This window comes from Nycticebus coucang, chromosome 5 (genome assembly GCF_027406575.1).
Source record: "Nycticebus coucang isolate mNycCou1 chromosome 5, mNycCou1.pri, whole genome shotgun sequence".
In the NCBI taxonomy this organism is placed as follows: domain Eukaryota; kingdom Metazoa; phylum Chordata; class Mammalia; order Primates; family Lorisidae; genus Nycticebus; species Nycticebus coucang.
Genome location: NC_069784.1, coordinates 75,748,299 through 75,862,633, shown reverse-complemented (window position 1 = coordinate 75,862,633; position 114,335 = coordinate 75,748,299). Strand labels below are relative to the sequence as shown.

At 39.7% G+C, this 114,335-nt stretch overlaps 2 protein-coding genes across 7 annotated transcripts; one reads left to right on the top strand and one right to left on the bottom strand.

Annotated features, from left to right (window-relative positions):
- Positions 1-14,827: 14,827 nt before the first annotated feature.
- On the bottom strand, positions 14,828-27,765 carry TSTD3 (thiosulfate sulfurtransferase like domain containing 3). The gene is made up of 4 exons (XM_053592640.1): positions 27,542-27,765; positions 15,981-16,154; positions 15,699-15,858; positions 14,828-15,401 (listed from the first exon to the last, which is right to left on the bottom strand). The coding sequence occupies exons 1-4, from the start codon at positions 27,612-27,614 to the stop codon at positions 15,329-15,331; spliced, it is 480 nt and encodes a 159-aa protein (XP_053448615.1). The 5' UTR covers positions 27,615-27,765; the 3' UTR covers positions 14,828-15,328.
- A 4,817-nt stretch (positions 27,766-32,582) lies between these two features.
- Positions 32,583-111,805, top strand: USP45 (ubiquitin specific peptidase 45). Of its 6 annotated transcripts, XM_053592327.1 has the most exons (19): positions 32,597-32,607; positions 34,586-34,622; positions 36,884-36,993; positions 42,467-42,636; positions 44,221-44,324; positions 50,249-50,349; positions 64,674-64,816; positions 65,163-65,258; positions 68,098-68,225; positions 73,648-73,735; positions 84,718-84,799; positions 88,071-88,162; positions 90,182-90,238; positions 90,532-90,669; positions 92,676-93,348; positions 95,442-95,539; positions 100,404-100,490; positions 103,349-103,502; positions 105,934-111,805. In XM_053592327.1, exons 3-19 carry the CDS (start codon positions 36,894-36,896, stop codon positions 106,062-106,064), a joined length of 2,442 nt encoding a protein of 813 aa, XP_053448302.1. In that variant the 5' UTR covers positions 32,597-32,607; positions 34,586-34,622; positions 36,884-36,893; the 3' UTR covers positions 106,065-111,805. The 6 variants fall into 6 exon arrangements, with proteins under 6 accessions (XP_053448301.1, XP_053448302.1, XP_053448300.1 ...); XM_053592326.1 differs by lacking the exon at positions 34,586-34,622 and having other exon boundaries at positions 32,583-32,607; XM_053592325.1 differs by lacking the exon at positions 32,597-32,607 and having other exon boundaries at positions 34,530-34,622.
- The last annotated feature ends 2,530 nt before the right edge of the window (positions 111,806-114,335 follow it).

Genomic DNA, 114,335 nt, shown 5'->3' with positions numbered 1-114,335 from the left:
AACCTCCAACTCCTGGGCTTAAGCGATTCTCTTGTCTCAGCCTCCCGAGTGGCTGGGACTGCAGGCGCCTGCCATAACGCCCAGCTATTTTTTGGTTGCAGTTCAGCCGGGGCCGGGTTTGAACCTGCCACCCTCGGTATATGGGGCTGGCGCCTTACTGACTGAGCCACAGGCACCGCCCTTTTCTCCTTATTTTCAATAAATCAGTTATTAATCTAAAGACTTGATCAGATTTTTTTTTTTGAGACAGTCTCACTGTGTTGCCCTTGGTAGAGTGCCATGGTGTCACAGCTCACAGCAACCTCCAACTCTTGGCTTAAGCAGTTCTCTCGCCTCAGCCTCCCAAGTAGCTGGGTCTACAGGTGCCCGCCATAACACCCACTTATTTTTTGTTGTTGTTGTAGTTGTCGGTGTTTGGCAGGCCTGGGCTGGATTCGAACCCAGCAGTTCTGGTGTATGTGGCTGATACCCTAGCTGCAGAGCTGCAGACCCCAAGTCAGATCAGATTTTTTTTGTTGTTGTTAGACTGCTCTATAAAGTAGAAGCCGTCTATCATGAGGCATACATGGCTGAATATCTTTCTGTGACTTAGCAGCCATTAATGATATGTACTGTTTTTAAAATTCAATTACCACAGGCTACACTGTTTTGTATGATAGCCACTAGCCACATGTGGCTATTGAACACTTAAAATGTGGCTAGTTTTACCAAGCACAATGGGTTATGCCTATAATCCTAGCATGGGAGGCTGAGGCAGGAGGATTGCTTGAGCCCCGGAGTTCAAGACCAGCCTTGGCAACACACTGAGACTGTACATAAAACAAAAAAAATTTTAAAGAAAAATTAATTGGTTATGGTGATGCACACATACGGTTCTAGCTATTTGAGGGGCTGAGGTAGGAAGATTGCTTGAGCCCAGGAGTTGAGGTTGAAGTGAGCTATGATCATGCCACTGCATTCTAGGGTGACAGGGCAAGACTCCCCGCCCCAACTGTGGCTAGTCTGGATTGAGTTGTGCTGTAAATGTAAAAATACACATTGGATTTCAAATACTGTAGTACAAAACAAAAGAATGTAAAATGTCTTAATATGTTTATAATGTTTATGTGTTTTAAATGGTAGTATTTTGGATACATAGGATTAAATAAAACATTAAAATTAATTTCAGTTTCCTTTTAGTCTTTTAAATCTAAGACTTAAAATCACAGAGTGGCTTGTTTTATAATTCTGCTGGACAGTGCTGCTATGAGACATGACATGGAAAATGTTAGATCTTTGTCTCATTCTCCCTACCTCTCATTCCTATTATCCAGAAGCAACCACTTTGAATTTTTATTTTATTTTTCATTTATTTATTTTTTAAGACAGAGTCTCACTTTATCCCCCTAGATAGAGTGCCATAGCATCATAACTCACAGCAACCTCAAACTCCTTGGGCTTAAGTAATCCTCTTGCCTCAGGCCCCTGAGTAGCAGGGACTACCAGCACCTGTCACTCAATGCCCGGCTCACGGAGTCTCACTGTGGCTCAGTCTGGTCTCAGACTCCTAAGCTCAAGCCATTCATCTGCCGTGGCCTCCCAGAGTGCTAGGAGTACAGGCATGAACCACCGTATCTGGCCACTTTGAACTTTTAGTCATTTCTCTGCTGTTCACTTCAATATTTCCAAATAACACACTGTTAATTATAGCATCTTACTATGTGCCAAGTATGTTCTATGTTCTGCATGTATGAAATCAGTTCTCAGAACAATTTTAAAGATGGAGAGACTCAATAGCAGAAATATTAAGGAACTTAGTCACAGATCAAGTGAATGACAGGTTGGATGAAATTTTGATTCCTAATACTTGGACATCTAAGCTCCAAACACTTTTATCATATTGCCTGCTCTGCTTATGCTTTCTTTTTTCTTCTGATTTTTTTATTTGTGAATATTATCTAACTCCCTATTACGGAAGATGAAGATTTTGCTTCATCACACACTTCCTATTCTTGCCCTTCCTCAACTGTCCTATACTGGGACTTCTCCCATCACTATTTAAAGTTTTTGTTAAACTCATATTCGATAAATATTCAATATACATAGATAATGCTTTTTTTCTGTAGTATATACTATGATTACATTTTCTTTTAGAATATTTTTGTGTTTCTGGAAGAAGCAATTGGTTGGTTGTAATTTGCTTGATTTACTTTGTGTCATCTACTAATTTATCACCAGAATCAATTGTCATTTATTTATTCTCCACTTAGAGGGAGACGTTCTTCCTAAAATCCTCATCCTCCAGTCTAGGCTAGCTACTCTCTCAGCCAAGGAGCACAGTTGTCATCATAGAATTGATCATATTGAGACTTCTTTTTATCTTTCATACAGGTATCCAAGATATGGGGAATCTAGTCTTTTAATTAGCACTTCGTTTTTGTTTGAGAGTGTAACATGTTCCCATGATTCAGAGGATGTTAGTTTAAATTTTTGTGGTTGTTTTAAAGTTTTCTTTGTTCCCTGCAGTAACACTACAGGTTGAATATCCCTACTCCGAAAATCAAAAATGTTTCCAAGTCCAAAGCTTTTTGATTGCCAACATGAGGCCACAAGTAGAAAATTCCACCCCAAAATGTAGTCAAATCAGTCAAAACTTCGTTGCATGTATAAAATTACTAAAAATATTATATGAAATTACTTCAGGGTATGTGTATAAGGCATATATGAAACAAATGAATATCAGATTTGGACTTGGGTCCTAGCTCCAAGCTATCTCATTTACATATATGCAAATATTCAACCAAGATATTTCTGGTCCCCACCATTTCAGATAAGGTATACTCATTTCCTTGAAGTCCCTTTTTACTTTTGGTTTGATCTTGGTCTTTCAAGTTAGAATAGTCCCTTAATTTTCTCAAATCCTTCATATTTGAGATATACAGACAAAACTAATTGGCAGGTATCTCTGGACATGAGTAGGACTTTCCAGTGGTGAGCTTTATTATAGTAAACCTCTTTCATGGGCTATCTCTCACACCCCTAAAATCATTTTCTAAATGTTATTCTCTGGGGTAGGTCAGTTTTTCCAGAGAGGAATCTTGTAGCTTTGTCTCTCAGGTGGCAGGAGCCAGGCTGTCAGAATTCTTGGAGACAAGTGTGAGTGGAAAGTTAGGTTATTTCATTGTTCCACAGTCCCATTTCACTGTATCTTTTTGCTTTTAGTAAGGAGTCCACTGACATTGCTGCCCCCAGATGTTTAGCCAGAAGTTTCACCTGCCTTTACCCATTAATGTGAAATGAATGCAAACAGGAATCCAAAATACAGCTGCCTATAATTAGCTATCATATATTACACAGATTCACACAATAATAATGATGAGTAGCATTAATATTAAATATTTGACATGTTTACTGTGCAGTAGGAACTACTATTATCCTCACTTGAATATAGTTGAGCCATATTCTACCATTGTAATTACCTAATTAAAATTTCTGTTCCACCTGGGCATGGTGGTTCGTGCCTATAATCTTAGCACTTTGGGAGGCCGAGGCAGGTGGATTGCTTGAGTTCACAGGTTTGAGACCAGCCTGAGCCAGAGTGAGACCTTATCTCTAAAAATAGCTGGGTATTGTGGCGGGTGCCTGTAGTCCCAGCTACTTGGGAGGCTGAGATAAGACAATTGCTTGAGCCCAAGACACTGAGGTTGCTGTGAGCTGTGATGCCACGGTAGTCTACTGAGGGCGACGGAGTGAGACTCTGTCTCAAAAAAACCCCAAAAGCTAATCTTCCTTTCCCGTTTCTCTTCTTATCCTTGCTCTTGGAAAAGTTTACAGCACTGAAAAGTGGTAGCGACAAAATTATATTTTTCCATTAATAAATTGCTGTCCTTGTAGGCATGGAACAATATTTTTTTACTGGCTGGTGTGAGAAGCATTCACCTTTCATTTGTCTTTAATAATGCAAAATTTCTCATAGATTATCAGTTGGTAATCCTTCTCCAGTTTTTCTATGGAATAGGCATTCTAGATAGCAAAAAGACACATTACCATAGAATCCAAGAAACCCAACTGAGACCATAAGGTGGGTAAGAAAAATGATGAAAATGAAGGACACCTGAGACACTTGGATTACTTCAGAATCCTGAGGCTGTCCACTGTTGCCAGTTTTTCCAGGACATCTTCCTTCTCTTTTATGAAAGTGGATGAGTTACATAGTATTTCAAAATATAATCTAGTTCTCCTCAGACCTTTCTAAAACTTTCGATCTACTCTTACATTATCAAAGTAAAAGTGATATTCTCCCATGCTTGAAATAAGGTAGCCTCTTGTTCAGTGATGTGGTAAATGATATGCTGTATTTTTCCATCTTGATGCCTTGGATTCTGCAGAGCATGGTGATGGTTAGTTACTCTTAAGAATATTTTCATAACTTATTTATACTTACCTCTGTTGTTTTAGCCTGAAGCAGCCACAGACAATACATAAAGGAGTGCGATGGCATTGCATTAAAATTATAGCCTCTTAGGTTTGAATTTTATGTAAGTTTTAGCTGTGCCCAGCTAATTTTGTTTTTGTTTTTGTTTTTTAATTTTTTTTGAGACAGTCTCACTATGTTGCCCTCGGTAGTGTGTTGTCATAGCTCACAGTAACCTCCAAATCTTGGGCTTAAGCAATTCTCTTGCCTCAGCCTCCCAAGTAGGAGGTGCCTGGGATTACAGGCACTCACTACAACACCCTGCTATTTTTTTTTATTGTAGTTGTCATTGTTTAGCTGGCCTGGGCCAGGCTCGAATCCGTCACCCTCTGTGTATATGGCCACAGTGCTACAGGCGCCGAACCCAACTTTTAGGTTTAAAAACTATATTTTACAGTATATGTTTCTGTACTTTGCTTTTTTGCTCAACATTGTGAGAGTAATCCAGGTTAATACATGTATACCTCTACTTTTTCCATTCTCGCTAATCCTGTCATCAGTTTTATCTAATCTGCTATTAAATCCATCTACCATCTGTTGGTTAATTTCAGTTATTGTATTTTTAGGCTCTGAAATTTCCATTGGTGCTTTTTTGTAGTTCCCGTTCTTCTGATCAAGTTTTCAATTTGTCAATCTAAGTTATTGAATATATCAATCACATTTATTTCAAAGTATGTATCTGAAAACACCAAAATGTAGATTTTTCTTTGGATGTTTCTATTATCTTTTTTTCCCTGTTATTTTTCACTTATGAGGTCCTATTAACTGCCACACCTAGTATGTTTTGATAGAATACTGAACACTGCACATGAAAAATTGTAGAGATAATGTGTGGCTCTGACTCAGGGGTCTACAAACTATGCCCCACGGGTCAAATCAACCTGCCACCTGTTTTTGCGTGGCCTTTAGCTAAGAATGTTTGCTATATTTTTAAATGGTTGAAAACAATCTCATGAATAGTAACATGTGGCAGCAACACATGAAACTTACATAAAATTCAAACCTAAGAGGCTATAATTTTAATGCAATGCCATCGCACTCCTTTATGTATTGTCTGTGGCTGCTTCAGGCTAAAACAACAGAGGTAAACAGTTCCAACAGAAACCTAACGTCCTTAAGAATAAAAGATCCACTATCGCCACCCTGCTGTAGCTAGATAATGGTATCTTTCTCCAGAGAGGGTTTACTCCTGGTAGACCATGGATATCAGGAAGATCACCTGGTCACATTTAGTTGATTAAAAGTTTGTCTAAAGTGTTGGGGGGTTGGTCAATTTCCAGTTCACTTCTAGGGTAAGCCTTTGGGGCTTCCAACTAAATTAAAAGCCTAACGTATTTATCCAGGCTCATATTCCTTGATGGACTGACTTAGTACTTTAGTGTTGGTGCATCCCCCTATAATTTTCCTTCTCTCTGAGATTATAGCTCTTCAAATCCTTGCTGCCTCAGTAATTAATGCCTTTATAAAGTATGTATGTGTGTATACATACACATATGTACATTTTTTTTAAATTTTCCTGTCAGAAATAGAAGTTCAAGGGGGAGGCAAGATGGCCGACTGGAGCCAGCTTTCCACAGAGGCTCCCATGCAGAAGGAAAGTTAAAGGACAGAAGTTTAATAAGTAAGCTGATGGTTTGGAGCTAAGCCAAGAGAGAAGGTTGAAGAATGCACATCAACCCTGCTGAGGCAAGCTGCGACTCCAAGGAAACAAACGATAGCTACAAAATCCATCACCAAGTGGACAGGAGTCCCCTCCCCCAGGAGAACAGCTCACAGTATACTTCCTACAAACAAGGGAGCAGAGTTCACATATCCTCCTATTTTATCCCACGTGAGAGAGCCTCTAAAAACCGGAACTCCTTTCCCAGAGAGGACCTACTAGTATGCCCTGGCATGTCCGCCAGGCATAAAACTGTATATATTCTCTACCTGCAATTCTGAACTCCCAGGATTCCCCTCCACTCTCACCCTGAGGTCTGGAAGCCTGTCCCCCATGGAGTCCAGATTCTTGGGCATTTTCTCAAGAGGTGTAGACAAGATGTGGGGTGTTGCAGGCCTGTGCTGATTCTGCGGCATAGGTATAAGGAAAAGACGGTGGACTAAGGGAACCATGCAGGAGAGGAAGAGATGGTGCTTTGTGGTATAGCAGCAGCAGTGGTGGGAACAATAGGGCTCACACCCCTGGGGATATTTTGGAGAAACTCCCTGCCTCTCTGGGCAACCAGAGAAAGCCGGGCATCTTCTCCGGTGGCAGCCACTGTAGAACAGATCTGGGAGAGAAATGCAGGCCCCATGAGCAAAGGATATGCCTGAGGCGGTACCTGCCTGGGCAGGGCGTGGCAGGGACTGAGACTAGAATATGCACACACACAGACAGCATATTCCCAGAGCAGGGTTGAGTCAGAAGCACTCCTTATTGAACCTAAGAAGCACCCGGCCTCCAGGAGATCATAGCTCAGACAAAAGCAGGCGGGGAGAGACAGGAACTGAGAGCTGAGTGTGAGCTCTTAGTGCACCTGCCCCAACACAGAGTGCAATGGAGACAGATACACCAGCTCTGGGCAGCAGCACAGACCGGGGCTGAATTGCAGTTTCTGTGAACTCAAACAGCACCTGGTCTGCAGGGGAACATAATCAAGACAGAAAAACAAATTCTGCAAAAATGTAAGTGTCAGTAACATCAGGGGTGGAGCTGGAACTGAGTGAACTGCCCAAGCTTCCATTAAGCACCCAAGGATGTCAGGCCTGAGCTATCCCTGCCAGATGGTGGCAGAGTGCAGTGGCCTGGCTGAAGAGACAGATCTTCCTATGACTCAGGTGAGCGCAAACTCCTGGAGCATCTGGACATTGAAGGGAACTGGGTCACAGCCCTGCGGAGTTACCAGTGAGTGGATGTGACAGAGGTGCAAGGTGGGGAAGGAGACATCAACCTTCCCAGACTAATTCATTTGCTGGGTGGGTCCTTCTGACTCCACAGACCACCGGAGTGAGTCATACTCAAGCTGCCAGCAGACCCCTGTTATCGAGTTGCCAGAGACCTTTTGAACTCTCCCACTTGAGACCAGGTGCTGACTGGGACAACTGATTTGGATCTCTTGAACTAGGCCAATCACCCGAGGACAATCCAAACTGGTACCCTGGCTGTGTGATTGTGGGAAGGTTTGATTTTCATTTTCCAGTTCTTGCCCGTGGTGGGGGGCAGGGTGACTTAATTGCTGGTATTTCTCCAGCAATTAAGCTGAGACATCAACCCAGAGTAACTGATTCACTACAGTAGGACAGATACCAGCTGAAAACAAGACAGAGCCACTTAGCTCCACTACACCAAGCAGGTCCCCAGTGTCCCAGGCCATAGTGCTGTACGGGTCCTTTGCAAAGCTCTAGAGGAAAAGGTACAGACACCAGTCCTAGCTCTTGGGCAAAAGGCTGGTTAATCCCTACTCCAGGAGTCCCCACCCCAACTTCACCTTATCTGCTTATCTAGCCAAATGGTGTAAAATAATCATGGGGTGGAATCAGTGGAAAAACTCCGGTAACATGAATAACCAGAGTAGATCAACTCCCCCAAGGAAATACACAGCAGACACAACAGAAAATCCCATTCATAAACAAATGGCTGAGAATTCAGAATTTGGATTGCAAATAAGATTAATAGAATGGAGGTAAAGTTAGAATTAAAAATTCAAGGAGAATTTCACAAGTTATCTCAAGAAGTCAATGAATTCAAAGACAAAATCACCATAGATTTTGACACATTGAGACAAGAACTTGCAGCCCTCCAAGTTATGAGAAATACAGTAGAATCCCTCTGTAACAGAATGGAGCAGGCAGAATAAAGGATTTCTGACATTGAAGACAAAGCTTTTGAATGCTCCCAAATGCTCAAAGAGGAAGAGAAGTGGAGACCAAAAATGGATCATTCTCTCAGAGAGCTCTGGGATAATTCAAAGAAAACTAATAATTGCCTCATAGGAATTCTTGAAAGCGATGAGGTTGCTTCAAAAGGCAAAGATTCTCTACTCCATGAGATAATAAAGGAGAACTTCCCAGACATGCCAAGAGAGTCTGAAATTCAGATAGCAGACAGTTTCAGAATCCCAGCGTGACTCAACCCAAATAAGACATCTCCTAGACACATTATAATTAACTTCCCCAAAGTTAATATGAAGGAGAAAATTCTGCAAGGAGCCAGACGTAAGAAAACCATAACCTACAAGGGGAAGAATATTAGGATGACTGCAAATCTCTCTGCTGGAAACTTTCATGCTAGAAGAGGGTGGTCATCGACTTTTTATCTCCTAAAACAAAATAACATTCAACTCAGGATCCTGTATCCAGCTAAACTGTGTTTCATTTATGATGGAGAAATTAAATACTTCATTGACATTCACATGTTGAAGAAATTTGCCATAACTAAACCAGCTCCTCAGGATAATCTCAGATCTATCCTCCAAAATGACCAGCGCAATCCTCTACCAAAAAAGTCATCTCACTCAGAAACTTTTGATCAAATGCCAACTTCCACAGTGGCAAAAGGATTAAAAATGTCCACTGGACTTTCGAAAAACTTGATACCTAAAATTCTACCAGAGTTATCAATATTTACAATTAATGTGAATGGCTTAAATTATCCTCTAAAAAGGCACAGGTTGACTGACTGGATACAAAAACTAAGGCCAGATGTCTGCTGAATACAAGAATCTCATCTTACCTTAAAAGATAAATATAGACTCAGGGTGAAGGTATGGTCATCTATATTTCAGGCAAATGGAAATCAGAAAAAAGCAGGTGTTGCAATTTTTTTGCAGATACCATAGGCTTTAAACCAACAAAAGTAAGGAAGGATAAGGATGATCACTTCATATTTGTTAAGGGTAACACTCAACATAATGAGATTTCAATTATTAACATTTATGCACCCAACCAGAATGCACATCAATTTATAAGAGAGACTCTAACAGACATGAGCAACTTCATTTCTTCCAGCTTCATAATAGTTGTGGAGTGTTGGATAGATCCTCTAATAAGAAGCTAAGCAAAGAAATTTTAGACGTAAACTTAACTATTCAACAATTGGATTTAACAGACATCTACAGAACATTTCATCCTAACAAAACTGAATAACACATTCTTCTCATCAGCCCATGGAACATACTCCAAAATTGATCACATCTTAGGTCACCTCAGCAAATTTAAAAGAATAGAAATTATTTCTTATATCTTCTTGGATCATCATGGAATAAAAGTTGAACTCAGTAATCTGCATACTCATACAAAAACATGGAAACTAACCTTATGCTGAATGACAGCCAGGTCATAGACAAGATTAAGAAGGAAATTACCAAATTTTTGGAACAAAACAATTATAAAGACGAATTATCAGAACCTCTGGGATACAGCAAAGGCAGTCATAAGAGGGAAAATTATAGCACTGCAAGCCTTCCTCAAGAGAACTGAAACAGGAAGTTAACAACTTAATGGGGCATCTCAAGAAACTGGAAAAGGAAGAACATTCCTATCCCAAACTCAGCAGAAGAAAACAAGTAACCAAAATTAGAGCAGAATTAAATGAAATTGAAAACAAAAGGATTATATAACAGATCAATAAAGCTAAAAGTTGGTTTTTGAAAAGGTCAATAAACTAGATAAACCTTTAGCTAACCTAAAGGGAAAAAGGGAGCAAAATCTCTAATTTCATCAATCAGAAATGGCAAAAATGAAATAACAACAGAGTCCTCAGAAATTCAAAAAATCCTTAATAAATATTATAAGAAATTATATTCTCAGAAGTATGAAAATCTGAAGGAAACAGACCAATAATCGGAAGTATGCCATCTTCCTAGATTTAGCCAGAATGAAGTGGAAATGTTGAGCAGGCCTATATTGAGTTCTGAAATAGCATCAACTATACAAAATCTCCCTAAAAAGAAAAGCCTGGAAGTAGATGGCTTCACATCAGAATTGTGCCAAACCTTTAAAGAAGAACTAGTACCTATATTTTCAACCTTCTCCAAAATATAGAAAAAAAAGGAATACTACCCAACACATTCTATGAAGCAAACATCACCTTGATCCCCAAACCAGGAAATGACCCAATGACAAAAGAAAATTATACACCAATATCACTAATGAATATTGATGCAAATGGGCAGCACCTGTGGCTCTGTGATAGGGCGCAGGCCCCATTTACCAAGGGTGGAGGGTTGAAACCCGGCCTCAGCCAAACTGCAACAAAAAATAGCTGGGGTTGGGGGGTAGGGAAAAAAAAAAATAGCTGGGCATTGTGCTGGGCACCTGTAGTCCCAGCTACTCAGGAGGCTGAGGCAAGAGAATTGCCTAGGCCCAGGAGTTGGAGGTTGCTGTGAGCTGTGTGACACCACGGCACTCTACTGAGGACCATAAAATGAGACTCTGTCTCTGTGGAAAAAAAAAAAAAAAAAAAAATATATATATATATATATATATATATATATGCAAAAATATTCAACAAGATCCTAGCAAACAGAATCCAGCAATACATCGAACAAATTATACACCATGACCAAGTGGGTTTTATCCCAGGGTCTTGAGGCTGGTTTGATACACATAAATCTATAAATATAATTCATCACATAAATTAAAAAACAAAGACCGTATGATTCTCTGATGCAGAAAAAGCTTTTGATAATATCCAGCATCCTTTCATGATCAAAACACTTAAGAAAATTGGTATTGAAGGGGACATTTCTTAACCTGATAGAGGCCATCTACAGCAAACTCACAGCCAATGTTGTATTGAATGGAGTTAAATTGAAATCATTTCCACTCAGATAAGGAACCAGGCAAGGTTGCCCATTGTCTCCACTGCTTTTTAACATTGTAATGGAAGTCTTAACCATTGCAATTAGGCAAGAAAAGGCAATCAAGGGTATCCATATAAGGTCAGAAGAGAACAAACTTTCCCTCTTCACAGATGATATGATTGTATATCTGGGAAACACCAGGGATTCTACTACAAAACTCTTACAAGTGATCAAGGAATACAGCAGCAACTCAGGTTACAAAATCAACACTCATAAATTGGTAGCCTTTATATATACTAACAATAATTGAGCTGAAAAAACAGTCAAGGACTCTATTCCTTTCACACTAGTGCCAAAGAAGATGAAATATTTGGGAGTTTACCTAACAAAGGAGTGAAAGATCTCTATAAAGAGAACTATGAAACTGAGAAAAGAAATAACTGAAGATGGTAACAAATGGAAAAACATACCATGCTCATGGTTGGGAAGAATCAATATTGTTAAAATGTCCATATTACCCAAAGGAATACACCATTTTAATACAATCCCTATTAAAGCTCCACTGTCATACTTTAAAGATCTCGAAAAAATAATACTTTGTTTCATATGGAATCAGAAAAAACCTTGAATAGCCAAGGCATTACTCCGAAATAAAAACAAAGCAGTAGGAATCTCGCTACCAGACCTCAGACTATACTATAAATTAATAGTTATCAAAACTGCCTGGTACTGGCATGAAAACAGAGAGGTAATGTATGGAACAGAATAGAGAACCAAGAGATGAACCCAGCTACTTATCATTACTTGATCTTTGATAAGCCAATTAAAAACATTCAGTGGGGAAAAGATTCCCTATTTAACAAATGGTGCTGGGTGAACTGGCTGGTGACCTGTAGAAGACTGAAACTGGATCTACACCTGTCAGCATTAACTAAGATAGACTCTCACTGGATTAAAGATTTAAACTTCAGACATGAAGTGCAGGGAAAACACTTGAAGAAATCAGCCTGGGAGAATATTTTTTGAGGAAGACCCCACCCCCAGCCCGGGCAATTGAAGCAACACCAAATATACACTACTGAGATCTGATCAAACTAAAAAGCATTTGCACAGCCAAGAACACAGTAAGTAAAGCAAGCAAACAGCCCTCAGAATGGGAGAACATATTTGCAGGTTATGTCTCTGACAAAGGTTTAATGAACAGAATCCTCAGAGAACTCAAACATATTAGCAAGAAAAGAACAAATGATCCCATCTCAGCGTGGGCAAGGGATTTGAGAGAAACTTCTCTGAAGAAGACAGGCACATGGCCTACAGACACATAAAAAAATGCTCATCAGAGAAATGCAAATCAAAACTATTTTGAGATATCATCTAACCCCAGTAAGATTAGCCCACATCATCAAATCCCAAAACCAGAGATGTTGGCATGGATGTGGAGAAAAGGGAATACTTCTGGCACTGCTGGTGGGAATGTAAACTAATACATTTCTTTTGGAAAGATGTCTGGAGACCATTTAGGGATCTAAAAATAGACCAGCCATTCCATCCTACAATTCCTCTACTAGGTATATATCCAGAAGACCAAAAATCACTTTATAACAAAGATATTTGCACCAGAATGTTTATTGCAGCCCAATTCATAATCTCTAAGTCATAGAAGAAGCCCAAGTGCCCATCAGCCCAAGAATGGATTAATAAATTGTGGTATATGTACACCATGGAATATTATGCAGCCTTAAAGAAAGATGGAGACTTTACCTCTTTCATGTTTACATGGATGGAGCTGGAACATATTCTTCTTAGCAAAGTATCTCAAGAATAGAAGAAAAAGTATCCAATGTACTCAACCCTACTATGAAACCAATTTATAAGCACCCACACTTCTATATGAATGCTATAACCCAACTACAGCCCAAGATGAACGGGAAAGAGGATAAAGAGGGGAGGGCAGGGGGGAGGAGGTGTGGGGAGAGGATGTGTGGAGGGTAATTGGTGGGACCATGCCTACAGTGCACTTTACAAGGGTACATGTTAAATTTACTAAATGTAGAATATAAATGTCTTAACACAATAACTAAGAAAATGCTGTGAAGGCTATGTTAACCACTTTGATGAAAATATTTCAAATGGTATATAAAACCAACACATTGTACCACCATGATTGCATTAATGTACACAGCTATGATTTAATTTTTTAAAAAAGATATCACTAAGAATAAAACAATGCTTTCTATCTAAAAGGAAAAAAAAAAGAAATAGAAGTTCAAGGTAATCATATCACATCACTCCCCCAGATTCTCCAGTGGCTTTCCATCTCAATTAGGAAAAACCAAGTCTTTATAGATACCACAAGAATAAGTACATGCGGCTCAGTGCCCGTAGCTCAGTGGTTAGGGCACCAGCCACATACGCCAGGGCTGGCAGGTTCGAACCCGGCCCAGGCCTGCTAAACACCAATGACAACTGCAACAAAAAATAGCCGGGCGTTGTGGCAGCTAGTTCCAGCTACTTGGGAGGCTGAGGCAAGAGAATTGTTTAAGCTTAGGAGTTAGAGGTTCCTGTGAGCTGTGACACCACAGCACTCTACCCAGGTTGACATAGTGAGACTCTGTCTCAAAAAAAAAAAAGAATAACTACATGCATGAGACTAAAAACAAATGGGTACGAAGCAGCACAGATAAGAAAATGCAGGTTTATGACCAAGCCTGTGGCTCAGTGGGTGGAGCGCCGGCCCCATATACCAAGGGTGGCAGATTCAAACCCTGCCCCAGTCAAACTGCAACAACAACAACAAAAAAAAAATATAGCCAGGCGCTGTGGTGGGCACCTGTAGTCCCAGCTACTCAGGAGGCTGAGGCAAGAGAATCGCCTAAACCCAGGAGTTGGAGGTTGCTATGAGCTGTGATGCCACAGCACTCTACTGACAGCGATAAAGTGAGACTCTGTCTCTAAGAAAAAAAAAAAAAAAGAAAATGCAGGTTTATTTTGCCATCAGCGCACTAGCACCCTAACACATGCGTAGGATTTCACATTCCAAAGGAATACACGTATATGCATGCTAGTCGGAGTCATTTACATTTAGGTTTTTTTTCTTTTTCTTTTTTTTTTTTGAGAGAGTCTCAAGCTGTCGCCCTGGGTAGAGTGCTGTGGCATCACAGTTCACAGCAACCTCAAGCTCTTGGGCTTAAGCGATTCTCTTGCCTCAGCCTCCCAAGTACCTGGGATTACAGGCACCCACTACAATGCCCAGCTATTTTTTGGTTGTAGTTGTCATTGTTGTTTGGCAGGCCCAGGCTGGATTTGAACCTGCCAGCTCTGGTTTACATGGCTGGAACCCTAGCTGCTGAGCTACAGGTGCTGAGCCTAGGTATTTCTTTCTGTTTTTATTATTTTTTATTTTAAGTATAATTACTTATACATATCTTTTTAAGTGTTCATTTTTATGAGTTTTGACAAATGTATAAACATGTGTAACCAATACGTTAGTCAAGATATAGAACATTTCCATCATACTAGAAAGTTCCCTCCTTTTTCTAGTTAATCTTCTTCCCCCTAGATAGCAGCCATTGTTCTGATTTCTATCTCCCTATTAGTAATTTTAAAATTCCAAATTACATAACTACAGTGCTGGTTATAACACTGCTATAAGTCTTTGGATGCTTAATGTATTTTCATTGTTCAAATTTCCCTATTTCTCTGGGTCCTACAATCTTGATTTTTTTTTTTTTTTTAGCTCATAGTCACACGTGATTAAGTAATACAGATAACCTGTTTTTTTGGAATACTACTGAACTATACTAAACTACTTAAAGAATATTAATTCTTTGTTAATATTAATCCTGGAATCCCAGCCCTTATATTTCTATGGCAAATTACATACATCATTTCAATTCTCAATAGCATTTGAAAGTAGGCAAGGGAGAGTGGTATTCTCAAATTACAGATGAGAAGGATATTCTACAAGTAATGGATTTATACAGGATTACCCTACCATAACCAGTGGTATCAGGACTGGATTATTATTCTTTTGCTCATATCACCATCTTAGGCTGCATGTACACAAGGAAAGATCCAACTTGTGTTCCAAAATTCAATTTCCTGATTTCTTCTCTGAAACTTCATAAGATACCCATTCCTTCCATCCTCCAGCATAGTGTTGAGATCTGAAAACACACATAAAATAGTGCTGTCAACATTTTCCACTGCTTTATGACAGAAGATTGACAGGCACTTTAGAGATAAATAATGCTAAGGCTACTCACCAAACTATTTAAATTCTAAACCTGTTTAAACTATTGTTTTCCTTTTGAGTAAGATGGAAAGATAGATGCTTTTAGTCTCACTATCCTGCCTTTACTGACAGTAATTATAAGAAATTCTTAAGTAGACCAATAAAAATGTAATAATATGAAATATTGCAATATACACTCATGAATCTATTTTTTCCTTCCTCTACCTACCTGTTAAAGCCCAGAGATACTGCTGTGTCCAGAGCCTTCTTGCTTCTTACTCCAGCTAAACAAGAAAACACTAGACTGTCAGATTTGGATGGCTTTACTTCATTATATTTCTCCTTAAAGTCTCTTGGGTTCATCTGTAGAGCTTCACCTACTTCGCCCACTAAAAGAAAATGTTAAGGATTTCAATTAGATTTTAGATACAGTAAATTATTTTTATATACTGTGTATATGTACATATATATGTATTTCTTAATGAATCAGTTTAAGGCAGGTGGCACTTACGTGGTATATTGATAGACCCCGGGATTTTTCCATGCTCATGAATTTCCCATGTCTCTCTAACATCAATTAACTTAATGCTTTGGGAACTCAACAGGTTTTTAAGTTCCTTATAAGTGACATCTTTATAAACAGAAGTACAAAAATTGTGGCAGCTTCCCTTTAATGACGTTAAACCTGGAAAAAGGAAAACAATTTAGGTAATTTCATAGTGACACTGCTATTAATAGCTAGAAAAGGGAGGTTGAAAGAATTTTCCCCCAGTTGTAGTTAGATAACTATAGTTGATCTTTTTACTTTAGTAAGTACGTATTCTATATATGTATTTGGTACTATAATGAATACATATTTGATCTCTACCCTTTTTTCTGAGACAGAGCTCTCACACCCCTTGGAATTTTCTGGGTAATAAGAGATTCTTTTGTTCTAATGAGGTGACTCTTGGTGGGCTCCTAGATAGCTTCAGGATGAGGGCTAATCACCAGAAAGATCCAGCTGTGGTTGAAAGCTTAGAACTCTCAGCCCCATCTTCCATCCTCCAGGGAGGGGAGAGAGGCTGGAGATTTAGCTGATAATCCATCATGCCCACATGATGAGGTCTCCATAAAAATCCCTAAACGGTGGGATTCAGAAGGTTTCTGGGTTGATGAACACATCCAGGTACTAGAATAGCTTCCCCACCACCACGTGGACAGGAGCTCCTGTGCTTGGGATACTTCCAGACCTCCCACTAAGGAGGAGCTCTTCATCTGACTGCTTATCTGTACCTTTATTATAACCTTTAAAATAAATCAATAAATGTGTTTCTCTGAGTCCTGTGAGCCATTTGAACCTAAGAAGGGAGTTGTGGGAACTTCCAACTTATAGGCAGTTCATCAGAATTAGGGGAGGCCTGGACTTACTACTGGTGTCTCAGTCTTGTGGGACTGAGCCCTCAGCCTGGGGAGTCTGTGCTAAGTCTAGGTAGTAAGTTTATAATTAAATTGTAGGACACCCAGTTGGTGTCCACAGAATATTAGAGCATTGTTTGGTGTGTAAAACCCACATAGTTTAGTGTCAGAAGTGTTAGTAGAGTACAGAAGAGTTTCCCCATTTATCCTCACATCCTGACTCGGAGCTTGAGGATGCAGCCTGTCCTGAATGCTGGCTGGCTGGCCTTGTGCAGCTCTATAGTCTACCCTCTCCAATCTCCGTAATTGGTGGGAGCCTGTAAATGTACATCTAGCATTTGATAACTGAATTGGGAATAATTTGTAAACCATACTCTAATTCAAATTATAATATTAAGAAAATTATAGGTTGGGCACTGTGCTCACATCTCTAATCCCAACACTTTGGGAGGCCAAGGTAGAAGGATCACTTGAGGCCAGAAATTCAAGACTAGCTTGGGCAACACAGCAAGACCCTGTCTCAACAAAAAACTTATTTTTTTTTTAATTAGCCAGGTGTAGGGACATGCGCTTGTAGGCTTGTAGTCCTAGCTAGTAGCTGAGAATTGCTTGAACCCTGGAGTTTGAAGTTACAGTGAGCTAGAATCATACCACTGCACTTGAGACCCTGTCTATAAGAAAAAAGAATTAATTTCCTTTTCCCTCGCAAGCAAAGATATTAAGCTATGTGTTAGATGTGAGGACCTTATATTTTAAACTACACTTCTAAGTACTTAATGGCACTGTTTCTGTTTATTTTTTTGTTTGTCTTATTTTTCTGAGACAGTCTCACTTTGTCCCCCTGGGTAGAGTGCCGTGGTATCATAGCTCACAGCAACCTCAAATTCCTGGGTTCAAGTGATCCGCTTGCCTCAGCCTCCAGAGTAGCTGGGACTACAGTCATCCATCCATGCCCAGCTATTATTTTCTTATTTAGCAAATAACATATTTTTTAATTAAATCATAGCTGTGTACATTAATGTAATTATGGGGTACAATGTGCTGGTTTTATATACAATTTGAAATACTTTCATCAAACTGGTTAACATAACCTTCACTGCATTTTCTTAGTTATTGTGTTAAGACATTTATATTCTACACTTAGTAGATTTAACATGTACCCCTGTAAAATGCACCATAGGTGTGGTCCCACCAATTACCTTCCCTCCACCTATCCTTCCCACTCCCTCCGCTCCCAGTCCTCTTTCCCCTTCATCTTGGACTGTAGTTGGGGTAAAGCATTCATATGGAAGTGTGGGTGTTTATAAATTGGTTTCATAGTAGGGCTGAGTACATTGGATACTTTTTCTTCCATTCTAAGATACTTTGCTAAGAAGAATATGTTCCAGCTCCATCTATGTAAACATAAAAGAGATAAAGTCTCCATCTATGTAAACATAAAAGAGATAAAGTCTCCATCTGAATTTAAAGCTGCATAATATTCCATGGTGTACATATACCACAATTTATTAATCCATTCATGGGCTGATGGGCACTTGGGCCTCTTCCATGACTTAGCAATTATGAATTGGGCTGCAATAAACATTCTGGTACAAATATCTTTGTTATAAAGTGATTTTTGGTCTTCTGGATATATACCTAGTAGAGGAATTGTAGGATCGAATGGCAGGTCTATTTTTAGATCCCTAAGTGATCTCCAAACATCTTTCCAAAAGGAACATATTAGTTTGCATTCCCACCGGCAGCGCAGAAGTGTGCCCTTTTCTCCACATCCATGCCAACATCTCTGGTTTTGGGATTTTGTGATGTGGGCTAATTTTACTGGGGTTAGATGATATCTCAAAATAGTTTTGATTTGCATTTCTCTGATGATTAAGGATGATGAGCATTTTTTCATGTGTCTGTAGGCTGTGTGCCTGTCTTCTTCAGAGAAGTTTCTCTTCAAATCCTTTGCCCAGGCTGAGATGGGATCACTTGTTCTTTTCTTGCTAATACGTTTGAGTTCTCTGTGGATTCTGGTTATTTAACCTTAGTCAGAGACATAACCTGTAAATATCTTCTCCCATTCTGAGGGCTGTCTGCTTGCTTTACATACTGTGTTCTTGGCTGTGCAGAAGCTTTTTAGTTTGATCAGATCCCAGTAGTGTATTTTTGGTGTTGCTTCAATTGCCCAGGAAAGGGGGAGGAGGGGGTTCTCCTCATAAAATATTCTCCCAGGCCAGCCAATTTCTTCAAGTGTTTTCCCTGCACTTTCTTCTAGTATTTTTATAGTCTCATGTCTGAAGGTTAAATCTTTTATCCAGAGAGAGTCTATCTTAGTTAATGGTGAAAGATATGGGTCCAGTTTCAGTCTTCTATAGGTCGCCAGCCAGTTTACCCAGCACCATTTGTTAAACAGGGAATCTTTTCCCCACTGAATGTTCTTGATTGGCTTATCAAAGATCAAATGATGGTAAGTAGCTGGGTTCATCTCTTGGTTCTCTATTCTGTTCCATACAGCTACTTCTCTGTTTTTGTGCCAGTACCATGCTGTTTTGATCACTATTGATTTATAGTATAGTCTGAGGTCTGATAGCATGATTCGTCCTGCTTTGTTTTTATTCTGAGTAATGTCTTGGCTACTCGAGGTTTTTCTGATTCCATATAAAATGAAGTATTATTTTTTGGAGGTCTTTAAAGTATGACAGTGGTACCATACTCATGGCTGGGAAGAATCAACATTGTTGAAATGTCCATACTACCCAAAGCAATATACAATTTTAATGCAATTCCTATTAAAGCACCACTGTCATACTTTTTTTTTTTTTTTTTTTTGAGACGGGTCTCGCTCTTGCCCAGGCTGGTTTCAAACACCTGAGCCCAAGCAATCCACCTGCCTTGGCCTCCCAGAATGCTAGGATTACAGGCGTGAGCCACTGCACCCAGCCCCTTCTATTTTTTTTTTTTTAATAGTCATCCCTGGGTGTCTGTGGGGGATTAGTTCTAGGACACCCCAGGATACCAAAATCTGGATGCTAAGTCTCTTATAAAAAATGGTGTAGGCTCAGCGCCTGTGGCTCAAGTGGCTAAGGTGCCAGCCACATACACCTGAGCTGGCGGGTTCAAATCCATCCTGGGCCCACCAAACAACAATGATGGCTGCAACTAAAAAATAGCCGGGTGTTGTAGCAGGCACCTGTAGTCCCAGCTACGTGGGAGGCAGAGGCAGGAGACTCGCTTGAGCCCAGGAGTTGGAGGTTGCTGTGAGCTGTGATGCCACAGCACTCTACCCAGAGGGACAGCTTGAGGCTCTGGTCTCAAAAAAAAAAATAGTATAATATCTGCATATAACTTTAAATCCTATATACTTCAAATCATTTCTAAATTGCTTATAATGTAAATGCTAAATAAATAGTTGTTATACTGGATTTTTTTTAATTTGCACAAATTTTTATTGTTATATTGTTAATTTGGGGTTTTTTCCATGAATATTTTTTCTTCGTTTTTTTTGAGACAGACTCTCAAGCTATTACCTTGGGTAGAGTGCTGTGGCATCATAGCTCACAGCAACTTCCAACTCTTGAGTTCAAGCAATCCTCTTGCCTCAGTTTTTGTATTTTTAGTACAGACAGAGTCTCTCTTTTGCTCATGCTGGTCTCAAACTCCTGAGCTCAAAGAATCTACCCACTAGGATTACAGGTGTGAGCCACTGTTCCCAGCCATTTCTGAATATTTTTAATGCAGTTTGTGGAATCTGCAGATATGTAACCCAAAGATACAAAGGGCCAACTGTAATTGGTAACATTATATGGTATTTGATAATAGCCCATAAAATAAAATAAATCTTTAGGTCCATATTAATATAAAGGTATAATTGAAGAAATAAATAAATGGGGAGAACGGGCAGCGCCTGTGGCTCAAGGAGTAGGGCGCCAGTCCCATATGCCGGAGGTGGCGGGTTCAAACCTAGCCCCGGCCAAAAACCACAAAAAAATAAAAATAAATAAATAAATGGGGAGAAGGGATTATCTTCCTTAATTTGGAATTCCAGCTGATAAATGTAGAAAGAATAATGGAAACAAAATCATCAGGCAAATACTTCAGTAATAATTGTTGCAGGCAAGAACCACTGATAGGTATATTTAGTGGGCTGGGTAACATGAGGATGAGAAGTAAGATAATATCTCTCCATGAGATACTAATTACAAAGGGAGAAACCCTCCAAATACTACTTTAACCAGTTAAAGATGACTTCAATAGTAATAAGACATTTTGATGACATGCTCCTCCTGACGTGGTTAACTGAGAAAAAGCACACCATCACTTCTTTAGTATTCTTGCAAATAAAGAACAGAAAAATGCATGCCCTGAGTCTAATCAGAAGACCACAATTTACAAAATATATGCGACTCTTTAAAAAGTGTCAATATCAGGACATGCATGGTGGCTCATGCCTGTAATCCTAATAATCTGGGAGGCCAGACAGGAGGATGCCCTGAGGTCAGGAATTTGAGGTCAGCCTGAACAAGAGTAAGACCCTGTCTACCAAAAATAGAAAAAATAAGGCAGGCGTGGTGACATGTGCTGTAGTCCCAGCTACTGGAAGGCTGAGGCAGGAGGATCACTTGAGCCCAGGAGCATGAGGTTGCAGTGAGCTATGAAGATGCTACTGCACTGTACCCAGGATGACAGAACAAGACTCTGTCTCAAAAAATAAAAAATAAATTAAAAAAGAGTACTCAAAGAATTTCAAAAATAAAATAGCAAAAAAAAAAATTTAGATTTTACAACAAAATGACTTTGATAAAAGCCAAATAACATGATTATGTTTCAAATTTTGTTTAAAGTATTAAATACTATATTATCAACTTAAATTAATTTAAGTAGTGTAGAATTGGCAAAGGAAAAAGTTTAAAGGTCTAAGTCTGGAAAGAGACTTAAAATACTTATATAAGAATTCAGGCAGTGCCCGTAGCTCAGTGGGTAGGGTGCCAGTCATAAACACCGAAGCTGGCGGGTTCAAACCTGGCCTAGGCCAGCTAAAACAACAATGTCAACTGCAAAAAATAAATAATAGTAGGGCAGTGCCTGTGGCCCAAAGGAGTAGGGCGCTGGCCCCATATACCGGAAGTGGCAGGTTCAAACCCGGCCCCGGTCAAAAACTGCAAATAAATAAATAATAGCTGGGCGTTGTGGCAGGCACCTGTAGTCCCAGCTACTTGGGAGGCTGAGGCAAGAGAATCACTTAAGCCCAGGAGTCTGAGGTTGCTGTGAGCTATGACGCCACAGCACTCTACCCAGGTGACAGCTTGAGACTCTGTCTCAAAAAAACAAAAAAAATAATTCAGTATTGGCTAACAGTGACATTCCAAATTAACAGGGAAATTATTTTATTCAAAAAGTAGTTTATTCAAAAAGGGCAATTCAAAGCAGGCTGTTGCCTCATTTCTCATGCCTAAATGAATCCCAAATTTAAATCTAAAAGGTAATATCTGAAAGTACTCACAGGAAACACAAGTGGATAATTTAAATCTTAAGACAGGAAGGTCATTCTAAACATAACAAAAACCAGAAATCAAGTTTGGCCTCATAAAAATGCTACATATCTATATGGAAAAAGAAAAATGAACAATTCAAAGACAAGTAGAAGACAGAAAGAATATATTAAAAAGACAAAAATATAAGTGGCAGCGCCTGTGGCTCAGTGAGTAGGGCGCCGGCCCCATATGCCAAGGGTGGCAGGTTCAAACCCAGCCCCGGCCAAACTGCAACAAAAAATAGCCGGGCATTGTGGCTGGCGCCTGTAGTCCCAGCTGCTCAGGAGGCTGAGGCAAGAGAATCGCGTAAGCCCAAGAGTTAGAGGTTGCTGTGAGCCGTGTGACGCCACGGCACTCTACCCGAGGGCAGTATAGTGAGACTCTGTCTCTACAAAAAAAAAAAAAAAAAAAGACAAAAATATGATAGGCTCACATAACTAGGAAAAGGACAAACATCGCCATTGGAAAATGGTCAAAATATCTCGCATGAACAGGGAATTGAAATGAGAAGTATTATACAAATGGCCAATAAAACATGAAAACAGGGGCCCATGGTCTCTCACACCCATTAATCCTAACACTTTGGGAGGCGGAGGCGGGAAGATCACTCAAGGCCAGGAGTTCTAGACTAGCCTGAGCAAGAGTAAGACCCCATTTCTACAAAGGAATAGAAAAATGAGGTGGATATGGTGGTGCCAGCTGCTTGGGAGGCTGAAGGAGAAAGATTCCTGAAGCCCTGAAGTTTGGGGCTGCAGTGAACGATTATGATGCCAGGTGACAGGGAAAGACCTTGTCTTAAAAAAAAGTGAAAAAGTGCCCAATCTCACTACTAATTAAGAAAATACAAGTTATGATTTTTTTCTATGTTGCCAGGTTTGTAAAAACTAAAGGGATTGATAACATCAAAAAACGGTGAAGGAATGAGTACTCTCATACATTACTGTATGTTAATAAACTTTTGAAGGAAAATTTAGTCATAATAACATTTGAAGTATGCATATCCCTTTTTCGTTATTTGTTTGAGACAGAGTCTCACTCTGTTGCCCCAGGCTAGTACGCATGTCCTTTTTAACCTCACAATTTCACTTCAGGAATCTATCATACAGGAATATTAGTCTGAGTTAATACAGATGTACAGATGTTCATAGGCAGATGTCTTCATAATACTAGAAAATGAAATAGGCTAGAAGTATATGAATAAGGGAATGATGGTTATATTACAAGCGGTACATTTATATAATGGAATTTGTATTATGTCATGTAAGTTGTCTAAAATATAGTATTAAATGAAAAAAAAAAGCTAGCTGGAAGACACTGTGTATAAACCTAAGGTTCCCAGACTTTCTGGGTTTACAATATTCTTCATGTCTTGGTAATTTTTTTACAGTGCTTGTAGGGCAAAAGAAATGCCTACCAGTTTCATTTAAGCAAACAAAGCCAAAAGTTAAATTACAAAAAAAGCAACATATCTTCTTTTTTTTTTTTTTGAGACAGAGTCTCACTTTGTTGACCTTGGTAAAGTGCTCTGGCACCATAGCTCACAGCAACCTCAAACTCTTTGGGTCAAAGCAATTCTCTTGCCTCAGCCTCCCAAGTAGCTGAGACTACAGGCACCTGCCACAATGCCCAGCTATTTTTAGAGATGAGGTCTTGCTCTTGCTCAGGCTGGTCTGGAACCTGTGAGCTCAGGGCAGTCCACCTGCCTTGGCCTCCCAGAGTGCTAGGATTACAGGCGTGAGCCACTGTGTTTGGCCGTTCTTATAAAATTCAGACACTTTTCCATATTCATCTTTCTCACTGATAGCAAAATGACAAAAAATAGACAAATACCCCGCGTTTAAAAATACAGGTTTCCAGGGCAGTGCCTGTGGCTCAGTGAGTAGGGCGCCAGCCCCATATACCAAGGGTGGCAGGTTCAAACCTGGCCCCGGCTGAACTGCAACAAAAAAATAGCCGGGTGTTGTGGCTGGTGCCTGTAGTCCCAGCTACTCGGGAGGCTGAAGCAAGAGAATCGCCTAAGCTCAGGAGCTGGAGGTTACTGTGAGCTGTGTGACACGATGGTAATCTACCGAGAGCGATAAAGAGAGACTCTACAAAAAAAAAAAAAATATACAGGTTTCCAGGCAATTCTATGCCTAGATATATAATCAGAAGAATTGAAAAACAGTACACAAACACTCCTAGCAATGATGATTGACAATAGCCAAAATGTGGAAACAACCCAGTGTTCATCAACAGATGAGTGAATTAACAAAATATGGTATATATTTACAATGGAACATTAGCCATGAAAAGGAATGAAGTTCTGACACATGCTACCACACTGAACCTTGAAAACATTGTGCTGAGTGAAATAAGCCATATACAAAGGAGAAATATTGTATAATGACATTTATATGAAATACCTTGAATAGGCTAATTCATAGAGACAGAAAGTAGGTTAAAGGTAGCCAGGAATTGGAAGGAGGGTTAGTAGTTATTGCTTAATGGGTACAGAATTTCTGTTTGGGTTGAGATGAAAAATTGTGGAAATATGTGGTGACGATCATATAACATTGTGAATATAATTAATCCTATTGAATTGTGTATCAAAAAATTATTAAAATGGCACATTATATATTTACCACAAATAATTTTAAAAATAAAAATACATGATGTTTCTCCCTTTCAGATTTTGAAAAGCTGTTTCATTTTTGTTTATAAGATTAAACTATTCTACATCCAACTAGCTGTTTTGTGAAATCCCAGGATATAAGATTAAATCAAACTATTTCTCATCCAACTACCCTGTTTCTCCAGTGTCTTATTTTAAGGTGTGCTCCCAAAGATGAGCTAGGTCTTATTTTCAGGGGACGTCTTATCTTTTCTGTAAGTAGGTCTTATTTTCAGAGGATGTCTTATTTTCGGGGAAACGGGGTAGTTGTTTTGTGGATTCCCATTATATAAACAGCCAGCAGGCTGAATTCACATTCATTACTGTTACTCATAGTTAGGAACTGAAGAAATATGGTAATTTTAAAAATTTTGTTAAACTCAAGATTCTGGCACCTAGCCATTGGGAAACATAATCACAGCAAGTAACTTGTGTAACTGGATTGAAGATAGTTATGTTTTCCCTACAGAGTCATCAACTGACCATATCTGATTTTCACCTTTTAAGCCAAAACTTTGAATAACCTCCGGTTTTGCTGCTACCACACTGGTAAATCTAACCTTACCTGGACTCACAGCACCCCATATATTACAGGACACAGTCCAAGCTCCTTAGTATGTTCTATAATGCCCTTCAAACCCCCCACCAGCATAGTTTACCAAACCTTTTCATGCACCCCATTCCTCCTCTGCCCCAATTAACCTACCCTGTAGCTACATCAAAAATATAGTGGAAAGAGGAGGGATTTTGAAGCACAATAAACCTAAGTTCAAATCCTAGCTTTTCCACTTATCTCTGTGTCCCTGGACAAATTACTTAAACAGTTTGGAACTTAGTTTCTTATTTGTGAAACAGGAATATTGCTTAACCTTTTAGAATTGTTTTAAATAAAATAACATATATATAGTGCATACCAATTTCCATATCTATATACATAACCCTATGTATATACAATACATATCTATTTTTCCCTTTCCTTCATGATTTATACACTCTGTTCCTTCTGAAGAGAATATCTTTCTCCCTCATTTCTGCATGTTACACTCTTACCTTTAAGTACCAGTTAAATGTCACTGGTCACCTGTGCTTTATTTAACCTAACAATTTCACTTCTAGGTATTTATTCCAGTAATTTTTGGTACAAATACACAAAGTGGCAAGCACAATGATAATTACTGAACAATTGATTATAATAAAAATTTGGAAACAAAATGTTCATCAATAGGTGACTAGTTAAACTGTGATATAATCATGCTATGGAATATATGCAGCAGGTAGAAGTGTTGTGCTGCCCTGGAAAGCTTCAGAATAACTGACAAAAAAATTACAGGGACGTGTGCACGGATCTCATTTTTATATATATGCAGTATTTTTTGTGTGTACTTTTACTTCTGTATACTCACAGAAAGGTGGTTAGAAGTATATGTATCAAACCATAACTGGGAGGAGAAGGGCATGGGGGGTGTATAAAGGAGACTAATGCTGTGCTTTCTTGTTTGTTAGAATAATGAACATATAATTATGTAATTCTAGCCCAAATTTTAAAGTGAAAAAAGGCACCTTTCTCTAATCCTTCCTCCCAACTCAACTAGAATCAGTTGTTCTTCCCATTGTAGTGTCATGGGACAGAACTGTGTGCGGTGACTTTTGATCTGTGTCTGTCGACCCCAGTGAAGTCCTGAGCTGCAGAGGTTGCATCCCCAGCAGGAGACCTGGCAGAGTAGTTGCTGGATACATGATTGTTGAAAATTTGCATGGAAAAGCACATCTTGGGGCAGTGCCTGTGGCTCAAGGAGTAGGGCGCCAGCCCCATATACTGGAGGTGGTGAGTTCAAACCCTGCCCCAGCCAAAAACTGCAAAAAAAAAAAAAAAGAAAGAAAGAAAAGCACATCTTAAACTACAGAGGTGGTACCAACAGTTACGGTGGAATGAGGTTGGGGGGCGATAGCGCTGTGTGTGCCGGGCCTGTGTAACTGCATCCACAGGTAAAGCTGAAGACCAAGGAGAGGAAGCCTGTACAAGCAAAAGGAAGGAACTGGAGGCCTGCTCTGAGTTCTAGACCCAAGGCCTCCGCCATTTTCACTTCTCTGCTGGTATTTACTAATATGTAAAATTCAGGGAGCTACCTTCGTAGCTCTCATAGTTTTAGTCCAGGTTGCTGCTCCATGGAGCAATGAGCGCTGCTCTCTAGCGGGTGGCAGGGGTTGGCCATCTTGCTCGCTGCTCTCAACGAATAATCACTGCCAATATAAAGCCCTCCCTCACAGGTTCCCTGGAGCAATGTTTACCTCTCTCCGTGAGTCCCCCAGAGCAACGCCAGGTCCCCGCAGCCGGCGATCTTAAGTAACAAGAACCGCAAGGGGCTGCTAACCTCCCCGGGTGCCAAGAGCAATGGGTCTGTCTTGGAACTGAGGCTACAGAAACGAGCACCTCCACCAACGCCATCCCTTGCCTGGGTCCAAGGTTAAGCGCTCTCCCTTTTCCCAATGACTACCACAGCTCACCGCAGAGTGCAGCCTCCACAGACCCGAGGACCGCCCTGTGCGCAGTCCCGAGCAGCAGCCGCGGCAGCACCATGACCCGCTCGCGCGGCGGCGGGGCTGACCACTTCCTCCGGCTCTTTCTGGGCTGCGGGCCGCGGGCGCGCCGGGCTCTCGAGCGCCCTCCAGCCAAGCGCTGGCCAAACGGGGCAGTGCCGCCAGGCGTAAACGCGGACACAGACGGCCTTGAAAATCATCTGGGAGAAAACTAAGGGTTATGGGGGCTTTTTTGGTTTTGATTATTATTTTTTAAGAGAGACAAGTTTACAAATGGAAAGAAAAATATGTGGCCCAGCTACCATTTAAAGATTTAAAGTACATTGACGTCTCCAATTTATTTTACAACATGATTTTCATACATGAGATTAAATTAAAGCAAATTCCGTGGATGCTTTTCTAAGAACTGTTCCTAACTCCAATAGCTGGCTAACTGATGTCAGTGTTAAAATGATCTCATACTTTCATCACCACGAACTGATGGTATTTGGCTATATAGCTTTGTCAGGATTAAATCCAACTATTTTATATTGTGGGTTAGTTTCCTATTGCTCTTGGAACACATTACCCCAGATTTATTGTCTTGAAACAACCAGTTTATGATCGACACGCCTGTTTTCTGTGGGATGGTGCCAGGGGAAAAGTTCTTATCTTTCCAGTGGAGCTGGCATTCCTTGGGTTGTCAATCCCCTTCTCCTTCAAAGCCAGCAGTTTAGCATCTTCAAGTCCCTTTATGATTCCGACCCTTACTTTTCTTGTCACATCTTCAATTCCTCTGACTCTCTTGCCCCACTTTTTTTTTTTTTTTTTGAGACAGAGTCTCAAGCTGTCACCCTAGGTAGAGTGCTATGGCGTCACAGCTCACAGCAACCTCAAACTCTTGGGCTTAACCGAGTCTGTAGCTTCAGCCTCCCGAGTAGCTGGGACTACAGGCGCCCGCCACAACGCCAAGCTATTTTTTGGTTGTAGTCGTCATTGTTGTTTAGCAGGCTCGGGCTGAGTTCAAACGGCCAGCTCTGGGGTATGTGGCTGGCGCCCTAGCGGCTTGAGTTACAGGCGCCAAGCCTCCTGCCCCTCTTTCATAAAGATTTCTATATTCACACCACTCAGATAATCCAAAATAATCTCCCTATCTCAAGATAGCTAAAGTGATCACATCTACAAAGTCCCTTTTCGCTAGCTAAGACATTCATAGTCTTTAAGCATTAATTCTAATGGTATGATTAAAGGTGTATAAAGTAATAATTTCATCAAGCATTTACTTTTAAATTATTTCATTTTCAGTAATTTTATAATTAATAAACCATTTCAGATTTCTGTACCAATGACATATCTGTAATTATGTTTTCCCAAATTATTTGGAGCTTAACCATAGTGTCTGTGTAATTTATTTTGGGGAATAATTTTGAACTAAGATGTTGTCATATACAGCAGATTCATGGTATTCTTTGTGGTGTCCCTAATCTGAACATGTATCATAAACCACAGGTAGCATGAACACAAGATATGGAAATGTACTTGGCATCAAAGGAATCAGATTTAATCTGATTTATGCTTTTTTTTGTAGAGACAGAATTTCACTTTATCGCCCTCGGTAGAGTGCCGTGGCATCACACAGCTCACGCAACCTCCAACTCCTGGGCTTAGGCGATTCTCCTGTCTCAGCCTCCCGAGTAGCTGGGACTACAGGCGCCCTCCACAACGCCCGGCTATTTTTTTGTTGTTGTAGTTTGGCCGGGGCTGGGTTTGAACCCGCCACCCTCGGCATATGGGGCCGGCGCCCTGCTCACTGAGCCACAGGCGCCGCCCCTGATTTATGCTTTTATAAAAGAAATGTTACTGAACAATTTTTTTCTAGAGTTCATGACTATTATTTAAGAAATATTTTTCTATAGGATTTTTTTCTGAAAAGACAAAAATGTCCTCCCTTATACAGCACAGTGACAAATTTTACTTAAGAGTTCTTAGAGCAAAAAGATCTTGTCAAAAAAGATTCTTGATCATTGCTCCTAGGGTACAAGAGTCCAAGTTATTCTTTCTGGGAGAGCTAGTAAGACTTAAAGTGGATGAAAGGGGGAGAAATAATCTAACTTTTCTGAGAAAGGCCTACTAGTGCAGAGTTGATACAAATCATTAATTCTCAAACAGATCATTTTATTTTTGTTATAACTCATGTAAAAGTGAAAGGATGTTGGAAAGGACCGGATTTTTAAGAGACCTGGGATGTTTCCTATTTCTTATAAAATCCATTTTAAACCCTCATATGACAAATAAAACAAGGAATTAAGAAATGTGTGGCCTTTGGTGGGACTCTTGTTTCAAAAAGCTTTCTGTCAAAACTTTAAATGAACATCTGTTCACTCAGAGTTTCCACTGCTAATTGTTTATTTACTGAAAATACTTGCACAAGTAGGTGAAGATAATGTACATAATGAGACTGACTTTAAAAAAGGATACATTCATTCACTAGAGTCCTAAGCCACTAGCCAAAAGAATAAGGCTAATGTGGAAATCTGTCCAACATAAACTGCCATGTGAAAAAAAAAAAATCAAGTCATAGAACGGAATGTGGACTTCAATCTAGTCAGTGTTCTCTTTTAGCAAAGAGTTACATAAGAATATGGTACAAATGCATATTGTATGTGCAAAGACAATCCCTGAAACTATACATAAGAAAGAGCAGGAGAGAGGAAATGTTACCTTAGAAGGAAATGGGAGTATGAGGAGGGGAAAATTAGGAATTTATACACAAACTAGCATGCATTACATTTATAATAAAGAGTGTAAAAGCTTGGTGTCGCCAGTAACTCAGTGGGTAGGGCGCCGGCCACATACACGGAGGCTGGCGGGTTCAAACCCGGCTGGGCCAGCTAAAACAATGACAACAACAACAACAACAAAATAGCCAGGCCTTGTGGTGGGCGCCTGTAGTCCCAGCCACATGGGAGGCTGAGACAAGAGAATCGCTTAAAGCCCAAGAGTTTGAGGTTGCTGTGAGCTGTGACACCCAAAACACTCTACGCAAGGTGACAGCTTGAGACTGTCTCCAAAAAAAAAAAAAAAAAGAGTGTAAAATCTTTACTCTACTGGAGGGCAATAAAGTGAAACTCTGTCTCTACAAAAAAAAAAAATCACAGTTGATAGGAATTTAAGAGGTACATCTGTAACCTGCAGTTTAGCAAAGTATTCCGCACATTTCTAGGCAGAACTATGATGGTAAAAGTAAGATGGTTAGCATTATTTGAAAAATACTGATCTTAATTGAATCTGAAGATGTTGTGTCATAATGTCATTATAATAGCACTAAAAATATGCTTACTGGGTGACATTTAAAAATGAGTTCCTTCCTTTGAAGAATTGATCAAATAAGTAAATGTTACTTTCAATTAAGTGAAAAGATAATTTGAAGAACATCAGAAATAATAACCTGGTGTTAGGTGGAGGGTGGTGTGTCACCCCTATAATCCTAGTATTTTGGGAGACTGAGGTGGGAGGATCTCTTCAGGTTAGGAGTTAGAACAAGCCTGAACAATAGTGAGATCAGGTCTCTACTGAAAAGGAGAAAGTCAGCCAGGTGTAATGAGACTTGCTCCTGGTCGCAGCTACTCCAGAGGCTGAGGCAGGAAGATTGCCAGGAATCTGAGGTTGCAGTGAACTATGATCACGCCATTGCTCTCTACTGAGGTGACTGTCTCAAACAAAACAAAACAAAAAAAATTAGTGTTAGGTAATGTTCCCTAGTTCATGCTAAGTTTTGAAATGGAGATCGCAATCTCTGGAGATTTTGATCATGCTAAGGGTACATCTGCTGAAAATAAAGACAGCTTTGAAATTTGTCTTTTCCGGGAAAAATTTAAGTATTGTATGTGGTTTGGATAATCTTAAAATTTCTTTTTGTGGGGAAAAGAATATAAATTTCCATATTCAAATTCAATCCCTTTTTTTTTCTTTTTACAGTATTCTGGGTTCCAATATATGGTACATTTTAAACAAGCCCTTTTACTACAACACAAGTTAGGATACAAATTATTTAGATTTGCTCAAGTTTGCTTTTTTCTGCCTTCTACATTCTATGTCAAATCTAATGTTAAAATATCTGAAATCTTTTGATTGATGAAGTAGACAACTTCAACTTCAAAATTAGACCACACACAATCTATTCTTATTTGAAGAATATTTTCTTTTTCCCTAGGGAAAAAAATTTCCCCTTTTGTTTCGAGCCACAAGAGATTATCATGTATGCCCCTACCTAGCAATGTACACAATTATATTTGCTAAATGAATGATTCCTATAAATATAAACAATAGCAGCCTCCATTGCCAAGTTCACCACATAGAAATAATGTGAGAAAAGAATTGAGAACTTTTAATGTCTTTTTTATTTTAGAATTAAGAACTTTTAAAGTAAAATCAGATTTCTAAAAAAATTTAACTAATCTAATCCAACACTTTTATCCATAAGGACACACTTGCCCCTTGGCTGAAGAGTTACTAAAGATTAGGACTGTCTATAAGCAGAGTTGACGTTTGCAGTACCTATGATTCAAACTACCTTCAAGCCAACTCCTTTTACTAAACCTGCAATACACAACCGCTTTAACAGATAATCGAGCTTTGAAGAGGTATCGATGTAGGTCAAGAAATGTACTGTCGAGTTCGGAAGAGTGACAAGTAATATGACAGTAATTTTTTTTTAAAGAAAGATAATATAGGATGTTATGTCAGATGTGACTTTAGAGTTCAAAGGAGGGTGATGGGAGGAGATCGGAGGCTGTCCTAGACGGCGCCCAGCAAGAAGTAGCACTTAAGTCGGACGATCCGAGTTGCCCACTCCAGACCGGCAAACTGGGAACCGACGGCAGCTCCAAGGAAGCAGGCGCCCGGCGAACCGCCCCGCTCCCTGCGCGCGCTGGACACTGGCAGCCGCCCGGGCCGCGTGGCCGTCACCGCACGCCCCGCCCCCACCTGCTCCTGGGACGGCCGCGCAGGCGCAGTCTCTCCGGGACCTTGACGCGGCTGCCTGGCCGGGCGGGGTGAGTGGGGCGCACAGTGTTGTGCTGGCTGGAGGTCCCGATCTTCGCTTCGGGCGACCCTGAGCCCCTTGTGGGTGGGCAAGGCTGCGAGAGGGGCCCCCTACTCCCTCTCGCCGTCCTGATCCCGGGGGGGCGCCAGGCGGTCTCCGAGGGCAGTGTAAGCGCAGCCCTGCCGGCTCCTGTACCGGCGGCTGCGGGAGGAGCAGCCGGGGAGGGCCCGAGTCCAGCCTGGCGGTGACCCGGGCGCGCGGCGGCCTGACCCCTTCCGTCCGCACTCTGGTCCTAGTGCATTTTCTCTTGATGTTCCTGAGGTGTTAGTGATCGGAGGAAGAGTGCCTAACCACGGTTTTCAGGCACCATCGTGTATCAGGAGCTCTGGAGTCGGACTGCCTGGGTCCACATCCGCATCCTCCACTCACTGGCTCTGGGACCTCCCCACGCAAGTCCCTGAGCCCCTCTGTCTCCGGGACCTCTCCACACAAGTCCCTGAGCCCCTCTGCCTCCGGGACCTCCCCACACAAGTCCCTGAGCCCTTCTGCCTCTGGGACCTCCCCACGCAAGTCTCTGAGCCCCCTCTGCCTCTGGGACCTCCGCATACAAGTCCCTGAGCCCCCTCTGCCTCCGGGACCTCCCCACACAAGTCCCTGAGCCCTTCTGCCTCTGGGACCTCCCCACGCAAGTCTCTGAGCCCCCTCTGCCTCTGGGACCTCCGCATACAAGTCCCTGAGCCCCCTCTGCCTCCGGGACCTCCCCACACAAGTCCCTGAGCCCTTCTGCCTCTGGGACCTCCCCACGCAAGTCTCTGAGCCCCCTCTGCCTCTGGGACCTCCGCATACAAGTCCCTGAGCCCTTCTGCCTCTGGGACCTCCCCACACAAGTCCCTGAGCCCTTCTGCCTCTGGGACCTCCCCCCTCAAGTCTCTGAGTCCCCTCTGCCCCCGGGACCTCTGCACACAAGTCCCTGAGCCCTTCTGTCTCCGGGACCTCTCCACACAAGTCCCTGAGCCCCTCTGCCTCCGGGACCTCCCCACACAAGTCCCTGAGCCCTTCTGCCTCTGGGACCTCCCCACGCAAGTCTCTGAGCCCCCTCTGCCTCTGGGACCTCCGCATACAAGTCCCTGAGCCCTTCTGCCTCTGGGACCTCCCCACACAAGTCCCTGAGCCCTTCTGCCTCTGGGACCTCCCCACACAAGTGTCTGAGCCCCTCTGCCCCTGGGACCTCCCCCACACAAGTCTCTTAGCCCTTCTGCCTCAGTTTCAGATGTAAAAGAAGGGCAGTAGCAGTAACCTACTACTGCCCTTCTGTCATAAGGTGGTTGTGCGCATTAAGTGGCTTATTATCTGTGAGGTGCTTAGAACTGAGCGTGATACGGGGCAAAGCTATAAGTGCTCTTCATCTTTTTTAGCTTGGTATCTAAAAAGAGATTGACCCTTTCTTCTTCTCCCCACCCCCTAAAATAACTGCTCCAAAGTACAAAAACAAGGTGATTATGATGATGATTTGGGAGAATACGGGCTTTTGTTTGCATAGCTTGTTTGAAAACAGCTTAAAGCTTTTTAAAGAACTTAGTCGGACACCCTACATTAGAGAAGACAGGTGTTAAGTGATGAAGTTGGAAACTGTTAAAGATTAATGTTTGCAAAACTGCTTGAGAAAAATGGCCAAACGTGCTGAAAACGAGTTAACATAGCCCGAGACTACCATCCTTAGAAAGACCTGCTTGCAAGGATAGACCTTGTTTAGCATCTGGGAACTTGGATTTGGGAAGTTTCTGTTGAACTACATAGTTTATGCCAGAATTACCAGCTTCCATGAAAATTCTGGGCACTATTGGGTACCACAGAAGCATTATTTATGTGTTGCTGCATTCTCCTTGTTGGGGGAAGAGTGTTCTGTGTGACCCCACCTGGGAGACATGCAGCATAAGGAAGCCTAATTGTGATTGTTCCCGACTCCATAGTGTCTTTTTCCATTTTAGCCCAGCTGTGTATCTGGACTACATTGCAGTAATAAAGGTTAGCCATGAATACAACTATTAATATATGCTAATTGTGTGAATCCTATGGACTCTCCAAATTTGGGGGATGACTTGGAGATCTCCAGACACAATTTTGATGATAGAAAGTATTTGAAACTCTAATAATTGGACTTTAATTTTATCTCTTTTTGCCTTAAATGAAAATTGGAAAACTGTACATATAAGTGATTGCTAAATTGTGTGTTACTGTACCTAATGATTCTTTCTTGTTAGGCATATTAAACATGTCAGGAAAATCATCACAAATTTTCTCTATGGGCCAGGCAGAGTGGCTCACACCTGTAATCCTAGCACTCTGGGAGATGGAAGTGGGAGGACAGCTTGAGGTCAGAAGTTCTGAGACCAGCTTGAACAAAGCAAGACCTCCACCTCTACTTAAAAAATAGAAAAATTAGCCAGGCATGGCGGTGTGCATCTGTAGTCCCAGCTACTCAGAAGGCTGAGGCAGGAGGATTGCTTGAGCCCAGGAGTTTGAGGTTGCTGTGAGCTAGGCTGAGGCCACTTAAGACTCTGTCTAAATAAAGAAAGGAAGAAAGGTGGGAGGGCAAGGAGAGAGAGAAGGGAAAGAAGGAAGGAAGAAAAATTGATTGAATCTTATATGAAAAACCAGCTATTGAAGATGCTTTCACTTTAGGGCCAACTAAAGAAATTAGAATATGGGCTGGGCTAGGTGGCTCAGGCCTGTAATCCTAGTTCTTTGGGAGGCTGAGCCAGGTGGATGGCCTGAGTTCAGGAGTCTGAGACCAGTCTGAGAAGAGCGAGCCCCGGTCTCTACTTAAAATAGAAAACCTAGTTGGGAGTTGTGGCAAGAACCTGTAGTTGCAGCTGCTTGGGAGAGTGAGGCAAGAGGATCGCTTGAGTACGAGAGTTTGAGGTTACTTGTGAGCTAGGACACCACAGCAGTCTACCTAGGGTGACAGAGTCAGACTGTGTCTCAAAAAAAAAAAAAGGAAAGAAAGAAAAAGAAAACAAAACAAAGCAAAGGGAATTAGAATATAATAGGATATATTAGAGACTTATTGTTAATTTTCTGAGGTGTGATAATGATTAGTGTAACGACACATCTAGAAGAAACATCCTGAAGTATATTTAGGGGTGAAGTGTCATGATCTCTGCAGCTTGCTGAAATAATTCAGCAGAAAAAGAAACAAATACATACTTACATAAGCACACATGTCTCAGGGTACACACATATTGATATTTAGATCAAACAAATATGGCAATGTTAATAGATGTGGAATCTAGATAGTGTATGGGTGTTCATTGTGTTTCTTTTAATTTTGTTGCTGTTTAAAGTTTTTTATAATAAAAAGTTAGAGAAAAAAACAAAAAAAAATGCTGTAACTTAAAAAGGGAGAAATTTAGGGTGGCACCTGTGGCTCAAAGGAGTAGGGCGCCGGCCCCATATGCTGGAGATGGTTCAAACGCAGCCCGGGCCAAAAAAAAAAAGGGGTGGGGAGAAATTTATTTTCTCTTAATATTCCAGCACTAGGTAGGACGGCTTTACTGTGTTTGGCTTACGGCTTCCTTCCCTAGTCCAGCGTGTCTCTTCTTGTTCCTACTATTTCCTTGATGGGGAAGGGAAGAAAGGGCAAGAGGAGCACGTTTTTCAGGAGCATTTACTTTGTTGACCAAACCAGTTTTTTAATTCACTAGGACATCATATATTTAGGAGGTATGTGGATATGTCTTAGTTCAGGTTGCTATAACAAATTATAGACCAGTGGCTTAAACAACAAACATTTCTTTCTTACAGTAATGGAGGCTGGGAAGTCCAAGACCAAGGTGCCAGCAGGCCTGGTGTCTAGTGAGGGCACTCTTCTAGTTTGTAGATGCCAGTCTTCTTGTTTCCTCGTGTGGACACAAGGCTAGTGTTCTGGCCTCTTCTTGTAAGAGACTAATCCCATTCATGAGGGACCACATGCATGACCTAATTACCTCCCCCAGATTCCACCTCCACATTGGTAATTAGGTTTCGACATATGTATTTTGGAGGTGGACACAACCATTTAGTCTGTAACAGGGTGATTGGTAAAAGTCAAAACGGAATCTATCATTTGTATATTGACTTAATAAAGATGTCGTTGATTTCAGCTGATATTCTCCTTTTCTTCCTCCATTCATTTACTAGACCAATTAAAATCTAAGTCATTTTAGTTTTGATAGACATTAAATAAAATATGTAAGACTTTAATTTTGAAGATTGCATATTCATGTTTTTCCTCTTAACCTTTTCAGTAAATAACAGATGCGGGTGAAAGATCCAACCAAAGCTTTACCTGAGAAAGCCAAAAGAAGCAAAAAGCCTACTATACCTCATGATGAAGACTCTTCGGATGACATTACAGGTAAATGATGTCTCCATGTCCGTATCCCAAAGAGCGTTGAGGACAAGAAATAATAATGCACGTGAGCCTTTAACAGCACAAGTTTGAACTGTGCAGGGTGCACTTTTACATGGATTTTTTTTCCCAAGCAAATGCAGATGGAAAATATAGTAAGTATTTGAGAGATGTAAAAACTTCCTACTGAAAGGACCCACTTTTCTTTGGTTCCCCAGGGCCAACTGTGAGAACTTAAAAATATTTTTATAAATTTTAATAGATGCAAGTGTACAAGTTGAATTCTGTTACATGTATGTATTATATAGTTGTGCAGTCTGGACTTTAAGTGTATCCGTCACCTGAGTGGTATGCATGGTACCCTAAAGGTAATTTTTCATCCTTCCCCATTCCATCCCCCTCTTGAGTCTTCAGTGTCTATTAATGTGCAGATGGCCCAGCTCAGGTCCTGGAATCAGTCTCTGAATATACCAATGAACAACTGTTGTGTTTTAAATTAATAAATCTATTACTCTTTATTTTCACTGTTTTATGTATAAGCTTTAGTGTCTAGTTTCAAAAACTGCTGTTGGTGTACTTATTGGAATCTTGTTTAGTTTAGAAAGTAACTTAGATTGCATCTTTTTCTTGTTGTTTCTTTCTCAAGTCCTGTTAAAACCAAGTCTCCAGGGCACCAAAGCTTGGCAGATGGCCCTTGGGAGCTGCTGGCTTATGGCTTACCTTTCTCTTTAGCCTTTTTCCTTAGGTTTTGGCCTTGAGGATTTTCCTCACTTTCTTATCTCAGTTCTCTATTTAAAAAGATACTTAAAATACATTACTGCCATTTTTTAAGCAAACTTGGATAGCATTTCAGGATGACTAGTTTGCTGTATCAAAGGAAGTCTGAAATATATTTTTACATATGTTCTATTCTGTTCATGCAGTTTATTTCATATGATTATTCTTTCTTTCTTTCTTTTTTCTTTTTTTGAGATAGAGCCTCTACTTGTCGCCCTTGGTAGAATGTCGTGGTATGATAGCTCACAGCAACCTCAAACTCTTGGGCTCAAGCAATTCTCTTGCCTCAGCCTCCAAAGTAGCTGGGACTACAGCACCCATCACAATGCTTGGATATTTTTTAGAGACGAGGTCTTGCTCTGGCTCAGGCTGGTTTCTAACCTGTGAGCTTAGGCAATTCATCCACCTCGGCCCCCCAGAGTGTTAGGATTACAGGCGTGAGCCACCAGGCTCAGCTCATATGATTATTCTTATGTTAACTGTCTTCCTTCCATGGTTATTTTTTCTCCAGTCCTCTAAAACTCTTACTTCCTTTTCATTCTGCTTGCTGTTTTCATTTGTATCCTTTACTGTATTTACAGCAGTGTCTGTTTTATCTTATATTATTTTTATTTTAGCCTTCATTTTTTGTGGTTTTCTGTATTTATTTTTGTTCCACTTCTGTCCTGAACTTTGCCGGTCACTTCCTATTGTTTTGCCATCTTGTCCTAGAGCTCTTGCTTCTGTTTTGTGTTCTTAATTCATGGCAGAGATTGCTCTGCTATTTGTTTTTTCTGTTTCTTCATTACTTTTTCTTATTATAGAATTTGTGACTTTGATTTCTCTTTGATTGCTCATTTTTCTCCTCAAACAGTGACAGACTATATTGTGCGGAGGTTCCCACCTGGGACCCTGCCCTCTTAAATAATAAGGTGCATAGAAAAGAAAGGATTTGGAAACTTATATACGGTATCCACCTCCTGAACCCCAGAGTGGAAATGGGGGTTGTGACTGCTACATGGGCCAGAGGGGTGGAGGCAGCTCCTTTGCCACCTGCATGCCCACATCCATCCTGGACAGGAGAGTGGGAATAAGATGCTCTGGGAGGGGCCAGGGAGCCCCCAGGCTAGAGGCAAGAAGGTAATTAATCGTTCTTTGATGTAAGGTTACTTACCTTGGACTAAGGAATTTTAAACTATTTGGGTAAAAACCGGTCTCGTTGAGACCAACCTGGAGTTTCGAGTTTGAGTTCATTTTAGCCTTTATTTTTTTCCTACCAAAAAATGCAACCCTGAATTATGCAGGCTGGTTTTTTTCATGATCTAAAGTGTCTCTTCTCCCCAATTGCCATAGACACAGGACTGCTTCCTACAAATATGGTTGGCTTTATTTCACTCATAGAAAGTGAGAAATTCCTTTCTTTTGCTTCTTCTCAACATAAAATTGGACATAGCTCCTGCTACTATAGCTTCAGCACAGCGATTTAGGTTTGTTTTATGTCCGGGAAGCACATGCTGTTCTGTGTGAAATCTGGCTGCAAATTCTCTGCTTTCTTCTTTGTACACCCTGGTTCCATCTCGGCTGCTTTGAAGTGGGTGCACTTCCGCTTACTTAATTTGTGACTTAGGGCTTTTCTCTGAAAATGATCTTTGTGTCTTTGTTTCCTTTTCTTATTATCTTTGGATAATTTCTGGGAGAAGAGGGAAGTGTTACCATTTGCAAACTGGAAGACTTTCCTCTAAAGTTTTTGTTTTTGTTCAAAGTGGAAAACATGGAAATTCTGATTATTGTTTTGTTTGTTTTGTTTTTGAGATAGTCTCCTTTTGTCGCCCTCAGTAGAGTGCTGTAGTATCACAGCTCACAGCAACCTCAAACTCTTAGACTCAAGCCAGGTGCCCACAACAATGCCTGGCTATTTTTAGACATAAGTAGAATGTGACTACTGACAAGTTACTTATGGTGAAATATAATCAGCAATTCCAGACCAGTCTCGCTCAGGCTCAGGCTGAATTGCTGAGCTCAGGCGATCCACCCACCTTGGCCTCCCATAGTGCTGGAATTACAGGCATGAGCCCCCTTGCCGGCCTCCTGATTATTGTTTCTACTTTGTTTAATGTGAAACAATTGTGCTCTTCAATACATTTTAGTATTTTATTCAGGAATCTTTAGAGGGCCTATTTGTCAGATGACATTTAGTAATTTTACAATTAAAGAAATACTAGAAAACTGAAGAAATTTACTTATTAATTTTTTATATATTTTCTACCACAAGAGATAGTGAATGCTGTTTAAACACTGGTTACCTATTGTAGGAAAGCTCTAAACTTTTTATTTACACCCACAAAATATATATTATTGAGACATTTACAAGCTAATAGGTTTAATTTAGAGCCTTTTTATCTTGAGTTCACTTTTCTTTGAATTGACTGAAAATTGAAATTTGAAAAATCTGAATAGTAGAATCAGAATTTTAAGTTTAACCCCAGCCATATACCACCCCAGAGACTGATAAAGAAAGGTTCGTGGAATGATTTTCCCCTTAAAATTTTACAATGTAAAATTCAAACAAAGCAATGACATTTCTAGGTTTTGTACTTGTTGGGCATTTATCAGTCTTTCCCTGAACAGCCTTTTCTGCCATGAGTCCTTGCCTCTCAAACATAGGACTTCAGAATTAACTCCTTCAATATCTCTTCTGAGAGCTTGCTCTTGATGTAAAATTAGAAGCTTTTATATTTTATTCACATGTATATATTCTTTTTGTTGAAATTATATTTCACCACAAGTAACTTGTCAGCAGTCACATCCTAGTTAATTAGTAGGTTTAAAGAGAGGCTTCGCATTTAGAAAGGGAAGGAGAAGGAGCTGAAGTGTACATACTATTGTTTTCCTCTTAAAGTGAATTAGCCCTTTCCTTTTTATTTGATTTTAGTAGGTAGTTGTAATTTTAATGTTTGGAATGTCTGAAGTGGAGAAATTAAAGTGTTCAGGTATTTAGGAGAAAGGGAAGTGTAATTGTGCCTGTGGGAGAAATAGTTATTTGAAAAATTAAAACCAGGGCGGCGCCTGTGGCTTAGTGAGTAGGAATGCCGGCCCCATATACTGAGGGTGGCAGGTTCAAACCCAGCCCCAGCCACACTGCAACAAAAAAATAGCTGGGCATTGTGGCAGGCACCTGTAGTCCCAGATGCTTGGGAGGCTAAGGCAAGAGAATCGCTTAAGCCCAAGAGCTGGAGGTTGCTGTGAACTGTGATGCCACAGTACTCTACCAAGTGCAATAAAGGGAGACTCTGTCTCTAAGAAAAAAAAATTAAAACCATATTTGCTGTGTCTTGACAGTTTGTCTCTGCACAATCATACAGTGAGAAGCTGTTATAAAGGGTGATTAAGGACTAGTCAAAATAATTTGTTACTCAGGGAGGCACCTGTGGCTCAGTGGGTAGGGCGCCAGCCCCATATACCTAGGGTGGTGGGTTCAAAACCGGCCTCAGCCAAACTGCAACAAAAAAAATAGCCGGGCATTGTGGTGGGCGCCTGTAGTCCCAGCTACTTGGGAGGCTGAAACAAGAGAATCGCTTATGCCCAAGAGCTGGAGGTTGCTGTGAGCTGTGACAACACAGCACTCTACTGAGGGCGATAAAGTGAGACTCTGTCTCTAAAAAAATAAATAAATAAAATAATAATAATTATTTGTTATGCAGGTTTGAGGATATTCCTTATTTGGGGGGGTGGGGGAGGGATATTCCTTAAGGAGAATTCTGAGAATTCTTGCTCCTGTAAATTATACCATTGTTTGCTTCTTTTTTTCCTTTCTCTCAATAATAATGAAAATAGCATCATAACAGCTTGTCTATGTAAAAATATTTTACATGTGCATCTTAAGGGAAATAGAATGCATTCAATATGCCTGGCACATAATGTTTAATACATTTGTAATCTTCAGTTTACTTATTTCTTACATCTTTAGGTTTTTTAGAGATTGGGGTTTTGCTCTGTCACCCAGCCTGGAGTGCAGCAGCAGAATCATAGCTCACTGAAGCCTTGAACTCAAGTGATCCTCCTACCTCAGCCTGCTGAGTAGCTGAGACTACAGGCTCACACCACCAGGCCCTGCTAATTTTTGTTATCTTTTTAGAGGCAGTGCCTTGCTGTGTTGCCAAGGCTTACATTGTAAATTTTTTAGTGATTTTAGATTTCCAAGAAGGTGCAAAGAAATCCAAGGGGGTTCCATTCACCTTTACCTAGCCTCTTCTAATATTGATGTCTTGCATTGTTATAATATCAAAGTCAGGAAACTGATATTGGTACGGTGCTCAGAGTTTCTTTAGGTTTCACCAGATAAGCATGCACTCGTGTGAGTGAGTGACTACGTGTGTGCAGCTATACGCAGTTTCAGTACATGAATAGCTTTATACGTGTAACCACCATAATCGAGATACCTGACTGTACCGTGCCCATTTATAGCCACACCCTCTTCTCCCCACACTAACCTGTTCCCTCTGTTCCCTGACAACCACTAACCTGTTCTTCCACTCTGTGTCATTTCATGAATGTTCTGTAAATGGAATTGTGTAGCGTGTATCCTTTTTGAGTTATTTTGTTTTTGGAATGTCTGTGCTTTTTAGTTAACAGCATTTTTAATACCACTGACTTTTGCTTACTGATGGTAGCACTTTGGTTCAACTAAGAACGTTTTCGGATTTTATTGTATCTTATTCATTAGGTTTAACTTGCCAACACGTAAGTCATGCTGTCGGCGTGAACCATGTGAAGAGAGCAGTGGCTGAGAATGTGTGGTCCGTTTGCTCAGAGTGTTTAAAAGAAAGAAGGTTCTATGATGGGCAGCCAGTGCTTCCTTCTGATATTTGGTTGTGCCTTAAATGTGGCTTCCAGGTAAGAAAAGTGTTATTTTCGTGTGAATTTGTTTTAAGTATTTCCCTTAGGTGCTTACTGTAAGTTGGACTAACGCATAAGTCTTAAGATAAAATGTATTCTGTATTTAGATACAAACTGTCCAGGAAGGAACTTCGAAATGTTTGTTAAGGTAAAGTAAAAGATATGTTGTATTCAGAAAGTAATGATGGTTTATAAATGCTTTGAAAGGAAATCCAATCCACTTGGGCAGTAGTTCCCAAGCCTGGACCTGTCTTTACTTTTTGGATTTACGCAAGAAATGGATTCAACTTTTTAGATTTTTTTTTTTCTCTCTCAAAAAGGATTATTTTCCTTTTGTTCAAAATAATTTATAAAAGTTTAGAAATTCTTGATATCTGAAATAAAGGGGTTTTCTAATAAAATTAAAAGTGTGTACTTTTTTTTAAAATAGAGGAATTTTCACTACCTCATACAGAAAGTCCAGAAGTAAGGCCACTTCAGGATTAGTTAATTTAATGGAAAGAGCATTTAATTTAGGCTTATTTTGTTTTTCTTTCTCCCCCCCCCCAACCCCCCTTTGCATATAGCTGCAGTGGGTTTTTTATTTTTTGGTTTTTTGGGGCAGTTTTTGTCTGGGGCCTGGTTTGAACCCGCCACCTCCGGTATATGGGGCCGGTGCCCTACTCACTGAGCCACAAGCGCTGCCCCGCTTATTTTGTTTTTCTGCTATGCTTTTCTCAACTTCATAGTTTCAAGATAGCCAAAGATGCTTTAGGCATATGTTTAAGGCAGCAATCCCCAAAGGCCATAAGGGAGTATGTGTTCTTTTTTTTTTTTTTTGAGACAGTTTCACTATGTCACCCTCTGTAGAGTGCTGTAATGTCACAGCTCACAACTCTTGGGCTTAAGCGATTCTCTTGCCTCAGCCTCCTAAGTAGCTGGGACTACAAGCGCTCACCGCAATGCCTGGCTATTTTTTGTTGCATTCGTCATTGTTGTTTAGCTGACCCCAGCTGAATTTGAACCCGCTGGCCTCAGTGCATGTGGCTGGCACCATAACCATTGTGCTACGGGGGCCGAGCCAGAAGTCTGTGTTCTCTTTTAAAAATATATAAAACTTCCCTAGAAATAGTCAGCAGGCTTCCCTTCATGTCACATTAACCAGAGTTGTATCTCGTTTCTTCACTTACCTAGTGAGGGAAATCACTGTGACTGGTCTGTGCCTTACTAGTTCTAAGTGGGTTTGAGCTGGAGATGTGTACTGGATTGGACATGAGTATTTAGGGGAGGACATTAGCCTGCTGGGATGCTCAGTGTCCCCATAGTACTCCAAACAGAGAGTATATGCATTTTTAAATCACAGGGAAGTTAACTCTACTCATGACTGTTTTAGGTAAATATTATATATCAAAAACCAAGTTATCCTCTTTGCAAGAAATTAAATTTAATGAGAATCTTTATTGCTTTATGAAAATTTCCCCTCTTGTTTGAAATTTAAAACCAAACAGAATTTTTTCAATATAAATTTGAGTACGGATTTAAGTTTTGATTAATTTGAAACAAATGTATGATTCATACAAATAGCATTCTGTTCATCTTTAGGGATGTGGTGAAAGCTCAGAAAGCCAACATTCACTGAAGCACTCAAGGAGTTTCAGGACAGAGCCCCACTGTATAGTAATTAGTCTCAGCACATGGATTATATGGTAAGTTAAGTCTTTTTCTTTCTTTTTTTTTTTTTTTTGCAATTTTGGCCGGGGCCGGGTTTGAACCCACCACCCCCAGTATATGGGGCCAGCGCCCTACTCCTTGAGCCACAGGCACCACCCAGTAAGTTGTTTTGTTAGTTCTTGTGTCCACTACAGAAAAAAAATCTTTTTCTTTAAGCTTTACAAGGTAAAATATTTAAAGATGTTATACCAGCATATGTTTTTTTAGCCCGCACACAGTCTATGGGATAATTTAAGAATATTAACATTATTGATGAATATAAAATTTAAATTGTTAAAATTAACAGTCTCTCTACTTTTAACATTCTCTTTGTAACATAAAGAAAAAATTCTTTCCAGTTGATTTTTTTGTCATGAACTTGCTAATACAGACTTCAGAGTTCTAGAGGAGGAAGGACTTTTAAGTAATCGAGTGGGCACAAGAAGTTTGTAAAAACCTCTCAGGTGATTCTGCTACTTCAGCATGGCTAAAAACCTAGTCCAGTTTCCTTATTTTATGTGTATCATTTACTTTTGTGTGGTCACAATGTAAAAATCCAGGCACTAAAAGAAAGTTTTTGATTTTCTAGTTTCTTACCAGCATATCACACTGTTTCAGAAATGGTTTCTCTGTATTTTGCAATAATTTTCTAACTAAACCTATAGACCCTTAGGGTTCCTTGAATGAATTTTCAGGAGTCTTCAACTTTTCTTTAAGACAAAAATATTTTAGCTTTGTATTTTAGGGTTCTAAAATTAACAATAAGGCTATTTTGGCTCATGGGGGAGATCATCTTTATAGAGCCACAGGGTGCCTGCTGGCATTTGTGTTTTTCTATGTTGTTTTGGGCCCAAGTAGTAGTACTGGGGAGAATGAGGTGAGAACAAAGGAACTTAACGGGTAAATAACGCATTAGAGCGGGGAGAGGAGCAGGATGTCACAGTGCAGCAGCTCAGTAAAGATTTTGCTGTCGTGGTCTCCACCTGCAGTGTGTCAGAATCCCAGGGAGGTCTTGCGTAGACAGACTGCAGATAGATATTCTCATTAGTAGTTGTGGGGGGGTGGGGGTGTCACCAGTGCTTTCGGTCCACAGTTTAACCCATTGCTGACTGGTCATGAATTGCTGCTGCTCAACAATGTGTTGAGATGTTAGAGGCCCTAAGTGATTCCATATTAGAAGCAATTGAAAGATGAGGCAGGGCAAAAGAATAAAATAAGCTGAATTCGGAACAACTGGGAATTGAGACTGGGAGAAATGAGTCAGGGAACAATTGCTATGTTAAGAGCCACTGAAATAGGGAAAGATGATGGGAGAATTGAATGGCACCTGGCAGCTCCAGTGAACTTGTGCCATAGCCTCAGTTGTAGCTCTTAGGATCATAATTATGAATGGCCATTTAATCTTTATTAAGAACCCACACTAGTATGAAAAAATTTTTTTAAAGTTTTTAAATTAGAAAAATTTTTAAAAAGTAGGGCAGCACCTGTGGCTCAACGGAGTAGGGCACCAGCCCCATATGCTGGAGGTGGTGGGTTCAAATCCAGCCCCGGCAAAAAACTGCAAAAAAAAAAGTTTTTAAAAAGTAAAAAATGTAATTTTCATTAAGACAACCTTATCCAGCATATTAAGGTTGTTATTTTTAATTGGTTTTGTACTTTTTTTGTATCTAGTTGTATAATTTATTGTTCTTTTATAGTTATATGGAATTGTAAAAATAATGAATTTATGGAGTTTTGTGAGAATATTCATTAGGTTTCATTATAATGAAAATAATTATGTCATATTTGGGAGTCTGTAATTTTTCTTTAAAAGAAAGAAATTCAAGTTTATTAAATGCATTCATAGAAAAGTAAAGGTTGTGAATATTTTATTTTTCCATTCTAATTTTTCAGCAATAAAAAATTTAACAATTTTACTAATTTTTATTAAAGGGAAGGCCAGCCTGAATTAGAGAAAAACCCAGACTATATAAAAAAGAAAAGAATATGGTAGATTTGATCATTTAATCATGGCTAGCAAAGGGTCACTAGGTAGTGGATTTAATACTGATCTAACCAATAATGATTATTAGAACACTGGTTCTTGCCTCTAACTTCCCATCAGAATCACATGAGTGTATTTTGAAACATTCACAGGTGTCCACAATCAAAGCAGTTCTATTTGTGATTTTGATACCTAAACAGATTTCAGAGGCATTGACTTAACATTTAAATTAACATATAAATAAGTGCTCTTAAAATACCATGCTCAAAAATTTGTCAAAAGATGATTCAAGAGAAAAGGCCATGAGAGAAACCTAACACACAGGTGCTGTGCACAAGCCAGGAAGAGCAGCCTCACCAGAACTGACGCTGATAGGCCCTCCATCTCAGACTTCCAGCCTCCAGATCTGCGAGAAAATAAATGTCTGTTGTTTAAAAAAAAAAAAAAGAAGATTCAGCATTTCTCTTATCCTTTTGCTCCCGGCTACAGTGCCCTGGCATTAGCCTAGCTCATGTGTGTGTGTGATGGAGTCTTGCTTTGTTGTTTAGGCTAGAGTGCAATGGCATCATTATAGATCACTATGGTCTTGAACTCCTAGGCTCAAAGGATCTTCCTGCCTTAGCCTCCCTATTGTGTCTGGCACACAGCATCACACTCCTGGCTAATTTTTATTTTTTTTTAATTTTTGTAGAGATGGGGTCTTGCTGTGTTGTTCAGGGTGGTCTTGAACTCCTGACCTCAAGTAATCCTCCCACTGTAGCCACCCAGAATGCTGGGATTACAGGAATGAGCTACCACACTGGTCACCCTTGTAATTTTTTTGAGTCTGAGTCTCACTCAGTTGCTCCCGGCTAGAGTGCCCTGGCATTAGCCCAGCTCATAGCAACCTCAAACTCCTGGGCTCAAGCAATCTTCCTGCCTCAGCCTACCTGGTAATTGGGACTACAGACACCCATCATAACACCTGGCTAATTTTTTCTATTTCTAGTAGAGATGGGGTCTCACTCTTGCTCAGGGTAGTCTTAAACTCTCAAGCTGAAGCAATCTTCTCAAGTTGGCCTCCCAGCCCCTGTACTCTTATTACAAGAACCTCCTATCTTGGTTTCTCATCTGTGAAAAGAAAACTTTATGCTTCTATAAAGATATTTAGTTAAAAAGAATAATACTTTCAGGATTTTTGTGAGTAATTAAACCAAATAGTGAAGCATTTAAGATGCTGAATTAAAAAAAATATTTTTGTGGGCGGCACCTGTGGCTCAGTGGGTAGGGCGCCAGTCCCATATACCTAGGGTGGTGGGTTCGAACCTGGCCCTGGCCAAACTGCAACAAAAAATAGCCAGGCGTTGTGGCAGGCACCTATAGTCCCAGCTACTTGGGAGGTTGAGGCAAGAGAATCGCTTAAGCCCAGGAGTTGGAGGTTGCTGTGAGCTGTGATACCATAGCACTCTACTGAGGGCAATAAAGTGAGACTCTGTCTCTAAATTAAAAAAAAAAAAATTGTTATTTTTAATAGAAACAGCTCAAGTTATCTTGAGTCATCTTTCTGTTGGTTTTCATTTAGTTGCTTTTTTGTACTTCCAAAGTTAAAACACTCTACAACAGGGCAGTGCCTGTAGCTCAGTGAGTAGGGCACCAGCCCCATACAGCGAGGGTGGTGGGTTCAAACCTGGCCCTGGCCAAACTGCAACAAAAAATAGCCGGATGTTGTGGTGGGTGCCTGTGGTCCCAGCTACTTGGGAGGCTGAGGCAAAAGAATCGCCTAAGCCCAGGAGTTGGAGGTGGCTGTGAGCTGTGATGCCATAGCACTCTACTGAGGGCAATAAAGTGAGACTCTGTCTCTAAAAAATAAGTAAATAAAAAATAAAAACACTCTACAACAAGTAAATTTATGAATCCCCAACAATAAATAAAAGTAAAAAAATAAAGTGTAGTATCAGTAAAAATTTCTCTTTTTTTGAGACAGAGTCTCACTATGTCACCCTCAGTAGAGTGCAGTGGCATAATAGCTCACAGCAACCTCAAATTCTTGGGCTTAAGCGATTCTCTTGCCTCAGCCTCCCAAGTAGCTGGGACAACAGGCACCCACCACAACGCCCGGCTATTTTTTTTGTTGTTGATTTAGTTGTCATTGTTGTTTGGCAGGCCCGGTCCGGGTTAGAACCTGCCAGCCCTGGTGTATGTGGCTGGCACCCTATCCGCTGAGCTACAGGCGCTGAGCCAGTAAAAACTTCTTGATATTTCCGTATTTTTCGAATGGGCAGTTATTTGGATTTTATGCTTTTGGACAATAGTTGAATGAGTAAAATACTCAGCCCCTTTGTAATATAAATCTGGGAACTATAATGAAATATTTAAATTCAATCACAGTGTATCAAAAAACATGTTTTTGGAAATGTCTGTGATTCATCTCTGTCACATACTGATCTGTCTTTGGGTGAATAGTAGAGTAGGCACTCAGTAAATATTTGACTGAATTTTGAGTGCTAGTAAGACAAGAAATTCAACATAGTTGACAGCCATTGATTATCTCAGGACCACATAGAGGTAAGAAGATTGTGAAGATGTAAGGTAGTTTTGGTATATTGCATTATGACGATAAAATATACTTTCAAACCCATGTTCTTATGTGATCATTGGATATCATGAAGATAAAGGACACACAGATAATGGTAATATATAAAAGAAATATATTAACTGTGTGCTAATGAGTAAGTTTAATTGAGAGTAGTTTTCTGAAATGGAATGTGTTTTTGACAACGTCTTTTTTAACCCTCTACCTCCAAGTAAGGCCTAAACAAAATAAAACAGCTGTTTCTTCCAGTCCTCCCCATCTCTGTAAGCGGCACCTCCCTCCCTTGAGTGATCAAGCTAGAAGCCTGGCAGTTATTTTCATCTCCTTTTTATCTTAGGATTATTTTTTAGAACTTTTTTTTTTGAGACAGAGTTTCACTCCATCGCCCTCTGTAGAGTGCAGTGGCATCACAGCTCACAGCAACCTCCAGATCTTAGGCTTAGGCAATTGTCTTGCCTCAGTCTCCCAGCATCTGGGACTATAGGCACCCGCCACAACACCTGGCTATTTTTATTGCAGTTTGGCAGGGTCCAGGTTTGAACCCGCCACCCTCAGTATATGGGGCCAGCACCTTACCCACTGAGCCACAGGCACTGCCCTATTTTTTAGAACTGTTAACAAAAGTAAACAAAATGTTATAATGAATTCTCCTGTACCTGTCAACCAGCTTTAAACATTATCAACTCACAAGTCTTGTTTCATCTAGACCAAGAGTATTTGGACTGGTAATACTTTGTGATAAATTCTTTGTTGTGCTGTCCTTAATTGTAGGATGCTTAGCAGAACCTGATGAATCCCAGCAGCAGTCACCTCTCTTCTTACCAGTTGTGACAACCCCAAATGTCAAATGTCCCCTAGGTGGCAAAGTCACTCCTCATTGAGAAATACTGACGTTCTCTCACCCAATGCTCCCTTCCTATGGCAGTTATTTTGACACTTTCCTCTTCCCTCATCTTTTATATGCAATTCGTTACTGTTTTTACCTGCCAAATCCATTTCTCTCCATATCCACTGCCACTGTGTACTAATCTGTTTCTGTTCCTGGTGCCCCCTCCAACCTAGTTTATCACATTAGAGTGATGTTTATAAAATATAAATTGATTTATATCACAGCCCCGCTTCATACCCCACTCATGGCACTTCATTATAACTCAGATAAGCTGCCACAATTTTCATCTCCACTGCAAGGCTCTCTACGAACTGTCCCTTCCTTATTTCTCTGGACTTAACCTGACACGCTTCCCTTTGGATTCCCTCCCATGTAATTTGTAGATGGAAATAGATAACAACCAACTTTGTTACCTAATGTGCAAAATTATTGATGATGCTTTCATAATATTTGCTTAAATTTTATATTTTTTCAGGTGTCATGAGTGTAATGAAAAGTTATCAACGCATTGTAATAAGAAGGTTTTGGCTCAGATAGTTGATTTTCTACAGAAACATGTTTCCAAAACACAAACAAGTAAGTTAAGCAATTACGAAAATAATTTCTATTAAAACGTAATATTTCTTTTTTTTTTTTTTTTTTGTAGAGACAGAGTCTCACTTTATGGCTCTGGGTAGAGTGCCATGGCATCACACAGCTCACAGCAACCTCCAACTCCTGGGCTTAAGTGATTCTCTTGCCTCAGTCTCCTGAGTAGCTGGGACTACAGGCGCCCGCCACAACGCCCAGCTATTTTTTTGGTTGCAATTCAGCCGGGGCTGGGTTTGAACCCGTCACCCTCAGTATATGGGGCCGTCGCCTTACCGACTGAGCCACAGGCACCGCCCAAAATGTAATATTTCTTATAAGGAGTTCATAAATTACAAAGAGCACTTTAGATTTTCCTCTGACATCGTAGTCAATGATGTGAGTAAAGGTCTGAGTACCATGTATTAGGCAGCAATCTTGTGTGAAGTGTGTCCTGGCTAGATCATGGGCTTTTCAGACAGTGCTGAGTTTGAACTTAGATTCCTGCACACACTAGGAATGTCCCTTTTTTTTTTGAGACAGAGTCTCAAGCTGTCACCCTGAGTAGAGTGCTGGGATGTCATAGCTCACAGCAACCTCAAACTCTTGGGCTTAAGCGATTCTCTTGCCTCAGCCTCCCAAGTAGCTGGGGCTACAGGTGCCCACCACAGTGCCCAGCTAATTTTTGGTTGTAGTTGTCATTGTTGACATTGGTGGGCCTGGGCTGGATTTGAACTCTCCAGGTCTGGTGTATATGGCTGGCACCCTAGCTGTGAGCTACAGAGGCCGAGCCAGCATTTCCCTTTTATTCCTTAGTTTCCTTACTTACAAATATAGGATGATAATTCTGTCTTATAGGGTTGTTATGAAGCTTAGAGAGAATATTTGCTAAAGATTTAGAAATAATGTATATAAAAATACTCGCATAGTACCTGTGCGGATCTGTGAGACGGTGTAGGTTACTATTTGACACAGTCCTGCCCTGTATCTGTGAGACAGTGTCTGTCACTACCTGTTACACGGTCCTGCCGTGTGTCTGTGAGACGGTGTCTGTTACTACTCGTTACATGGACCTGCCGTGTATCCGTGAGACGGTGTCTGTCACTACTCGTTACATGGTCCTGCCTTGTGTCTGTGAGACGGTGTCTGTCACCACTCGTTACACGGTCCTGCCGTGTGTCCGTGAGACGGTGTCTGTCACCACTCGTTACACGGTCCTGCCGTGTGTCCGTGAGACGGTGTCTGTCACCACTCGTTACACGGTCCTGCCGTGTGTCCGTGAGACGGTGTCTGTCACCACTCGTTACACGGTCCTGCCGTGTGTCCGTGAGACGGTGTCTGTCACCACTCGTTACACGGTCCTGCCGTGTGTCCGTGAGACGGTGTCTGTCACCACTCGTTACACGGTCCTGCCGTGTGTCTGTGAGACGGTGTCTGTCACTATCTGTTACAGGGTCCTGCCTTGTATCTGTGAGACGGTGTCTGTCACCACTCGTTACACGGTCCTGCCGTGTGTCTGTGAGACGGTGTCTGTTACTACTCGTTACAGGGTCCTGCCTTGTATCCGTGAGACGGTGTCTGTCACCACTCATTACACGGTCCTGCCTTGTGTCTGTGAGATGGTGTCTGTTACTACTCGTTACACGGTCCTGCCGTGTATCCGTGAGACGGTGTCTGTCACTATCTGTTACAGGGTCCTGCCTTGTATCTGTGAGACGGTGTCTGTCACTATCTGTTACAGGGTCCTGCCTTGTATCTGTGAGACGGTGTCTGTTACTACTCGTTACACGGTCCTGCCGTGTATCCGTGAGACGGTGTCTGTCACTATCTGTTACAGGGTCCTGCCTTGTATCTGTGAGACGGTGTCTGTTACTACTCGTTACACGGTCCTGCCGTGTGACTGTGAGATGGTGTCTGTTATTTATTGCATAGTCAGACTTTACAGGCTAACGACACAATTTCATTTGGACTGTCCTCACTTCAGACACCAGCTACAAGCATGAGGGTTCCCAGTCCATAGCATTTCTTTTTTTTTTTTCCCCTAGAGACAGAATCTCACTTTATCGCCTTCGGGAGAGTGCCATGGTGTCACAGCTCACAGCAACCTCCAACTCCTGGGCTTAGGTGATTCTTTTGCCTCAGCCTCCCGAGTAGCTGGGACCTAAGGCGCCCACCTCAACGCCTGGCTGTTTTTTTGTTGTTGTTGCAGTTTTGTCCAGGGCTGGTCTCAAACCCGCCACCCTTGGTATATGGGGCCAGTGCCCTACACACTAACCCACAGGCACCGCCCGGCCATAGCATTTCTCACCAACTATTGACATATTTGGGGGTTCCCACTACCCTTTCAGGTTTGACAATTCGCTAGAATGACTCAGAGAACTCTAGGAAGTGTTATACTTACAATTACCATGGTTTTTGTTTATTTGCTTGTTTGTTTTTGTTTCATTGAGACAGGGTCTCACTCTCTTGCTCAGGCTGGAATGCAGTGACGTTCTCACAGCTCACTACAGTATTGAAGTCCTGGGCTCAAGTGATCCTCTTGCCTCAGCCACCCAAGTAGTTGGGACAACAGGTGCAAGGCACTGTGCCTCATTAATTTAATTAAAATTTTTTTTTTGTAGAGATGGAGTCTCACTTTGTTGCCCAGGCTGGTTTCCAACTCCTGAGCTCAAATAATCCTACTGCCTTGGTTTCACAAAGTGCTGGGATTACCGATGTGAGCCACCACACATAGGTCGATTACAGTTTTTTTGTTTTTTTTTTTGTGGTTTTTGGCCAGGGCTAGGTTTGAACCCACCACCTCCGGCATATGGGACCGGCACCCTACTCCTTGAGCCACAGGCGCCACCGGTCGATTACAGTTTTAACACATTGCTGACCGGTCATAAGTTACCCGGTAGTACAGATAGTTTCTGCATAAAATCACTGCTTAAGAATGTGTTAAGATGGGTCAGGGGCGGTGGCTTACTCCTGTAATTCCAGCATTCTGGGAGGCCTAGGCAGGTGGATTGTCTAGGAGTTCAAGATCAGCCTGAGCAAGAGGGAGATCCCTGTCTCTAAAAGTAGCCAGGTGTTGTGGTGGGTGCCTGTAGTCCCAGCTACTTGGGAGGCTGAGGCAAGAGAATGGCTTGAGTCCAAGAGTCCAATGTTGCTGTGAGCTATGAGACCATGGCTCTCTACTGGGGGTGACAAAGTGAGACTGTCTCAAAACAACAACAACAACAACAATAATGTGTTTGAGGACAATTAATGACAATTAAGGTTATGGGGGGAAGCAGAAAGAGGGATGGAGGGAGGGGGTGGGGCCTTGGTGTGTGTCACACTTTATGGGGGCAAGACATGATTGCAAGAGGGACTTTACCTAACAATTGCAATCAGTGTAACCTGGCTTATTGTACCCTCAATGAATCCCCAACAATAAAAAAAAAAATTACCAAAAAAAAAAAAAAAAGATGTTTGTGGCCCTAAGTGATTCTATATTATAAGCAGCTGAGAGATGAGGAGGGGCGAAAGACTAAAATAGGCTGAATTGGGGATAATTGGGAATTGAATTATTGATAATTGATATTATTGATAATTGATAATTGGGAGAAATGAATTAGGGAGCAGCTGCTGTGTTAATATAGCAAATGAATTAGGGAGCAGATGCTGTGTTAATATAGCAAAAAAGGATATAGAAGAGAGGCATAGGGCAAGGTCTGGAAGATTATGATGGAAAGAACATGGTTTTCCGTCAGGAGGTCTGGCATTCAAAATGTGACTCTTTCGAGCACTAGCCATGTGACCTCATGCAGATTACAGCCTATCTGAGCTTTGTTTTGCCTTCATACTTTCTTGTTTTTCCATGGTGCTTTAGGGAAAAGAGACTGATAAGACAGTCCCTACCCTTGTGAGGTTAAAGATCTCAAAGAAAGTCCTTGATAATGCAAGCAGAATAAGATTTCGATTTTAAGAAATTTGATCAAAGTCCTTCAAATATTCAAAGAGTGATGTAATGTTTAACTGAAAGGAACTGAGGAGGAATCATAGATGATCTGCCTTTCAAGCTGACCCTGAAAGTATAAATTCTGGACAGGTGGAGGTGCGGGAAGAGATCATTTAAGGTGGTGGGAACACTAATATAAGCCTCCGTGGTGTTTTGGAGCCTTAAATAGTGTCTGGGACATGGCTCTAGAGTGTGAGCAGAGCCCTTGTGGTTTGGGAGATGCATAGTTTTGAGTTAAAAGGTTTCCAGAAGGTCTAGAGGAAGATGTCATTTTCCTTGTGGACAAAGCTACAGAGTCTCTCAGGCAAGTTTGATTTAAAATCAGGTCTCTTGACATTCTAGAAGTAAGGTTTTGAGGATAGTGATCTGCCATATTCTTTTTTGGATGAGGCTTCAGTATATTGTTACAAAATACTTGGAAGAGCAAATGTGAAAGTTGCTATCCCGGTTTTTAAGAATGCTGGATGTCATTTTGTGGTTATTTTAAATGATAATTTTGAAGACTAGAAATGTAAAAATGCCTGTGTATGACAATTCAAAAGGTATGTATTGTGTTTGGGTGGGAGGATAAGAATGATATAAAAATATTTTTATAGGGCAGTGCCTGTGGCTTAAGGAGTGGGGCACTGGCCCCAAATACCAGAGGTAGTGGGTTCAAACCTGGCCTCAGCCAAAAACTGCAAAAAATATATATAATATATATATTTTATATTTTTACACTAAGCAAAATCTGTCAACTGAGAAGAAAGCCTGTACGTGTATAGTAAACACATTTTCTTAAGAGATAAGGTCTCATTATATTGCCCAGGCTGGTCTCCAACTTCTCCAACTCCCGGGCTCCAGGGAGTCCCTGCCTGAGTAGTTGGAACTTCAGGTGTGTGCCCCATGCCCAACACGTGAACACATTTTGAAGCTCAGTGGTGCCTGAGTGGCTTCGTTTCTAATGCACTTTCTACAGCTCATCTGTACAGAAAATCTGAGCTGATGCCCAGTCTACCTCTAAAAACCTCTAGCTCAGTGAATGTCTAACTTTTGGTCTTGATATCCCTGTAAGACCCTTAAAAAATTTAGGATTCAAAGAGGTTATATAAATATTTCTCAGGAATCAAAACTAACATTAAGTATTCATTGAAAAATAATTCCGGCGGCGCCTGTGGCTCAAAGGAGTAGGGTGCCAGCCCCATGAGCCGGAGGTGGCGGGTTCAAACCCAGCCCCGGCCAAAAACTGGGAAAAAAAAAAAAAAAAAATTCCAGGACATGTTACACATTTTTAAAAAATAACTTTTTCAAAACTTTTTTTTTTGCACTTCATTTTTTTTTTTTAATTTTAGGTAAAACAAACTTTTAATGGGTGGCATTGTTACATTTTCACAAATCTCTAATGTCTGACTTAAACAGCTGGATGACCTTGTCTGTGCCTTCAACCGTTCTAAGGCACTACCATGTGTCCCTTAGCCTCTGCTTGAAGAGTGGTTGGACGTATAAAAAGAAAACAACAGTTTAGGTTTATTAAGGAAATGCTTTTGACTTTGTACCCCTGAAAGGAGGGCATTTTCTAACCCCCCCCCTTCAGCCGTCTCTATAAAGGTGAGCTCCAATCCTACTCCTAGGACTCTTGCCCAGTCCTTACTTCTTTGGTGCTCAAAGTCTGTGTAGCACACTCTAGAATCTAATAACACCCTGCTCTTCATTTGGCTTTCGTGTTCACATGTGTCTTATTTTTCTCTGCTACAACTATCTTGCGGATTTGACTCCTGCTTATCTTTTTGATTTGTATGTGTCTAAGCAGTAAATTCTTACTGACTTGAACTAGAGTATGACCAGTTTTTACTGAGAAAGTTGTTAGATAAGCCTTACAGTTTCACCCTCAAAACTCTGAATATTAATGTCAAAGGTATTTATTCATTTAGTCTTTTAATGTGTTTGAGTTTCTGCTTTGTGCCAGATGCTGTATTGGATGTTAGAGAAGCAGTAATGAATGAGACAGATCCTGCCAGTTTGTCGTCAGTGGTCTTTTGGTCTAGTGAGGGGCATAGACAGACTTAGTTTTAATTACTTATTTAAATCGGGCTGTGATGGGGCTAGCAAGTGCCAGGGACTATGAGAATGCTTTGGAATAGTATCTAACGTAGACCGGAAGAGCCAGGACAATTCTATTTAGAGGAATGACCTAAGCTGACAGCTGAAAGGTATCTAGAAATTTTCTAGGCAACAAAGGAAGGGATGTGTGTTCCAGGCAGAGGAACTAGCTCATTGATGAGAGCTTGTTAGGTTCAGAGGATTCTGTGGACCTGGAGAGTTGACTTTTGTGCTTAGGGGGAGAGGGGTGAGCCGTGAGACCCAAGAGGTAATTCAGAACAGATATTTAAAGACCTTGTAAGTTTAGAACTTGGTCTGAGGGCATTGAAGAACCACTGTTAAGTTTTAAGCAGAGAATTGGCTGATCCATTTTGTACTTCAGATAGACCACTTGATTTGACTTGTTCTGCAGAGACAGATAGGAATCCCTTTATATGTAAACCTGCCCGTTATTGTGGTATTATTGATTTATCATATGGCAAAAATTTCCAAGGTTGGGCGGCACCTGTGGCTCAAAGGAGTAGGGCGCCAACCCCATATACTGGAGGTGGTGGGTTCAAACCCAGCCCCTGCCAAAAACTGCAAAAAAAAAAAAAAGAAAAAGAAAATTTCCAAGGTTAATTATTAACTGGGACTTGGTAGATTTTTGAGAATAAACAGGCGAGCTAATTATCACTTGACTGCAAGGTAAGTGGATTGTGGGGCTGCAAGTTTTTCCTTTTTACTCACTTTTTAAAGATTGAACTTCTTTTCAGCTGTGGAAATGGGCAATTATATTAATACTGCATGACTGGTTTAGGTAATTGCATTAAGCCATGGAGATGAACCCCAGTTCAGGTTCCCAGAAGAATGCTCACAGCTGTGTAGCTTTCACATCTGATGTTAGGATTTGCTTAAAAACCACCCTCTCCTTCTCCTTCCCTGTGTACAGAATGAAAAGGTTGTCTATGACACAAAATTAAAGAGAGGCCAAAAAACATTCCTGTGAATCCTCTCCAGTAATATGTGTTATTAAAAAGTAGACCGAATAACTTTGGAGACAGAAAACCTATCAGTGGTTGCCGGTGGTCAGAGAGAGGAAAGGATGAACAGGGAAGCACAGAGGGTTTTCAAGGCAGTGAGACGACTCTACGATACTCTAAAGGATGTGTGTCACTGTGCATTTGTGCAAAGCTGTAAAATGTACACCAAAAATGAACCCTCACACACAACATGGACTTTAGGTGATAATGTGTCTAAGCGTAAAACCTCTAACATGTTTTTAAAGTGGGCCAGTGTTCTCTGAAAGGCTCATGAGATTTGCCACTTTGTCTTGCAAATGTCACCAGTCTACAAATACAGAATAAGGGAATTCCTGGCAAAATAATATGGTTGAATATTGGTTTGTTTTTTGAGAAAGATGACAATCTCATGTTCTTTACCAAACCAATAAATTTGCCTATGATTTTTAATATTTGTTGGATGCCATTTTTGATGAGACTAAAAAAGATACAGAATTCATTAAACTGTGTTCCTGATATACAAAAGACATGAATTACATTGGTTCTTTTGTTTTTTTATAAAGTTTGCTGTATCTTTTTTTTGGGGGGGGGATCTGAAACTGTATCCGAGGATAATGTTGTAAGCCCTTATAATAACAATTTGAATGTAATTTAATACTTTTTTTCAACAAATGATAATATAGTTTGTTTTGCAAGAAAGTGATAGTTGTGCATCTAAGAAATCTGCATTTTCAGGACTGGCTATGATGGTTCACATTGGTAGTCCTAGCACTTGGGAGGCTGAGGTGGGAGGATTGTTTGAGACTAGTTTGGGAGACATAGCGAGACCCCATCTCTATTAAAAAGTTTGCATTTTAGGGTGGTGCCTGTGGCTCAAGGAGTAGGGCACTGGCCCCATATACCAGAGGTGGTAGGTTCAAACCCAGCCCCGGCCAAAAACTGCCAAAAAAAAAAGTTTGCATTTTAAAAAACAAGTATTGAAAATAGCTCTGTTTGCAGAAGTTCATCTTGGAAAGATATGGGACATTTTTATAATTATCTTTTAAGACAAAGCTCTGTTACCCTGGCTAAGATGCAGTGGCATCATCAGGGCTCACTGAAACCTCGACCTCCTACCTCAGCCTCCCAGAATGCTAGGATTATAGGCATGAGCCATCGTACTCATCCATATTGTACATCTTATTTTTTTACTAGTGAACCTTCTAAGCAACATAAAAAACTTAGAGTTCTGTCTGAACCACAAAATATACAAAATTATTTGAGTGACTATTTTCTCCCAAAGATGTCACATCACCAGTATGTGGGGAGAAGTTATTTGCCTATAGTGGGTGCCAAAGGCTTTGAGAATGATTTGAGAAAAGCTGCTACAAATATAACTAATAAAGCTATAAATCCAAACAGCAGACACATCAGTCGATTACATGCTGCTTTACTTAAGAGTAATGGTTTTTCTTTCATATCACCACTGGCATTTCATTAGTGTCTTAAACTATCATACTTACCAATCTTATCCTTTATTACAGACCATATATCATAACATTTGTGAATTCTGAAGCCAGATTTCTTGGGTTTGAATCTTCTACACTAACCAGGTGTATGCCTTGGTTTTGATCTCTAAAATATTTTATTTCTGGGCGGTGCCTGTGGCTCAGTGAGTAGGGCGCCGGCCCCATATGCTGAGGGTGGTGGGTTCAAACCCAGCTCCGGCCAAACTGCAACCAAAAAAATAGCCGGGTGTTGTGGTGGGCGCCTGTAGTCCCAGCTGCTTGGGAGGCTGAGGCAAGAGAATTGGGTAAGCCCAGGATAGAGGTTGCTGTGAGCCGTGTGACGCCATGGCACTCTACCCAAGGGCGGTACAGTGAGACTCTGTCTCTACAAAAAAACAATAATAAAATAAAATATTTCATTTCTAACATGAGCGTACTTGTCAAAGGTGATAATTTAAAGGAAATAATGCTCTTAAATCCTTACTTTAACTGCAAAATAAGCTTGCTTTCCCCTGGCCTGTGGGTAAAGGAGGAACCTTTCTGGGTAGACCAAGGCAATTTACAAATACTTACGAGAAAAGAAACATCAATTTAATATTACTTGGCAACAAAGCCACTCTTGGCAGTTTTCAGTGGTCTCTTGTGGTAAACATGTTGTATCTTTTATACTTTTAAAGGGTAAAGTTTTTGGAATTTCTTGGCCAAATTAGAAACTCAAGTTAAATTGATTACTGTTAAACTCACCTCCAGAAAGATTATACAAAGGATATAGTTGACAAGGGCCCTTTTTTTTTTTCATATTTATCTTTATTCATAGGTTAATTTTGTTTTGCCTCAATGAAAATTTTAATGGCATTGTTGCCAGGTCCATCATTCTTTTTTGTAATGGTTTTTAGCCTTTGCTATTATGCTTTGAATGTCTTTTTGTCCTCCAAGATTATAAAGGTAGTCACCTAAAATATACTGGTACCTTAAGATTCTAAAAATATATTTGTGATATCCTTAAACTCATTTTTTAAAAAAGAGTTACAGGATCTTTAAGTGTTGAAGTCATTTTTATGATATAAAAATTTGAGGTAGTACTCATCCGAGAAAATCTAATGTGATCTTTTTTCTTTGCTGTTGCCTTAGCCAGTTCTGTTTTACCAGACCTTTGGTATGTACAAAACCTATCAGGCTTACTCTGTTAGCTAGCTGCTCTTCGAGTACTCATCCAGTTATATTATAGGCTTAAAAGTAAACTACAAAGATATAAAAGCTTTAAAAAGTTTAGCTTTTAAAGCTAAAGGTTTTATGCTCAAGGTTTTCTCTCAATTTTCTTTGCATTCTAGGTCTATGTTATTATGTAAAGGAATATCTGTGTTGGTAAATAGAGGTGATGAGTAGAGTCAGTTAAATCCCTTTTAATAAAATAACCCATCCCCAAAATTCTGTGATTCCTTTTTCTAATTATGGACACTACTTTTTTATACATGATGGTAAAACTGGGAGGACACAAATGATCAAAATTTTGTCTTTTTTTGTTGTAGCAGCTTTATCTTTTTATTTATTATGCTTTAAAACATCTTAAAGTTCACTCCTTAGCATCTCTGACCCTGTGTCTGTAAAGGAGAGTTTTTAAAGTACATATTATCTAAAATGTTTTCATTTAGAGAAGGCTTTGTCTTTAACAACAAAATCAAAATCATTCTTCATTAGAAGTTGACAGGTTGCTTTTTACGACACATTCCTGCTAGTCTGTCAGATAATGCAGAGACAGATTCGGACCTCCCTATTTTAAACCAGAATCTTCAAATCTGTTGCCAGTGTCGTATTGAACAAACATACTACCTATAACCCTTTCACTAAGATGTTATATATTTGAGACTTCATCACTCTGTGCTGTTCACTATGTATTCCTTGTATTCTAGTCATAAGAAATTAAATACAAATTGTAGTGGTTAATATAGTTATACAATGGACATTTGCTAAATCAATTGAATTTAAATTGTTACATTTTATAAATGTGCTACTTAGTAAGAGAAAAACTTTTAAATAAAACACTTAAATAGCTCTTAGAACATGTCACTATGTTCTCTAGCTAAATTATCTGATCTGTTTCATGGTGTAGTTAATTTTGAATATTTTCTCACAGACTAACATGTAAAAGCCAACAAACAGACCCTTGCCACTTGTGTGAAGTGGCTATTTAACCATGAAATAAACTGCTTTTATTGCCATTGCCCTGTGGATATGTCCTTTCTGGCAGTGCTGTCCATATTTGGTGGCTCTGCACGGAGAGCCAGGTGGTGCTGAAAAGCATCGCACAGTGAAGCGTGGATGTATCTAGACCTGACATTTGCCATCCCTCACCGCTGAAGGGAAGGAGAAAATCTGTTTTTCCATATGTTTATGCTTTTTTTTTCTGCCTGCAGTTTTGTCCAGATGGTCTTATGAACATTGTTTACTTTGGGATGCTATCCCAGATGTTTTGAAAACTGGATAAATGTGGTACAGATACATAAATCATTTGCATATTAAAATGACTTTAAATGTTTTTGCAAGATTAATATATAATTCTGAGAACGTTTTCCTAAGTAAATATATTTATATACTTCATTTCTTGCACTTAGTTTCCTGATATTAAGAAATATTAATGCACCATCCATAAAGAATATTAAGTAAAATACTTTTGAGGGGTCATATTTGTTCAAGGCTGCATATACCCCAGTCTGTAAGAGTCTTGCCCTACTATATTGCATAATTCTTCTCACTGTATGTAAATAACTGAAGAGAATTTAGGTGGTAAAATAATGGGCTAATAATCAGAAGATTACCATTGTAACTCTGGGAAAATCACTTTATCTGTCAGAGACTGAGTTTTGTAAATATCAAATCTGAGTTAATTCTTTGCCTGAAAAGATGAAGTAATATTTGGATTGCATGACTCTTCCATTTTTAATCTGTTGAAAATCACTATGAAACCATCTACTGGCAACAGCTATAATGAAGTCCGAAACTTTCCTTTTCTAGGCTCTAGTTGGAATCCTAGATGTAAACAAGAGGCAGACTGTTCTGTCTGCAAAGCCAGCCAGGATCCATATTTGAGTTCCTGTTTACTGTGTGGTCCTTAAGTGCTGATTGGCTTTTTTTTTTCTCCTTTTCTATTCACTTTGCAGGTTTGAATACTGTCTGGGCTTCCCTCCCCCCCACCCCCTCTTTTCCTTTTTTCCATGCCTGGTCTCTGTACCTCAGTGACCTGCTTCATTGATGGTGCTGGCCTTTTCCCCTAAGCTCTAGTGTAGGGTTTATTTCTTACCACTTATTTTAATAAATGGAGGACTGGATAAAAGATCTATTTTGCTGAGTTTCTACTTTAACTCAGAATCCTAGAATTAGGAGTTAAAAATAACTCCTTAACATCTGAACAACAGATAATTGAATAACTGGTAACATTTAAGGAATAATAAAACAAGAATAAAGGAAGAAAAGTTAATAGAGTTTATTTTTAAAAACTGCACAGGATAAAAGTTATTAGAACTTGGTAGAAACTTTTTCCATGAAACAGATTTGCTTAATGAAAGAAACATGTTAGAAACCACCAATTTTTCTCAATGAGAAAAAATTTCCACATGTTAAAAGCCAAGAAATTATGAAAACCACAAAAGCAAAATGTGTATTAACAATTCAGACAATCCAGGTAGAAATATAAGGGGAAAAATACCTATAATGTGTAGAATCTGAGTAAAGATAAGAGAAAAACATGGGAGCAGATACACAGTAGATGGGGGGTGGGGGGCGCTCGCCAAGATGAAAATTTTGGGACACTAACATTTTGGGGGAGGTTGGAGGGTCTTGGAGCTGTTTTAAAAATACAGAGTGCTAACTGTGGCAGGTGCTTCCTGATTATCACTTACAAAACCTCTACAACCAAATGTTAGCCTGGCTTGATCCTGGGGCCACGAATCTAGGTGCTTGCACTTTGGCCAAAGTTACAGGTGCTGAGTTAATCCTTATGTGAACCAACAGGATGTGTGTGTCATCACTTAGTTCCTGAGACTAGAGCTTCTCTTTGCTTTCTGTTCCTGTCCCTTAGAATAGGCCACCTCATCTTCAATTCTGTTTACAGAAGTGGGAAGATATCTTAATGTATTTCCTCTTAAGAACTCATCAGACGGGCATGGTAGCTCACGCCTGTAATCCTAGTACTTAGACAGGTCAAGAGGTTGGAGGATCACTTGAGGCCAGGAGTTCAAGACCAGCCGAGGCAACATTTTTGAGACCCTGTCTCCATGGAGAAAAAAAAAACTCATCAGAGATACAAGCTAAACTCTATTGGGCTGTTGTTTGATCTTGTAGATTTTTATCTATGTTGAAATTGTATTATGGGTGTTCTCCCCTGCTGTGCCCCAGTGGAATAGCAGTACTGAGAGGTGCTCCTTGTTCTCAGTCAATCAGCCAGACATTTAAAATTTAATTAGTAATGTGAGTCTGCATGTCAGAAATAGATGAAGAAAACACGTAATTGTAAAAAACTATACAATCTGAGGGTTAAATTGAATTTAAAAGAACATCCAGTTAAAAGCAAAACATTTGAGAATTAGGGAATTTTCTGTCAAACTTTAAAATATAAAAATTTTAATTCAGAATGATAGGTAAAATCAATCATGTCAGTTGATAAATGTTAGGGATTTTTCATTTTCATATTGTTAAATATGAACTGATTTTCAAGTCTGCATATGCAAATGGATAAGCCCAAAACTTGCGCTTATGAATCATACACTTAGGTATTTTACTTTTGGTGCTATAATCTGGTTCCATTAATCTTTTAAAAGTTTTTTTTTTTTTTTTGTAGAGACAGAGTCTCACTTTGTCACCCTCAGTAGAGTGCCATGGCATCACACAGCTCACAGCAACCTCCAACTCCTGGGCTTAGGTGATTCTCTTGTCTCAGCCTCCCGAGTAGTTGGGACTACCAGCGGCTGCCACAACACCTGGCTATTTTTTTGTTGCAGTTCGGCCGGGGCTGGGTTTGAACCCACCACCCCTGGTATATGGGGCTGGCGCCCTACCCACTGAGCCACAGGCACCACCCTTTTTAAAAGTTTTAATTTTAACAATTCCAAGCTCACAGAAAAGTCGCAAAAATAATACAATAAAAATTTGCCACTGTAAGATGGTGATTTTTTTTTTCCCCAATTTCATCATTTCTTCTTTTGACTTTTCTCTTGTTCCTCCTCCCTATTTCCCCTATTTAAACAATCTATTATCAATTCCGACTCATTCTATGAGCAATAATCTATTATTGTATCTTTGTTTTGATGGTCAAATTGTCCTAGACTAGACCAGTAGGAGCCTCTTCGACCCTGTACCTGTGTAATTTGATTACTCATCACATTTTTGAGCACTTTCTCATTTCTCTGGCACTACATAGATACCACAGGCTCATCTTACATCTTTGCTGCCCCAGACTCAGAATCAGCCTTTTCTTCAAGGAGTCCTTATTCCCCTTTAGTGGGAAATAGTATTTAGAAACTAGACCTTTTCTACTTGTTTTTTTTTTTTTTTTTTAACAGTATTCTTTTTACAGAATTTCAGATGAGTTAAATTAGATGTAAGGTAGTCTGAGGTACAGATCTGAATATTAAAATTAAATATAAAACCAAAGACATTGGTCTTCTAGCCCTTCAGGAACACAGATACAATCTGATTTAGTTTTAAATAATATTATATATTTAAATTATGTCAAATGACATGTATTTAATTTTATATCTCATATCCATTGTTTTCTCTAACTTACAGATACATTTTCCAGAATCATGAAACTCGGTGAAGGAAAATGTGAAATAGATAAGATAAAGAAGGGAAGAAGAGGCAGCTGTCTACCATCTGTAAAGGGAATTACAAATTTAGGAAATACATGCTTTTTTAATGCAATCATGCAGGTGAGAGTCATCAGAAAACTGTAAAATATAAAAGATCATTTTAATTTATATGATCATTGACTGTCAAATGATGACTGTTCTTCTAGAAATTTGTTTATGAAATTTAGACTGTGGCTAAATTTGTCATACACATACGTACACTTTTCACACCGTGCATCTGAGAGATCTTTGGTGAATTTTACCATAACTCAGTAATGGTGACACTTACTTAATTTTAAATGTATTTAATTAAATTTAAAAAATATTTTTTGAAATATTTTTGCTATGCTAGATGAAATTTGAAACTTTGAGTATTCTATAAAATCAGAGGCATAGTCTGACTCTGAAGACATACAATTTCTTTTAGAATTTGGCGCACACTTACATTCTTACGGAACTGATGAGTGAGATCAAAGAAAATTGCACAAAACTCAAGATTTTTCCTCCCTCAGACTCTCAGCTGGTGAGTAACAAGTATAGCTATTTCTTTACTTTTTACAACATTGAAAAAATTTTATTAAATCATAGCTGTGTACATTAATGCAATCATGGGGCACCATACACTGTTTTTTTTTGTTTGTTTTTTTCATACACTGGTTTTATAAACCATTTGACATATTTTCATCATACTGGTTAACATAGCCTTCCTGGCATTTTCTTAGTTATTGTGTTAAGATATTTATATTCTACATTTAGTAAGTTTCACATGTACCCTTGTAAGATGCACCGTAGGTGTGATCCCACCAATCACCCTTCCTCCTCCCATCCTTCCTCCTCCCTTCCCCTCCCCTCTCCCTTCCCCATATTCTTAGGTTATAATTGAGTTATAGCTTTCATGTGAAAGCCATAAATTAGTTTCCTAGTAGGGCTGAGTACATTGGATACTTTTTCTTCCATTCCTGAGATACTTTACTAAGAAGAACATGTTCCAGTTCCATTCATGTAAACATGAAAGAGGTAAAGTCTCCATCTTTCTTTAAGGCTGCATAATATTCCATGGTGTACATATACCACAAGTATAACTATTTAGATAATAGCTATCTTTAAATCTTTCAATTGGGATAGTGATCAGAGGACTTTCGATTGGGATAGTAATTAGTAACTTAAAAGTGTTTTATGAAAACAATCAGATTTAAAATTTCTAAAATAATTAAGATATGTCACAGTTCAAATATATCATGAGTCACATAACACAAAGATTGAGACAGCTTTTAAGCAAACATACTGGAAAAAAAGATGTTTAACTTTTGAGTGAAATGCCTAGGGCCGCTATTTTATATTTACTGATGACTTTTTTTTTAAACTTAGCATTTTTGTCCTGTAAAGGTAGATTAAGTTTTAATAGTGAACATCTAACAGTTTTTTGAAGCGCAATCTGATGGTAGGTTTTTTAAGCTAGTGAAAAAAGGAGAAAAAAAAAAAAGCATCCTTTGACATTCAGAAGCTGGTCTGGCACCTGAATCTAGGCATTGCTACTCACATAATCTCCTAAAATACCAACCTCAGACTGTTTCCCTGAGACCACGATAAAATGTGACAAAGCAAGTCCACTTCATAATTTTGTCAGAACACGGACAAACCCCCCCCCTTCTGTCATCTAGAAAATCTGGACCACCTTCTCTCAGCCAAAATGAGTCGTGACCGCTGCCACTTCAGCAGCTGTAGCTGTTCCTCGCTTCAGTTATTTCTCCCACCAAGATGAGGTTTATTGAGATGACTGACCACAGAATTACCCCCACTTCCTGGTGGCATTCAGTTTAGAGTAAGCTCCTCCTTCCCTAGGCCCTCTTTCAAGTTACCCAACAGAAGCCCAAATACTAGAGGCTCTTCATGACACCCTCTTACCAGACACTGGATGTGCCTCTCCCGCACTCCAGCAGGTATTAAGCCCCCCTTTTGACTATAGCTGTGCTGCTAGTGGACTTTGGAGGGCATTGACACTAGTAATGATATTAGTTAGAAATTGATCTCTGTGTATTTGTAGCTCTTGATCTGGTTTTTGTAAACAATTCAAAAAGAATTCTAAAAATGCTTAGCCTAATGTAGTAATCTCTTATAAAAATCTCTCAAACTTTTTCAGAGTTCAAGTGTACTTTTAAAACTATTTTCTCATTTGATTCTAAAGGGTTTTTACTTTATCTAAAAACAATGTAATTGAAAATAGGGGAACTGCAACTTGGTACTTAGGCTTTAAAATTCTTAGGTTTTACGTTTGACCCTTGTAACTTTCAGTTAACCTGTCAGAAAACACTTAAACACTTTAATTTTTAGGACACTTCTAGGTTTGTAGTAAAACAAAGATTTCCTATTCAGAAGCTATGAAAAATTATACCCTGTTGTACCCAGATGGTAGACTTTTAAGAATGGTTGGTGTGAAATACATTTGTAACTAGTAGTTCATGAATATAGGAACATAGGATAGTTGTCTTAAGTAACATTTTTTAATATCCCTAGATTTGGGACTTGCTGCTTCTTATCCTTTAGAAGAGGGCATTATTTGCGGGGATAACATTTTAGATACAAAAACTTGGATTTTAGGATTAAGTTGGTTAATCTTTTGCCTAATTTTAGCTGCTTTTGTCAAGCTTTTTGTCTCTACCTTTTACAAGATGATGGTATACTGATTATTCATGTAATTCCTCATTTTTAGTTTTACTAGTAAAATATTTAGGGAAATGAAAGGTGTTTTTCTAGTTAATTTATTTGTGGAGATGTTTAAATACCAAATTAGTCATTTTACTTGTAGGAGAGCACATTAAGGGACAATTGTAAGAACTAAAGGTTGGGCTCAGCTTCTGTGCTCTGTGGTTAGGGCACCAGCCACATGCACTGGAGCTGGTGGGTCACACCCAGCCAGGGCCCACTCAACAACGACAACACTAACAACAACAAAAATAGCCAGGCATTGTGGAGGGTGCCTGTAGGCCCAACTACTGGGAGGCTGAGGCTAGAGAATCACTTAAGCTTGAGAGTTTGAGATTGTTGTGAGGTGTGATGCCATGGCACTCTTTCCAGGGCAACAGCTTCAGACTGTCTCAAAAAAAAAAAAAAAAAAAAAAAAGAATTAAAGGTTGATTTCACTCAAGCTAATTTTTTTTTTTTAAGGGCAGGATATTAAAATACCTGTTTTTCAAGGCAAGGCCGTCAATTCTGTTTTCTATTTTTTAAATATATTTTACTTATGAAAGAATGAAGTTTCCTAGTATACTTGAGGCAGTTTAGTTCCAAAGTCTAACTCTTAGATTTTTAATATTTTATTGTAAAATTGTGTATTTTTGACATAGTTAATTATGTTTTTAAAGGATCCATTAGTGGTGGAACTTTCAAGCCCTGGACCACTGACCTCTGCCTTGTTCCTGTTTCTTCACAGCATGGAGACTGGGAAAGGACCACTTTCTCCCACAGTTCTTTTTAATCAGCTTTGTCAGAAGTAGGTGCATCTATGTTCGTAATATAAAAATCGTGAGTTACAAAATAGTTATATATTCATCACTTGAGTTTCACTCTTACTATGACTTTGCTATTACTGCCCAAAGTATTAAGAGAGAATTAACATGTCTTAGTTGCAGCTCTGTGCTTTATGAAACTAGATTAATTTTCTAAAGGAATGATTGTTTATCCCCATTCCATATTTAAGGAATTAAGTAGCTCACCTAGTCTCAGCTTGGCAAAGCTAGGAATCAAGTAGAGGTCCGTCTTGACCTGGAAGCCCAGGATGTAATCTTCAAGTAAGAAAATCATGACATTATAAAATCTAGGCTCAGAGTTCTTTAGCATAGTGGTTATGGCATCAGCCACGTGCACCAAGGCTGGCGGGTTTGAACCCAGCCCCAGTCAGCTAAACAATGACAACTGCAACAAAAAAATAGCTGAGCATTGTGGCGGGCACTGATAGTCCCAGCTACCTGGGAGGCTGAGGCAAGAGAATCCCTTAATCCCAAGAGTTTGCGGTTGCTGTGAGCTGTGATGCCACAGCACTCTACCAAGGGCGACAAAATGAGACTCTGTCTCAAAAAAAAATTATACAATCTAAACAGGACCCTTAAGAGATAATCTAATCTAGGTACCTTATTTGTAATGTGCTTTGTGGCAAATAGTTTAAGTGAATTTCTCAAGGTGTTGCTGTATATTTAAAAACAAAATCACTTATGGACCTATAAGTAAACACATAGCATAGAGGATCTAACTTTAATGCATTCATTTGTTTCCTCTAAAAAATGAGCTTGCTTTGCACCAGGAACTTGCTAGAATCCAGGAGTACACAATATATAATGTATTAAAAAATGCTGTCCCTGTAGAACTCACAAACAAGTTCACAATTGCTGAAATACATAGAAGGAAAAATTCTTTAAATATGAACTTGCATTTTTATATCTATAGGCTCTAAAATCTCATTTCAATTTAGCTAGTTATCTGTGTCATGATTTTTTTAATGTAGTCTAAAACATAGATGGTTCAGGATGTTTCATTTGGTCGGCAGATGCTGTTTCTTCCAAGCCTGAGGACCAAAAAAACCTATAAAAAGTCTGAGACATGAGTGCCTCATAGAGTTAAAAAGTTTTTAGGGCATTATATGCTTTAGAAATTTACTTTTGGAAGAATTAGTAACAACTTTGTTTTGTATAATTTTCTTCCTGGTTTTATAGAGACTTAAATGTCTTCAAAATATAATTGGCACTCAAACATAAAAATTCAAACTCTACTCTCCTCAGAAGTAGTAGGAGGGATTATACATAAAGAAATACATGCTAATTATTGCATTTTTCCATATGGGTACATATGGGTTTTGTGTTTCTTTGCTGTGGGAGTACATCTATAGGATAAATTCTTGTAAGTGTACTAACTGGACCAAATGTTATTTAAAAGGTTTTATAATTGTGTGGTGTTTTGTTTTTTGTTTGTTCTTTTGAGACAGAGTCTCAGTCTGTAGCCTTGGGTAGAGTGCCTTGGTGTCACCCTAGCTCACAGCAACCTCAAACTCCTGGGCTTGAGCAATCCTCCTGCCTCAGCCTCCCAAGTAGGTGGGACTATAGACATCCCTACCACTGTGTCCAGCTAGTTTTTCTTTTGTTAGTAGAGACAGTCTCACTCTTGCCCAGGCTGGTCTCCAACTCCTGTGGGCAAGCAAACCATCTGCCTCAGCTTCCCAGAGTGCTAGGATTATAGGTGTGAGTCAGCCCAGCCCTCTTTTTATTGTTTACTTTTAAGAGATATATATTAAAAGTAATTTTAAAAGCCAGATAAAGATTTAAGCCATATATATTTGAACTTATTTATGAACTCTATGCTGTTGCATTGGTTTGTGTCTTTACCCCAAGTTCTGTGCTGTTTTGATTACTGCAGTTATTTACAGTAAGTCTTGTAATTAGATAGTCTTCAAATTTTGGGCTTCATTCTCAAACTATTCTAAGTGTTTTGCCTTTTTTACATGAATTTTAGAATCAGGTTGCCAAGTGGAATTATGTTGATTGTGCAGATCAGTTTGAGGAGAATTGATATTTTGCAGTGCTGAATCTCTATAAATGATTATTTCTTTTATGTTCACTACGTCTTTTTTCCTCACCAAGGTTTTGTGGTTTTCGGCGTACAAATTCTGCATATGTTTATAGACTTATTTTAAGAATTTCATGTTTTTAATGTTACTCATTATGAATTATACTTTAAATATTTAATTTCCAGTTGCACCTTGCCAACATATACAGATGATTTTGTACATTGCCTTTGTTTTTTGCTACCTTGATCAATGCACTAGTTTCAGTAGCTTGATGTAGATTCTTTGGCATTTCCTATGTAGACGATGTCATTGACAAATGAAGGTTGTTTTCATTTTCAATCTGTGTCCTTTTATATCTTTATATCATTGGCCTGACATTAGATCTCTTTATAGGTCTTACTAGATTGGTCTGGAGGCTCGTGTAGAGTTGACTGGTTTGTCTCCCCCCTCTGCTTTCCTGTGTCTTCCACCCCTCTGTCCCTCCTCTACCACTCCCATCACCTCTCCTTTTTCCATCACCTCTCTTCCACATACCCACTTCCTCTCTGCCTAGTAACTTTAAATCTTACAGTAGCATCACCCTAGGCCTTCAGGCTGGCCTTACAGATTCAGGTCTCTTAATGGTACGTGGTTACAGTGCAGCCTTGGTTTGGGGATGTAATTGTCTGTGGAAAGCGCCTCAGCTTCAGGTCCCTAGGCTGTCTCTGTTCTGTTGTAGCTTTAGGCAGCTTTAGCCTAATGGCTTTCTTTCAGGCTCTTGGTAGGGCCGACCATCCTTATATAAGCCAGGCTCTAGTCCTTGTCTGAGGTGAGGCACTTTTAGTTTTTTTCTCTTCAGAGCTGAGGCCTTTAGGGCCCAAAAGTTTGCTTTTCTTTGTCCACTGTGTGTTTGTGTTTCATTTGTGTTCTACGGGACTGACTTTGTATTGAATCCCAGGTATGCCTGTTTTGGTTTTCTCTCAAAATATATTTTGTCTGTTTATGGAGTAGAGGCAGTTTTTGGATTATGAACTGATTCATCATTGCCATCATTCTCTTGTTCTTCTAAATATCTTTTTCTTGGCGGTCTATTTTGTGTATACATTTTCCTCTTATACCTTGAGGTGTTTAAACGTCCTCCTCTTTCTCACAGTAATACTTAAATTTCCTGTGAATACTCAATGTTCCCCTTATTTTGAATAGGCTGAATATTTTCTTTCTGTTTTTTGTTTGTTTGTTTGTTTGTTTTATTTTTTTGTTGTTGCCTTAAGGCTTTATTTTCAGACAGCCTCACTCTTGTCTCCCTGGTTAGAGTGCAGTGATGTCGTTATAGCTCACTGCAATCTCAAACTCCTGGACTCAAGTGATCCTCCTGCCTCAGCCTCCCAAGTAGCTGGGACTGCAGGTGTAGTCCACCATGCCCAGCTAATTCCTGTTTTTGTAGAGATCAGGTCTGGCTCTTAGGATAGCCTCATACTTCTGGCCTCAACTAGGATTACAGTGTGAGGCATCACCCCTGGCCTTTATCCTTTAAGTCTGAAGTCTCCTCTGATACTAGCAGCTCAGATAGGCTTCATCAGAGTTTCTGTAAGTTGTCATAAATTTTTTTCCCCAGTCTTAGGAAGGTAAAAGAAGGAAGGAAGAAAAAATCTAGATTTCTTTAATTTTCTTTGGTTTAGAAGGCAGTTAAGTAACTTCTGTGTTGGTTGAGCAGGAGCTATAGGCAGAGACGTTGTGGAGGCAGTTTCTCCAGGAGTGATTTCCTTCCTGTGTCGGCTATGAAAGCCGTAAACCGCCCCTTCCTCCTACCTGCCACTTGGCTGGTGAGGATCACTGGAGGATTTCCGTTTCCCCTCTGGTCTTCCCCAACTTCACTGGCCTTCCTGGCTCGGTATAGCACAAGTGTGGTGCCCCGTTCTGGGTGTGGAGGCCCATATAGAATTGGAATTGGTGTCTGTCTTGGTTTCTGGCCCTGTCTCTCATCTGTGGGGTGGGTGCTGTCCACCAGATGCAGGCAGGAAAGCCCACCAGGGTAGTAAATTATCAACATATTTGCTGCTACTTTGCAAAAGGGTAACTGAAATGGTGTTTTCTCTTAGGGCTGTCTTCACTACCAGCTCAATTAATGTTAGCAGTGAAGGTCTCACATTCATTGTATCAGGATGATATTTATCATGAGTTACTGATGAATAATGGTTAAAATACAGGACTTGGAGTCAAAAGGCTTCTGTCTCTGTCAGGGGTGTTAGCTTGTTCTTTTCTTGAATGTAAAATGGCGTTCACGTTAATTATAAATTAACTGCTGTTATATATTTGTACACGATATGTTGTAAATATCATAATGAAATATAAACTTGTACTACTATAAGATCTTACTACTTTATATTTTGACAGAATTCTTCATCTTAGAACACTTTCTAGATCTAGTACTTGTTTGCATTTAGAACAAAATGTTCATTTTAGCATTAAAATTTATTGCAGAATACTTTTTAAAGTTACTAAAATTGACCAAGTATTTACTGTGTTGGTATATCCGTGAACAATACCTGATCTTTTTATATAATCCATAGGAGATCTAATTGTCAAATCCTTAAATATATTCAGAGATATGTATTTTTTTTTTTTTTTGCAGTGTTTTGTTTTTTGTTTTTTGGTTTTTTTGGGGGGGAGGGGTGCCGCCCTGTAGTCCTATGTTTTACTATAAATACTCTCTTCTCCTTTGGTTAAGTTAGGAAAATATTAAACTACAGTGGTTAGCGTTAAATATTGCTTTTGCTAGTTGTATGGCCTTGTAAATTAAGTAATCCCCCGAGCCCTCACATATAAGTTGGAGAAAATAGTATATCCCAGCAAGGTTGTTTAAGACTTATGTGACTCAGCTTGGCGCCTGTGGTTCAAGCGGTTAAGGCAGCAGCCACATACACCTGAGCTGGCTGGTTCGAATACAGCCTGGGCCCACCAAACAACAATGACAGCTGCAACCAAAAAATAGCTGGGCGTTGTGGTGGACAGCTGTAGTCCCAGCTACTTGGGAGGCAGAGGCAGGAGAATCCCTTGAGCCCAGGAGCTGTGATGCTGTGAGCTGTGATACCACAGCACTCTACCCAGGGCGACAGCTTGAGGCTCTGTCTCAAAAAAAAAAAAAAAAAAAAAAAATTATGTGACTTATATAAAGCTGCTGCTACTACTGTGCTTGGTGTATAGTAGTTGTGTAATAAATGATTGTCCTTAGGATCACCACCTCGGTGGAACAGTAATGACGTTTTGACTTTCTACTTAGTTGATCGAATCTTTTACTCAATATTATTTCAAATGATATTATATAAAGTGATATAGTGTTCAGGAGCTATGGAATGATTTTTCTCTTTTTAAATCATAGGGCACCTCGATTTAAAGATTCCCAGCAACAAGACAGTCAGGAGCTTCTTCATTATCTATTGGACTCAGTGAGGACAGAAGAAACAAAGGTCCGGGTTCTTTATCTCATATTCTAAGAGGATACAAAACTGAAAATTTATTTCTACTGTAACTTTAAAGTACATTTGATTTGGGGGTAAATGTCACATATATTTTTAAGATTTTTTTCTTTTGTCATTTTACTACAGCCATATTGTCCTTCACTAGTTAATATGCTTTGGCTATCAATAATTCAAACTACCCTAAATAAAAGGAATCTTTTTCTTTTTCTTTCTTTTTTTTTTTTTTTTTTGAGACAGTCTCACTTTGTTACCCTTGGTAGAGTGTTATAGCAACCACAGACTCCTGGGCTTAAGCGATTCTCTTGCCTCAACCTCCCAAGTAGCTGGGATTACAGGCACCTGCTATAATGCCCAGCTATATTTTAGAGACAGGGTCTCACTCTAGCTCAGGCTGGTCTCCCATTCCTGAGCTCAGGCCTCCCAGAGTGCTAGGATTACAGGTGTGAGCCACCGCACCTGGCCAATAAAAGGGAATCTTAAAAATCCAGAGTACAAAAAGCAAGACAAAACCAGGAAAAAAATACAGGTGTAGGGAAATAAATCTGGGGATATAGAGATAGAAAATTGTGAGATCTTCAGAAAATACTCACTTCTCTAGATTTTCTAGGTCTGTAGATTTTCTTCATTTTTCTCTCTGCAGGCTGAGTTAGTTTCTCTGCTTCTCTGTGAATGGTAGTATGTGACTGCTGTACTTTGCGTGTTAAAGTTCCCCATATATAAAAACTGGCTGTGATTCCCAATTCTAAATTCCCAGGAGAGAAACTTCATAATCCCATGTTGGATGAGGTTCCACTCCGGGACTGCAGCCTTGTGGATCAGGAAACTTTCTTAGGAAGGACATAGCTGATGGAATAGATAGATTTCCTTAGTGTTCACTGCAGGCCTGTCTCTTAGTGGATCGGCTGTTTATTAATATGAAATTACTGGCTTTAATATCAAATTATTGGCTTTAATATCAAATCAGTTAAATTCAGCTACTTTGAGGGGGCAGGGTCGTACCCCAAACAGGATACAATGTATCAGAGAAAATGCAAGGTACACAGTGCATACCCTCCATTATCCCCCTTTCTCACTCACAGCAGAAATTGCTAACCATTCAAAAGAGTCCTGGGGAGTCTGGATTTACCTCGGAAGTATCCTCTGAGCCCAGTATTGTGGGTGGCCTGTCAGTCATAACTGGCATAACAGGGGAAAGCCTGTTTTTTATTCAAGGGAAATGTACTTCTTAATCTACAAGGCAATAGGTAGGGAAACAGCCAAGTGTTAAATGAAGTACTTATATGCTTGTGATAGGTGTTATGAATCAAGGTGAACCCTCTTTTTTCTTAAATTCTTCCTTGAATTGTGACATTGCAGCATCTTTACTCCTAATGGCTAGTTTCCAGTGAAAAGAAAGTTATATTTCTTATAACTTACCTTTAAAAAGATTTAATTAGTTAATTCCTCCTGCTACAAAAGTATATTATAGTCCCATCCTTTAATTGGCTGCTCATTGGCTTTCCTATTAAGTTGGTTGATTTCAACTTTTGGAAGTATCACTTCCTTTCTGCCACATCTCTACTTTTATATTTCATCATGAAATCAACATAAATCTAAATGGAAGATGGTAATTACCTGTCCCCTTTCTTAGATTGTGGACTCAGTGAGGAGTGGCACTGTATTATCTCCCTCACACGGGTGTTTTGTGAATGATTGAATGCATTGCCTGTGCTTGCCCTCAAATACAGCTGCTTGTGAGAATTTGAATCAGGAAGAAAGTAGTCTCTTAAGTTATATTAGCTAAATAGCCAGGCATTGTGGCAGGCACCTATAGTCCCAGCTAGTGGGGAGGCTAAGGCAAGAGAATCACTTAAGCCCAAGAGTTAGAGGTTGCTGTGAGCTGTGACACCACAGCACTCTACCAAGGGTGACATAATGAGACTCTGTCTCAAAAAAAAAAAGCTAGTTACTTGGCGATTTACAGGTATTTTAAATATATTGTAATTTAAATTGAGAAATTGGCAGGATAATGCTGTACTTTGTGTTACCTGTTTTATTTATGAACCTCTTAACTGATTTTTTAAAATTAGTTTCCAGGACATTAGCATAATTAGCCTGAGCTAATATTTCATCACATTTTCTTACGACTAGGAACTGATACTTACAGTGATGATTCAAACTGAAGTCTCTGAAGTCTCCCAAACTGAAGATCTTTCTAATTCTATATAATATATTAAAGTTTAGCTTTAATACTTGGTCATCCATGATTAATATAAAGTTTAAGCCTGCTATTTAAAGTCTAACCATATAGTGGGCCTTGTAATGGGTGCCTGTAGTCCCAGCTACTCAGGAAGCTGAAGCAGGAGGAACTCTTGAGCCCAAGAGTTTGAGGTTGCTGTGAGCTATGATACCACAGCACTCTACCCAGGGTGACAGAGTGACAGTGTCTCAAAGCCACAATTCATCATTTGGAAAAGTCTTAAATCTGATTCAATGATTATAGTAAATTGGTATTCTTGAGTGGGTACACATATTGTGGCAAGGTGGAGAGAGATTGCCTTTTCTTTTAAAGATTAGTCAAATGCCTTAAGGAGGAAAGAGTAGAACAGGGATTTTAATCTGTAACTGGTTTCTGATCAGTTGAGAACTCACAACCTTTAGACCCGCTGAAATTGCTCTTTATGTTGTGAATAGTAACTATGATGTGATGGTTCTGAGCCACAGATAATGGGTTACTTTAAGATTAACTCAGACTATGGGGATGCTGTTTTTTTTTGTTTTTTTTGAGACAGGAGTCTCAGTCTGCAACCTCATTTGTCAGCAAACTAATAAATTTCTTTCCTTCTCAAAAAAAAAAGATGAAAAAGAAAAACAACTAGACTATCAAGTGTTAGAATTAGTTTTCTCCTGTGATTCTCAGGAGTGTGTTTGCTACCTAATGGTCCTACATCATTAAATGGAATTAAAAATATGTGCATGCAATCAAGTCATATAAATGGATTAAAAATTACCTCTTTGCCTTGTTTTCCCCTGATATTACAAATAGAAATAGATTTTATTTGATCACTTTCCTATTTCACTTACATAACTTGATGGCAATCTTTGTTTTGATTAAATTACTTGGTCATGAATGGTGCATTGGGATGCACGGTATCTCTAATATTCAGGCAGTACAGCAGGACACATTGGTTTTGAACACTCTTGTCTATCTTCTACCATTTGAGGGCTTTGGATGGTTTAGCAAAATTAAAACGTTCAAGCCTGTGGGTCTTTCAGCAAGGACAGTTGTGCAGTCAGTCACAGTGAGGATCTGGCCAGGAGCTGCACTGTCTGACCTGGGAACTCCACAGCTGTTCATGGTGTTGTTGTGGTGTCAATGCCATGTGCTTTCTGATTAAAGAAAGGCTACAGTGTTATGTCTGCCACCAGACTCTTAGCAATGATGTAAAAACTACTGACCTCCTTTCATATGGTTTCATTGAAGTCTATGACAGTATAGTGGAAGAATATATTTTTGATGAATACAGTACTAAAGGGATCATTTGTGTTGACATTGTGAATTTTTTCATATAAAAAATCAAACTTGGGAGGCGCCTGTGGCTCAGTGAGTAGGGCGCCGGCCCCATATGCCGAGGGTGGCGGGTTCAAACCCAGCCCCGGCCAAACTGCAACAAAAAAAAAAAAAAAAAAAATCAAACTTACGGGCGGTGCCTATGGCCCAATGGATGGGGTGCCGGCCCCATGTACTGAGGGTAGTGGGTTCGAACCCGGCCCCGGCCAAACTGCAACAAAAAAAATGGCCAAGTGTTGTGGCGGGTGCCTGTGGTCCTGGCTACTTAGGAGGCTGAGGCAGGAGAATTGCCTAAGCTCAAGGATTTGGAGGTTGCTGTGAACTGTGATGCCGCAGCACTCTACCGAGAGTTAATGAGTGAGATTCTGTCTCAAAAAAATAAAAAATAGAAAAAGAAATCAATTTACTATTTTTTTTTTCTTTTAGAGACAGTCTCACTTTGTCACTCTTGGTAGAGTGCTGTGGCATCACAGCTCACAGCAACCTCCAACTCCTGGGCTTTGGCGATTCTCTTGCCTCAGTCTCCTGAGTAGCTGGGACTACAGGCGTCTGCCACAACACCCAGCTATTTTTTGTTGCAGTTTGGCCCAAGCCGGGTTTGAACCCAGCACCTTCAGTATATGGGGCCAGTGTCCTACCCACTGAGCCACAGGTGCTACCCTAGAAGCAGTTTTTTTATAGGCAGTCTTTTCAACTTACAAATTTATGCTTTGCTTTTTTCCTTATGATTTGAGATGTTATTAAATTAATGATATGTAGTATTTATCTTAAAGGTATACCATTTTAATACACTGTTGGATAGAATTATTTTAAAGGCAGAATATCTCAGCTAACTTAAACTACATTCTTTGCATTATTTTTGAAGGAAGTTTAAGACTTGAAATAGTTGGCTGAGTGTGGTGGCTCACACCTGTAATCCTAGCACTCTGGAAGGCTGAGGCAGGTGAATTGTCTGAACTCACCAGTTGGAGACCAGCCTGAGCCAGAGCAAGACCCCGTCTCTTTAAAAAAACAAACAAACAAAAAGAAAAATAGCTGGGCATTGTGGCAGGCGCCTGTAGTCCCGGCTATTCAGAAGGCTGAGGCAAGAGAATCACTGGAGCCCAAGAGTTTGAGGTTGCTATGAGCAGTGACGCCATGGCACTCTACTAAAAGGCAACAAAGTGAGATTCTGTCTCAAAAAAAAAAAAAAAAAAACTTGAAATAGTTGAACCTTGACACTGCTAATTGATTAATGTGATGCAGGTGTTAGCAGCTCCAAAGTCTTAGGTTTTGAACTATTTAGGTTAAAAGAAAAACATCTAACAAGGAGAGGTTGTATATAGACTTAAATTTATTCATTTTATTCAACTTGAATTACCTATTAACTCAAAGTATTTAGAGCAGGGAACATAAATTCATGGTTAGAATAGAATGAAAAAGTTGGCTCGGGGCCTGTGGCTCAAGCGGCTAAGCCGCCAGGCACATACACTTGAGCTGGCAGGTTCGAATCCAGCCTGGGCCCCCCAAACAACAATGATGGCTGTAACCAAAAAATAGCCAGGTGTTGTGACGGGCACCTGTAGTCCCAGCTACTTGGGAGGCAGAGGCAAGAGAATCTCTTGAGTCCAGGAGTTGGAGGTTGCTATGAGCTGTGATGCTACAGCACTCTACCCAGGGTACAGCTTGAGGCTGTATCTCAAAAAAAAAAAAATAGAATGAAAAAGTCTAATACTTAAGTTAATAGCCTAAATAATTTCAGTGTTTATATTCATAGAGTGTAGTATTATAGCTTTTTAAAGGAGTGATATCACATTTCAGAATATAGCAAAGGCTCATTAAACCATACAAAAAGTTATGAATTAGTAAAATGTTTTAAAAAAATTTATAGACTTCTAGATTGAGTTAGAGGTCTCATATTTAGTTGCTTGAATGTTTAATGAAATATTTAAGGGAAACATGGGTATTTATTGGCATTTTAAAGTCTATTAACTATTTCTCCCACATGGAATTTTTTCAGTGTGTAAGGTTATATTCAAATTATATCAAGTTTCAAATTTATTGAGTTTGAATTAGGCTATTTCAATATTTAATAGCTTCTAGGAGATATTAGCATGTAAGTATTTCAGGAGAGTGTGATATGGTATGGATTGTTTACTTTTATAACCTACTTTGTAAATATTTAAGTGTTTTGAATCTTGCAATTTACTACCCACACATAGTAAAGCTTTCATAGTTGACCAGCTCCCTATATTGACCACTTCTTAAAGTTAATTTTCAGAGATTGGACATGCACCACATGTACATATGCATATATCAGGCCTGGTTCCTTATGGTGACCATCTCTATATGTTGACCAGTTATAGTCCCTCAGGTGGTCAACTTACAGAGGTTCTACTGTATATTAATATATACACAGTTTAAAGCATACCAATCATTTGTGACTATTCCCCATCACTACCCCTAAAAATAGCTAAAAAATAGAATACTATTAATTGTGCCTTAGAAGCTAGTGTTTTTTTTGTTGTTTTTTTTTTGTTTGTTTTTTGCAGCTTTTGGCCGGGGCTGGGTTTGAATCTGCCACCTCTGGCATATGGGGCTGGCGCCCTACTCTTCTGAGCCACAGGCACCGCCCAGAAGCTAGTGTTCTTTTTAAAACACTCTTCTTCCCTCTTTTTCCCACTATTTTGACCTTTGCATATTCCATTGCTTTTAAAACTACCTATGTATGCCTAAACAATTAAAACTTTAGTTTTGCAATACCATGGAAAGCCAAAAGCTCCTAATGTCCTAATGAAGGGCAGCAAGGGTCTATGGATCAGGTCAGCATAGTCTAGCATCACCTTCTCAGTGTTCACAGGACTTCTTCCCGTGGAAGTTAGAGGGCAAGATCATGAGTGTTCTCAGCCAGGCTCATCAGAGTACCTGGCAGGGGTGTAGGAGAGACTAGGCACTCGCTGTGTGGTTTATAAAAGGCTACAGCTGCTTTGTGTTTTCTGCTTTTGAGTTCGTTGTCTCCTACCTCTTGGTCAAAGCGGACCAGTTCTGAGGGATGATGTGTCCTCTGCTGATGTGGGCAGCAGTATGTGGACAGAGCAACATTGGCAGTTCCTTCTCTATGTATTCTGCTCTCAGATTAAAAACGTGGTCCAGTGGCAGAGGGAATCTGGGTGTTCTGTCTGACTCAGGTCTCACTGCTGCAGTCCAGACTGGTCACCTCCCAGAGCTGACGCGCTGGTGTCACTCTGGGGCTCCTCCTCAGTGTGCTCCTGGGGCTCCCTTTGTCTCCTGCTGTGTCCGTATCCCATGTCATCTTTCTTGGTTTTACATTCTTTTTCTTTATTCAAAAGGTAGAATGTAATACTACATATATGCAGACCTTTCTGCACTTTGCCTTTCCACTTAATGTGTTCTTTCTATATCAGAAGATAAGCAGATAATATCAAATTGCCTGCCAGACATAGGGAGGACTGTACAATTTTCACTTCTCCCAGCAACAAACTGTAAGAAAATCTGTTTCTAGCCTCATCGAAAGACCGTTTCATCAAATTTTTTAATTTTTTACCAATCTGATAGAAAAATAGTATCTCAGGGTAATTTTTGCTTGCATTTCTCTTTTTGAAAACTGAGCTTCTTCATGTGTTCTTTTTTGCCCTTTTCCTCCTGGTTTCTGGTCTCTTGCTTGTCTCTGTAGACTTTTCTTTACATAGGTTTGGAAACATTCTCTCCCTACTATGTGCTTGGATTTTGCCTATATGGTGGCAATGTTTTTATTTAAATAAAGTTAAAATTTATGTTTTTGCTTTTAATAACTTTTTAGGCTTCTGGATATTGAGTTACAGATAAAAAAGATATCCTACTGCAAGGTTATAAAGGAATCTCCTCATACTTTATTCTAGTACATTTATGATTCACTTTTAGTTTTAAAACCTTGATCCATTTGAAGTTTGTCCTGTTCCCAGGATGCTTTTCCCCCATATAGCCACACTGTAGGTATCTGGACTGTGTAGTACAGTTTCCCCACACTGTAATTGTGCTGATTTTTCATATGTATTTGGGTTTTCTGAAGTTGTCTCTGGTTCTTTTTGTCTGAGTACACTTTACTAAGGCTTTAATGCATTTTAATAAATTTAATAGGACCAGTCATCCCTCAACACTTCCCCCTAACAGAGTTTTCATTGTTATTCTTACTTTTCCATATCTGGTTTAGAATCGCTCTCTCCCTGGGTGGTGCCTGTGGCTCAAGAAGTAGGGCACTGGCCCTATATACCAGGGGTGGCGGGTTCAAACCCAACCCCAGCCAAAAACTACAAAAAAAAAAAAAAAAAAGAATTGCTCTGTCCCTTCATCCTTCCCCTTAAAACCAAAACACCGAACTGTTGGTATTTTTATTGAAATTATGTTAAATTTATAAATATGGGGAAAAGACTGAAATATATGTAATGCTCCATCCTATCAAAGAACATGGTCCATCTTTCCTTTCGATCAGGTTTTCTTTTGTGTCTTTGAATAGTGTGTTAACGTTTTTCTCACTTAGATCTTAAATGTTTAAGTTTATCCCTGGATATTTTTTTAGTTACTCTTATAAGTGGTGTATTTTCTTCTAGATCTCCTGGGTTTTTTGTGTGAACACTATTGACTTCATATTTATATATCCTATCATATTTATCTATCCTATCATATTTATGTTTCTCTTATTATAGTTTTTATTACTACTTTTGCTTTTCCAGGTAAACAGTCACATCATTGACAAATAATTTTATTTTCCTTGGCACTTTGTCATTTATACCCTAGATTTATTTTTCCTTCCAAATGCATCACGGGACCTCTGTTACAATGTTAGAGAATGGTAGTGAATGGGGAAATGAGGAGACACCAACTCTTTTCTGATAACATTTTTCTTAGTCTATTGATGGTTTATTAATAGGTTTCCTAATAGTCCTGCATTATTAGAATAAAAGCTACTTGGTCATATGTACTTATAATATACTGCTGTATTCTGTTATTTAGAATGTTTTCATAAGTGTTGTTGGTGTGCTGTGTTACTAGGTTTTTTGTTTTTTCTTAAGACTTCAATTGTGATTCTGGTATCTTAGGGATTTTTTTTTTATTATTAAATCACAGCTGTGTACATTAATGCAAACATGGGACACCATACACTGGTTTTATATACAATTTGACATATTTTCATCATATTGGTTAACATCGCCTTCCTGGCATTTTCTTAGTTATTGTGTTAAGACATTTATATTCTACATTTAGTAAGTTTCACATGTACCCTTGTAAGATGCACAGTAGGTGTGGTCCCACCAATCACCCTCCCTCCACCCATCCTCCCACCTCTCCCCCTCCCTTTCCCCTTTCCCCATATTCTTAGGTTCTAATTGGGTTAAATTAGTTTCATAGTAGGGCTAAGTACATTGGATACTTTTTCTTCCATTGATCTTAGGGGTTTTTAAATAAGTGTTATACTTCATATCAGTAATTAGGAAATTTCCCTTAGTGGCATTTCTCTGAAATTGTTGGAGCCAGGAGATTTTTATAAGGAGTGCTATTTAACAATGTTTTTTTTTTTTTTCCTGTAATAATTGGAAGACTTTGTTTTTTCTGGGATTTCTTTTTTATTTTATTTTGAGACAGAGTCTCACTATGTCACCCTGGGTAGAGTACCGTGGTGTCACAGCAACCTCAAACTTTGGGCTCAAGCGATTCTCTTGCCTCAGCCTCCCAAGTAGCTGGGACTATTGGCACCTGCCACAACGCCTGGCTGTTTTTTGGTTATAGTTGTCATTGTTTGGCAGGCCCAGGTTGGATTCGAATTCACCAACTCCTGTGTATGTGGCTGGTGCCCTAGCTGCTGAGCTACAGGCACCAAGCCCGGGGTTAATTTTGATAATTTTGTTTTCAAGGAAAGTCTCTTCTAAATTTTCAACTAGTTATGTGAGAGTTGAGCAAAGTGGTCTTTCATGGTTACTGATAATTTGTCAGAGGTTTCTCTCAGTTCTTAGATATTAGGCTTTTTACCCTTATCTTACGATTAGCTAATAGGTTTATTTATCCCCATAGAAAGAATAAGCTTTTGATTGAGCTCTTCTACTTTTATCTTCATTACTACTTCTGCTTGTATTCAGTTTTGATGTCCTTTTTCTAAATTTATAAATTGGATGCCAATCCATTTGTTTTAAATATTTAAATCCATTGAAAATAAAAACTGAAATTTCTTAACACTGGGAAGTATCTTGGATTCTGAGGTGTAGTGCTTTTTATTCTCTGGGAAGTCTGCATTTTGAGTTTAATTTATCTTTGACTTTTAACAGAGATGAGATCTCACTGTGTTTAAGACAGAGTATAATAGCTATGCACAGACCTGGTCATGGCTCACTTGCAGACTTGAACTTTGAGCCTTAATGTCCTGAGTGAGTGGGTGTACGGCATGCACCACCATGCGCGGCTCTAGACAATTTAACAACAGAATCTTATATCAAGTATCACTTTCGCACCCAAGAATATAGTTCAGACAATGGTTTTACATATTAAAACCTGTGATCAAGACTTTAAAAATATCTTTTATTAAAAAAAAATCTTTTATTCACAAGCTTGCCCTATATCCTACTATCACAATGTCAGAGAAGGCAAAATTTTTCCACTAATTTGGGGTACAGTTAGTGTAAAAGGTGATTAAACAAATTTTTGTTCTTGGAATACATAGTTTTGTTGCATTCTGAAGGTTTCTGTGATATTGAATCTTTCCTTGCTATTGAATCTTCTTGCTGTGTATGTTAATTGATATTCTAGACTTTAATCACATGTATGGATAAGTCATTTTATATAGAACTCATAGTGATCATCTTGATAGATTCTTGTATGTGAAGAAAACCTTAACATCTTATATAACTACTTTTTTGATCTTGATTAAAGAATGTCATTTTAGCAAGACGTGAGCCCCGTGCCTGTTATACCAGTGATTTGGAAGGCTGGGATAGGATTAAGGCCAGGAATTCAATACCAGCCTGGGCAACATAGTTAGACTTTCTCTCAAAAAGGGCATGGTGGCCCATGACAGTAGTTCCAGCTACTCAAGAGGCTGAGGCAGGACCACTTGAGTCCGGGACTTGGAAGCTACAGTGAGCTATGATTGTGACTGCACTACAGTCTAGGTGTCTTTAAAAAAAAAAAAAAAAGGCAGAGAGTGAATGGGTGGCTGCTTGCTTTTTGTAGACTAAGTGATTAAAAATACTCTAAGCCCAAGAGAGAACCTAAACATTGGAACTTTGACTCTTAGGAGAATTTGGCATTAGAGAGATGAAAGAAAGGATATTTGTTTGTTTGTTTTTTAATTCAATCATTCTATTTTTAAACTGGGGAACTAAGAACCACAGTGTTTTAAAGCTCTCTTACTAAGAGTATGATGGCTGAGTTAATTATTAACTTTGTCTTACAGAGAATACAAGCTAGCATTCTAAAAGCATTTAACAACCCAACTACTAAAACTGCTGATGATGAAACTAGAAAAAAAGTTAAAGGTATGTCCACTCTTTGTTAATTTTCTTCTAGGAAAAAGTTTTAAATTTCTGTTCAGGGGTTGAGGGAAAGAACTGAGCATTATGTAAACTAATCCTCTAAAGTAGCACCTTTAAGAGGAGTGTACACTTCAGTGTCTGGAAGATAACTCTGTGGGGCATACAAGGAAAATGTGTATCCATGTAAATTTATAAAAATCAAACTGATATCAGATGTACTGATTTGATACTGTTGCCTTTACGTGAGGCCTTCTAAGATTTGAAAGGTTTGAAAGCAGCTCCCTCACTTGGAAGTTCACGTTGGTCATATTGTATCATCTTGGAGTTGACTTGTGTTTGTGCCAGTGAACTTAGGGATGTTCTCTATGCTCCAAAGACGCCTGTGTAGACGTCACTTATTGAAGAGGGTACTAATGAGTTGAGCCTAAGTGCAGTATGTCTATTCCTAGTGTGTGTTTGTCAGTCAAGATATAAGGCACAACATGATTATCTAATCAAAGCCGATTATTTACAATTATCAATACCGTACTGTGGGTTTATATCTTATGATAGTAGCAGTTTACCATAAGTGTATAGTCTGCCTTGATATTAACTCACATTAGCATGAAATCATCATTAAAATATTTTTAAACATTTGTATTTTTATTACTGTTCTAACTTCTACTTATAGTTTTATAAGGTACATACTGTCTGTAATTTGTAAACATACGTTCCTTGTTATTGTACACTCTAAAACTGTTATAGTTTTAAGTAGTTAAGTTTTTTGCTTTAAGCACGAAATGAAGTTTATAGAGTAAGATGTGAGTTTACAGAGCAAGATGATTGCCACAGATGAAAATGGGCCCCTTGTAGTAAGAAAAACCAAGGGTTCAAGGTTTTTAAAAATGTAGTCTCGGGCGGCACCTGTGGCTCAGTGAGTAGGACGCCAGCCCCATATGCCGAGGGTGGCGGGTTCAAACCCAGCCCCGGCCAAACTGCAACCAAAAAATAGCTGGGCGTTGTGGTGGGCGCCTGTAGTCCCAGCTGCTCGGGAGGCTGAGGCAAGAGAATCGCTTAAGCCCAAGAGTTAGAGGTTGCTGTGAGCCGTGTGACGCCACAGCACTCTACCAAGGGCGGTACAGCGAGACTCTGTCTCTACAAAAAAAAATAAATAAAAATAAAAATAAAAATGTAATCTCAAGGTTTGATGTCTGTAGCTCATGGTTAGGGCGCCAGCCACATGCACCTCCCCAGGCCTGCTAAACAACAATGACAACAACAAATAGCCGGGCGTTATGGTGGGCACCTGAAGTCCCAGCTACTTGGGAGGCTGAGGCAAGAGAATTGCTCAAGCCCAAGAGTTTGAGGTTTCTGTGAGCTATGACACTACAGCACTCTACAGAGAGCAACATGGTGAGACTCTGTCCAAAAAAAAAAAGGTAGTCTCAAGTATGTTTTGTTCTGGGAGGCACCTGTGGCTCAGTGAGTAGGGCGCTGGCCCCATATACTGAGGGTGGCGGGTTCAAAACAGGCCCCCGCCGAACTACAACAACAACAAAAAAATAGCCAGATGTTGTGGCGGGCACCTGTAGTCCCAGCTACTTGGGAGGCTGAGGCAAGAGAATCGCTTAAGCCCAAGAGTTTAGGGTTGCTGTGAGCTGTGTGATGCCATGGCACTCTACTGAGGGGGATAAAGTGAGACTCTGTCTCAAAAAAAAAAAAAAAGGAAGAAAAAAAAAAAAGTATGCTTTGTTATTTCGTGTTGAGATAGTGCCATCTAGTGCATATGTAAAATAACAGCCCAGTTCTTTCTTTTCCTGGTTTCATAATCTTTTCTACTCAGTCCCTTATAGAATTTTTCTTAATGAAACATCTTAATTTACCATGATATTTCTAAATTATCTTTGTAATGTCTACTGATACATTCAGAAATATATGCTGTCATTCAGTGCTTCAAGTAATGTTTTAAATGTAAATACTTATATGCAACTTAAAAATACAGGCATGAAATAGATGAAATAGACAGAAAGGAGTGAATAGGTTTGTTAATATACTCCCCCCATGGTTTATAATGGAAATTTTAAAATTTTTATTAAAATGGTATAATACCTTGTACCTATCACCCAGCTGAAACTACATTCATGGTTTATTACATGTAATCAATTTTCTCCCAACCCCAGACTTTTTTTTTTTTTTTTTTTTTTTTTTTGGCCGGGGCTGGGCTTGAACCCGCCACCTCTGGCATATGGGACCGGCGCCCTACCCGTTGAGCCACAGGCGCCGCCCGACCCCAGACTTTTTTTAAAAGCAAATCATTGGCATAGTTTTACAAGTATTTCCTAAGAAGAATAGTTTAAACTTTTTTTTTTTTTTTTTTTTTTTTGTAGAGACAGAGTCTCACTTTATGGCCCTCCGTAGAGTGCTGTGGCCTCACACAGCTCACAGCAACCTCCAACTCCTGGGCTTAAGCGATTCTCTTGCCTCAGCCTCCTGAGCAGCTGGGACTACAGGCGCCCACCACAACGCCCGGCTATTTTTTGGTTGCAGTTTGGCCAGGGCCAGGTTTGAACCTGCCACCCCCAGTATATGGGGCCGGCGCCTTACCGACTGAGCCACAGGCGCCGCCCAGTTTAAACTTTTTTTTACATCCGTAGCTGACACCTCTCTACATTGACCACCTCCTTAAGTTGACTTAATTTCATAGACTGGACATGCACCACACATACACATCAGTACAGCAGGCCTAGTTTCTTATGTTGTGCACCTTCATATGCTGACCAATTTGTTATGGTCCCTTGGGTGCTCAACTTACAGAGGTTCTACTGTACATGTATAATCAACTGAGTTCTTAATTGCCTATGTTAATTCCTTAAAATATGCTTATTTACTTGTCTCTTATGACTCATTCTCATAGTTATGGTCCTGGCATCTGTAGTCCTGCAAGCGTAATCTCCTTTGCCAATCTTTTACCTCTAAGTTAGATACAAGGCTTTTTACTCCTACAGGTTTAGTGGGAGCAGTTGAGGTGTGGTATGAGTGGTGGTTATTGGTCTGTTTATTTTGCCTCTGAAGTTTAAGAACAGTTTCTTTCTTAAAGACGACAGTAGTTGGTAACTGTATTTCCACTGCAGAATTGTAAAGGAGAACAACATAACACCATACATACAGTAAACTGTATTATTAAATGTGGTACAGGATATCCACTTTATGAAAATTACGTTTGCAACAGAAAGTAGCATGTTACACTATTGGATGGTTGACATGTCGTTTGCCTTAAAAACTATCATTTTTACAGCATATGGAAAAGAAGGCATGAAAATGAACTTCATAGATCGAATCTTTATTGGCGAATTAACTAGCACAGTCATGTGTGAAGAATGTGCAAATGTAGGTATTTTGGAATTCACTTCATGGAATGGATTATAATCACATTTTGTATTTCCCTTCACATATAATTGTTGGCAATCATTTTTTAAATTTGTGACAGATAACTAGTGTTTTTAAAAGACTTTCAAAGATTATTATACCCTAGGTTCCTAGAATGTAAACGTGATTTATAATTTAAGCGTGTTTATGTATGTATGTATTTTTCCTCATGACATACCTGTGAGGAAATATTGTAATGTGTTAGCTACCCGTTTGGATTGAAGTGAGAGAAGAACTTCAAGGGCTGGGCACTAAAGGCTGACACCTGTAATCCTAGCACTCCGGGAAGCCAAGGTGGGTGGATCACCTGAGCTCACGAGTTCAAGACCAGCCCGAGTGAGACCCAGACTCTCTCTAAAAAATAGCCCGGCATTGTGGCAAGCGCCTGTATGTCCCAGCTACTTGGGAGGCTGAGGCAAGTGAATTGCTTGAGCCCAAGAGTTTGAGGTTGCTGTGAACTGTGATGCAGCACCATGCCACCCTTGTGACAAAGTGAAATTGTCTCAAAAAAAAAAAAAAAACACTTCAGTGAAGAGTAACTATGTTACATTGCCATGCTCTAAAATGTGATACACATACCAATAGAAGTAATTTAACGTAGTAAAATAGTTATATATTTGATTTATAGTTTATATTTAAATGACTTTTTAAAGTTTCTGTACTGAGACATGATTCATCTTTGAATTTAGTGATAACTTTTTGATATTTTGAACATCATCTTTAATAGCTTAAAATATGTGTACATTTTTATAGATTTTATAATTGCTTGGTAAAGAATATTTCTGAACATGTATGGCTTAGAATACGAGAGGTTTGCATTTTGTCAGATTTTAATGGTAGAAGAGTCTTTATGTCCATTTTCCTGTCTCAGGTTATAGAGTACTTTAGTCTTATAAACAGGATTATAAATAATATATCCTTCTAGCCTATTATGTGGAAGCACAGAATGTGCTGCAAACATGATTACTTAAATGTATATTTGATAAAGAAGTTGATTTCTCTCATAAGGTAGAGAGTATCTTTTAAAGCAAATAATTTTAAGGAATCTATAAAACATAGCCAAGCTCTGTCCTTTACATGACTTTCTCTTAACATTTCATATTTTATGTTATGGCTTAAGTTCATCAAATGTTTAGTCTCTTCAGTTTATTAAACTGTTTTGAAAGAAAAAAAAATTTTTTTTTTTTTTTTAAACATTCTCTTTGTCACCCTGGGTAGAGTGCTATGGCATCATAGCTCACAGTAACCTTAAACTCTTGGGCTCAAGCGATCCCCTTGCCTTAGCCTCCCAAGTAGCTGGTACTACTGGTGCCTGCCACAACACCCAGATATCTTTTTAGAGAGTGGGTCTTGCTCTTGCTCAGGCTGATTTCAAACCCATGAGTTCAGGTGATCCACCCACCTCAGCCTCTCAGAGTGCTAAGATTACAGGCATGAGCCACTGCACCTGGCTATTTTAAAATTTTAAATGTTACAAGTTATATTGACTAACCTGTCATGATATGATTGTGTTCATTGAAGTTTTGAAATATTGTTTTGATTAACAATGCAATAGTGCAATACTGAAATCACTATTTATTCCAGGAACATTTTTTAATTTAAAATTCTAGGTAAGGTTGGGTGCAGTGGCTCACACCTGTAATCCTAGCACTCTGGGAGGCCCAGGTGGGTAGATCACCTGAGCTCATGAGTTCAAGACCAGCCTTAGCCAGAGCGAGACCCCATCTTTAAAAATAGCTGGGCCTTGTGTCAGGCACCTATAGTCCCAGCTACTTGGGAGGCTGAGGCAAGAGAATAGCTTGAGCCCAAGAGTTTGAGGTTGCTGTGAGATGTGACACTGTGCACTCTGTGGAAGGTGACAAAGTGAGACTGTCTCAAAAAAGAAAAGAAAAGAATAAAAATATTCTAGGTAGCCTGGGAAATGTGGTTTCTTTCAAGTATTAAAATTCTAACTGAGGTTCTCAATGTTTTCTTTTTAAGATCTCCACAGTGAAAGATCCTTTCATTGATATTTCACTTCCTATAATAGAAGAAAGGGTAAGGAAAAAACTAATTAGGCTTTTGTGAAGACCATGTATTCGCTTTAGATCTTTGAGTGTTATCAGATATGAGAATCACCATTTTTATATGTAGTTGAGTTTGTACAGTGTGTGTGATACCAGGGGTTTGAGGACACAAAGCATCAAGAGGTGTAAACCTTTATGCTTTATATTTTAAGAAAACATATTTTCAAAGAAAAATCCTTTATATATATATTTTAAGTGAGTTAGAAATTAAGATGATGTCCAGAATTTCTAAAGTTTTCGTGTTATGTACATGCATTTACACAGGTTTCCAAGCCTTTACCTTTGGGAAGAATGAGATACAGGAGTTTACAGGAGCCAGATCACACCCCATGCAGTGCCACTGTCACCACAGAAAACAGTCATCAGCCCAGAACCATCAAGAAGCATTCCTCTAAAGATAAGGTAAACCGTCAGCATCTGTTATACTTTTTTGTTGTTGTTGTTTGTTTGTTTGTTTTTAACACTTTTGAAAAGTTTCAAGTGTATAAAAGTAGAGAAAATACTGGAATACTGGCTCGGTGAGGCGGTGCCTGTGACTCAGTGGGTAGGGCGCCAGCCCCATATACCGAGGGTGGCAGGTTTGAACCCAGCCCTGGCCAAACTGCAACAAAAAAAGCCGGGTGCCTGTAGTCCCAGCTACTTGGGAGGCTGAGACAAGAGAATCACCTAAGCCCAAGAGTTGGAGGTTGCTGTGAACTGTGACACCATGGCACTCTACCCAGGGCAAGAGGGTGAGACTCTGTCTCAAAAAAAAAAAATAATAATAATACTGCTCAGTGGTTAGGGTGCCAGCCACATACACTGGGGCTGGTGGGGGATTGAACCTGGCTCCGACCTGCTGAACAACGACAACTGCAACAGAAAAATAGCCGGGCATTGTGGCAGACAACTGTAGACCCGGCTACTTGGGAGGCTGAGGCAAGAGAATTGCTTAAGCCCAAGAGTTTAGGTTGCTGTGAGCTGCGACATCACAGCACTCTACAGAGGGCAACATACCCGTTTTCCCTACACTGTCTTTATTTTAAGGTGTGCTCCCAAAGATGCTCTAGGTCTTATTTTCAGGGGATGTCTTATCTTTCCTGTAAGTAGGTCTTATTTTCAGAGGATGTCTTATTTTCGGGAAAACAGGGTAGTAGACTCTGTCCATCCCCCCCCACCCAAAAAGTAGAGAAAATAGTATTAAAGGGCCGTGGCATTAGGAAGGTTGAGAACCTCTGGTCTAGTAAATGCTCACGTGCTTATTTCTCAGCTTCGTGGTTATCACCACCTGGCTAATCATGGATTTGCTGTGTCTGTCTCAGTCTCCCCCTTTCTCATCCCAGATTATCTTTTCAAAGATTATTTTTTAAAATAAATCCCAAGTATGTATTTGGGATTATATGTTGGGATTATACTCCAATGTATCCCTATAAAACATAGTTTTTTAAAACTTCAGACTGAAGTCAGGTAGTATGATGTCCTCACTTTGCTCTTTCTGCTCAGGATTGCTTTGATTATTTGGGCCCTTTTTTGGCTCCATGTGAATTTGGGGATTATTTTTTCCTATTCCTGTGACCAATGTTATTGGTATTTAGATAGGCATTATATTGAATCTGTAGATTGCTTTGCGTAGTATGGTCATTTTAATTCATACTAATCCTTTATGATCCATGAACACAGGATGTCTTTCTATGACGCTATGACCAAAAAAGTTGGGGTTGGGCATGGTGGCTCATACCTGTAATCCCAGCACTGTGGGAGGCTGAGGTGGGTGGATCTCCTGAGCTTAAGGGTTCAAGACCAGCCTGACCCTGCCTCAAAAAAATAGCCAGACATTGTGGCGGGTGCCTGTAGTCCTGGCTATTCGGGAGGCTGAGGTGGTTCTCCATTGCTCAGTCTCCATTGTAGCATTGTTCTACAAAAGTTCTGTTTTCTTCACAAATGGGTAACCATTTTAGTTTTTTTCTTTTTTTCTTTTTTAGAGACAGTCTCACTTTATCACCCTCAGTAGAGTGCTGTAGCTCACAGCAACCTCCAACTCCTGGGTCTAGGCGATTCTCCTGTCTCAGCCTCCCGAGTAGCTGGGACTACAGGCGCCTGCCACAACGCCCAACTACTTTTTTGTTGCAGTTTGGCCGGGGCCAGATTTGAAGCAGGTGCCCTACCCACTGAGCTACAGGTGCCAATTATTTGCGGTTTGGCCGGGGCTGGGTTCAAACCTGCCACCCTTGGTATCATTTTAGTAAAGTTTTACTTTTAAATCGGAACTATGTTTTATTATATTTTCTGTTAATCTTAGTTTAGGTAGATTTAGGCAGTGGATCTCTGAGAAATAGTATTTACTTAATAACTGGAATGTTTAAATAAGACTTGCATTTATTTTCAATAAGGTCACAATATTCTTTTCTGAAAACACTGTTAACTTATAGAATCAACTAATTCATGACCGAAAACGCAAAAGAAAATCTTCATCTGGAGAAGAGAAAACCATTGTCATATACCGGAAAAATGAAAACCTTGAAATGAATGAGGATTCTCTAATCATTACAAGCATCAAGAATATTGAGTCACCCGCGAATGAAAGCCCCTGGGATGGCAGTGAAAAAGAAGCCGGCCTTTCTGAAAGCAGTATTGATGCTGACAGTGAAGCTTCGGAGTCTGAAAGTGCTTCCAGGCAGACCAGGCTGTCCAGATCCAGTTGTGGAGCCCGTGTGCACACGGGTGGACACCTGTGCCATTCATCAGTTGGGGAACTGCCACATACTAATGAGACTGACAGTGCTGGTGACATAGTGGCTGAGGCTGTTTCTCGACTTCATTTGAGCAGCACTGTAACGGGAGATAAAGATTTTGACGCAGAAAATCAGCCACTAAGTATCTTGAATAATTTATGTTCAAAGGAAAAGCATTTGATGTTTCACAGTCCCCAAGATGCTTTCCAGACCCTTTCTCAGAGCTATGTAACTACTTCTAAAGAATGTTCAGTTCAGTCCTGTCTCTATCAGTTTACATCTATGGAATTACTAATAGGGAATAATAAGCTTCTATGTGAGAATTGTACTGAAAAGAAACAGAAGTACCAAAAGGAAACAAGTTCTGCAGGTAAAACTTTCTATTTTTAAACTTTTTAGTATTGATAGATTATCTGACTGACTAGGGGGTTACAGATTTCAAACAGAGGAACCCAAACCTTGTCGTCTCCCATCCAAGTACTACCCAGTCCAGACCCTGCTTAGCTTTAGCGATCAGACAAGATTGCACGGATTCAGGGTAGTATGGCCTTAGACATTGAGAACCTTATCTTCCATACTTGAGCTGCTTGGGTACAGGGATTGTCTTAGTATCCTAAATACTCAGGCACAAATATGAATGACTGGGCAGAGTAGATTTGCAATAGATTTTTGTTCAAAATGAAAAGCAGGAAGTATACATCTCTGCCTTGGAAATGCAAATCCATATAATTTTATTTGAGAGACCTAGTATCCCTAAAATTCATAATTGTATCACTAGTGAGATTTATGATGAAATTAGGGTGCTTCACATTTATCTCATAATCTGAGGATTTTAAATAATTATGTCATGAAGCTGGCAGTATATCTGTTTAGTTGATCAGAAAAGTAGGGGAAAAGGGAATTGTCAAATTCTCAGTGCAGCGGCAGCCTTGACCAAATGGGAAGAATACTGACTCTTAATCACCAGTTGTTTTAAATTATAGGTTTTACTATGTAGGTGTGGTGAAACTCACTCACCAAGAGATGGTTGCCACTGAAAAAACAGTTTGTTACTCAGTTTTCAAGAAGTGGGGCCATGCCATGCTACTCAGGCCACATAAGAAAGCAAAAACTGGGCGGCGCCTGTGGCTCAAGGAGTAGGGTGCCAGTCCCATATGCTGGAGGTGGCAGGTTCAAACCCAGCCCCAGCCAAAAACCACACACACACACACACACACACAAAAGAAAGCAAAAACCTGGACAAGAGCCTTTATTTGGTTTGAGGGAAGGAAAGCATGTTTAGGATTGGCTAGTTGGAATAATTTCAGCAGGCTCTGGGATGTAAGGGCTGTCTCTGGTTATCTGGTACCTTGCCCTGGAGTGATTAGGACAGGTGGATAGTAGCCCAGAGACTAGAGCCCACTGAGAGAGATTGTAGGATATGGGCTCTGGATTGATTTGCATATGAAAGGTGTTAAGTTGTTGGAGAGACTGTCCCTCCAATGTTTTTTTTTCCTTTGTTTTTTTTTTTTAGAGACAGAGTCTCACTTTGTCGCCCTCTGTAGAGTGCCATGCGTCACAGCTCACAGCAACCTCCAGCTCTTGGGCTCAGGCGATTATCTTGCCTCAGCCTCCTGAGTAGCTGGGATTACAGGTGCCCGCCACAACACCCAGCTATTTTTTGTTGTTGCAGTTTGGCTGGGGCTGGGTTTGAACCCGCCACCCTCGGCATATGGGGCCAGCGCCCTACTCACTGAGCCACAGGCACCGCCCCTTCCCTCCAATGTTAACAATGCCCTGGGTGTCCAAGTGTTAGAATAAATACATGTTTAATACACTAGTAGTTAAAGAAATGGCTAGGCGGGAGAAGGAAGAAGTACCTCTTAGGGTAATCTCAGTTAAAGGTGCAGTTTTCCACATTCAAATTCTATCATAAATCCTCCCTAGATTGTCTCTTTCCAACTTTCCAAAATCTTGGTGTCTGTGTTCCCTCTTATTCTCTGTGCTTATTAAATATGTGCCTTTAAGAAAAATTCCTTGACTTCCATTTTAGTGGAGTTTCAGAAAGGAGTAGAGGCCCCCTTTCATCAGACATCCAATTTCTTTAACATTTTAAACATGGTGTGGGTGGCACCTGTATCTCAGTGGGTAGGGCACCTGCCACATACACCTAGGCTGCGAGTTCGAATCCAGCCTGGGCCAGCTAAACAACAATGACAACTGCAACAACAAATAGCCGGGTGTTGTGGCGGGCACCTGTAGTTCCAGCTACTTGGGAGACTGAGAGAAGAGAATTGCTTAAGCCCAAGAGTTTGAGGTTGCTGGGAGCTGTGACACCACGGCACTCTATCCAGGGTGACATAGTGGGACTCTGTCTCAAAAAAAAACAAAAGAAAACATGGTGTGATGCTTTTATATAGCTGTTTATTATATGGTGGATAATGTATAAAATAGAATTTTACAAATTCATTATATTTTGTACAGAAAGGAAAGCAGAAGGAGTTTATACTAATGCCAGGAAGCAATTGCTAATTTCTGCTGTCCCAGCTATCCTAATTCTGCATCTTAAAAGATTCCATCAGGTAAGTTTTTGTAGTAATGTCAGAATCATTTTCATCATGTGTTTGCAAGAGCCCTAAGTCCTACAGAATATTGTCAAGGATTAGATAGTAATTTATTAAGTTTTAAACATCATGCAGGATTTGTTATTACTATAGCTATAATAATCTTCAGGACTTTTCTAATTAAAATTATTCATGATGTGATTGCAAGAGGGACTTTGCCTAACAATTGGAATCAATGTAACCTGGCTTATTGTACCCTCAATGAATCCCCAACAATAAAAAAAAAAAAAATTATTCATGATATTTGAAGATTGAAGTGGTGTCTCTGTGCTTGTGTGTGTGCTAACAAAAAGTTTTATTAAGAACACTTATAAGCAGTAAAATGCACATGGCTTCCTGAGCTCTCAAGATCCCACAGAGAGAGGTGCTTGGACTGGGCAGAGTTATCTAGGTTTAAATGCAGAAAGGGCTCCAAGGCAAGCCCTATGGCTGTAGAACTCCACGGTGGGTGGCAACCTATGTACTAATGTTTCAGGTTTCTTCCCCAATTGTTTACAGTTTCAATCCAGTGCTTCATCTCAATGAGATATTTTTGCATTTAAAAAACATTTTCATATTTCTTTGTAAGAATAAGTGAAAATAGTAAAACTATTTTGAGGGAGTATGGATAGCACATATCCATACTATTGTCAATTTTTTTTTTTTTTTTTTTTTTTTTGAGACAGAGGCTCAAACCGTTGCCCTGGGTAGAGTGTTGTGCTGTCACAGCTCACAGCAACCTCAAACTCTTGGGCTTAAGCAATTCTCTTGCCTCAGCCTCCCAAGTAGCTGGGACTACAGGCACCTGCCACAAAGCCCAGCTATTTTTTTTTTTTTTGGCAGTTTTTGTTCGGAGCCAGGTTTGAACCCGCCACCTTTGGCATATGGGGCTGGCACCCTATGCCTTTGAGCCACAGGCACCGCCCCACTCAGCTATTTTTTGGTTGTAGTTGTCATTGTCATTGTTGTTTGGCAGGCCCGGACTGGATTCAAGCCCTCCAGCTCCTTTGTATGTGGCTGGCGCCCTCACTGCAGGTGCCAAACCTATTTTCAATTTTTTTAATCATGTAAAACACATGACTAGGAGAAAACTTAAATGAATATTTAGTCTGACCTCTGTGTAAAAGACTTTCTAAGTATAAAAACCATGAAGAAAATCTCAGAGTGAGAACTTTGATTACATATTCACAGTATTTTAGGTGGGCTACAAATGTGCAAGAGATTTTTGCTCTTTGTATTCACCCCTATCCAGAGAAAGATTAGATTATTTTTGTGATTTTTTTTTTTTTTTTCTATAGCCAAGGTTAAGAAACGCGGTGGTTAGCCGGGCGTTGTGGCGGGCGCCTGTGGTCCCAGCTACTCGGGAGGCTGAGGCAGGAGAATCGCCTAAGCCCAGGAGTTGGAGGTTGCTGTGAGCTGTGTGACACCACGGCACTCTACCAAGGGCAATAAAGTGAAACTCTGTCTCTACAAAAAAAGAAACGCGGTGGAACTGAAATGGCCATGGAGAGTGAAGGCAGATAAACCTTGTGTCATGTCAGAACTGTCATGAAAGGGGTGCATTGGAGTATTCTTTGTGAGAGGCTCATCCCATTGTAGCAGCTAATTTTGTAGTGTACCAGTTATTTTATATTTGGTACCAATATCCCTATTTAGGGATAACTTACAGAAAGAAATCATGCCCTTAAAGGGAAATATGTATGGGCACCTCAGTCCTTTTTATTTTTAAGCTAAATGTACAATGTCAACCAAGCCTCATTCTTATTCTCGGGGGGTTAGGAATTATAGTGAGCAGAGTCCCAAGCAATGACTGGGATGTTTCTTAAACATCCTAAAAGCCTTCTCTGTACTAACTTTAAAGCTGTATATCCAATTTCTGACAAATGATTTCTGGGAAAAAAATACATAAATAGAGCTGTATATTAGAAACATCCACGACATTAAAGGCAAATCTCAATTGTTGTTCTTTGTCATAAATATGCCAAATGATTAACATTATAATATGTAAAGTTTTTTTTTGTTTGTTTGTTTGTTTTTGTCATCATGTCTTATAGCAACTTCAAACTCTTGGGCTCAAGCAATTCTCTTGCCTCAGCCTCCCAAGTAGCTGGGACTACAGGTGCTTGCCACAACACCTGGCTATTTTAGAACCCGTTTGAGCCTGGCTCAGGCTGGTCTCGAACTCTTGACCTCAGGTGATCCACCCACCTCAGCCTCCCAGAGTGTGGGATTATAAGTATGAGCCACCATGCCCAGCCTATGTAAAGAGTTCTTAAAGATCAATAAGAATGTCACGACCCTAATAGTAAAACTTGTAAAGAGTATCAATTAGAAAAGGAAGCACTTGTGGTGGGCGTCTGTAGTCCCAGCTACTTGGAAGCCTGAGGCAAGAGAATCACTTACGCCCTAGAGTTTGAGATTGCTGTGAACTGTGATGCAATGGCACTCTACCCAGGGCAACATAGTGAGACTCTGTCTCAAAAAAAAAAGCACAAATTCCAGGGAAGTATGTGAGAGTCCATCTTTCCCAGCAAAAGAAATGCAAAATCACAGGGATATTCCTTTTTTAATTTGTCCAAATTAGCATAGTGTTGCCAAGAATGAAGTGGGATATTGGAAGAGCAGCATAAGTATAAATTAGCAACACTTTCTAGAAAGTAATTTGTAATAGGAATGTCAAGGACATTAATGTTTTAAATAAAATTTCTAAACAAAAGTAATCACTCTAACCTATTTCCTCTTCTAAGAACCCTTCATAAGGAAATAAAGATGTACACAAAAAATGTGTGTCCCATTTGTGGACCAGGCCAGATGTGGGGCCTAGCTTCAGGGTCCAGTGTGGTGGACATGAGATTTATATTTTAATAAGGAAAAAATTATATATCTACTAAAAGAAAAACTATATATGTGCAAATATAAGGTTAGGTGTCTTCTAAAATTATCTCTTAGAAAAATTTATATTAAAGGCTTTCACATAGTTTTTCTATTGTGGTATAATTACTCAATGGCAAAGTAATGATTTTGGAGAATACATTGGCCTGGAATGATCTGACAGGTCTAGTATATGTTTATAGAGGTCATTTGATGAAAAAGGAGGCAAAGATCGGCGGTGCCTGTGGCTCAAAGGAGTAGGGCACTGGCCCCATATACCAGAGGTGGCAGGTTCAAACCCAGCCCTGGCCAAAAACTGCAAAAAAAAAAAAAAAAAAAAACCTCTGGGCAGCGCCTGTGACTCAAAGGAGTAGGGCGCCGGCCCTATATGCTAGAGGTGGTGGGTTCAAACCCAGCCCCGGCCAAAAAAACTGCAGAAAAAAGAGGCAAAGAAATTGAATATAGATTAAGTAATTATTCCTGGAATGTGACCTCATAGTTTTATGTCATGTATGTTCAGCTTCATGAAAGATCATTTGAAAAATATCAGTCAGTAGGGTATATTTTTGCTGAGGAAAAAAACCTCTTTAAAGAAAGGTAACAGGGCCTGCACCTGTGGCTCAGTGAATAGGGCACCAGCCCCATATACTGAGGGTGAAGGGTTCAAACCCAGCCCCAGCCAAATTGCAACAAAAAAAATAGCTGGGCATTGTGGCAGGCGCCTGTAGTCCCAGCTACTTGGGAGGCTGAGGCAAGAGAATTCCCTAAGCCCGGGAGTTCCTGAAGGTTGCTGTGAGCTGTGACACCATTGCACTCTACTGAGGGCAATAAAGTGAGACTCTGTCTCTAAAAAATAAAAATAAAAAATAACATTGAAAGGCAACAAATGTATATAAAATCATGTGATTAGTATGCAAATGAAAAGACCAGTCACTGAGGTCTTGAACACTACATGAAATGCTGCATCTGTTAGTTTTGTATCCTTGTGATTCAGTTTTAAGTACTTTCTCGTTCTCACAGTCCATTTCTATTTATAGGTTTCCTACCTAATACCTTTGATAGTTTATTAGCTAGTTTTTATTACCATTACTTAATGCAAAGCATGTATTTTGAAAATTAAAAAACTAGGAAAAGGTAGAGCTCATTTAAGCATATGAAAGTACATTTTGATATGATGTATAACTTTTACTGTTATTGATGTTTTGAATGTTCAGGGGCTTTTTTTGTTGTGATGGATGAACATACAGAATTTTAGAACTGAAAAGGAATCTGATCCATTTCAAGCTCTTTTCTGCCTTGACCTAGATAAGTTGCTTAGAATCAAGTTAACTGTTAACCAGTCACTCAGGTGCCTACAAAGAATACTAAGCTTCGGCTCGGTACCTGTGGCTCAAGCAGCTGAGGCGCCAGCCACATACACCTGAGCTGGCAGATTCGAATTCAGCCCTGGCCCGCCAAACAACAATGATGGCTGCAACCAAAAAATAGCCGGGCCTTGTGGTGGGCTCCTGTAGCTCCAGCTACTTGGGAGGCAGAGGCAGGAAATCAATCAAGCCCAGGAGTCAGAGGTTGCTGTGAGCTGTGATGCCATGGCACTCTACCCCGGGTCACAGCTTGAGGCTCTGTCTCAAAAAAAAAAAAAAAAAAATACTAGGCTTCTGACTCTTTGGTTGGATATATTTTCATGATAGTATATGTGTCAGCTTTTATCACATCGAATTTTTCCATTAGTATGAAAAAGCCACAGTAAAAATAATTTTTGTTTGTGGTAAAAATTCCTGTATAAATGAGTAATTTTTGTGGTAACAATTTATGAAACCTAATTTTTAACTTAGTCATGATCAGTTTTGTACTATTCATTAGTTACTTTTTATACGTATGAAAAAACTTAGAATTTCTCTTTTGGTTTTAGATAACAGTGCTCTCAATTTAAGTTTGTTGTATTAAAAAATGTTTTTGTTTTGTTTTTTAGGCTGGCCTGAGTCTTCGTAAAGTAAACAGACATGTGGATTTTCCACTTACTCTTGACTTAGCACCATTCTGTTCTGCTACTTGTAAGGTATAGGACAGTAACACATTATTTGCAAGTCAAGTATCTTAAAGTATATTATGTATTTATTAGGCCATGGTTTGGGTTTTTTTAAATAAGCTTTTCTCTGAACGAATTTTTTAAACTCAAATTTTGTTAATAACCTTGGAACAGGCAGCGCCCATAGCTCAGTTGGCAGGGTGCCAGCCACATACACCTAGGGTGGCAGGTTCACACCTGACCCAGGCCTGCTAAAGAACAATGACAACTGCAACCAGAAAGTAGCTGGCCATTGTGGTAGGTGCCTATAGTCCCAGCTACTTGGGAGGATGAGGCAAGAGAATCGCTTAAGCCCAAGAGTTTGAGGTTGCTGTGAGCTGTAATGCCACGGGCACTCTACCCAGGGCAACAGCTTGCAACTCTGTCTCAAAAAAAAAAAGTACCCCTTGATTGCACTAATTTACACAGCTATGATTTAACAATAAAAAATAGGCCTCACCTGTGGCTCAGTGGGTAGGGCTCCAGCCCCATATACCAAGTGTGTGGCAGGTTCAAACCTGGCCCCGGCCAAACTGCAACAAAAAAATAGTGGGGAGTTATGGGCGCCTATAGTCCCAGCTACTCGGAAGGCTGAGGCAAGAGAATCACCTAAGCCCGAGAGCTGGAGCTCACTCTGAGCTGTGACACCATGGCACTCTACCAAGGGTGATAAAGTGAGACTCCGTCTCTTTTTAAAAAAAAAAAAAGAAAGAAAGAAAGAAAGCAGACTGGTTCATAATCCCTGTGTGGACATGTAGGAATTGTGTAGATGAAATCAATGACTTTGTCTTCATTGAGGGAAATGGTTACTGGGTAACTTGTTCTGTTCAACAGTTGAAGTCTACGTTTTGTGGTATGTAATAAAACACTTACTGAACTTAATATTTTCAGTACATTGACCAATCAAAACAGAAATCTTAAACGTAATTTTCTAGTGAATCCAATTTATATGCTATGAAATACTAGCACTGTCAGTTAACAGTAGTCCTAGAATTTGATAATGTCATAATGAAATTTAATAAGCTTTGTTAAATTTATGAGAACATTGTGTTTTTTTTAAAGTACCTACTATAGAGAATTTCCTACTCCAAAGTAAACAGAATGGTACAATGAACCTCTAGCACACAGCCCTAAAACCTCAGATCCTGTCCTGTCCACATACTCATCCACTTCCTCCTTTAATATGTTGAAACACTCATCAGGCATCATTTCATCCATAAATACTTCATGTATCTCTGGATTTAAGTGGGTTTTCTTTTTGTTTGTTTGTATAGAGATAGGGTCTCACTCTGTTGCCTAAGCTGTGGTGCAGTTGTGCAATCATAGCTCACTGCACCCTTCAATTCCTGGTCTCAAGAAAATCCTCTTTCCTCAGCCTCTTAAGTAGCTAGACCTACAGGCATACCACCACGCCCTGCTAATTTATTTTTCTTAGAGGCAGGGTCTTGCTTTATTGCCCTGGCTGGTCTCAAACTCCTGACCTCAAGCAGTCTTCCGGGGTTGGCCTCCCAAAGCACTGGAATTGAAGGCACGAGCCACCACATCTGACCTTTATCTCTAAAAGATAAGAATTACTCCTTTTTTTTTTTTTTTTTTTTAAACATAACCATAATGCCATTTAATCTCTCAGATCCTCTAGTGTTCATATTTCCATTTGTCTCATAAATGTAATGTTTAATTAGAATTCAAATAAGCACTAGATGTATTATTTTATGTAATTTTTTTCTTTGTTTTTTGAGAGACAGTCTCACTTTATCAGCCTTGGTAGAGTCCCATGGTGTCTTTTTATATTAATATTAAGTTTTTAATTTTCATTTCTAAAGACTGCCTCTAAAAATTGTGTAAAATATAATTACATAAAATATTTACATAGGTCCAAAGTCAGATGTATCAATTGTACTAAACAAGGTAAATTCGAAGTCTAGCTTTTATCTATGTCCATTCTACCTATTTCTTTGTGTTCCTTACAGACAGCCATTTAAAAAGTTTGTAATTTTTCATTTTTTTTTTTTGTAGAGACAGTTTCACTTTATTGCCCTCGGTAGAGTGCCATGGAGTCACACAGCTCACAGCAACCTCCAACTCCTGGACTTAGGCGATTCTCCTGCCTCAGCCTCCCGAGTAGCTGGGACTACAGGTGCCCGCCACAACGCCCGGCTATTTTTTTTGTTGCAGTTTGGCCAGGGCTGGGTTTGAACCCGCCACCCTCGGTATATGGGGCCGGCGCTCTGCTCACTGAGCCACAGGCGCTGCCCTGTAATTTTTCATTTTAAACAGACATGTCGATAGCACCCCTATTAAGTGATGGCAGCTTACACTACGAATCTTTTTTTTTTGTACACATTAACATTATATCCTGGAGATTATCTCATCACATTTAGAGATACTTTGCACACCATTTTTCAAGCACCATAATACTCTTGTGTGGATATATCATAGTTTATTCAACTAGTCTCTATCTTACGAACATTTAGGTTCTAGTCTTTTGATACTACAAATAAGTTATTAGTTGGGTACATGTCTTCCTATGTTTTGCTCATGTGCCTGTGAGAGATTCCTAGAAATGGGATTGACAGTCCATGAGTCATACATACATAACTTAGATAGGCTACATGAAGTATCCCTGCATAGGTGTTGACCCTTTGCCCACCGACATGTGCGAGTACTCTTCCCCATAATTTGGCCAACAGAAAATCTTGTCATGCTTTTGTAGTTTTGTCAGCCTAATAGGTGTGGAAAATTATCTCAGTATAGTTTTGCAATATATTTCTCTTATTTGAAGCAAGATATATATTTCTTTACAGTAATATTTCACTAATTATTACTAATCTGAATTTTTTGTTTGAAAGAATGCAAATGTGGGGGAGCAAGTTCTCTATGGTCTCTATGGTATAGTGGAACACGCTGGCTCCATGAGAGAAGGTCACTACACCGCTTATGTGAAAGTGAGAACACCCTCCAGGAAATTATTGGAACGTATCACTGGAAAGAAAAATGTACCTGGTAAGCTATTCAGAGTTTACTTCATTATTGAAAAATTCATTTTTAATTGATACATGATATACATAGTTGTATATCTTTATAGGGTACATATAATTTGATACAGGCATTCGTTGTGAATTAATCAAGGCAATTAAGGTATCCACCACCTCAGACATTTATCATTTCTTTGTGATAGGAACATTACAATTCTACATTTTGTTAAAGTATACCCTAACTTATTGTTGATTATGGTCACTTTGTGCTATCAAATATTGTTCATTCCTAACTCACTTTGTTGTGCTATCGAATATTGTTCATTCCTATTTTTTACCCCCATTAACCATTCTCACTTTATCCCCCTGTCCCCACTGCCCTTCCCAGCTTTAATATTTAGCTCCCATACAAATGAGAACATACCAGATTTGTTCTGTGTTTCACTTATTTGACATACTTAATGTTCTTTAGTTCCATCCATGTTGTTGCAAATGGCAGGATTTCATTCTGCTATATAACATTCCACTGTGTTGGATGTACCACAATTTCTTTATTCATTCATCTGCTGATGGACACTTGTGTTGTGATTCCAAATCTTGGCTATTGTGAATAGTGCTGCAACAAACATGGCAGGGCTGATATGGTGGAATTGGTAGGCAGTGGAATTGGTCAGGCATGTAGTAGTTGTATTTTCAGTTTTCTGAGGAATTTCCACACTGTTCTCATGGAGTTTGGAGTAATTTACATTCTCAACAGGGATTCCCCTTTTTCTACATCCTCAGCAGTGTTCACTGTTGCCTGTCTTTTTCATAAAAGCCATTTTAACTGGGGTGAGATGATCTCTCATTATAATTTTGATTAGCTTTTTTTTTTTTTGAGACAGGGTCTCACTTTGTCACCCTCGATGGAGTGCTGTGGCATCATAGCTCACAGCAGCCTCAAATCCTCTTGCTTTGGTTTTTATTTTTAGCAGAGACTGGGTCTCACTCTTGCTCAGGCTGATCTCTAACTACTGAGCACAAGCAATCCACCCTCTGCATCCCAGAGTGCTGGGATTATATAGGCCAAAGCCACCACACCTAGCCTGATTTGTATTTTTCTGATGACTAATGAGCATTTTTTTCAATACCTGTTGGTCACTTTCTTTTCTTTTGAAAAATGTCAATTCAGATCCTTTACCTATTTTTAAAACAGATTATTTCTTCCTATTAGGTGGATAGTTTGTAAATATTTTCTCCTATTTCCTTTGTTTCCTCTGTTGTACGGAAGCGTCCTTAGCTTGATATGATCCCGTTTGTCCAGTTTGGCTTTTGTTGCCTGTACTTCAGGGGTATTACTCAATAAATCATTGCCCAGGCTAATATCCTGAAGCATTTCTCCAGTGTTATCTTTTGGTAGCTTGTACTTTCAGATCTTAGATTAAAGTCTTTAATTCATTTTATTTTGATTTTTGTATATGGTGAGAGATAAGGGTCCAGTTTCATTCTTCATGGATTTCCAGTTTTCCAAGTACCATTTATTAAAGAGTCTGTTTTCCTACCGTGTTTTTTGGCACCTTTGTCAAAGACAAGTTCATTACAGATGTGTATATTTCTGGGTTGTCTGTTCTGTTCCATTGGTATGTTTCTTATGTGGCCTTACAGAGTGCTAAGATTATAGGCATGAGCACTGTGCCGTGCCACCCTGATTGATTTCATTATGCTGAACCATCCTGGCATCCTTGAAGTGAATCCCACTTGATTGTGATGAGCAGCCTTTTTAATGTATTGTTAAATTCAGTTTGCTAGTATTTTGTTGAATATTTTTTGCATCTGTGTTCCTCAGAGATTGGGTATAGTTTTCTTTTTTTGGTTGTTTCTAAATTTATTTCATTATTAAAAATGAATGAATTCTTCCTTTTTAGGAAGAGATAAGTTAGTTTACAGATACCTGAGTATATTCATGTGAAGTGAGAATTATGAGACTGTTTAGAGCTTCTCAAATATCATGATACCCTATCCTTCTAGGTGATATCAAGTGATACACAATTTTTCAAGGTACTGAGTCTTCATGTATTGCAGTGGACTTGTGTTTTATTTAATGATGCCAAAATATTTTGAAGATATACCTGGTTCTTAGAATGCAGCTGGAGTTGAAAATTTGCTGGTTTTATTTATGGGTCATTTAACTTTGCTTTTTTCTTTCTTTTAGTGAAAATTACTCTTTTCCCTGGGCAATTAAGTACTTACAAGGCTAATATTTCACTAAATTCTTAAAGTGTTACTATCTAGAGACAATTATTTATAATAGTAAAACATTTAAAGAATTATTTTGGAAAATGCTTAATCCAAAGAGGAAACAGACTCCTGCAGTAAGATTTAGCATTGGATAAATATAGTGGGTAGTAAATCACAATTTATGCTTTAGAGTAAGAACATCAAACATACTTATTATAAAATTGTACTTTTTGTTTTGCTAGGTTTTAAAGAACCCGATAGTGAATCCGTAGACCACTGGGTCCATGTTAGTGACTCCTCCGTGCAAGTGGTTCCAGAATCAAGAGCGCTCGGTGCACAAGCTTACCTTCTTTTTTATGAAAGAATATTATGATTATTAGTGGAAGTGATTATTTAGGTCATTTATTTGAATGCTGCAGTGATGACCATAATCTATGTACATATAATGTGCCTTTGTCCTCTCCTCTCTTCTGTAGGAATAGCAGGTCCTTCAAATGCTTCTGAACTTTTTCACCATTTAGGTGGACCCTTTTAAAGTAAATATACTCAAAGCTTTCAAATCTACATTCTTAAATGTAAAAACAGTTTTTCAAAATATTTGTCCTAGGGAGACAAAAAAATCCCCAGGATTTATAAGAGGAAACCCTTTTATGATGTGGTCCATTATTAATAAGCATTCAGAAACAGTGCTGGCTAAATGAAATTCCTTAAGGCGGTGTTTCCTAAATGTAATACCACTTTCCTAATGTCATAGTCTGCACTCCTAAAGTGTCATAGTTACTTTATTTTAACATTTTTAGCCTTAATTTTTTAACCTTAGCCTTGTTTTCAGCAATAATATTCCATGTTTTATGTGCTTTTAAAACATATAGCTATTAAAGATTGTTCATCCATGTCCTACATTTAAAATCATCTCAGGGCTATTGATGGTATTTGTGTACCACTGTTTGGGGAACATTACTATAACACATTTCACAAAGCAACACCTAATATGGCATAGTGACCTTGTCAAGTTTTGTGTGATTCAGTTATATAAAAAGGTATCACTGCAATTTCAGTACTGTGGGTTTACAAATAATATTTTATTGATTTGAGGCTCTGAGAACTAGAAATATATTGAGACGTTCCTTTGCAGCCTGTTATGGTAGAGTTAAGGATGAGTTGCAAGTGATTGTCCAATGTCAAAATATAGATAATTATAACATGTAGAATTGGTAATTAGAAGTTGATAATCTGTATAGAATCACAAGATACCTTTATATATAAAATTGCCAACATACTTGTAAGTGATAGAAGATTATATTACTTGGAAAATTTTTTACTTTTGTATTTTAGTAAATATTAAACAGGATTTGGCGGGTTTAAGACTTTTGTCTTTAACAGACATCCTTGCCGGACGCAGTGGCATGTGCGGCACTTGTAGCACCTGTTGTCCCAGCCACTCGGGAGGCTGAGACAGGAGGACGGCTTGAGTCCAGGAGTTCTGGGCTGTAGTGCGCTATGCTGATCGAGTGTCCCCACTAAATCCAGCATCAATATGGTGAACTCCCGGGCGTGGGGGGACCACCAGGTTGACTAAGGAGGGATGAACCAGCCCAGGTCAGAAACGGAACAGGTCAAAACTCCCGTGCTAATCAGTAGTGGGATGGTGCCTGTGAATAGCCACTGCACTTCAGCCTGGGCAACATAATGAGACCCCGTCTCTTAAAAACAAACAAAAAGAAACAAATATCCTTAATAAGTTTGGATTTAGCTTTTATTTCAATGGGTCATAAAGCTGACATTTCTCACTTTCTTTTAAAATAACAGCAATGATAGTTTTTCATATTCCAGAATATAAATTATTAGGCAGTATTAAGGTGTCAAAACTTTGCATGAAAAATATTACTATTTTCTTTTTGAAATATGCATTTTAATTTATTTTTAAGAATATATTTATATTTTTAAAACAGGACATGTATATGTGTAACTTAACAGCATGGCTGACATAGACCAAGTCTACACTGGTAAGCTTTCAAGAACCATTTAATATGTTGTCAGTAGTATCAGCGCAGGCAGAAGTAAGAATAAATAGTGGCGCTTTGGGAAGAATGGTAGTGTTTGATGCTTCTCCTTTACCTGTCCTTGTAGATGCTATATGGCAGGAACACCCTGTAGTGACATGTACATAGTTCCAGGTCTCCACGACGGAAATGGCCCAACCCGTTCAAACGGCCTCCCAACTTGGCTGGCAACTGCAGGCATAGGACTCAGGCATAGTGGGCCCAGAGATGGGGACTGGCCCAGAGGCAAACTGTAAAGAAACAGGGCACTGCTCTATCAAACAGAATTGTACACACTTTAACAAAGGAGCTCCCAGCCTCCCTGTTGCCAGGCACCACCTACTGCCGAAGAGGTGTGTTGGGTGCCACTGCCCGCTGCTTGCTGGGCACTTGGGAGCTCTGAAGCAGAGCCTCTTAGCTTCACTGTCTCCGATCAGTCATCTCCCTTTTTCATGCACTCCACGAATTTCTGCCCTCTCGCCACAGATACCTTTGAATGTTCTTGTTCCCACATCTCAATTTGTGCCTTAGGGAGTGTATTCTGGAGTTTGGCTCTTTGCTTTTTTTCTTCTAGATTTCCTCTCCGATCTGTAAATTGGATCTGAAGGTTCTCTCTCAAACTCTTAAGAAAAACCTCCAGTTTTCTTCCCGCATCTGAGCACCCTCAAAGAGTCCATTATGAGTTTCATAGTTTCTTAGTCACACAACCTCAGCATCATGGAGCTTGAGTAGGTTTTTTGTTTTTTGGTTTTTTTGTTTTTTGCTGTTTTTGGCCGGGATTGGGTTTGAACCCACCACCTCCGGCATGTGGGGCCCGCACCCTCTCCTTTGAGCCACAGGTGCCACCCACTTGAGCAGATCTTATGTGTAGTCCTCAGCGTAGAAGAAGCAAAAACTCGTCTCTGCTCGTGGCTATAAAAGCACGGGTCCCAGCACTCAGCCAGCTCCACTGGTATTACCTCAATCATTTTCCTCATGTTTTGTATTTTCAGTTCTTTTTTTTTTTTTGCAGTTTTTTGGCCGGGGCTGGGCTTGAACCCGCCACCTCTGGCATAATGGGGCTGGCGCCCTACACCTTTGAGCCACAGGCACCACCCTCAATGTATTTTCAGTTCTTCTAACCGATCCACTTGTAATTACAGTGACTTCCTGACCTGGACCTTTGACCTAGTCATAACCACGGCCACGGCTTCTTTTCTGGTATTTGAAACCTGTCCCAGAGCTCTTGGCTTTTGGCATGGAGTCTTTCACATGCTACTTCATTTTGTGATTTTTCCATTTTCAGCTGCTGCAGCAACTTTTGTAGTGATGCGGCATTCTTCAAAGATGAACGGAAGGTCTTCATCTTCACACCTCACAGCATTTTCAGAGCTTGTATTGGGGCTGTGATCTTGTTCTGTTCACTGCATAATGTCTTCATGTTGACAAATGCCAGGTGCTGAGATGCCTTGTGTTTCTCTCAATGCTGCTATGAGCTGCGTTACATTGTCTGAGCTGCTTTAAGTCTTCTAACCTGGGAACTGAGGCACTGTCGGTATCATAGTGGGGGCATATAAAGAATTTCAGAGTTCTCGATCTTGTTTCTGAAGGAGCTTCAACTCCTGCTTTCTTCCACTTCTGTTTTCATGTCCATTCCACTTGGGTGTGCAAATCTTCTAGTCACAGGGTAGTTTTCTGTCGTCCTCCTCATGATGAATGCTCTAAGCAGCCCAGGATTGAGGCTGCTGACCTGGTCTATGGGGCCCAAGTATAGCAGCCACCTGCAAATATCCATGGTCTCGCTCTGAACAGCTACTCCTGAAAAATATTACTATTATTTAGCTTAAGTCTTAACAAATATTGGCTACTTCAGTGTCTAAATGCACCGGGCACGGTTGCTCACGCCCATAATCCTAGCACTCTGGGAGGCCAGCGTGTCCGGCCTGAAGTCAGACAGGATTGTCGGAGGTCACGGGTGTGAGAGCAGCCTGAGCAAGACCCTGTCTGTAAAAATAACTGGGCACTGTGGCAGGCGCCTCTAGTCCCAGCTACTCAAGAGGCTGAGACAAGAGAATCAAACGCTTGAGCCCAAGAATTTGAGGTTGCTGTGAGCTATGACACCGAGCACTCTGTCTCAAAAGAAAAAAAAAAAATCGCATAGTTTGAGTATCCTGATCATTAGTGCCAATGAATGATACTACTATAGGCAAGGGCCAGGCAAGTGTCTATCCCAGTTCATTCTCTAGGAAGTAAAAGTAAAAGCTGTAGATAATATGTGGAAATGTGAGACCAACATCGACTCTTGAACATGTGTTAACATTATTAAGGTTACCTGTGCTCACTTTGATGTCTTAGTGAATAGAATTTGATTGCTGTTAAAGATGGTAATAATATACAGGGCACAGAGCTTAAAAATGTCATTGCATAAATTCTGTTTGTAAGCCGTTAATTTCAATAGTGTTCTTGATCTTTCAACAGTAAAACAATGGAGAAGTAGCTTTATAAACTAGTATCCAAGGACAGGTTGTATCTTGTGAAAGGTAGTTTATAGTATTTTGTTTCATTATGATTAATATTGAAGATTTCACTACCTGAACAGTGACATTTTTGAAAAATATTTATTTATTCAAGTTAGCCATCTTAGTAATAGCATTTTCCACCCCATTTTTCCTCAGACAAATGTAAATATTAGGTCACCTCAGTTTTCTCATAGAAAAGACACTATTAGGTATATACTTTTCATTGGATGATCACCGGTTTCTTATTTCAGAGATAGATATATGGAAAGATACCTACATAGACCTCCTTTGCTGACTACTTTTAACATATTTTAAAATGGAAAAACCTATAGAGTTTAGACATTATTCCAGAAGTTTCATGCAAATACGATACTTTTGCTTTTGTTTCATTAGTGTTACATGAGCAAATTCTGAAATCTATTTTTTTTATGGCCTAGAGTTTATGAATGCTTTTTCCTTATCTTCTGAAAGACAAAAAATTTAATTTTGATACCTAAGAATTTCCAAAAGATAGCTTTTATAGTAGAGAGCACGGGTTAAACATCATAGTTCACTGCAATCTCAAACTGTTGGGTTCAAGTGATCCTACTGCATAGGACTTCACCACCACACTCAGCTAATTCTGTTTTTTAGAGAGACCAAGGTCTTGCTGTGTTGCTCAGGCTATCCTTGAACTCCTGGCCTCAAGTGATCCTCCCACCTTGATAAATCTTTTTATTTTGAATATTCCCAAAGCACATTTGCAGGGATATTGTGAGGCTACTGTAATAAGTTTCCACATCACCTCAGAAAACAGTGCAAATAAGAATGTTTACATGTCATCAAACTACCATAGTGTTTAAACAGGTGAATTTAAAATGGAAGTGTCAATGGCTTTATTCTAAACTAGTATACAGGGTATGTCCAACCCCAGTTGTCCCTGTTTTTTTTTAATATATAAAATGATAAAATGTGCCAATTATGTGAATATTTTTGTGATAAAATGTATATACTTTGTCATTTAATGTTTTTAAAAATTGCAAAGACCACCTTTTTAGGTGGCCAAGGGGAATGATCGTTATCAATTCAAAGAGTAGTCGGCACCTGTTCTTATTTTAAATGTACCAACAGGGCTGTTTTACTATATTTAATAGCTTTTAGCTTGCATGTGTGATGTTGATAATGATTTTATGCAATAGCTAATCAAAATTTTCTGAAGATTAAGCTGTGAAATGTATCAACCTTCACCTAATTTTTGTAGCATAAAATAAGATCCTGCCTACTTTAAAAACTTCATATTTGTAAGTTATTTTTCTGCATGATATCTGATCAAATAAGCTTGAACAAATATGTGCAATAAAATTGAGCCTTTAGTATCCTGTACATTAAGAATTTTTAGATATTTAACATGTTTTTGTTTATGTAGAAATCAATTCAAATTTGTGTAAAAGATGACTATTTTCAATTTTGAGTAATTCTTTTCTTTTTTGCAATGCTTTTAGAAAGTAGCTATGTAATTTATTGAGCATTATTTTGATGTTACTGTATAAACATGCATAATAAATATTTTATGTTACAGATTGGTCCTGGAGTTTTTGTAATGCATGTTGACAACGTTTTCTCTGCATTTATGTCTCAGTTCACTCAGGCTGCTATCACAAAGTACCACAAAGTAGTTTGCTTTTTTTTTTTTTTTTTTTGTAGAGACAGTCTCACTTTTCGTCCTCAGAGTGCCATGGTGTCACACACCTCACAGCAATCTCCAACTCCTGGGCTTAGGCAATTCTCATAATTCTTTTCTTTTTCTTCTTTTTTTTTTTTTTTTTTTGAGACAGAGCCTCAAGCTGTCACCCTGGGTAGAGTGCCGTAGCATCACAGGTCACAGCAAGCTCCAACTCCTGGGGTTAAGCAATTCTCCTGCCTCTGCCTCCCAAATAGCTGGGACTACAGGCACCTGCCACAATGCCCAGCTATTTTTTGGTCGCAGCTGGCATTGTGGTTTGGCGGGCCCCAGGCTGGATTCGAACCCGCCAGCTCAGGTGTATGTGGCTGGTGCCTTAGCTGCTTGAGCCACAGGTGCAGAGCCAGACCATTTTTATTTTTTTTTATTTTTTTGCAGTTTTGGCTGGGGCGGGGCTTGAACCCACCATCACTGGTATGTGGGGCTGGCGCCCTACTCCTTGAGCCGTAGGTGCCGCCTTTTTTTTGGCAGTTTTTTACCCGCCCCCCTCTGGTATATGGGGCTGGCACCCCTTTTGAGCCACAGGTGCCGCCCTATGGACCATTTTATGTATTCATTGAACACCTATGTGTAGGCAGTAGGGATATAGCAGTGAATGAGACAGAGATCTAAAGAAATGAGGAAATAGACATTCTAAGAATGTAAGGAATAAGGGAAAGATACATCAAATGGCAATGATACAGAGAAAAATCAGTATTACCTATGAAACCATATGGAAATTAAGATCCAGGAGATGGTTGCCCTAGGGATAAAAAGGTGGCATGATATTAGTCTCAATAGTCCCAAAGAGAAAGGTAAGTGTTGAGGAAAGAGTAGCGTTTTAATTCTGGAGCCCTGTCTTCTGGGAATCTAGAGGCTAGAAAGGGAAGTCTTGACATTTGTATTTCTGGGAAAATGCGTCCCAATTTTTTATGTGATTTCAGAGGTTCATGGACTCCCCTGAAGCCATTTTCATATATATTGTTGCAGGCTGTTGACAGCGTACCAAGCTAAAGCAGCATTCACTGTGGATACTAGTGATCCACTGAGACTAGTGATCCACTGAAGAAATATACAGTTAGAAGCGACAAGAAAGATGAGACATAGAAGTCAAATTAAAAGTGGGAGCTCAGGGGTCCATTGCCTGTTGTGGGATTCCGGCAATGGCCCAGAGGGCTTGCTGCACTCTGATTTTATTGAAGTCTGTTTGCCCAGAGGGTAAGATGAGGGAGGGAACAAAGATGTTAGCAGTTTCTCGGATTGATCATATCAGCTCCTAGTGGTGTTATACCTTAAGGCCATACCTTAAGGGTGGCCTTCAGAAATCTGAAATCTGAGCCTTGTATTGGGGGAGCCTCCTGCTGGAGAACACACACACACACACAGATTTCTAGGGAGGTGTTAAGCTCCACTAGTTCTTTATGGAGTAAAATGCCACCAGTGTTAATCTCCTCTAAGGGGTTTGTGGGAGGGAGGCATTTTCCTCCCATCAGCACCACAGAGGATTTGCCTCTGCAATAAGGGATTTAAGCTCTTCTGCCCATATCTCAGCTCGAGCTACTCCCTTGGTCTCTGTCCCAGGCAAATGCAAATCTCCACAATGGGTAACTGCTTTGCCTATTTAATGGGCAGAAAATGACCTAGAAGATGTATCTTTTCCTAGGACATTGTTATAGCCTCTTCTGTGACCATTATTCTCCTCAGAGTGCTCACGGACCCAACAGGGTGTCTATAGTCTGTATCCCCATCAGGCTAGAATTTCAGAAAAGGCAAGAAGCTTGCTATGAATGGCTAGCTTAAATGTAAACTAGCTTACTTTTCTTTATTCTGACTCACTCAGCTTACTTTTTAGTTTTTCTTTTTCTGGGGGTGCTTTCCTTTGCTAAGAACAGGGTCTTCAGTCCCCATTCTCCCAGCACATATTTTAAATTATATCCAAGCAGGGCGGCGCCTGTGGCTCAACGGGTAGGGCGCCGGTCCCATATGCCGGAGGTGGCGGGTTCAAGCCCAGCCCCGGCCAAAAAAAAAAAAATAAATTATATCCAAGCAGAAATGTCCAAAATGTTTGCATTCCAAGATGTATTAGGATAGGCTGAGTTGGGCGGCTCAGTGGGTAGGGCGTTGGCCCCACATACCGAGGGTGGGGGTTCAAGCCCAGCCCTGGCAAAACTGCAAGGAAAAATGGCTGGGTGTTGTGGCAGGCACCTGTGGTCTGGCTGCTTGGGGGGCTGAGGCAGGAGAATCACCTAGGCCCAGGAGTTGGAGGTTGCTGTGGGCTGTGATGCCACATCACTCTACTGAGGGCAATGGGGTAAGACTCTGTCTCTAAAAAAAAAAAAAGGAGAGGCTGAGTTATGCTGCAGTAACAACTCAAAATCCCAGTGGCTCAACACATTATTTCTTGT

Coding starts and splice junctions, on each gene's coding strand:
- TSTD3 (XM_053592640.1), bottom strand. CDS start 27,614: ATGGTGCTGCCGCGGCTGCTGCTCGGGACTGCGCACAGGGCGGTCCTC. Junction 16,155..27,541: donor TGTGGAGGCTGCACTCTGCG/GTGAGCTGTGGT, acceptor TCCTTTTTCCAG/GTTTAACGTCATTAAAGGGA. Junction 15,402..15,698: donor GTATCTCTGGGCTTTAACAG/GTAGGTAGAGGA, acceptor GTGTGTTTTCAG/ATCTCAACACTATGCTGGAG.
- USP45 (XM_053592326.1), top strand. CDS start 36,894: ATGCGGGTGAAAGATCCAACCAAAGCTTTACCTGAGAAAGCCAAAAGA. Junction 68,226..73,647: donor TTTAATCAGCTTTGTCAGAA/GTAGGTGCATCT, acceptor TTTAAATCATAG/GGCACCTCGATTTAAAGATT. Junction 90,670..92,675: donor AGCATTCCTCTAAAGATAAG/GTAAACCGTCAG, acceptor GTTAACTTATAG/AATCAACTAATTCATGACCG.